General features: G+C 50.1%; 3 protein-coding genes across 4 annotated transcripts; 1 reads left to right on the forward strand and 2 right to left on the reverse strand.

The window, feature by feature from the left end:
* Positions 1 to 235: 235 nt before the first annotated feature.
* On the forward strand, positions 236 to 72,593 carry RIMS4 (regulating synaptic membrane exocytosis 4). Of its 2 annotated transcripts, XR_003513979.1 has the most exons (7): positions 274 to 420; positions 48,422 to 48,560; positions 61,981 to 62,093; positions 62,376 to 62,477; positions 63,080 to 63,219; positions 68,024 to 72,165; positions 72,197 to 72,593. XR_003513979.1 is itself a non-coding variant. In XM_027558469.1 (6 exons), exons 1-6 carry the CDS (start codon positions 324 to 326, stop codon positions 68,240 to 68,242), a joined length of 810 nt encoding a protein of 269 aa, XP_027414270.1. In that variant the 5' UTR covers positions 236 to 323; the 3' UTR covers positions 68,243 to 72,593. The 2 variants fall into 2 exon arrangements, 1 of the variants encoding a protein (XP_027414270.1); XM_027558469.1 differs by having other exon boundaries at positions 236 to 420; positions 68,024 to 72,593.
* Positions 72,594 to 73,481: 888 nt separating this feature from the next.
* On the reverse strand, positions 73,482 to 79,140 carry KCNK15 (potassium two pore domain channel subfamily K member 15). Its single transcript, XM_027558151.1, has 2 exons — positions 78,858 to 79,140; positions 73,482 to 74,396 (listed from the first exon to the last, which is right to left on the reverse strand). The coding sequence occupies exons 1-2, from the start codon at positions 79,138 to 79,140 to the stop codon at positions 73,714 to 73,716; spliced, it is 966 nt and encodes a 321-aa protein (XP_027413952.1). The 3' UTR covers positions 73,482 to 73,713.
* A 19,221-nt stretch (positions 79,141 to 98,361) lies between these two features.
* Positions 98,362 to 113,391, reverse strand: CCN5 (cellular communication network factor 5). The gene is made up of 5 exons (XM_027558471.1): positions 113,055 to 113,391; positions 112,795 to 112,909; positions 108,552 to 108,768; positions 101,823 to 102,077; positions 98,362 to 99,555 (listed from the first exon to the last, which is right to left on the reverse strand). The coding sequence occupies exons 2-5, from the start codon at positions 112,852 to 112,854 to the stop codon at positions 99,335 to 99,337; spliced, it is 753 nt and encodes a 250-aa protein (XP_027414272.1). The 5' UTR covers positions 112,855 to 112,909; positions 113,055 to 113,391; the 3' UTR covers positions 98,362 to 99,334.
* Positions 113,392 to 141,734: the final 28,343 nt, after the last annotated feature.

Consider the following 141,734-nt stretch of genomic DNA (forward strand, 5'->3'; position numbering starts at 1 on the left):
TGCGGCGGCGGCTGGAGCCCGCCCCGCGCGGCCGGCTGGGGGCGCCGCGGGCCAGAGCGAGCTGCGCCGCCACCGCCGCCGCCACCGCTGCCGCCGCCGCCGGGAGCACCGCGCGCCTCGGGCTCCGCGCGCCGCCAGCTCCCGGCCCGCCCGCTCGCCGGCCCCGCCGCGCCCGCCAGCCCCGCCGCGGAGCCCCGGCCCGGCCTCGGGCCGCCGCCACCACGCCGCGCGCAGTACTCCGCGTCAAGAATGGGGCGGCCAAGCTGCCCAAGCCGGCCGCCGCCGCCGCCGCCGCGGCCGAGGCGCCCGGCGCCGGCGCGGGCATGGAGCGCTCACAGAGCCGCCTCAGCCTGTCCGCCTCCTTCGAGGCGCTCGCCATCTACTTCCCGTGTATGAACTCCTTCGACGACGAGGACGCGGGTAAGCGCGCGGCCCGCCCCCGCCCCCCGGGGGGTGTCCCGGGAGCCGGATCCCGAGGCCCCGTCCCCGACCCGGTGCGCCCTCAGAGGTGGCCACTCTTCCCTCCCCACCCCCAATCCCAGCCACGCTCGGGGATGCGCCCCCAGGGTCTAATTTCCCACCCACGGGACCTCAGAGTCTCTAGGGTGTGGGGTCTTCTCGCCTCCCGCCGCCCTCAGGGACCTAGATCCTCTGCCATTCACCCCTTTTCCGCAGGTGGGCCCTTTGGGTCTCCTGGACTTAGCTCTCCCTACTCACCTGCGCCAACTGAATGCTCCCATTCTTGTCCCTGCATCCGACCTGCCGCCCTCCCCGAGCCTCCTATAAGTGCCCCCTCCTCAGACACCGGGGCTCTGGCCGCCTCACCCGCGGGGCTCCGACGCGCCCCCCGCCATTGGAGGTGGCGCGCAACCTTCCTGCTCCATCTTTGTCTTGGCTGCATCCTGAGACTCCCAGTGCCAGACCCCTGCCCTGCGCCCAGGGCCTTGAGCGCCCCCCGTTTGTCTCTCGTCTTTCCCCAGGGGCGGGGGCTTCGGGCTCCAGGGCTGGGGTGGACCTTGAGGGGACCGGCCGGGGGACGGCCTTTCCTCTCGGTTCCTCCCGGCTGGTCCCGGAGGGAGGCGTAGGGCGGCGCCGACTCTACACCTGCGCGCCCTTCGGAGTGTGCCTCTGATCCCGGGTGCTCTTGGGCCTGGAGTGGCCTTTCTGGGTGGGCTGGACCGGGCCACCATTCATCGGCCGGAACCTCAGGCTCCCAGGCCTGCGCGCAACCTCGGCCAGAGCCCAAGGGGCGGGGAAATGTGGAGAAACCGGCTCCTGGCGGCCCTGGGACCAAACAGAGGAAACAGAAGGGCTTCGGATACGCTTTTGCGGTGAGGAAGCGAATCCACCAACAGGTGGGGTAGCTAGAGGGCTTTGGGTGAGAGTTCCCCAAAGAGTGCCAGAGAGGGAGTCGGAATCATGTTCCGGTCTTGGGCTCGCTTATCTCCTTATTAGCCGTGACCTTGGGCGAGTCGTGCCGCCTCTAGCCTCCATATACTGGTCTGTAAAATGGGATGATGGTACCTCAGACACAAGGGTTAAGTTACAAGTGTTTTGTATGCTGATCTGAGAGTATTTTAGTTCAGTGAGGGGATGAAAGGGGAGGGGAGTGTGTGGTGGGGAGGAGCAAAATGGTTTCCTGACATTTTGGGGAACTTGATGACAATACGGATGAGTTCTCCCCCAAATACATACACGCACCATCCAAACATTTTTGTCCACAGTTTTAGGGAGTTCAAGGGCCCTGCTTAAGACTCTCTGCCTACAGGGACGCGTATCTGGTCAGCCAGTTATCTGATAAGCCTTGGATGGAGCGGTGGGTGATGGGTGCTCACCTCTTCCTGTTGGAGCAGGAGGCAAGTGGGGAGAAAGTTCTGCAGCAGAATGTGTTGGCTGAGTGGGTGAATGGGGGCATGTGAGGCTGACCCCTGACACAGCCTTCTTGGTGTTGACCTGAAGAGGGGGTGGAGTGAAGATGGTTACTGCAGAGCCAATTTATAGAATCACCATTTTACAGAAAGAATAACTGAGGCTTCGCTTCCCCCTTGATGCAGCTGAGGGAGGGTGTATTATTACTATCATGGACAAGGCAAGGTGAGGAGGGGTGGAGGGGCTCTCCTAACCCAGTGGCCTCCCCTGGAGCAAAATCAGAGAGAGGGAATCTGGCTCAACTGGGGGTTTGGGGAGGGAGCCCCACCTGCCTCGGTGGGCGGGCTCCCCCATCCCTCCCTTGATGTTCAAGGACACTCCTGAAGTTCAACAGGCCACTTAGGTCTCAAGAGCCAACTGTCCCTGTGGTAGGGACAGTTGGGATTTTCTCCAGAGTCATGCTCCTTGTCATGATTCAGATGCTTTGGTTATTATCATTGGTTGCAGGCGACTTGCTCTGGTTTCACTTAAGTTACAATAGGTAACTTCATGCAATATTAGAGATTTTTAAAGGTCCACCTGCTTTTTTTCCCCTGCTTTTTTTTCCCCCAGCAGATTTCTTCAAATTCTTAACTTTTTTTTCACTTGGGGGACCTAGAAATCGTCTTGTCCAACGTCTCTTTGCCCCCACATGGATGTGTGTGTGTGAATGTGTGTGAGGTTGAAGTCCCTATGTGTGTGTGTATAACCCAAGGTCACCCAGTGAGGCGGGCACAGAGCCGAGACTAAAATCAGGTTTCCGGTTCTCTTTCCAGTAAAGCACTAGTCCCGTCTCTGAAAGATGATTTTTTTTTTTTTTTAAGTCAGATCTCTCTGTGTAGAAAATGGTTTCCAGGTGAAGAGGCCCCAGGGAGCTGCCGACAGCCAAGAGTTTGGTTTGGGCATCTTGTGCTCAACTGCTCATCTTAAGGGATGCTTCGAATTTGGGAGGGGGAGGGAGAAGGTGAAATTTCATTTCCGGAAGGCTAATGAGTGTCTGGTGAGAATCGGAAGTAGGGAACGTTGTCTTGGTTCTTAATTTTTCTTGTTCTTCTCAAAGTCATTAATTTTCTCCTTAAAAAAAAAAAAAAAACCTTTTAGGTTTATTCTTTTAGAGCAGCACCATGCTGAACTAATTTCGAAAAGCAGTTTGAATATGTCTCAGATAGTGGACAGAGACTGCTGCAGTTGGAGGGCTGTCGGAACTGACTTGGCTTTACCTTTCTCTCTTCGGCTCCCTCGCCTAACTGTTTCATGCCCCTCTCTGTTCCCGGTGGCCCAGGGGTGCCCCTGATGGTCCTGTGGCTTATCTAGGGTCCTCCCTTTGTTGCTGCTTCCACCTCCTGTCCACTGCATCTTTTTCATCAACTCGATTGATGCAGAGCCATCTTCAGAGTTTATATGCTACCCTTCAGCTGGTTTCCTGAGAAACTGTGAGGAGGAGACTTTCATTAGCCTTAACTGGGCCAGAGCACTTTCCTGCCTTGAGCTTGGGAGCCTTGGACATTTTGTCAGCAAAGGAAGCTGCCCCTTCCTCCCCTTTCTAGCCACCCTGGGGCTCAGGAGGCTGGTCACCGCGGATCCCTAGAATTCTTCCCAAGAAGCATCTTCCCTTGTGCACTCTGAACCCAATTTTTACACTGCTTTGCCCCTTTTCATAAAGATACTGGGGCTTTAGAGAGGCATGCTTTTGGGAGGCATTTTTCATGTTTGTGTCTTCATGGCTCAACCTGGCTCCTTCTGGCTTTGTAATTGAGGAGGGGTCGGGCAGGGGGCAGTTAGACATGTGACCTCTGCTTTCTTATCTATAACAGGAAGAAAATCAGAGCATGGACCACAGAGGGTAAACATTTTTTAAATGATTCCTTCTGCTAAGTATTCTCCTAGGCACTTTCAATATTGTTTTCTTTCCTCACAGCAAGTCTATAAAATTAACATTTGACAGTCCCCATTTTCAAATGGGAAAACTGAGACACAATTCATGTTAACATCCCCATTTTCAGAGAAGAAAACTGAGACGCAGAGAGAGTATTCACTCGAGGTCGCTGAGCCAGGACATGAGGGAGTAGGGTCTGAACTTGAGCGGTCTGCCTCAAGCATCTATGCGGTTGATTGTTGCGCTGTGTGTGCTATGGAAAGGGCAGAGTACAGCGCCTGACACTAGACAGGCTCTCGGTAGCTGTTAGCTAGTCATCTTTCTTCTTACCAAGAAGTAAGGCTTGTTTCTGAGCAAGATTGTAGAAAGGAATCTGTGGGTTTGAGGCAGGGGGAAGCCTGATTCTCAAAACGTTAGCTTATGAGCTAATTTTATTGCATTGTTATAGCTATTAAGGCACAATTGGGCCCTCCTTCTTGGGAGGGGTTTAAAGATGGGGATTTGGGGGACTTGCATGTGGAACAAGAGGGTGGGGAGCACCCAGCGCCCCATGTCCCCGTTCTCTTTAACAGTTCGTTTTTATTACATCTTCAGTCCCAGACCTGCCAGTCTGCCTTGGGGCACGGCTGGGGAGCTTGTCTGGAGAGTGTCTCCAGTTTCCAGCAAATGCCAAAGGGGATTGCTACATCAGGGTCTAAAATTGAGGATGGTGTCCCTGAGTCTGACCAAGTGGTTTTGGCGTCCAGTTCTCCCCCACCCGCTTGGGAGAGGGGCGGAGAAGCTGGAGCAGCCAGCTCCGATTTGCCCATAGGATGCTTCGATCCATTGCAGGGAGGAAGTTGCCATGGCAACACCGGCCGGCTACCGGTCCCTCTCCTAGCAGTTCGGGCCACATCTCTGAGCTGGAAAGCCCTTCGTGGTACCGCCTTCTTCCGATCAGGCCAAAACTGATGGGTGGGGTGGCCTGATGGCTGGGACGTACCAACTAGTGCCGAAACCCACTCCCCTTATTTTTGGACAGAGGGAAAATGGAGGGGGCTGACTGCGTTACCTCTCCTGGCTGGTGGGGAAGAGATACTCCTGTCTTGCCAGATAGATCTCAGCAGGGGAAACGAGAGCTCCAAATCCCGCCCCCGCCCAGGCACCTGGAATGACCCGCCCTGGACTCCCCCTCCCTTCCCCAGTTTACTCCTCTTGGCAGAGTTTTCTTTCCCAGCCCCAGTGCTAACTTTTGTCCTTGAAATTTGACCTGAGCTTTTTCTGGGAAACAAAATGTCCTGCTGAACCACCCCTTCCACCCTGAGGTGGAGGGAACACAGAACTTAGGCCCTAAAGGGGGGCTGGGGCTGGGTGGATGAGGAGGAATGGTGAGGGGAGGAGCCTGAAAATATCCTTCAGGATCAGGGCCGCTGGAGGGCGCGAGGTGGCACCGTCATCCCTGGGGCATGCCACTTCCTGTCCCCCCTCTGCCACTTTCCCTAAGTTACCACCAAGTGCTGTAATCTCCTTTATGGGCTGGGAATTGGGTAGAACTCTTCTGGATTTGGATAACTGAGGCACAGTAAAGAATGGAACCAGCTCTTCTCATAGTTCAAGCTGTGGGTGGGGTGAGTGTGTGGACCCCAAACTCTGCTATCTTGAATGACCCTGAAAGATGCATCTCAGAAAAATAGCATATACAGGAGTCATCCTTTCCCCCAGTACACAGCTCACTGGCCTCCGGATCTGTTCTGATGCTGTTAGGGCTCTTTCCGAAAATTTTCTCCCCGCTCTGGCGCCCCCTCTTCCTTGTCCCCAAGCTGCCAGACTCATGGCTGCAGCTTCCTTGGCGTTTGCAGGCATCAGAGAGGCCCCCCCTTGCTTGTGTTTGGTGGGAAGGGAAAAGGAGGGACCCATTGCCTCGTCTCCCTTTGAGAACTCTGCGCTGCTTTCCTCCTTACCCACCTCCATCCAGAGGTGAGCCTGTTCTGACTGAAGGCTGAGAGAGGGCAGGGCGGAGAGGTGGAGAGCAGACACAAGCCAGCTGACCCTCTCTCTCTCATCTCAGGGCTTTTCTCCTCCTCTGCCTCCCCTAATATCTCTTCCCGGGGGCCTTAACAACCATCGCTTCAACATTTCTTTTAAGAGTTGTTGGAAAGGCACCAGTTTTGGAGAATGTGCTCAGAGGGTGTAGATGCCCCCCCCCCCCCAATGTCATCTGTGTACCCCCCCTTGACAGTCAAGCCCACTGTCTTCCTGTCAAAGCTCAAATTCCCACCCTCACCCCCAGTCCCCTGGAATGACTGACTGGAATTCCCTCCCGACCCTCCCCATTTACTCGATGGGGCTTGGATTTGACTCTACTTTGGTGTTAGGGCCTCAGGCAAGTCCCGGGCCTCAGTTTCCTGCTCTTGAAAAAGGGGTTAATTATCCTTGTCTGAGCATGTCTCAGCATTGTAAAAATAAAACTGCTTGAAAGGCTTGTTCTCCTGTGCACAGTGTCGTAGTCTTCCTGCATCTTACAGCAGCCGGAAGGGATAGCTACTGTTGTCGATGTACCCATTTTGCAGATGAGGAAAAGCCAGGCAGCGTTGGTGTAGTTTTGTGACTTTCTTGGGTTGCACAGTAGTGATTCAAACCCAGGCGTGTTTGACTCCAGAGACCACCCTCTGCCCCCCGGCCTGAAATGAGATTCCAGGTGGGAAAGGGCAGTGTCAGGCCTGGCGGCTGTGCTTGGGCTGGCCAAGCAGCCACTGACAAAGGCGAGGGTATGAGGGCCTGTTCAGCTTCAGATGCACCCCTCTGGGATCTGCCATCCCACTCCATTCACCCCAGCTCTCTGGAGTGCCTTCCTGCCCATCGGTTCCTGGATGATCCCCGTCACAGGACTGCCTGGCCTCCTTGAAGAATCCAGTTGTCTGCCTCAGCCCTGGGGGCCGATCTATCACCTGCCTCTCCAGACCGATGTAGGCCAATGCTGGATTATATTTAACGCTGTGCTATTTCCACTTGACAGCTCCGGAGCGCCATCCCCCCTCCCCTTTTCTCCTTCCTCCCCCCTCCCCTTCTGATTCACTCGGAAACTGACAAGGCTGATGTCAGCGCCTTATTCTTAGCCCCCGTAATTGTAACTGCATTTAGCAGTGCGCACTTCATTAACAGTTTCTGCAACGGGGGAGTGAGATGACTGCGTGGCTGGGCAGGGATGCGGGTGGGGGTGGGGAGGGGGCAGCTGCTGCAGGGACCCTGGCCAGGTGCCTCTTCTGGATGGACCAGCTGGGTGGCTTCCAGGTCTGGCTTTCCTAGACTAGCGATCTTCGAAGGCCCCTTGGAGAGCGTCTAGTCCATGCTGTTCTTTAGGCAAGGAGGGAAACTGAGGCTCAATGAGGCAGAGCACCTTGCCAAGGTCACCGTTAAGGATCCAGGCCTCTGGCCTTTGAGTCTAGGTTTTCTTCTTTGGTGTTATTATTTCTTCAACTCATATTTAATTAGCTGCTCAGTGCCAAACATCTCTTTAGGTGCTGGGGCTATATCTGGGGAACAAGTCAGACAGTTTCTGCTCTCGTGGAGCTATGTTCTGGAGTGGAAGAGACAGATAATAAACAGGGAAGCAATTAAGCAATAAATTTCAGTCTGTGTTAAGTGAAATGAAAAGACAGGTTGATGGAGTAGGACATGAAATAAGGTAGTCCGGAAAGGCTCACTGAAGAGGTGACAGATGAGGCCTAAATGATGAAGAGCCAGCCATGGGAGTATGAAGGGCGAGAGGGATTTAGGCGTATGGAACAGGTGGTGCAAAGGCCCTGAGGTCAGCATGAATTTGGGTGTTTACGGAATAGAAAGCAGACCAGTGTGATTAAGCTGCATGAGGGGAGGTGAGGTCAGAGAAGCAAGCTGGGGGCACAAGTGAGCCTTGTAGACACTGATAAGGAATATGAATGCGGGTAACTGAGGTTCAGAGTGGGAAGGAGAAAGACCCCCAGCTGGGTAAAGTCAGAGAGAAGCCAAGAGCTACCGCCTCCTGAATCCCAGTCTTTTGAGTTCCTTAGACACAGGTGACTTTAAATGCGTCATGTAGCTTCCTTTGCCATTGTAGCTGGAAGGTAGTGTGGAGTCTGGGCTTCTTCTGCCCAGGCAGGTTCTCTCTGCTTGCCCCTTCTCTCCTCCTCAGCTCTCATCTGACCCAGCTGTATTGCTTCTCGGGGTGATATAGCTGGGAAACTCTGGGGAGCTTCCAGGGTGGGACAGAAAGAACGTGGCTTTGGAATCCAACACACCTGAATTTTTATCTCACCTCTGCCATTTCTGAATTGTGCGACCTTGGGCCAGTGGCTTCAGCTCTCTGGGACTCAGTTTCTTCATCTGTAAAATGGGGGCATAATAATGGTAAGTTCTTGGACTTCCCTGGCTGTCCCATTAGTGATTAAGTCTCTGTGCTTCCACTGCAGGGGGCATGGGTTCGCTCCCTGGTTGAGGAGCTACGATCCCACATGCTGTGTGATGCGGCCAAAAAAAAAAAAAAAAGTAAGTTCTTCAAAAGGTTATTGTAGGGAGTAAATGGACATAATGCACAAAACACACCTACCTCAGAGCTGGGCATGTGGTCCTCAGTTATAAGGACAAGTGAGATTATGGTTTAATCCTGTGCACATAGTAGATGCTCAGTTAGGGGTTACCACTGTCGTTGTGGTTGTTACTGTCGGGTCAGAATCATCAAGTTGACTTGTTGAAACATAGATTGCTGGGCCTCTCTCCAAGTTTCTCCTTCAGTCTGGGTTGGGACCTAAAAATCTCATTTACTAAAAAAAATTTTTTGGCCACACCATGTGGGATTTAGTTCCCTAACTAGGGATCGAACCCACTCCCCTTGTGGTGGAAGCTCAGAGTCTTAACCACGGGACTGCCAAGGAAGTTCCTGAAAAATCTCATTGCTAACAAGTTCCCAGGTGATGCTGATACTGGTCCAGACCCTACTTGGAGAATCACTGGGTTAGAGAAAAAAGCTGGAGAGAAATGAAGGGTTCTTCTGAACCTGGGATGTCTCCTTAGGTGTCTTAGATGCTTGGGACATTGGGTACCAGATTCGGTACCCGGGTGTGGTCTTCAGGCACACCTATTTCCATCACAAGGTCTCAGATCAGATGAGTCTCAGCTGCTGCCCTGCTTTGCACTGGGTTTAATGTGAAGGACCCCATCAATCCTTTTGGAAACCATCTGTATAAATGATAAATGAGTCGACATGAATAACACATCAACCCATAATATCCTTTTGTGACATATTGGCCTCAGACAGCTCTGCAGATTCTGAGGGGCTCAGGCCTAGCATCTTTTACCAAAGGGAATAGGATGCCACCCCTTTCTTGCGTTGAAGAAAGGCAGAAATATGTATTAAAACCAGGAGGTTCATTTGAGGACAGGTCTCCACTGGGAAGAAGTAAATTAAAAGAACCATCAATGTAAAAGGGTAAAAAGTAGGGAAATTCTACCGAGGGACTTTACTGAGTCAGTTTATTTAGATGTTTCTAAGAAAGGGGTCGCTGGTAATTTCTTAGGGAAGGTTGAGGTTTAGCTCAGATTCAAAGCGTGGCGGGGACAGACTTTATGATGTGATAAGAATCTTATCCAGTCCCATAAAATTCAGAATCTAAAGACAAAAAGCATTCACCAATATATTCCAGTTGGGATTTGTCCTCAACTGATGGGAAGTACTCTTCCAAGAGGGGTGGCTTAGGATCGTGAAAGAGCACAGACTTTGGAGGACCCCAAACCCAGGTTTGAGTCTCTGCCACGTCCTAGCTATGTCTCTTGACATGTCACTGTTCTGGACCTCAGCCTCATCCTTTGTCAACTGGAGTGAATAACTCTACCTTGAGAGAATGAGAGAAAATGCCAGTGTGGAGCATAGACGGCATCTGGGCCGCTGCAGGGGAGAGTGTGGAGCATAGACGGCGTCTGGGCCGCTGCAGGGGTGAGTGTGGTGCATAGACGGCGTCTGGGCCGCTGCAGGGGTGCCTTTCCTGCTGCTGTGGACATCCTGGGTGCAGAAGGGCGGGATGGTGGGAGTGCGCTCCCTGCGGTTGGGACGCCTGGCTCTGGTACCGAACACAAACACGGTGTTCACTGTGTGCCCGGTGGAGCCTGAGAAGCTGCGTTAGGAGGCAGGAGAAGAGGTCTCCATTCAGCCACTGGATCGCAGCACCTCCTAAGGCCACTTCCCATTGTCTTTTGGGCCTCTGAATAGCGAGGTGTCTAGTGGGCTTGGTTTAGATACAACCAGAGTCTCCCAACCCCGCATCTCCTCCTTAGTGTTCCTCCCCTTCCTGTGCCTCTAGGGTCATTTTCATCCCTCGAGCATCCCCTCTCCTGCCAGAGTTTCTCTCTAGTTGATTCTTGGCTGATGGGTCACTGAATACCATTATTTTTAAATGAGTCTTCCCTATAGCTCAGACTGTACAGAATCTGCCTGCACTGCAGGAGACCTGGGTTTGATCTCTGGGTCGGGAAGATCCTCTGGAGAAGGAAATGGCAACCCACTCCAGTATTCTTGCCTGGAGAATCCCCTGGACAGAGGAGCCTGGTGGGCCACAGTCCATGGTCTCACAGAGTTGGACACGACTGAGCGACTAACACTACTACTATTTAAAATTCAAAAAATTTTTTTGGCTGTGCCGGGTCTTCGTTGCTGTGGGCAGGCTTTCTGTGGTTGCGGTGAGCAGGGACTCCTCAGTAGTTGCGGAGTGGTGGCTTCTCTTGTTTCGAAGCATGGGCTCCAGGTGCGTGGGCTCAGGAGTTGTGGCTCACGAGCTTAGTTGACCCGTGGCATGTGGGATCTTCCTGGAGCAGGGATTAAACCCATGTCCCCCGCGTTGGTGGGTGGATTCTTAGCCACTGGACCTCAGGGAAGTCCCTGAACACTTTTTAAAAGAATGAGTATTATTTGCATTAAGTAATATATGCAGATGGTACATTTTAGAAGCACAAAAATTACCTAGCTGAAAGGGCCCCGGGCTCCTCCATCTCCTGGGTCTCTTGTCCCTTCCCCTGGACAAACACCGTTTCCAGCCCCCACAACCCTTTATGCTGCCGTTACTGACTATAACTTGTTGCTGCTGCTAAGTCGCCTCAGTCGTGTCCAACTCTGCGCGACCCCATAGACGGCAGCCCCCTGGCTCCCCCATCCCTGAGATTCTCTAGGCAAGAACACTAGAGTGGGTTGCCATTTCCTTCTCCAATGCATGAAAGTGAAAAGTGAAAGTGAAGTCGCTCAGTCGTCTCCGACTCTTAGCGACCCCATGGACTGCAGCCCTCCAGGCTCCTCCGTCCATGGGATTCTCCAGGCAAGAGTACTGGAGTGGAGTGCCATTGCCTTCTCCGAACTGTAACTTCTTATATGGTGAAAAGCCAAACAGCACCAAAGGACGCCCAGGGAACCATCAGTCTCCTTCACACCTCAGCTACCTCATCCCACTCCCATCATCTCGGTCTTTTAGGTTACCAGTTTTTTCTTTCTTTTCCAGTTAGCAAATTCTTATTAAGCTGTTATGGTGGTGCTAGGTTTGATCCCTGGGTTGCGAGGGTCCCCTGAAGAAGGGAATGGCTCCCCACTCCAGGATTCTTGCCAGGAGAATTCCATGGACAGAAGAGCCTGGCGGGCTACAGTCCATGGAATTGCAAAGAGTCAGACATGACTGAGAGATAGGAAACTATGACGGTGCCCAGTCCTGTGAGGATTCAAGAGTTGTCAGATGATACCCAGGAAGTATAGCATAGCGGTGGTTATGGTACACACTCCATAGCTGGGTGTCCTGGGTTTGAAGCCTGGCTTTACCACTTACTGGCTGTGTGATCTTGAGCAAGTTACTTCATTGAGCCTCAGTTTCCTCAGCTGCAAAAAGGGCTAGTAATCACTCCTTCCTGCCTTAATGATGTCAGGAGAATTAAATGAGTACATATTTGTGACATGCTTTGTGGAGAGCCTGCAAGCAGTAAGGGTATGTTAAGAGTATTAGCTGTTACTGTCTCAGAACCTTTAAGCCGGAAGTCTCTTGAAGTCCTCTTGCTGAGGCGCAGACGGGGATTGCATGGTTTGCCCAAAGCCTCGCAGCACATCTCTGGCAAAACCAGGGGCAGGACGGATGTTTCTGGAAGCCCAGCCAGGGCCTCCTTCTCTCCCAGGTGATGCAGGTGGCCACCCTGGGCTCTATGGGCACCGGAGGCTCCCAGTCTGTTTCCTTCATTTCCAGCCCTCGGGGTCCCTGAGAAATGCTGCTTGGTAGTCGCCTTGGGAGCAGGTGGGGGGACGTGTCCCTGACTGGGGCCTGGAATGGAAATTCATAAGTTCCTCAGCAAATGCCCCGAGAAACATCTCTCATCTGCCTGAGCCCAACACCAAGACTGGACCAGGGGTCTCCGGGGCCCACCCAGGCCCAGGCCCACCCACCCTGCAGCCATCTGGCCCCTGGGAGCTGCAGCCACTTCTGCTTAGCTTCTGTTGGTTGTGCTGAGTTTGGGGAGAGGGACCCCCAGGCTGGGGAGCCTGGCCCTGATGGGATCAGGTGGGTGCTGCGAGGGAGGGAGAAATGAACACGTGTGGTGTTCTTAGACTCCTTCAGATTGAAAAGATTATAGAAGATGGGAGAGTGCCCTCCTGCTCCCACTGACTTGGGCTGAGACATAGCTTCCTGTTCAGGTGACACGCAGTGATCTCAGGTGAGACTGGGATGCAGGATGAGCAGGAAAAGAAGCAACTGGGGATGTCCCCGGTGGTCCAGTGGTTAAGACTTCACCTTCCGACACAGAGGGTACGGTTCAGTCCCTGGTTGGGGCACTAAGATCCCACATGACTTGTGGCCAAAAAAATCAAAACATGAAACAGAAACAATATAGTAACACATTTAATAAAGACTTTTAAAATGGTCCACATCAAAAAAGAAATTAAAAAAAAAAAGCAGCTGATAATGATCACTCTGCTCCAGGCCAGCCTCAGCCTGACCCAGGGAAAGCTCTGGAGGACAGATGGCATCAGAAGGTTGATCAGCCTTCTGTCCTCCTGTATCAGACAGTCCTGGGCTGTGGAGAGCCCCACACGTGAAGGGTGGGGGCATAACTTTTGGGGCAAGGCAGCTCAGATCTGCTCAGAGAAGTTCTTCAAGGGAGGGGCAGCTGGGAGCCAGAATGGCGGAAATTCACAGCAGCTGTGGGATAGGTGTCCTTGGTGGAGGGGCTCTGCCTGGGTGAGTCCACCCATCCCCTGTCTGGGAACTTTTGGGGACAGAGTGGGGAGAACAGGTGTGGCCAGCTCTGTGCTGGGCAGTGTCCACCCTTGTTACAGGTCGCCCTCTCTGCAGTCCCGTGAGGTGTGCATGGCCACAGGGTTAGGTGGGGCTGGAAGAATCGAGTGTCTGGATGGATTCCTGGCTTGGCCACAGTCAAGCTAGTGAAGGGTAGGACAGGGCTTCAATCCCAGTGTGTATGAGTGTGTGCGCTCAGTTGGGTCCGATTCTTTGCAGCCCCATGGACTGTAACCTGCCAGGCTCCTCTGTCCATGGGATTCCCCGGGCAAAAATATTGGAGCAGGCTGCCATTTCCTACCCAGGGGATCTTCCCGACCCAGGGATCGAACCCCAGTCTCTGGCATCCCCTGCCTTGGCAGGCGGATTCTTTACCACTGCACCACGCCTGCCTCCAACACTTCTGAACTTTACACCACTCCTGGTGGTCCAGTGGTTGAGAATCTGCCTTCCATTGCAGGGAACGTCGGTTCAATCCCGGGTTGGGGAGCTAAAATCCCATGTGCTGCACGGGACAGCCAGAAAACTAAGAAAATAAAAACAGTCTGTGCTGCAGTTGATTCTGTTCATGACTATAGATGTATATTTTGTGCTTCCCAGTTGGTTTCTTTCCAGGTATCTCTTTGAAAGGTGTCTGTCTTGGTTTTCTATTTTGTACCTTGCAAACATAAAAACCTTTTGGGCCTGACAGAGCATGTTTGCCTGTTTGATCTCAGCTGAGCCTCATGGAAAATCGGCTTGGTTTCCAGAGAGGTGGGCAGGGCCCCTGACAGGCTGCTTGAGGTGAAAGACTAAGGGGTAGCTGATTGTCATGGAATGAGCCAGGAATTTGTCGTAAGAAAACCTAGATTTGAAACCTCATTTTCCCCATTTGCCAGCCGAGTGAACCTGGGGAGGTCTCTTTGAGCCCTGCTTTCCTCTGTAGGTGAAACAAGTCCTTGACTGTAAGCCTTGGGTAGCCTGGAAGGTGTTCTAAGGACATTGCATGTAGCAGTTACCTGGCAAGGCTTTGATTGGGGGTGGGGACAAGGAGTCCAGAACCCGGAGCTGACCTCTGCTGTGTGTGTGCAGAAACAGAGACAGATCAGGGCCCATCTGTGAAATGGGCGCAGTGACGCTTGTCTTGCTGTCCTAGCTTGTGTTTCCCATGAAACAAGCATTTGAGTACAGGTATTAGGTTGGGAACTTCCCAGGTCATCCAGTGGCTGAGACTCCATGCTCCCAGTGCAGGGGCCTGGGTTCGATCTGTGGTTAGGGAACTAGATCCCACATGCTGTAACTAAAAGATCCTGCGTGCCACAGCTGAGACCCGGTGCAGCCAAACATAAATATTTTTAAAAGTATTAGGTTGAACCATAGGAAACTGCCATTTATGGGAGTTAAAACAGCCACATAGCAGTTGTATGTGGTTCACGTGGTTCATGACGGTGATGGGTGGAACTCTAGGAGGGGAGTGAGAAAGGCAGTCAGTATTATCAGCCACATTACCCCTGACAAAGGGCAACCGAGTCAGGTCATACCAGGAGCTCTGGGAGGCCATAGAACACGGCTCAGCAAACTTGTGTAAAAAGACCAGACCCTGAATGTTTTAGTCTTTATGAGTCATAAGGTCACTGTCTCAGCTGCTCAATTACACTGTTGGAATACAGCCAAAGACAGTATATAAACGGATGCGTGGGGCTGTGTTCTAATAAAACTTTATTTACAAAAACAGGCAGAGAGCTGGATTAGCTCATGGGCCCTAGTATGCAGACCCCTGGAGTACAACATGTACCTCTGTTACCCCACCCCAGGAGTGAGGGAACCGGGGTGTTTATATGACCCCCATTGGGCACTGGTTGAGGGGTGGGGATAGGGTGGGCGCCAGGGCTTGTCTGAAACCCTCAGCCAAGAATAACAGGAGCTGGCCCCAGGAGGTCAGGCCAGCGGTCACTGAAGTGGGAAAGGTGGAAGGGGTAGGGGACGATGGCTCTTGGCAGCTGTGAAGCCTGACTGTGTTTGGAGAGTGTATCAGAAAGTGGCAAGATGAACAGGAAAATGAATTTTGGGGAGCGCCAGATGATTTAGCTTTCTAGCCTTTTCAGCCAGTTGTTACTTCCAGGCAAAAATCGGCTCCTCCATTCTTGGCAGCCCTGTTCGCATTTTCTACCTCCCGTGCCTCTGCAATTGGCAAATTGGCAATTTCATCTTTCCGGATGCCCTCCCCCTCCCTTTCAGGGTCTGATGCCACCTCCTCCAGGAAGCACACCTCTCTTGTCTCAGGTGGAGTTGATTGTTCCTCCTGGGTGTTCACCTGGCATTCGGAGCGTGTTTTCTCTCTCTCCAGCAGTTGCAAAGTCTGGCTGATACCAGTTTTCACTGCCACACTCAGAGCCCTTCCAGATCAGGGACTGTGTGATTCTCAGCTGCACTCCACTGGGGGGCACTGATTTGGGAAGGGTGGGGATGAATCCCAAACTTTCTCCGGCCTGCCTACGCCCTCTCTCCATCCTCTCCCCTCCGTGTCTCCCTGTTCTCCAGTAGTTGCTGATGGCCAGGCCCTGTCCTAGGCATTGATGAATCAAGACAAGCCCAGTCTTTGCCTTCATGGAGTTTACAGTCTGGTGAGGGTAGGGGTGGGGTTAGACATTCGAGAACCCAAAGGAACAATGAATAATTTGCTCATTACTGTGGTAAGTGCCATACATATCAAGTGCAGGGTACAGGGGGGATGCTGGAGCTGGAGGAAATGACCGGAGACGGGAGGGAAGGAGGCAGCTAAGCTGAGACTTAAGGGGTGAGTGGAGTTGGCCAGATGAAGGCAGGGGAGGGGAGGGAAATGAGACAATGCCATGGCGCTGAGAGCACGGACTTGGGAGTCAGTTGTGGGAGTTGGAGGGATCGAATCCTGGATTCTGTCGGTCTGTGTGGCTGTCTCCCCACCCCTCCCCCCCAATCTGTCTGTCTCTCCCCTTTCTCTCTAGCATGCACATATACATGCCTGCATGGGGTGGAAATATTAACTGTAATTGCAGAATTACGGACAGTTTTTGTTTTATAGTTTGCACCTTCATGGTATTTTCCACAATGGATGATGTGTCATGGCAATAAATAAAGTCTTCAGCGTCTAGAGACCACACTCCCACTGGTGGTTGTGTGACCTTGACCACAGTGTCTAATCACTCCTGCTTCTGTCTCTTACTCTATAAGATGAAGACAGTGATGATTAACACACGGTGCCCGTCACATCACATCCTGACACTTCACCTCCCTTAACTCATTAGAGCCTCAGCTACTCTGTGAAGCAGGTACTGTCACCGTCCCTGTTTTATAGATGAGGAAACAGGCATGGAGAGGTGAAGCACGTTGCTCAAGATGACACTGCTAGGAAGAGTCAGAAGCGGCGTTGAAACCCAGATGTCTGACTCCAGAGTCTGAGCTTACCCACGTGACTCTCCCACCTGCCTCACGGAGTAGGGATGAGAATCCGTGAGAGGACACCTGTCAAGCCCTTGGCACAGTGCTTGGCACACAGTCAATCCGCTGTAGATATTAGCGCATTATTATTATTAGCAGCTGTGCAAAGGCCCTGGGGTAGGAGGGGCATATGGTTTCAGAGGCACATGTGCTTAGTGAAGTACTGGATCGTGCTAGGTCTTTAAAGTCAAGAATCTTGGCCTTGAATTTCAGGACAATCGAACACCTGTCAGGTTTTTGTAGCAGAGAGTTGACAGACTCAGATCTGGGGTTTAAAAAGACCTCTGTGGCTGCGGATTGGAAGAATGGAGCCAAGAGGCCCAGGGAGGCTCCCTTTAGTGATAATGACTCTCCTCAAGTGGGTCGGACCATCTTAGCGTGGACTCCTCAGACCCTGGCTGTGATGATGTTTGGCTGACTAGGCCGGCCGTGTGGGTCAGAGCACAAGGCAGGAAGTCAGGAGCGTGTCACCAGGCTGGTCTGGTGATGTGGGGGGCTGGGAACTGCCAGTTTGAAGGCAGGAACAAATTACTCTCCTGGAGACGAGGCCAGGCCAGTTCCTGTCGTGTTGCATTATTAAATTTGTAATCTTCATTCTAATACTTCCCAGCAGTGAATAAGAACCAAATTTAAAATGCTGGCTTTACATTTCTGGAATGAAGCCTTTTGTCAGGGACTCTTGAAACCCATAATTTCTCTCCAGAGGTGAATGTCTACATCCTTAAAAAAATTAAAATAAAAAAAATAATAAAAGAAAACCACTCTTTAGTTAAAGGTTGGGTTTTAAGGGTTGTCTGCAGCCCCAGCCCTGGCAAGAGTTGAGAGTGGAGTGTGTATGTTTCCAGCCTCAGAGAAGGCTTGGAGTAGGATGGGGTCTACAGGTGCCCTGGGCCTCCCAGGATATTTAAACCCCCAAATCTGGGCCTTGCTAAGGAAAGAAAAGTGGGAGGAGCCACGTGCCCACCTCACCCCCAAACCTGTGGATTTGTGAAAGGGTTTGGTTAAATGCTGGACCATAGTCTTTAGGAGAATTGCCCTGTGTCAGGCTCCAGTGTGTTTTCTCATGACCGGTTTGGTGGGTGGTCGACCTGACTACTGGGCAGCCATGGGCTGTGTTGTTCCTGCCTTTGATCTTGGCGAGAAGGGCTCTGATCTGGGGTCCCCAGCACTATTGGGCTGATCTCCAGCCCTCCTCACTGGGTGAGGAATCTCTGGAACAATGGGTTCATGCCCACCTGGACCCCTCTTTCTAGGCCATATTCCAGGTATGTGGGACCCTGGAATTCCCCATCGAGATGGCCCTAAGTCAGTATCTGGGGTGCCTGCCAAGACCCCGCCCCTAGGCCCATCCTCCATCGCTGGTGTCCTGATAACGTGGCCCTGAATAGCTGTTTGTGGAGGTGAGAACAGAGCCCAGGTACACAGAGTGGGCCTCCGGGTACACGGGGGCGGGGGTGAAGGGAAGGGAGGGGCAGTAGCGAAGAGCCCATCATATTCCATCCCTCTCTGCATATTCAGCCATGGAACTCGGAGGAGTCTAAATCTGAACCTGGCCTGGCCTTCAAGGTCATTATGAAGGCACACTTGTCAGAGTGGAAGGATAGAACATGTTTTATTTAAGAGCTTGATTTATAACTTTTAGATATTTAGAATAAATGTGACTTACGGTCCTTTCGCCCTGGACCCCACACTGTTGGGTGGTTGATTTGCATCATCCTTTGAACTGAGACTGAGAGCTGCCCAGGAGTGGCCCTTCCCCTCCTGGTACCACATGTGGGCCCTGGTGCGTACCCATGGTTTGTACAGCATGTTTGTATCAGGTAGACAAAGACACCGCTCACCCCCAACTCCAGGTGATTGAATTTAAAATAGTACTACCTCCTGTGACTACCCTGGTGGTCCAGTGGCTAAGACTCCCACAGCAGGGGTCCTGGGTTTGATACCTGGTCAGGGAACTAGATCCTGCATGCCACAGTGAGGACTGATGATCCCAAGTGCCGCAACTGAGACACGGAGCAGCCAAAATAAAAAAAGAAATAGTACCTCCCGTAGGACGGGCTCCCCAGCCTTCAGGATCTAAGGCCTGATAATCTGAGGTGAGCTGATGTAATAATGGAAATAAAGTGCATAATAAACATAATGCACTTGAATCATCCTGAAACCATCCCTTCTTCCCCGGTCTGTGGAACAATTGTATTCCATGAAACCAGTTCCTGGTGCCAAAAAAGCTGGACTGCTGCTGTAGGAGGATGAATTAGAAGAAGGCTTCCCCTTCTGCAGCGCCTGTGGGGTGTGCTGCCTGGCCATTGAAAACAGGCTGCACTCCTGCCCACCTCAGTTGGGCACGTTTGTGCAGTAGCAGCTTGTTCGATAGTCCATAGTGCTCCCTGGACCTGAACCAGAGAGGGGCCCTGAGCAAGACCAGAAGGGAAAGTGCTGACACTCCAAGGTCCCAAGATAGCCGTTAAGTCATTTTACATTTTCAGTAATCGTCCTCATCATGATAGCAAATGTTTGTTTTGTATTTCTTACATGCCAGGTACTCTAAGCACTTTACCTGGATTATCCCATTGAAATCCCCTTCAGGATATGAAGTGGCAGGGTACAGTTGTCATGCCCATTGAATAGGTAAGGAAACTGGGGCTTTGAGAAGAGAGGCTTATCTTTGGCCCAGGGTCGTTCAACAGTAAGGTGAAATGCAGGTCTCCCTGACCTGTGAATCTGTAGGCCTGAACCACTGCTCTGCCCTTTCTTGTTTTAAAAAGCATCATTTATGCCATCAGCATATTTACTGACCCCCTGCTCTGATGTGGTGGGTGTGAAGGGAGATGCCCAGTAAGACGGGGGCCTCCCTCAGCCAAAGGGGAGAGACAGGCAGAGCAGATAACTAGATAACTGGGTGACCCCATTGAGCAGGGGGTGCTCAGTAGAGCCTGGAAGGGTGAGAAGCTGTTTACCAGGCTGGAGTTGGGGGCGGGGAGGGAGGTGCTATAGGCCACTGGGGGTCCTGTGTGGTCAGGGAGGAGCACCCTGAGGTTTATTGATACCTTGTGGGTATGTGCGTTAAGAGAAGTGTGGGTCTACAAAACAGAAGTAGAAGGGCTTCCTGGTGGCTCAGTGGTAAAGAATCCCCCTGCCAATGCAGGAGACAAGGGTTTGATTCCTGGTCTGGGAAGATCCCATGTGCCTCAGAGCAACTAAGCCCATATACCACAACTATTGAGCCTGCGCTCTAGAGCCCGGGAGCTGCGACTACTGAATTCTGCACGCCCTAGAGCCTGTGCTCCAAACAAGAGAAGCCACCGCAATGCGAAGCCCACACACGGCAACCAGAAAGTATCCTCTACTTGCCACAACTAGAGAAAAGGTTGCGCAGCAACAAAGACCCACTGCAGCCAAAAATAAATAAATAAATTTAAAAAACAGAAATAGAATCAAAGGTGTAGAAAACATGGTTACTAGGAGGTCGGGGGAGAGGGATAAATTGGAAGATTGGGATTGACATATACACATTGTTTTATACATAAAGTAAATAAGGACCCACTGGATAGCATGGGCTGCTCCCCTGGAGGAGGGCCTGGCAACCCACTCCAGTATTCTTGCTTGGAGAATCCCCACGGACAGAGGGGCCTGGTGGGCTACAGTCCATGGGGTCGCAAAGAGTTGGACTCGACTGAGTGAGTAAGCGCACAGCATTGTATAGTACAGGGAACTCTGCTCAATACTCTGTGATGACCTATATGGGAAAAGAATCTGAAAATGAGTGGCTATATGGATAGGTGTAACTGACTCACTTTGCTGACACAGTTAGCAAACTGACATACCTGAAACTGACACAGCCTTGTAAATCAACTCCAATAAAAATGTAGAAAAAGAGAGAAGTGTGGGGAAGAGGTAGGGCCAGGAGAGGCGGGTGGGCAGGTCAGGAAAGGCTCTGGAGCCGTGTCCAGGGCCCGGCCCTTCTTGAAGACCAGAGCTGTGTCATCATCCTCTTCGGCCCCTGCCCAGAGAGGTGGTACTTACCATCCACCCACCAGCACCATCCTTTTCAAAGTCAGAAAAACGAGATTGAAAGGGGGAGGGAAGGGTCCTTTTGTGCGTTTCCTGCCAGTTGGGTTTGGGACCCAGGCCTCTGGGTATCTCCTCCCCCAGCTGTAGTCTAGTCCCTTCACGAGCTACAAGAGTCACTCCCTGTCATTTTGGTTTCTTAAAACCGTCTTGTGCTTTCACAAGTTACAAACGCTGCTTGTAGAGTTATTCTAGCTCGCGTTTTCTGAGCACACGCCATGTTCCCGGTGCGGTGCTAGAACTCATGCATGTTCTCGTGGACAGTGCTCAGAGTGAACCTTTGTAGGGGGGTCCTGTTGTTATTCCCATGTTACAGATGATGAAATGAAGGACCTCTCCGAGGGTCACCCGGCTAGCAAATGGCAGAACCAGTTTCCTTGAGCCCAAGCTCCTCAGTCTATGCTCTGTGTACCCAAACTTTGGGAAAATGCAGGGAAAGCACACAGAAAGAAAATTAAAATGACTCCAGTTCTATAATCCAAGAGCAGAATGTTTAACCTTTGGGGTTGTTTCTTTCCAGTTGTGTGTGTGGGTGTGTGTGTGTGAGCGAGCGTGCATACAATGAGTGTGTGCAGGAATGCGTGTTTAAACCAAGGCAGGGGCATGCTTGTGATACTGTTTTTGTAAACCAAAGCCATTATTTAACAATCACCTTAAAAGGACCTTCACAGGCTGGTCTCTACAGGGGCACTGATTTCTAGGATCAGGTCTAAAACTACATCAGGCTTGCCAAGGCAGGACCTGAGACAGCAGCAGGCAGCTCACCCTAATAGCCCTGGTTCATTTTTGTCCCTGCTTTCCGCTCCTGTTCTTGTTAAAATAAAATAAATTTAAAAACTGACAGACCTACCCAGGATTTTATTCCATGCCTGGCCCGGCATTTAAATGCGAGAAGCAGAAGGCTTGCGAGCTATAAATAGACCAGGCTGCTTCTGAACAGTGGCAGGGAGAATTTGCAGGTCCTGTTCCCTCCGAACCTGGTGACCTGGATTACTTCCTTCCTGCAGCGGTTACTTTCCTCGCTGCCTCCTCTGCCCCATCCTTTGTGGAACAGAGCAGGTCCCTCTCTGCAGATGCTTGGTGAACGTCTACACTGGGCCAAGGTCCTGGGCACACGGACTTCAGTGAGCCACCATCAGCCCCATCACAGCCTGGGGTGGTGGGAGTGGATTTGAACACACACGTCTGCAAATGAAAATCTGGTCGGGGGGGAAGCCCAAAGTGGTGGTGCGGGGGGGTCCCTAGTTCTGGGAATCAGGGGAGGCTTCCTGGAGGAGGGGACACTGAAGCTGGAAAAGGGAAAGAGGAGACGGGGAACCTGGAGAGAAGGGGCCTAGAAGAAGGAGTCTGTGGGCCTGTGGGTGTGATGCTTGGCACAGAGCAAGGTTTTGTCATAAGTGATCGCATGCCTCTGGAGGGCATATGATGGGTTTCTTTGGTGGCTCCCATGGCTTCTAGGATCCATGGCTTCTAGGATCCTTCTGGGTAAAGAGGCTGCTCAGCGTTTTGCTGGCCCAGTGATTCCTCACCTGCTCTGCCCATGCGTTTCCATCTGGAACTAGGATCCTGAGCCACTCAATTAAAAACCTCAATGGAACCTGGAAATAAACTGCTTCATGAGCTCCCCAGGTGATTCTGATGTTTGACCACATTTAAGATTCGTGGCGCTGACTCAGGCTCCCATCTGGGGACCAAAGCCTCAGACCCCCTGGTCCAGTCTCCCTCAGATGACGGTGAAGGGAGAACACCCTCTCAGGGCAGTTCCTTGCATTGACTGACAGCCAGCCTGACTACAGGAAGGTCCTCTCCCCTTGTGCCCTGAGTCACCATCACCATTAATCCTAACATGGTGATGACACTGAAAATCAAATTTGTACAGTCCTTTGTTGTCTGCAAAACACTTATTGAATTTGAGATGCAATAGATTTTAAATTCAGACAGACCTACGTTTAAACCCTACCCCCCTCTTTTGTTCTGCTCTGTTGGCTGTGTCTTTAAATGAATGACTTAACCTCTCCATGTCTCAGTGTCCTTATCTTTTTTTTTTTTAAGATTTTTTTTTTGTTGATGTGGACCATTTTTAATGTCTTCTTTGAATTTGTTACAGTATTGCTTCTGTTTTATGTTTTGGTTTTTTGGCCAGGAAGCATGTGGGATCTTGGCTCCCTGACCAGGGATTGAACCTGCACCCCTTGCACTGGAAGGTGAAGTCTTAACCACTGGACCGTGAGGGAAGTCTTCTCCAGTGTTCTTATCACTTAAATAGAGATAATAATGATGCTTGCCCCTCAGGTCAGTGGGAGAATTGACTAACACGCATTCTACAGGCTCAAGACAGTAGTAAGGCACTCACTCTACAATAATTTACTATGATGATTATTACTGCTATTACTGTTATGTAAAATATTTACATGGTAAATTCAGTATTCACGAGGTTTTCATTGAGTGCTGAATATGATGGAGAAGGAAACGGCACCCCACTCCAGTACTCTTGCCTGGAAAATCCCATGGATGGAGGAGCCTGGTAGGCTGCAGTCCATGGGGTCGCGAAGAATCAGACACGACTGAGTGACTTCACTTTGGCTTTTCACTTTCATGCATTGGAGAAGGAAATGGCAACCCACTCCAGTGTTCTTGCCTGGAGAATCCCAGGGACGGGGGAGCCTGGTGGGCTGCTGTCTATGGGGTCGCACAGAGTCGGACACAACTGAAGCGACTTAGCAGCAGCAGTAGCAGCAGTAGGTGATGAGCTACATTGTTAAAAAGTTCTCACTAATTGGCAGTCATCATTATGAGTATCATTAGGGCTTCACTGGTGGCTCAGATGGTAAACAATCTGCCTGCAATGTGGGAGACTTGGGTTCGATCTCTGCAAAGGGAAGATCCCTTGGAGAAGGGCATGGCAAACCACTCCAGTATTCTTGCCTGGAGAATTCCTTGGACATAGGAGCCTGGCGGGCTACAGTCCATGGGGTCGCAAAGAGTTGGACACGACTAAGCGACTAACAGACACGCAGGGTGATTTAGCCTTACAGAGTTCCTGGAGAAGGTGGTAAAGTCACCCACCTTTTACTGATAGGAAGATGAAGCTCAGAGGGGTGGCCCGAGCGGTAAAAAGAACTTGCGCTAGTGCCAATGCAGGAGACGTAAGAGACGCGGGTTCGATGCCTGGGTCAGGAACATACCCTGGAGAAGGAAATGGCAACCCACTCCAGTGTTCTTGCCTGGAAAATCCCGTGGACAGAGGATCCTGGCGAACTGTAGTCCATAGGCGCAGCAGGAGTCAGACAACGGCTGAAATGACTTTGTGCAAGGTGTTTCTAAAGCCCACTTAGCTGCTGAGAGGTGGGATGAGAATTTAATCCACGTCTTCCATCTAATCCTCTTCTTTTCCCCCAGCTTCAGGAGGGTTTTTGGAACAGTCAATTCCTACAAGAAGGAAGGGAAGGAGGGAGGGAGGAGAGGAAAGAGGGTAAGACCATTATGTGCAGGTTAAGGGGCTTCTCCAGCCTTCTCCCCCATGCCAGACAGTTTAGGGCCAACCGTGAGTCCTTTCTCTTCTCTCCCTCCACAGCACTCCACCAGGGAAATCCAATTTTGTTGCCTTTGAGGCATAAACGGGTCCTCAGGGGACTCTGTGCAGCCTGGTGGCTCAGCCATCTCCCCCTGCTGGCTTTGCAGCCTGAGTGCCGTCTGGGTCTTCTGGTCTACCCTGGCAGCCGTGTTGTCACCTTGTCCACTGTTTGCAGCTCTATCCCCTCCACCCTGAGTCACTGCCAGTGCTGACAGCCTGGTGTCCCCAAGCGCAGGCCCTACCAGACTTGCTGGGTCTGAAGCTTGTCCCGTCCTCCTTCCTGTCCCAGGAAAGTGGGCAGGAGCTTCAGCCACCGAGTTCTGTCTCCCAGGGAACTGGCCTTTCAGTTGGATCTCTCTGCAGTGGATGGAGGACCCCATCTCCATTCAAGAAACTACAGACTTCAACAAGGCAAGGAGAAATGTGGCCAGCAGAAAACTGAAAGTGTTAATCACTCAGTCGTGTCCGACTCTTTGTGACCCCTATGGACTGTAGCCCACCAGGGACCTCTGTCCATGGAATTCTCCAGGCAAGAGTACTGAAGTGGGTTGCCATTTCCTTCTCCAGGGGATCTTCCTAACCCAGGGATCGAACCTGGGTCTCTTGCATTGCAGGCAGATTCTTCACTGTCTAAGCTACCAGGGAAGCCCGTGGCTAGCAGAAGGTCCCTATAATTAGACATACAGGTGGATTCCTTGCTGGCAAGGTGGGTCCCCAGCCCATGGTTCCTGTGTCTTTTATTCTGTGTAAGATGTCGACTTAAGCTTCCCTCGTTCAAGCCTTTCTGAGCTTGCTCTCTCCTTTGCACAACTTCAGCTGCCCTGTTCCTGTCTCTCCTTCCAATATCTCATTGATCAGGCAAATCTAATTTCTGATAGCTTCTGACAGTGGGGAAACGCTGGGCCGAGGGTCAAGAGACCAAGTTCTAGACCGGTGCTATCCAATAAGAGATTTCTGCCGTGGAAGGTTCTGTTCCTGCATTGTCCGAAACGGCCCTGGCCAGATGTGGCCGTTCAGCACTGTAACTGTGGTTCGTGCAACTGTGGGATCAAATTCTGAATTTTTTAAAGTTGTAATTAATTTAAGTGGTCACATGTGGCTCGTGACTGCTGTGTTGGGCAGTACAGATCTAGACCCAGCCCTGAATATGTTGAACTCTGAGACCTGAAGCACATTTCTTGCCCTCTCTGGGAAGATAAGGGGTGCAGTTCAGGAACCCAGAAAGAGGCTGTCTGGAATAGAGACTGAGGTCTGGGGTCAGCTACATCTGGAGTAGATTCCAGTTTTGCTCAATTCCAGCTGTGTAATCTTGGTCACGTCATTTAACCTCTCTGGGCTTCAGTGTCCCCATTTGTAAAGTGGGCTTACTAACCATCACCTCACAAGGTTAAATGAACTACAACGACTCTCTAAATGCCTTACTCCTGGTAGACTCTTGACAAATTGAGTATTGACTATTAATTGACTAGTATTGACTAGTTAAAAGTTGACTATTTTTAACTAGTCTTATAGGAACCCAGGTTCCCCTCCTGCCTCTTTGGAAAGCTCGGACAATTCTTGCTTTTGATACAAATGTTTGTAAAGGGTTTCCTTTGGGGCCAGAAGTCATCACCTTGACTTTTTGAAATCATGTACAAGTTGTGTTGTGCATCTGTATTTTTTTTTCTTGTAGAAAACCAGAATTTTTTTTTTAATGGAGGTATACAGCTTTCAAAAGATTTTTAAAGGAGTCCAAAAGGTTTAAGAACTCAGGGAGGGAAGGAAAGTGTAACTCACAGGGTCTGTGCAACAGGGCTGGTATGATCAGAAGATAGCAGACTCTGGCCCCAGATGGCCAGCATTCCAGTTCTAGCCCGGCCACCTCTCAGCTGCATAAATCTTGTTGAACTTCAGCTTGTCCATCTGTAAAATGGGGTAATATAGGATCGGTTTCAATTATAGAATTCAATAAACGAGTCCCTGTTAATTGGGTAGTATAGCACCCAGCACATGCCTAGTGGACGCCAGCTGCTTGTATCATCACCATCGTCATTGTGGTGGTCTTCATCATCACCATTGTTGCCACGCGCTGTATGCCATGCTTGATGCAAAGTATGTCTGTTTCCCCAAGTCTGTCCTGCATCATCTCAGACCACTCCCCTCACTCATTCTGCTCCGGCTGCTTTGGCCTCCTTGTTTGTCGGACACGCAGAATGTAAATCCACCCTGGGGTCTGTATGTTTGTGTCCTCTGTGTTGGAACCACTCACTCCTGAGATAGCCAGATGGCTCATTTCTTTACCCGCTTCATGTGTCATGGTGAGCCCCACCCCCTGACCTCTGTCTAAAGCTGAAACACTCACCCCTCCACTCATCACCTTCTGACACCCGCTCTGTCTTCATGTATTTGTGGGGTTTGGTGTTTGCTTGCCTCTCCTGGATCAGAGCTTCAGGAGGACAGATGGTTTCCCTTATTTTTATTCCCTGCTTTAGCTCCAGTGCCTAGAACAGTACTTGACATATAGAAGGTGCTCAGAGAAATGCTTGGTGAGAGAGTGAATGAGCCAATGGGTCTCATTTAGTCTGAGACAGGCCCCTGTAGGATCCTCAAACTCCAGGCGATGTCACCGATGTAACATTGTTCGGTTGCTAAGTTGTGTCTGATTCTTTTGTGACCACATGGACTGCAGCACACCAGGCTTCCCTGTCCTCCAGTCTCTCCAGGAGTTTGCTCAAATTCATGTCACCCTGCTTATTTAACACATGCAGAGAACATCATGTGAAATGCCAGGCTGGATGAATCACAAACCCATGTAATATGTGCAATCAATAAATCTCTCCTCTGTGCCAGGTTAAGTCTCAGGTTCTAGGCATAGGAAGATGAAGCACATGTCAGCTTTTGAAGAGTTCATAGGCCTGGGGGTGGGGGTGGGGATAGCCACAGCCATGCTCTCTTCCAAGCACTTACTGCAGTTGTAACCACCGGATTGTCCTGCCATCCTGGTCTGTCTTCCACCCTAGACTGGAAGGGCACAGTGGACAAGGACCCCCATCTATCTGGCTTGACACTGTGTCCTCAGCACTGGGACAAGGCCAGCACTGGATGTATGAGTGGACAGGACACACTGGTGGTGGGGTAGGAACTGGCTGAGGATCCGTGGTCTGCGGAGCCGTGGAAGAGTTCACGTGGAAGGCGAGGAACCCTCCTCAGTCCCTTGGCGGCTTGCCTTGACTCTCACTTGGCCAGTGATGGAGGAGCTTGGTGATGATGGGAGGGTGGGGGCTTCCCCTCCCTCAGGAGCCTGGGTGGCCCACTGCAGCCCTTCTATATTTCAGTTCCTGCTTGCGTCTCTGTCCTTGGAGTTAAAAATAACCAAAGATGGGAGCGCAAGGACACACTGTCCTCTGCCATGGAGCCAGAATTCTGCTACCTCCTCTCAAAGGGGGCTGCAGGGGAGCAGGTTTGAGAAGCCAGCAGCTTAAAGAATTATCGCTTCCTGCCCCCTTGAGGACAAGCACAGACCTCACTTTCCCCAATCTGGGGTGACTCTAAATGAGTTATGGATTGCTGCAGCTGGAAGGGCTATCCAGTGTAGGCTAGTTACCTGGCAGGAAGCCCATAGCCCTCCAGGCCTGGGAGCTTGGCAGACATTAACAATCAATTAAGCACCACCCCCCACCTTTCCTGGGACCATGGCAGGCATCACCAATCAATCACAGCACCCTTTCTGCCAAATCTAGACACAGTCTAAGAATTCTTAACAATGAATATTTTAGGTAACAGCTATCAGAGTTGGCAAAAAAAAAGAAAAAACCTATTTATCATCACAGTCTAGTCCAGTGCCCTCGTGGTGGGGAAACAAGCTCAGAGGGGGACAGAAACTTACTGGATTTTACACAGGAGTCCACAGTGGAGCTGGGACCAGACCCAGGAGTGCTAACTCTGCTGGGACTTTTTTCCGTCGGTCCTCTACCATATCCTCTTTTCCGTAAGAACTAAGGTTTGTCCAAAAGAAGGGTTTTTTAACCCATGGACTGCAAACTTCAGAATCTTATGCAGTGTTCTGTGTGTATGTGCTGACAGGTGCTTTTCTAAGGAAAAAGAGGATAGCATTCATCAGCTTCTCGAGAGGAGCCTTGTACAACCTAAGAAAGGCAAAGCAGTCAGAAAAGAGAGAGAGCAGAATGAATTAATGTCTTGCTACTCAAAGTGTGGGCCACGGATCAGCAGCATCCGCCTCACCTAGGAGCTGATAGAAATGGAGATTCTCAGGCCCCACCCAAACCTACTGAATCAGAATCTGCATTTTAACCAGATCTCCAGTTGGTTCAATTGCACTTTAAAGTTTGAGAAGCATAGGTCTGGAATTGGAAAGTGTCGCCTTTGGTTTCTTGAAGGTGTATGGAGTACCTGCTGAGGTCTAGACACCCTTGCCGCTCTACAAGAGGGCCATGAGCCTTGCTGTCATTTAAGGGAGTGGAAAGAAACCTAGGCTCCCTCTCCAAGATGGGTCCCAGCTATTCGGCGACTGTTTAGGCCAGATCAAAGGAGGGATATGCTTCAAAGGAGGGGTTTGTTTAAACAGGCCAGATCAAAGGAGAGACTTGTGGAAAGGTAAAGGATAGAACTTCCATCCAGTGAATAGGAGACCCCAGCATGCACCGAGTGAGTGCGTAGGGAGGTTCTCACCTGGAAAGCCTTAGGAAGGTGCTGGGTTAGCTGCCCTTCTGAGCGGTGGTGCCTGGTTTGTTGTTCAGTTGCTAAGTTGTGTCCAGCTCTTTGCAACTCCATGGACTGCAGTAAGCCCGGCTTCCCTGTCCTTCACTATCTCCAGGAGTTTGCTCAAACTCACTGAGTCGGTGATGCCATCCAACCGTCTCATCCTCTGTTATCCCCTTCTCCTCCTGCCTTCAATCTTCCCCAGTATCATGGTCTTTTCCAGTGAGTTGGGTCTTGGCAACAGGTGGCCAGAGTATTCAGCTTCAGCTTCAGTATCAGTCCTTCCAATGAATATTCAGGGTTGATTTCCTTTAGGATTGACTGGTTTGATCCCCTTACAGTCCAAGGGACTCTCAAGAGCCTTCTCCAGTATCACCATTTGAAAGTGTCAGTTCTTCAGTACTCAGCTTTCTTTATAGTCCAACTCTCACATCCATACATTACACTGGAAAAACCATAGCTTTGACTATATGGACTTCTGTCAGCAAAGTGAAGTCTCTGCTTTTTAATACACTGTCTAGGTTGGTCATAGCTTTTCTTCCAAGTAGCAAGCATCTTTTAATTTCATGGCTGCAGTCACCATCTGCAGTGATTTTGGAGCCCAAGAAAATAAAGTCTGTTACTACTGGAGGGACTGGTTTTTAAGCACTCATGGGATTTGGATGAGTTGAGTGGGAGCAGAGCTGAAGAATTGATGCTTTTGAACTGTGGTGTTAGAGAAGACTCTTGAGAGTCCCTTGGACTGCAGGGAGTTCAAACCAGTCCATCCTAAAGGAAATCAGTCCTGAATATTCATTGGAAAGACTGATGCTGAAACTGAAGCTCCAATACTTTGGCCACCTGATGTGAAGAACTGACTCATTTGAAAAGACCCTGATGCTGGGAAAGATTGAAGGCAGAAGGAGAAGGGGACGACAGAGGATGAGATGGTTGGATAGCATCACTGACTCAATGGTCATGAGTCTGAGCAAGCTCCGGGAGTTGGTGATGGACAGGGAAGCCTGGCGTACTGCAGTCCATGGGGTTGCAAAGAGTTGGATATGACTGAGCGACTGAACTGAACTGAGAGAGGTTGCGATGCTTGAGGCCAGCTTCTCCAGCAGCCTCTGGTACCGAGAGCCACTCATCTGAGGTGGCTTTGCACTGATGAGTACTCGTGCCAGGTGGTTCCAGCTGGTACCAGTGGGTCTCAGGTGATCCTGGCTAGTTTTTCTGGGTCTGATGGGCTCTGAAGGAAGCTGACCTTGCGTAGACCGAGGAAGGTGGTATTGGGAGTGGGGCACAGAAGAAGGTTTGCCGTGGTGGGGCTCTCATTAAGGCATTCAGCCCCTGTCCTCCACGTGATCACTGCATGCTTCTTCCGTGTGCCACAGTGGAGATCCGAGTACATGTGTGTGCTTTGAGGTCCAAACCTCACATACCGGGATTCATCTGGCCTTTGCTACAGGCTTTGTGTTCTGGCCTCTTGCTTAGCTGGAGTCCTCTCTTGCCCCTGGCAGAGGCCAGTGATGACCTGAAAAGCCTACTCAACCCTGACACTGCTGGCCGCCTTATTCTCTGGGGTCAGTATAGACTAGGGGTTAACAGCAGAGCCTGGGAAGCCACACACACACATGCACACAGACACAGAGCTTTACTGAGATCATCACATACCATACAATTCACCTATTTAAAGTATACAATTTGATGGGTTTTGCTACATTTGCAGAGGTGATGCAATCATCACCACAGTCAGTTGTAGAGCATTTTCATCACCCCCGAAAGAAACGTGTACCCATTAGTTGTTATACTCTAGTCCCCCCTCAACCCAGCCCCTAGCAACGACTAGTCTGTGATTTCTATCTCTCTGGATTTGCCTCCTCTTGGACACTTCATATAGGCACATCAATGGAATATGTGTTGTTTTGTGACTTGCTTCTTCCATTTTGCATATTTTCAAGGTTCATCTTTTGTAGCATTAATCAGTAATTCATTCCTTTTTATGGCTGAATAATATTCCAATGGCTGAATATATATTTGGCTTATGTAGTCATCCGTCGATGGACATTTGGGTTGTTTCAGTTTTTGACTATTGTGAATAATGCTGCTGTGAACATCTGTGTTCGGCTCTAGGTGTGGATAGGATGGGTTTGTTTTGCACAGTCCCTCCATCACTTACCTGCTGTGGGACCTTGGGCAAACTGCTTCAGTTCTCAGAGGCTCAGTTTTCTGAGAATTTCTGGGAACTGGGGATGCTGCTGTCTATCTCAGAGTATTATACTGGAGTGGGTAGCCTTTCCCTCCTCCAGGGGATTTTCCTAACCCAGGGATCAAACCCAGGTCTCCTGCATTGCAGGCGAAGCCCAAGAATACTGGAGTGAGTGGACTATCCCTTCTCCAGCAGATCTTCCTGACCCAGGAATCAAACCAGGGTCTCCTGCATTGCAGGTGGAGTCTTTATGAACTGAGCTACCAGGGAAGCCATTATTGGTAACAGTGGCTATCATTTACTGAGTGCCTTTATCTTTTTTGTTTGTTTCTTTGGTCACATTATGCAGCCTGGGGATCATAGTTCCCTGATGAGGGATCGAACCTGGGTCCCTGGCAGTGAGAGTGCTGAGTCCTAACCACTGGATTGCCAGGGAGTTCCCCTGAGTGCCTTCATCTTATCATGACAGTCATTGTACATATGCTATATTCTAGAGTTCAGCCCCACAAGGGGCATGAGAAGATTTATTTCACAGTTAATGTGGACTTGTGCTACAATGGGCTAAACATGGTGCCTCGTTACAGGAGATCATTTGGCAGCTTGATGAGATCTCCTTCCAATATTTGTGCCAAGGGGGAGAACTTCCTTACCTCCCCTGCACTTTTGCCCTTTTCACGTTATTGGGAGGTGTGTTTTTATCTTTATTTTTATATATTAAAAAATAAGCCTAGAGAAATATACATAGAGAAGGGAGTGACAGAGGATGAGATGATTGGATGGCATCACTGGCTCAATGGACATGAGTTTGAGCAAACTCTGGGAGATAGTAAAGGACAGGGAAGCCTGACACACGGCAGTCCACGGGGTCACAAAGAGTTGGATAGGACTTAGTGATAATCGGCAACAGCAGGGAAAAATGCAGTAACTAGAAGAGCTATCTCCTGGTTCCATCATTTCTGTTTTCTCTCCACCATGAGAAGAGCATGCCCTAAGTAGGACATGCTCTTCCTTCTTCATCCTGCATCCCAGAAGAATTAATTCATGAAGTAGGGCCATACCTAACTCACAGAGGACATTTAATATGAGGAAGAACTAAACCATGGTTGTATAAGCCACTGAGACTTGGGGGTCATTTGTTACTGCAGCACACCCTAGTGAGAGCTGACCAATAAATTTAATCCTTACAGCAATGTAAAATGGGTTCTATGACTATTTCTGTTTTTTGAGGGAACCGAGGCTCTGAGAGGTTCAGTAACTTCCTTTAGTTTACTCAGATAGTAGCAGAGGGGTGCTTCAAGTCCCAAGACCGGTTGTTCAGACTCCAGAGCCTGTGCTCTTCAGACGGAAGCATGTGGGCTGTTTGGTGAGTGGTGAGTAATCGGTGTGGAGCACCTGGCGTGTATGTGACGTCAGACCTGTAGTATAGGTTTGGGGCAGATCCTGGAAGCCCTGAAAGCTGTGTGGATTGTGAAGCTTCCTAGTGCCAGATGGAACCAGAGACTCTCCTTTTGCTCACAGCCCAACTCTCCCAAAGCTTGTCCCAAGAGCTGGTGGGAATGGCTTCCTGGGGAAACTTGTGGGAATTGTAAATGATCTTCCTTCCAGTAATTGCTGAGATGCCCCCTGTCCAGGAAATCTTCCCACCCTGGAGTCTTCCCACGCTCGCAATAGACTGGAAGCTTGAGGAGAGGGAATGGCTTTTCCCTGGCCATCCCAGCTAAGTTACACGACCTTCCCCTTCCCCAAATGCATTTCCTCTGCTTTCAGAACTCTTCGTCCTCAGTTTGTATTTTGGTTTCACATTTTTGCCTTCCCTCTACACGTTTTCCGTTTGTCAGTATAGCCTTTGACTATAGTCTCCCAAAAGGTAGCACTTCTGTCAGCAATAAAATCTTACGATTTTATTGGCAGTCAAGTATAACTCAGCAGCTAAGTAATTCTCCTTACAGCCCAGACCCTGCCTCTACTTCCAGTGCTGTATTAATTACTCTTTTCCTCAATTTTTGTAATATGCTCTGTATCTCTGCCCTTGAACTACACTGTGGTGTAATTATAATGCCTTGTGTTAAAAATCGCCCCTTTACTTGGCTGACTCCTGTAGACTGAGAGTTTGGGGCAGGTCTTGTTTTAGTTCACTTGTGTTAGGAGTCTTCAGCACAGGCCCTGGCATGGATAAGGCATTTAGTAAGAGTTTTTTAAATAAATGATCAATATTTCTGTTTCATTTCCCCTCCCTGTCTATTAATTATAAGTCCCTTAAGGGCAAGGACTGTGTCTTAGAATCTGCAAGACCAGGGCCTTCTCTGGTGGTCAGTGGCTTGGACGCCACACTCCAATGCAGGGGCCCAGGTTTGATTCCTGGTCAGTGAACTAGATCCCACGTGCTGCAACTAAGAGTTCTCAGGTTGCAGCTAAGACCTGGCCCAGGCAAATAAATACAAATAAATATTAAAAGAAGAATCTGCAAGACCAAGAAAAGCTTGGTATAGAAAATGAGCTCAATAAATATATACTTCATTGGATAAGTGAGAATGACATTTCTTTCTGGGAACAGAATCGTTTAGAGTCACAAAGCTCATTATCCAGTTGATCCTCTCGAAATCTTCAAATTCTGCCTCTCTAGTGTTCTCAAATCCTTATCATGTGCTCTTTGCCTCCCTTGCTCCTGCCTGTTTCCTCTGTGCATCTTCATGATTTCTCCCTCTTTCCCCTTCACATCCTCTTGGAAAAAAGTCTGTGGGACTCTGCCCCCTCTTGCCCAGTGAAAAGTGGTCTAAAGGGCAGAAATTACACTCTGGTCTGCCCTGAACCAGGATCATGCTTCCATGTAACAGCTTTGCCATCTTGGGCAGATTCACTAACCTCCCTGAGTCAGTTTTCTCTTCTGAAAATGGAGACAATAGTGGTTGTGTGGTTTGGATGAAGTAATGGATACTGAGCACCTATCATAGGCTCTGGTTGAGCTGAGTAAGTAGGAGTTCCTGTCTTTACATGGAAGGGTGGAATTGGAGACATCAACAAGCCTGTGGGAAGGGACTGTGGTTCTGAAACAAACAGGGGATAGGGTTACTTGGTTCTGAGGTCTCCCCTCCCAGTGAGCAGCTACCTCTGCCTCAGGCAAGCCCAGAACCCCCGCCCCAATCAGCACCATGGACAGTTCCCTCTGCATTTGGCTGTCAGGCTAATTACATCACAACTTTTATTTTTTGTACTACCAAAAGAGATAAAAAAAAAAATGTCAGAATTTAACTCTGACATGCTCAGTTGTCTTTCACATCTTAATTTCATAGATGTCAGAAAATGTGTCTTAGAATCAATGAAATAATGACAACTTTATGAGAGGTGGTATCAGTAGGCTTCCCAGGTGGCTCAGTGGTAAAGAATCTGCCTGCTGATGTGGGAGACTCAGGTCCAACCCCTGGGTTGGGACGATCCCCTGGAGAAGGGCATGGCAATGCACTCCAGTATTCTCGCCTGAAAAATCCCATGGACAGAGGAGCCCGGCAGGCTACAGTCCATGGGGTCACAGAAGAGTGGGACAGAACTGAGCATGAGTGCATAGTATCAGAGGGCATTGACCCCTGACCCTTGGAGAGGTTTATTATAATCCCAGCACTTTTTGAAAGCCTACTGTGTCTCAGGCCTTTTCCACTTCTCCTTCTCTTGTCCTGGTGCTCTCTGCCCTCTGTACATTCACTTAACAAATACTACATTTGAGGAATATGCATGTAAGTCAGATAGACAGTCAACAGTTTTCTCAGTATTGCTCCCAAAATATTCTAGCCCTGTACCTCATTTCTTCAGAGTATTGCTTCTTGCCGAAGGATAATCTAACGTGTTAAGCTTTCCAGTCCACATCATGCTTTACCCATTTAAAGAGCATGTCAAATGCATACCCTATGACCCAGTAATTTCATTCCTAGGTATGTGCCAGAAGAAGTGTACACAGATGGTCACCAAAAGACATGCACAAGATTGTATCTGGCAGAGCTATTTGTAATATCTCCAAACTGGAAGCTACCCAAATGCTCATCGACAGTAGAAAGAATAAAAATAATTTGGATATATTCATACAATGTTAGACAATGAAGCCATGAGAATAAATGAACTGCAATGAAGCAGTCAGCGTGGATGAATCTCACAAACGTAATGTTAAGTGGAAGTCGGACACTGAAGAGTATGTACTAGGTGATTCTGTGTAGATGGAGTACAAAACAGGTGAAGCCAGTTTGGGCTGTTAGGAGCCAGGATAATGCTACCCTCAGAGGGGAAGTAACTGCTGCTCGTGAGGTGTTTCTGGAACATCGATAATCCTGTTTCTTGGTCTTGGTGCTGGTTCTATAAATGAGTGCACTTTGTAATGTTCACCAAGCTGTATGCTTAGAGTTGTACACTGTGTAATTGTACACTTTTGTGTACAACTTGATATTATACATCAACAAACAGTTGTTTTTAAAAGCATCTTTCTCCAGAGAGGAAAATGCTGAGAATTTCCTATGTGAGATGATAGGTAAGATATTTGGGGGTAGTTGGTCATGTAGACTATTTGGGGTTACCTGAATTATTCAGTGTGAATGGAATGCAGAGCCCACTGGGGAAAGGGAGGAAAAAAGACTGGAAATGTAGTTTGGGACCAGGTCAGAAAGGCAGTATGTGTTAATGCTATTGGGATTTATTCTGCAAGCAGTGGAGTATCATTGGAGATTTTAAATTGAAGAGATGATATATTCAGGATGGAGTTTTAGAAAGTTCACGCAGGCCACAGAGTGGAGAACTGACAGAAGAGGGCGTTTCTCAGCTGGCAACACCAGTTAGAGTAAGAGTGATCTCCTGACCAAGCGTTTGAGTTATCCAGAGATTTCCAAAAACTGCAGGTTCGTGGTTCCCACCCTAGGCCTACTGAACCGGAGTCTCCAGGAGAGAAGACCAGGGAATCTGTTTTAACTAAGTTCCCAACATACTCACACTGGCCTCTAAGCAGATGCTTGGGAGCCTCTGAGTTAATTGACTCTGGCAGTCATCCAGGCCAGAGTAAGTGGGGATGTGAGCTGTGACCTTCGTGATGCAGAGCAGACTCAAATTTGTATCCCCAAAAAGGAGGCATGGAGACAGTTTCAGTTCAGTTCAGTCCATTCAGTCGTGTGTGACTCTGTGTGACTGCAGCACGCCAGGCTTCCTTGTTCATCATTAACTCCTGGAATTTACTCAAACCCATGTCCATTGAGTCAGTGATGCCATTCAACCATCTCATCCTCTGTCGTCCCTTTCTCCTCCTGCCTTCAATCTTTCCCCGCATCACGGTCTTTTCTAAGGAGTCAGTTCTTTGCATCAGGTGGCCAGAGTACTGGAGCTTCAGCTTCAGCATCAGTCCTTCCAATGAATATTCAGGACTGATTTCCTTTAGGATGGACTGGTTGGATCTCCTTGCAGTCCACAGGACTCTCAAGAGTCTTCTCCAACACCACAGTTCAAAAGCATCAATTCTTTGGTGCTCAGCTTTCTTCACAGTCCAACTCTCACATCCATACATGACTACTGGAAAAACCATAGCCTTGACTAGACGGACCTTTGCTTGCATAGTAATGTCTCTGCTTTTTAATATGCTATCTAGGTTGGTCACGGAGAAGGCAATGGCACCCCACTCCAGTACTCTTGCCTGGAAAATCCCATGGACAGAGGAGCCTGGTAGGCTGCAGTCCATGGGGTCGCTAGGAGTCGGACACGACTGAGCGACTTCACTTTTCACTTTCATGCATTGGAGAAGGAAATGGCAACCCACTCCAGTGTTCTTGCCTGGAGAATCCCAGGGACGGGGGAGTCTGGTGGGCTGCCGTCTCTGGGGTCGCACAGAGTCGGACACAACTGAAGCGACTTAGCAGCAGCAGCAGGTTGGTCATAGCTTTCTTCTAAGGAGCAGGTGTTTTTTAATTTTATGGCTGCAGTCACCATCTGCAGTGATTTTGGAGCTCAAGAAAATAAAGCCTCTCATTGTTTCCATTGTTTCCCTATCTATTTGCTATGAAGTGATGGGGCTGGATGCCATGATCTTCGTTTTCTGAATGTTGTGTTTTAAGCCAACTTTTTCACTCTCCTCTTTGACTTTCATCCAGAGGCTCTTTAGTTCCTCTTTGCTTTCTGCCATAAGGGTGGTGTCATCTGCATATCTGAGGTTGTTGATATTTCTCCCAGCGATTGATTCCAGTTTGTGCTTCTTCCAGCCCAGCATTTCTCATGATGTACTCTGCATATAAGTTAAATAGGCAGGGTGACAATATACAGCCTTGACATAGTCCTTTCCCATTTTGGAGCCAGCCCATTGTTTTTTGTCCAGTTTTAACTGTTGCTTCCTGACCTGCATACAGATTTCTCAGGAGGCAGGTCAGGTGGTCTAGTATTCCCATCTCTTTCAGAATTTTCCACAGTTTGTTGTGATCCACACAGTCCAAGGCTTTGGCGTAATCAATAAAACAGAAGTAGATGTTTTTCTGGAACTCTCTTGCTTTTTCTAGACAGTTTACTTAATTGATTGATACATATTTGTGTGTCATATACTAAACAGTGCTTACTATGTGCCAGACCTTATTCTAAGTACTTAAGAGAAAAAATACTAATTTAATCCTCATGGACATCCTACAAGGCACATAGTATTATATTCTTCATTTTTTTAAGAGGAGAAAACTGAGATACAGGTTAAATAATTTGCCCAAGATTGCACTACTAATACACCCCACTCCAGTACTCTTGCCTAGAAAATCCCATGGACGGAGGAGCCTGGTAGGCTGCAGTCCATGGGGTCGCTAGAGCTGGACACGACTGAGCAACTTCACTTTCACTTTTCACTTTCATGCATTGGAGAAGGAAATGGCAACCCACTCTAGTGTTCTTGCCTGAAGAATCCCAGGGACGGGGAAGCCTGGTGGGCTGCCATCTCTGGGGTCGCACAGAGTTGGACACAACTGAAGCGACTTAGCAGCAGCAGCAGCAGCAGCACTACTAATAACGTGACTGAGGTCAGCTGTACAACTGAAGCCATCAGGCTCCATTGTCCATGCTTTATTTATTTATTTTTTTTTTGCTACACATGTGGCATGTAAGATCTCAGTTCCCAACTAGAGATTGAACCTGGGCCCACAGCAGTGGAAGCACGGTCTTAACCACTGGACGACCCGGGAAGTTCCATCCATTGTCCATGCTTTTTAACCACTATGCTTTGCTGCCCCTTGAAAATGCTTCAAAAATATTCATGAATGGCTGTTTACTGTGATAAGGAGCTGAGAGGCTGGTAATTAGGAGTCTGTGCATGCTAAGTCACTTCAGTCATGTCCGACTCTTTGTGACCCTATGGACCATAGCCCACCAGGTTCCTCTGTCCATGGGATTCTCTAGGCAAGAATACTAGAGTGGATTGCCATGCCCTCCTCCAGGGGATTTTCCCCACCCAGGGATCGAACTCATGTCTCTTACAACTAGTGTCACCTGAGACCTGAATCCTAATGCCAACATGGCCATTGCCCCATGTCCCTCCTGGGCCTCAGTAGCCCTTCTGCACAAGGAAGGCATTGCTGTGGACGACCACTAAGTTCCACCCAAAAGAAATTTTCTCTGCTTTTAAGGGAAGGCAGATGTTGCCAGTTCTGGAGAGAAGAGGGGAAAGGGAAAGGGTTCTTACTGAGGGTTTGTGCTTCCTTGACCTGTCCTTGGAGACACAGCCAGAAGCAGCATCAGGGCTGTGGAGGCCTGAGTTCCTGCCTGTCAGCTCAGTCCTTGGTTTTCAGATGAGTTTTAGGACCTGGACAGGGAGGAGAGGTGAGACTTGAAGTCATTGGGAATAGCTAGGCCAGGAAGAGGCTGACCATGGAAGCTCTAGGGTATTTATCTCAAAGGGACAGGAAAGGCAGGCGCTGTGGGAAGGGAGAGCAGTGAGCCCCAGAGGATTATCCTAGTTTGAAGTAACCTTCTGACCCAGAGCTCTATGTATGGAGGACTTCTATGTAGGGAGGACTACTCACAGACATGGGATTATGCTGTGGACAGTGGCATGGTTAGGGGTTTTAGAGCCTGGGGACCTGCAGTGAGTCATACAACCTTTCTCAGCTTTGGGCTTCTCATCTCGAAAACAAAGCTGTAAAGATCCATCTTGGATAAAATGTCAAAGTGGAGAATGGTTGTGTTCTTTCCCTCCTCCCCCTCCAATTTCCACATCACTGCAGTCTTAAGTGCTTAAGAATATATGATCTTACAGGTAACCTGGATTTAAAACCCAGCTCTGTCTTGTCTGCTGTAACATTGGGCCAGTTGCTGAACTGCTTTGAGCTTGGCTCCTTTTTGTAAAATTAGGATAATGATACTTGACTCTCAGAGTTATGGCTAAATTTTACATGTACACACACATATAAGAACATATATAAGTATATAAACAAATATATTTATAAATTTATAATTTGTATATTGGGCTTTCCAGGTGGTGCTAGTGGTAAAGATCCTGCCTGCCAATGTAGGAGACATAAGAGATCGAGGTTCGATCTCTGGGCCAGGGAGATCTCCTGGAGAAGGAAATGGCAACATACTCCAGTGTTCTTGCCTGGAGACTCCCATGAATAGAGGAGTCTGGCAGTCTGCGGTCCATGGGGTCACAAAGAGTCAGGCATGAATGAAGGGACTTGGCGTACACACACATGCACAATTTGTGTATTATAATTTATATTAATTTAACATATAAGGGCTTCCATGGTGGTTCAGTTGGTAAAGAATCTGCCTGCAATACAGGAGACCTGGGTTCCGTCCCTGGGTTGGGAGGATCCCCTGGAGGAGGGCATGGCAACCCACTCCAGTACTCTTGCCTGGAGAATCCCCAAGGACAGAGGAGCCTGGCGGGCTACAGTCCATGGGGTCGCAAAGAGTTGGACACGACTGAGTGAATAGCACAACACGTGTAAATACCATGCATATATGTGTATCTATCTATCTATATATAAAATAGTGTCTGGTAAAGAGTGAGTGCTAAAAATAATGTCAACTAGTAATTTATTATCATTTATCCTGTTACTTCATGGATACTTGCTTTTGAGAGGAGGTACAATAGCACATTCATACTCAGTACGGACAACTGAATGAGACTCACTTGTTTTCTTTACTGGAGGATTTACACTTTTCTTGAGGATGTTCTAAAAATAAAAGCAATTCAATTAAACACACTGTTAGTAGGATGGGCAATGCTGGGTGCTGTCCATGGTTCTGAAGGGAAATGAAGGCGGAATGAGCTTATACAGCAGACAAGATATCAAGTAGGTTGACCAAGGACTGTATTTCAAGGTGAAGTGGAATAGATACCCAATAAAAGTGAAGACAAAGTGCCCCCTGGGACTCAGAGAGTTTGATCAGAGAAGGGTTTGTGAAAGAGATGGCATTTGAATTCTGTGATAGAGCATAGTGAGTTTAATGGTTCATTAAAAACATGAGTCAGAAAGACATGACTTGAATTCCAGTTCTGCCCTTAGTAGCTGTGTGTGTCCTTGGAATGGTTAGTTAACTTTATTTACCCTTATTTTCTTATCCTGTAAAATGGGATAGTAGTTATCTCACAACTTATTGTGAGAACTAAAATGAGAAGATGCCTATGTAAAACACGAGGCATCTGGCACAGTGGTGATACTAATAGTTTTTTGGTAATACTAATGTTAATAATAGTCATCTTGTTGATTGCTTACTGTGTGCCATAGCCCACCTAGGATGTCAGAGGATTAAATGTCATTATATCATTCCATTACCTCATTATATTTAATCCTCGTAACAGCCCTAAGGGTTTGGTGAGTTCCTGATAAACTATTATTTAAAGCTTAACTCTGGAATATGGTTAGAATTTTGATAGGGAAGGTGAGGACAGCAGGAAAGTAAAAGAGAGAGAATGGGGATGAGGAAGCTATTGAGGATGTACCTGAAGCAAAGAGTTGCTTAGCTGGGCTGGAGTGCAGAGATGGAGGGGAAACCAGGAGCAGATGGGGTGGGGGGAGAATCAGGTAATGGTGAGTCGTGAATACCTGGGTATGAAGGGGGTACCTCATTTGAGGGGCAGTGGGGAGCCATTGTAAAGTTTTAAATAGGATCATGGCATGAGGTTATGATTTATTTATAAATTTATATTTTACCTTCATTTCCATTCTAGAATCCATACATTTAACTGTAAAATCTCGAAAAGATACCACAGCCTACAAAAGAGAAATAAAATATCCCTACTGGGCTGATTGGAGTGTAAGTTGGTACAGATCCTTTGGAAAATCATCTGGCAGCATCTGCTAAAGCTGAAGAGATGCTTGCCCTATGACCCAGCAGTTCCACCCTTAGGTATATTTCTGAGATACACAGGTACAAATATTCAGCAAAGGCCATGTGCTAAAGTAATCACAGCAGGGTTATTTCTAATAGCCCCAGCCTGGGGGGAAAAGAAAATGAAATGCCTATCAACAGTACAATGGGTAAGTAGGTTGTGCTCCGGAATCTTCATACGGTGAAAGACTGTGTAATAGTGATGATGGGCAGTCTACAGCTACGTACAGCAATGTGGGTGGGTCTCATATAGTCAACGTAATGTTGAGCAGAAGCCAACCCTGCCCCCCACAGACCATGCTCTGTGTATAAAGTTTAAAAACAGGCAAAACTGATATCTGATGTTTGAGATCAGGATAGTGGCTGCCTTCTTGGAGTAATATAGCCTGGAAGACTGGGCACTGTGAACCTCAGGGATCCTGGCAATGCTGTTTCTTCATCTGGCTGCTGGATACACGGATGTTTATTTTGTGAAAACCCATCAAGCTGTACACTAAAGGTTTGTTCACATTTCTGTCTGTATCGTATACTTAGATGAAAAAATTACAAAAGGACTTCCCTGGTGGTTCAGTGGTTAAGAATCTGTTTGCCAATGCAGGGGACATGGTTCGATTCCCGGTCTAGGGAGATTCCACGTGCTACGGAACAGCCACGCCTACTAAAGCCTGAGTCCCCTAGAGCCCGTATCCTACGAGAGAAGCTTCTGCAATGAGAAACCCGTGCCCTGCAACCAGAGAGTAGCCATTGCTCTTGGTGATTAGAGAAAATGCAGCAACGAAGACCCAGTGCAGCCAACGATTAATTACTTTTTAAAAAGTTACCAGAAAAACAATCTTCTCACACACCCTCTAGCGATCTCTTCCTACCGTTCTTCCCCATTAACAGTTTGGGTCATATCCTCCCGGGTTTTTCTGTGTCTAATCATAAAGAGAAAGATAAAGCTGCACTATCTATAGCTTTACAAAAATGGTCTTCTGTTTTACATACCATCCTGCAGCGTGCTTTTTTAACTCCACAGTATGCTGAGGCAGTCTTTCTATGTCACTGAAGATGTAGGTCTTGATGATTCTTTCTAACATTTGCAGTGTTTTATTGTGGGGATGTGTCATTTAGTAAAGCCATCCCCACTGACAGACCTTTAATTCCAGCATTCCATTGGTGTAAATGATACTGTGGGGAAGTCTCTTCTTGCATAGCTTGGTGTACTTGTCTGTTTGTGAATTTATGAATTACTAGGAAGGGAATTTCTTGGTCTGAAGTGGTATTTTAAGATTGTTAATCTGTTAATGACTTGCTGAGTGGGTGGGTTGGAAGCAAGGAGACTAGTTAGGAGGCTGTTAAAATAATTTAGACTTGGGATAATTAGGGTGGTTGGCAGTGAAAATGGACAGAAAAGAAGAGAGCTAAGAGATATTAAGGGCAAAGATTTGATACAACCTGGCATCTGATGAGAAAGGGGGAAAGTCAGAGAGGTCCTTGGGGGTTCTGAGTCTTGGTGGCTGGGAAAATTGGGAACAGAAGTCAAAAGGAATTGTTTGGGGGAAGTGGGGTGGGTCAAGTTGCATTCAGGGAGCCAGTTCATCATCCAGGTAGTGATGTCCAAAACGCAGTTGGAAGAATTGCTCTCTTTTGATTTATAATTTTATTTATTTATTTATGGCTGTGCTGGGTCTTTGTTGCTGCAGGGGTTTTTCTCTAGTTTCAGTAAGCAGGGGCTACTCTCTAGTTATGGTGTCTGAGCTTATTCTCTTTTGGGGGGACATGTGGTGCGGTTTATGGGGTCTTAGTTCTGCACCAGGGATCGAACCTGTGCCCCTGCATTGGAAGCCTGGAGTCTTAATCACCGGACCGCCAGAGAAGTGCCACGGTGGCTTCTCTTGTTGCAGAGCATGGGCTCTGGGGCGTGTGGGTTTCATTAGTTATAGCTCCTGAGCTCTAGAGCACAGGCTCAGTAGTTGTGGTTGCATGTGGGGTCTTCCCAGACCAGGGATCAAGCCCAGGTCTCCTGCATTAGCAGTCAGATTCTTTACCACTGAGCCACCACAGAAGCCCCAAAGTATTGCTCTTGACAGAGTTAAGGGCTGCAGATTGAGGCATAGGATTCCTTTGCTTAGGGTGGTCCTCATGGGGGCGGGGAATGAAATCAGCAAAGGAAAGGCTCTCGAGAGAAAGAAAACCTAAGGACTGGGTAGCCAGGGTCTCATGTATAGGGTGCTGGCAATGCTCAGGCACAGGAGGGATCCACTAGAATCTACCATCACGGAGGCCAAGGGGCGGATCTGCAGTGACTGTCATTCGAACGATGAAGTAATCAGCTGCCTGCTCAGCCTCCCTCCTATTACCCTCCCCTGGTGAGTGCTGTCATTACATCTTTTTCTTGCTCCTCAAAACCCTTTACATACTTGAGATTAATCAGTGTGATCCTGTGTTTAATGTCCACTTCGGCCTCTGCACTGTGAGCTCCAGGGAGGCAGGAACCCCTTCATTCTTGTTCCCTCTTCTGTCCTCATCAGGTGTGTGTTTAGCACGTCGCAGTGTCGGTACCCGAAGTTGCTGCTGTGGTTTGCTGGAACTCTGGCTGTCCACACACACCCTCTGCCTGCTGCCTTCCCCCACCCGCAGCTACACACACACAAGCACACACACACACACACTCTGTACAAGTTGGGAGAGGAGGGACTTAAAACCCACAGGGTACAGCAGGCGGGAATGGGTCACCAAAAATAGGTCATCCACACTCCATTTACTTGTACATCACAGTGGCCAGCTTGGGGCAGCCTCACAGTTGAAACCCAAAGTGCAGAGGACTCAAACTCCGGGTCTCCCCAGTGGAGCCTTAAGATAACCATGGACAACAGAACCTCTCATTTGACCCCATTAACCATCCCTTCGGAACTTCCATGCCTTCATCTTTGTGCAGCTGCTCTTTTTATCACTGGTTTTCTTGGAGGGAATGGTGTTTCCATTGTGATGCTGGAACCCACCTGTGCAGCGATGTTTGAACCTTAACTTCCTTAGGATAACAGCTTAGCCAGGTGCCTTAGGTCAAGTTTCCCCAACAGGATCCAGCGATGAAATTTGTGTGTAGGTGTATCCCCGGTGTAGGGAGGGTGTTGTCCTTGGACATGACTATGCTTGTGTCTGTGTGTGTGTGTGTGTGTGCGTGCACACATGCGTGTGTGTGTAGTGAGTGGAGGGATGTTTCTCTGTGCCTGTGAGTCTGTGTGAACATGTGTGTGTTTCTGAATCTTTCTGTGCCCCTGACCCTGCTGTACACAGAGAAACATTGGGAGAGGGACTTCAGATACAAATGAGGGAAAGAAAAAGGGGCGGGATGACAGGAAACACACAGGGAGACACACCTTCCCCAACATGGTCAAGAAACACCAGGGGACACACACATGCACACAGACATACACACACGCACACTGTGTCAGTTCCTCTGTGTGCTTTCTTGAGTGGGTTGGTGTACACTTCTTATGGTGACGCGTCTGTGTGTGACTGGCACATGCCCAGACACCTGCCTTTTTAGCCTCAGAAGTAGAATGGCAGGTGTGCAGAGACCCAGGGGTGCGTGCGTGCTAAGTCGCTTCAGTCATGTCCAACTCTTCACAGCCCTACAGACCGTGGTCACCCAGGCTCCTCGGTGCATGGGGTTCTCCAGGCGAGAAAGCTGGGGTGGATTGCCATGCCCTCCTCCAGGGCAGAGACCCATGGCAACACACAAGTGTGGACACTTAGACATAGGTTGACAAACTGCATCTTTGCAGGTGTATTCCTCCGTGTGTATGTGTGTGTAATTTTCTGAGTACGTGGGCATCTGTGTGCCTGAATTACGCAGATGTGTGTAGGAGAGGAACATGTGGGTACACCCTCTGAGAAGCACACACAGAGCATCTATATTTCTGTGTGTGCACGCATGTGTCTGTCTGCATACAGGTCAGGGAGGAAGAGGGCACCATCGTTGAGTTGGGAGGGGGGAGACGGGGAGAAGTCCAGCAGGAGGTGCCCCAGCCTTGCCCCCTCTCCCGACACACAGACCCAGCTCCCCATCCTTTTACTCGGCAGGATCATGGGGTTTGGGTGGGTCCATTTGTGAGCACTGTTGAAGGCCCTGAGGTCTATCAGCTCATCCCAGACTCTGGGGAGGCAGGGAAGGTCCCGCTAAAGATCCATCTCCACTCCTAGAACCCACACCCCTCCAGGCTGGTGGGGGACGTAAAGCTTGCCTTGATCACCAGGCTGTGGAGCACGGGGGCAGAGAGCCCTTTGGGGTCAAATCCTCACCCCCATGCCTCCACTCCACCTTCTGGCCCTAGGCCACGGACCAGCCCCTTAACCCCATGTCCTTGGTGCTAAAAGTGGAGCAAGCAGGAGCAACTGCTTTCTGGGTGACTGAGGATTAACCCCACTCTCAGTGCAGATACCCCATGTCCTCGGTGCTAAAAGTGGAGCAAGCAGGAGCAACTGCTTTCTGGGTGACTGAGGATTAACCCCACTCTCAGTGCGGATACCCGTTCACCCAGCAGTTATTACTTGAGCACTTCCAAAGGCTAGGGGCTTCCCTGGTAGCTCAGTTGGTAAAGAATCCTCCTGCAGTGTTGGAGACCCTGGTTTGACTCCTGGGTTGGGAAGATCCACTGGAGAAGAGATAGGCTACCCATTCCAGTTTTCTTGGGCTTCCCTGGCGGCTCAGCTGGTAAAGAATCTGTCTGCAGTGCACAGTGTGGGAGACCTGGGTTCACTCCCTGGGTTGGGAAGATTCCCCTGGAGAAGGGAAAGGCTACCTACTCCAGTATTCTGGCCTGGAGAATTCTGTGGACTGTATAGTCCATGGAGTCACGAAGAGTAGGACACGACTGAGCGACTTTAACTTTCCAATGGCTAGACTCTGTTCTTGGCCCTGGGGCTTCAACATTCGACACAATGAAATTCGCTGTCCTCATGGGGTTTACCTTCTGTGTGGAGTCAGTAAACCGACGGTGTAGAACACATCATGGGTAGTGAGCGTCAGGAAGAAAACCACAACAGAGCACTGGGCAGAGAGAGGCCGGGCCAGGAGAGGATCAAGGAGAGCTTGGATCGGATGATGTTTGATCACAGTGGAAGTGAAGGTGCTGCCAGATCGGGGAGAGGGTGGTTAGAGGCAGGGAATAGAAGGGAAGAGGATCGGACTTCCCTGGCTGGCCAGTGGTCATATTTCCCCTGCAGGGGGCAGGGGTTCAATCCCTGCTTGGAAAACTAGGATCCTGCATGCCATGTGGTGCATCCAAAAAATGGAAAAGCAGGGCAGAGGACCATGTTGTTCTCCCATTTCACAGCTGAGGAAGTGGAGGCCCAGGGAGGTTAGTAATTTGCCCAAAGTCTTACAGTCTGTGAGGAGGAGATCCAGGACTTAAACCTGGGGCAGTGTGGTTTCAGAGCCAATGGCCTAGGTGGGTGATCCTCGATCAAGGGTGATCTTTGTCCCCACTCCAGGGGATGTTTGGCAGTGCCTGGAGACATTTTTGACTGACACAGCTGACCTGGAAGGAGGACTAGCATCTAGTGGGTAGAGGCCAGGGAGACTGGTTAGACCTCCCACAGCACACGCGACCGCGCCTGACGGCTAAGCAGTAACGCGTCCCCTCGCCAGTTGTGCTGACGTAGAGAAACCCTGGTTTAAATCCATGAAAAGCACTTGACAGAGAATACGATACATCGTAGGTGCTCAATAAATAGTAGCTGAAGAGGAGGAGGGAAATGGTTTGGAGAAGACTGCAGGGCAGAAATGAATTCAAGAAACAGTACATGTTGGTTGAACCTAGAGGATATTATACTTAGTGAAGTAAGTCAGACAGAGAAAGACAGATACTATATGATAACCCCTGTATGTGGAATCTAGAAATAAGACAAATGAATCTATATACAAAGCAGAAACAGATTCATAAACATAGAAAAGAAGCTTGTGGTTACTAAAGGGGAGAGAGGGAGAGACTGGGCGTATGGGATTAACAGATTCAAGCTGCTGCTGCTGCTAAGTCGCTTCAGTCATGTCCAACTCTGTGCGACCCCATGGACTGCAGCCTACCAGGCTTCTCTGTCCATGGGATTCTTGAGGCAAGAACACTGGAGTGTGTTGCCATTTCCTTCTCCAATGCATGAAAGTGAAAGTAAAGTCGCTCAGTCGTGTTCAACTCTTAGCGACCCCATGGACTACAGGCTCCTCCATCCATGGGATTTTCCAGGCAAGAGTACTGGAGTGGGGTGCCATTGCCTTCTCCTCAAGCTACTGTACATAAAATAGATAAGCAACAAAGATTTACTGTATAATACAGGGAACTAATTATAGGGCTTCCCTGGTAGTTCAGCTGGTAAAGAATCTGTCTACAATGCAGGAGACCTGGGTTCAATTCCTGGATCGGGAAGATCCCCTGGAGAAGGGATAGGCTACCCACTCCAGTATTCTTGGGCTTCCCTGGGTGGCTCAGACAGTAAAGAATCTGCCTGCATTGCGGGAGACCTGGGTTCGCTCTCTGGGTTGGGAAGATCCCCTGGAAAAGGGAACAGCTACCCGCTCCAGTAGAATTGCCTGGAGAATTGCACGGACAGAGGAGCCTGGCAGGATGCAGTTCATGTGGTCGCAAAGAATCAGACATGATTGAGCGACTTTCACTTCACTTCACTTCTTCACAGGGGATTATATTCAATATCTTGTAATAACCTATAATGGAATTTAATTTGAAAAAAAAAAAACCGAATCACGTTGCTGTACACCTGAAACTAACACAATGTTGTAAATAACTATACTTCAATTAAAAAAAAAGTATATGTAAATGAATCTGCCAGTTAAGAGAACTCATGTGATGCTGTTTGACGGGTGAGTATAAAGGCCAGGCTGCCCCTGGGAGGGTGTGTGCAGGTGAGGCTGGTGGTTGGAGGAGGTTGATGAACCAGGCAGGGTGTGAAAACCAATGCTGGGCAGCCACCAGCCTCTGAAAGACTAACCAGAGGCCTGGTCTCTCCGTTCCTTCCCATCCCGTGTCTCTCTCCCCATCTCTCTCGACCACTCTGCCCGGAAGGGGACAGCCGGAGGTTGAAGGGGGCCATCCAGAGGAGCACGGAGACCGGCCTGGCAGTGGAGATGCCCAGCCGGACCCTGCGCCAGGCCAGCCACGAGTCCATTGAGGACAGCATGAACAGCTACGGCTCCGAGGGCAAGTGAGTGTGGGGCCCGCAGTCGTCTCGGGTGTGGGGTGGGCGGGAGGGACGGAGCAGTGCCCTCTAGGAGCCCTGGGTCATCCTCGGCCTTGGAAGGGAGGTGATGAAAGCCAAGGATTCTCTGAGGAGGTGTGAGTGAGGCATGAATCTGGTATCCAACTGTCTGGGTCTCAATCCCAGCTCCACTGCTCACTGATGGTGTGATCCTGGGCAAGTCACCTCTCTGTGCCTCGGTTTCCTCATCTGTAAAATGGAGACAGTAGTACCAACCTCGTAGGGGGTGGGAGGATTAAATGGGTTAATATTTATAAAACGCCTGGCACAATGGCTGCCACAGCAGAGGTTAATGAAGAAAGGGGATCAAGAGGGGTTTTGTTGGGGTGGTGGTTATTTCCTCTTTAACTCTCTTAGTTTCCTTAAATCCCAATTGGTTTTTAAAAATATGTACTACTGCCTGATAAGGAGTTTCACACACATCAAGTCATAGCACATTAGGTCCAGCTGGCTCCTCGCCTATGTTTCTCTCCCTGGGCTGTACATCAGAATTTCTGGGAACTTGTTACAAATACCGATCTCGGGACCCTGAATCCAAGCTGCTGAATCGGAATCCATGAGGGTGGAGCCTGGAAGTTCCATTTTTAAAAGACTTCCTGGGACAAGATCGATCTAGACTGGGGCTCTCATGGTCGGGCTTCCCTGGTGGCTCAGGCTGTAAAGAATCTGCCTGCAATGCGGGAGACCCGGGTTGAATCCCTGGGTGGGGAAGATCCCCTGGAGAAGGCAATGGCTACCCACTCTAATATTCTTGCCTGGAAAATTCCATGGACAGAGTGCCTGGTGGGCCACAGTCCATAGGGTTGCAAGAATCAGAGACGACTGAAGCGACTGACACTGCACTTTCACTTTGAGAATTTTGGGAAAGTTTGGAGCCTGCTTTCCCCTGATAAATACGCAGATAAAATGTGCACCCTAACACACTCACACCATACACACTCATTCTCACATGCGTGGTCACACAGACACATTTCATGTAACTACAGGGGGCTCCCAGATTCCCCTAAACCCCCCTGGCAAATAAACTGTGATCCACAGTGACTTCTTCGTTGTACAGATGACCAGGGCACTCAGAGAAGTTGAGGGGCTTGGCCTGGATCACACAGCATGTTCATAGGTCTGGAACCCAGGCATCCAGACTCTTAGCGGGGCTTGTATCACGGCACCCCATTGCTTCATTATCTCAGCCATCCTCAGCCAGGGAGGACAGGGGTATCATGACCTTTGTCAAGCACACGAGAAGACTGGGGCTTGGAAAAGTTAAACTCCCTGCTGTCCAGTATGGTAGACCCCAGGCGCATGTGGCTGTTTAAATGTAAGTGAATGAAGATGAAATATTCTGTTCCTCTGTCGCTCTCACCGTATTTCAAGTGCTCAGTGGCAGCCTGTGTTCAGCGCCCACTGTATCAGACTGTGCAGGCGTCAGAGATTTCCATCGGCGCAGAAACTTCCACTGGATGGCCCTGGCTGAGTGGCTCATCCAAGGGCAGACACCTTCCAGTTTCTGGCTCTGCCTTGCAGCTGGGGGCTCTGCCGCCTGAAAGCCTTCCCGCCCCCAGCCCCTCCTAAACTGGGCATCTCCGGTCTCTCTGAATGGCCTTGCCTTGGCAGATGCTGCTGGTCCGCCCACCTCCTAGGGAGACTTTCCGGAGGGCGAGAAGAGGAGGAGGACATGCGGAAGGGAGAGGGAGAAGAGGAGGACGAAAGGAACAAATGTTTGCTTTAACCTGAGAAACTCGGCAAGACAGCGAAACTTGGAGGGAGATAGTCTAGGCGTCAGGGTAGCTAGCAGTGGGTCCCTGCTGAGTTTCAGGGGATCGGGAGATTTGGGTCCTGGTCCCGGCCTGGCCACTGACCCCGAGTGGCCTTGGGCATGTCCCTTGTCCTCTTTAAGCTTTAGGGAGGCTGATATACATCTTGTCTGTTGGCCTCACGGGCAGGTCAGAGGACCAGGTCAAGGAGGTGGTATTGTGGTGCAGTGAACAGCAGCAGGGGGTCAGACCTACATTCCCATTCTCCAGAAGAGGACTGAAGGCTCAGAGAGGCCACAGGACTTGTCCACGGGGAGCAGCATAGGAGGGCGTCGTGAGGAAGAAAGGTGATGCCTGCACATGGCAGGTGCTTGGGACGCGGCTCTTGTCGTTTGCTGTCGTGTGCTTTAAGGGACCAGAAACTCAGATTATACTACAAACATGTCCAAAGTCCGGACTCTGGAGTCAGGCAGTACCAATTGGGCCTCATTGCTGCTGCTTCAGAGCTGTGTGACTGTGGGGGAAGTTACTTTACCTCTCTGAGCCCAGTTTCTTCATCTATAGAAAGAGGTCCAGAATAGTACAGACCATTAATAGAGTTGTTGTGGGGAGGCATTGAACTAACATATGTCAAAGCACTTAGAACAGTAACTGGCACATTGTAGGCATTTTTATTATTATAGCTATTACCGATGTTTGTCAATTCAGCCACTGTTATTTGGGCATTTTGCTCCTTGTTATAATTGTGTCTAGAATGTGCTTAGCACAAGCTAAGCATGGAATAAACGTTGGCGGTGATGATTATGATTTTTTTAAAATTATTTATTTGGCTGTGCCAGGTCATAGTTGAGGCATGTGGGTTTCAGTTCCCTGACCAGGGATGGAACCTGGGCCCCCTGCATTGGGAGCACAGAGTCTTAGCCACTGGACCACCAGGGGAGTCTCCTGTGGTGATTATTATGATGGTTAAAAGATTTGTGGTGGGTGTCTTGAGACAGTTGAGGAAGGATCAGGTAGGTTTGCGGACCCTTTGTCCAGCAGAGGGGAGATTCTTGCTCTTCTGAGAGGGACTGGGTCTTGGTGGAGCCCAGCCAGGTGCTGCTACCCACCCCCAACACGCACCTGGCTGAGGAAGGGAGGTCAAAGGGACGGGGGGACAGGTGGGGACACTGAGCTGTAGTCGGCTTCCTCTTTGTTTTGGAGGTATTTTGGGCACTAGCAGGACCCAGATGCCAGGCTGTGAAACAGGAGGGGGTGTGACCATCCTCCCCCTGGGCTTCTGCCAGCCCAGCTGAGGCTCACAGAGAGCCAGTGCCTTTGTGCCGCTCCCACCAGGCTGCAGCCCCTGGCGCTGCCGGGCATGTGTATTCCTGCAAGTGGGCCCAGGGATGCTACCATGTGGATTTTCATTCAGCACCTACAGTATGCTGGACAGTCAGACCGAGCACCTCGGAGACCCTGCCTTCCACTGACCACAACTAGTAGTGTGGCGAGAGCTGCAAAGGACAGGCACAGAGAACTTTGGAGATGCTGTGTCCTCACTAGGACTCAGGGCTGGGGAAGGGGTGCACATTGGGTTGGGCCATTCTGCCAGTGATGATCCCTGGGCTCCGGGTTACACATTACCAGTTACAGTGGGTTGAGCCCTTGCTGCTCAAAGTGTGATTCTCGGCCCAGCAGCAGCACCATCCCCTGGGGCCTTGTTAGAAGTATAGCATCTCTGGGTACTTCCCTGGCGGTCCAGCGCTTAAGACTCCACAGGTCCACTGCAGAGGGGAGGGGTCCATTCCTGCTGCAGGAACTAAGATCCTAAGATCCCGCTTACTGCGTGGCACATCCAAAAAAAAAACGAAGAAGAAGAAAGGAAAAGAAATGCATCATCTCAGGCTCCTAACCAGATCCCCAGGTGTTTCACGGGTTAAGGTTGAGAAGTTCTGGCTTAAGGGTAATAATGTTCTAGAGCGAGCACTTTGTAAGAGCATTTGCTATGGGCAGACACTGTGCTAACTGTTTTTACATTTATTGACTCATTTAATTCTCCCAGTAACCTGGTAACTCTGGAACCATTAGTATCCTCATGTTACAGATGAGGAAATGAAAGCCAAGAGAGGCTAATTAAATCGCCCAAGGTCACAGAGCCAGAGTGGCTTCCCTGGTGGCTCAGACGGGAAAGAATCTGCCTGCAATGCAGGAGACCCAGGTTTGATCCCTGGGTTAGAAAGATCCTCTGGAGGAAGGCACGGCAACCCACTCCAGTATTCTTGCCTGGAGAATTCCATGGATGGAGGAGCCTGGTGGGCTACAGTCTGTGGGGTTGCAAAGACTCAGACATGACTTAGCAACTAACAGTTTCATACAGCCAGCGAGTGACATCAATTTCAGGGATTCAAATCTAGCATTTGGAGTCTGCCCTTAACCATTCTACTAGACTCCCTCCTTCACTTAATGGCTGTGTCTATCAGGATTTCCAGAGGTGGATGCTTCCAGCATGGTTTGGTGGCTCAGTGGTCTCTCCATCTTTTCCCCTCTGCAGACTTCAGCATGGTAGACCAATCCTGGTTTATCCTTGGGGACTGGGGAACTGTTTTCCTTTCCACTGCCCCTTTCTGCCTGATGGAAAAGTTGGTTCTGCATGTTAAGGATGGAAGGGAACAGCTATGAGTTGGGCAACCAGCCAAGCTCCCACCTCCCACCTCTCTGAGCATCTCCCCAGATAAAGGGCAAGGATTCAATACTCCTGAGAAAGGGCCAGGAGAACAGTACCTCCCCAGACCCCTCATCCATCCTGAGGTACTCCCTGGTGACCATCTGCTTCAGTTTGGATTTCCCAGAACCAGACGAAAGACATGGATTTGAGTGTAAGCATTTCACTTGGAAGGTGATTTTGGAAAACATGGTGGAGGAACCCATAAGAGAGACAGGGCAAGGGGAGGCCTCCAGTTACATGTGTGTTGAGAAGCCAGCTGCCACTGTGTATATCCAGAGCTTAACCCTGATGGGGTCTCAGAACCAGCCTGACACACGTGCCTGAGAGTCACTCCCTGGGAGGCCAGGGGGCTGGGGTATTTATGCTCCCACTCTTACTGGTTACTGCTTGATGGCTGCTCATGGTTAAGTCTCCTGCCCTTCCTCTGGAAATGAGGGCTCCGGAGACCAGAAAAATTCCTTGTGGGCCAGAGAAATGTAGCTAGAGGGATGCAGGTGCCAACAGTTAGAAGTCTGTGAGCACTGACACGGTGGGGGTCGGAGGACGTGGGGGATGGCAGCAGAATCCAGTACCTTTTCTGAATGCACAGCACCACTGTCTCCCAGCTGCCCAAGCCAGAAGGCTCTCCCAGACGCCTCTTGCTCTCTCTCTGTATCCAACCCTTAACTGGGCGCTACCATTTCACTCCGAATTGTCTTTGACTCCATCCATCCCCCCTTTCCCCCAGCCGTGAGGCCACTCATCACTCTTGACTGGATACCTGCAAGTCTCCTTTGTGGCCTGACTGTGTGGTCTGTCACTCAGCACTTATTTCCTCTGGATTTTGCCAGCTTCCCCCCTTTCCCCCCCAAGCTGTGTGCCCCAGCTCCATCACTGAACCTCTTGCCCTGCCCTCCGTGTCACCACCTGGTCTTTGCATACATTGCTCCCTCCCCTGGCACTCTTTTTCCTATTCCTCCTCCCTCTTCGCCCCCTGACTCATTCCTCCTCCAGATCTCAGCTAAGAACATGAGCTTTATCTCGTGTGCCAACTCCAGCTAATTGATCGTGGCTCCCTGGAGTGCTGTGTTGAGAAGGATTCTGAAGTCCAGTCCAGGCTTGGCAGGAGTGTTGGGGTTGATTGGCAGTGTCCGTCCTGGGTGTGGGCAGGGGAAACCCGCCACTCCTCTACCTCCATCTGCAGTTTCCACAGCCGGGTCTCTTCCCCCACCACAGCGCCCAGCAGTCCTATCATACTTGTTACACGTGTGTGTCCTGCTACACACTTTAGTCTGGTGCCTGTTCAGTCCGGGGCCTGGCCTGCAGGGGGTGCGCTGCAAATCTGGGTGAGTGATGGGTTGGGACTGTGTACAGAAGCGCAGACACGCATGCGCGCGCACACGTGCATGCCTCTCCTTCCCGCCCCTCCGCAGCCTCCTGCATCGCACATCCACCCTGTAAACCCGCAGCTCTCCACGCTGGCTGCCGGAGCCCCTCCTCCTTCCCTCTGCCCCTCGTGGTCCTGTGGCATCTGGGTCATCGGCACACAGCTCCCTGGGTGACCGGGTCACGGTGCCCACAGCTCTGGAGAGCAGAGAGTGAGCTGACAGCAGGGCCGCTGCAACCGGCCTCAGGGAGGCTTTCTGTCAAGGCTGTTTGCCTCGTCACCGAAGGCCCAGGAGTTGGTGGGTGGTCAATGGCACCCCACTCCAGTACTCTTGCCTGGAAAATCCCATGGACGGAGGAGCCTGGAGGGCTGCAGTCCATGGGGTTGCTGAGGGTCGGACACGACTGAGCGACTTCACTTTCACTTTTTACTTTCTTGCATTGGAGAAGGAAATGGCAACCCACTCCAGTGTTCTTGCCTGGAGAATCCCAGGGACGGGGGAGCCTGGTGGGCTGCCGTCTCTGGGGTCGCACAGAGTCGGACACGACTGAAGCGACTTAGCAGCAGCAGCAGAACCTCCTTCCCCTTTGCCCCTTCTGTTGTTTCGCAGACTTCATGCCTGAAGGACAAACCGGCACCGGATGTGGCCAGCGGCTAGGAGATGGGGATTTGTTTGCTTCTGTTTTATAAGCACTGGTATTGGTTGAGTACTTGACTACACCGGAATCGGTTCTAAGGCGTTTATCTCATGTAGTCCTTATAGTCGCACCAAAGATGTGCTACCATTGTTCACTCCTGCTTCGCTGAAAAGCAAACCCAGAGTCTGAGCAGCGAAGGCTGTGTCTGTACGACCAGTGAGTGGCGGAAGTCAGGGTTAATATCCAGGCCTGCTTGACCCCAGGGCGTGGACTGCAGATTCCTGTGCTTTGCCCCCCGGGAAGCCCTAGGTCCCCCTGGGACATGGAGACAGTGTAGCAGGTTGAGATGAACCCTGGAACCAGACTCCTGGGTGCAGATCCCAGATTAGTCACTTACCAGCCGTGTGACCTTGGTCAGGTTACTTAACATTTCTGTGCCTTGATTTCCCCTTCTGGAAAGTGGGTATTCATATAGTAAGTACCTAGCTTGCACAGAGTTGTTAAATGAGGGTTAAATGAGTTAATATTGATAACTTAGTACTATCAGCGCTTGGCTCATGGCAAGCTTTTGATCAATAAAAAATAAATCCTTGGCTTCACGCCCAGGAGCTATACTCTCGTGGCCCAGGGCAGGTGGGAGGGGGAGGCAGGTTTGGGAATGTCCTGAAAGCTTGAGAAGCTGGAGTCAGGGTTGGCTGATGCTGTATATCCTGGCACACAGTCAGTTCTGCTACAATGCTTGTTTTGAAAACGCAAATCTGTTCCAGCACGATTCAAGTATTCTGGAATAATTGGAGCACAATATAAATTTCGCCTTTGCTCAGGTGTGATTTCATCCATGGGAAACACAAGGGAAACTCAGGAAACTACACCCGTAGAGGGCTGCACAAAACACACCCCTTGCATCTGTCCACTCCCTCAACCCCCCACCCCCAACACCTGATGTTGCAAGTTCCCACCCATCCGTTTGGAGAGCCCTCCATCACCACTTTGCAGTAACTCACTGCAGATCTGCTGACAGTCATTTCCACAAGCAAATGTCAGACTGTCTTCAAGGTAGAGCACCATATTTATTGTAGTACCTATGCATTTATTTCATTTTTAAAAGACTTCTTTTTTTATATTGGATGGTTAGCATCACCAACTCAATGGACATGAATTTGAGTAAATTCTGGGAGATAGTGGAGGACAGAGGAGCCTGGTGTGCTGCAGTCTATGAAGTTGCAAAGAGTCAGACATGACTTAGTGACTGAACAACAACATAGCCAATTAACACTGTTGTGATAGTTTCAGCAAAGGGACTTAGCCATAAATACACACATGTATCCCTTGTCCCCCAGTCTATGCATTTCTTAATTCTACAGGGGTAAGAGAATCTACCCCTTATTAAACATTAAACCCCATTCTACAGGGGTAAGACTGTGCTACCATTTTTATTATGTCTTTTATTGTTGATAAACTTTTGGGGTGTTGTGCCCCTAACCGTATTTTCCCCATACTCTCTCAGATTTTGACTTCAGGACTTTGCCCTGCTCTGTAGTGTTTAGGAATGTACATTTCGAGTTACAGCAGAACTGGCTGTATTGCACCCTCTGCGAGGCTGTGGGGGCGGGGGGGACGGATGGATGATGGACAGGTAGGGGCAGGCAGTGAATGGATGAACAGAGAGCCCATGAGAGCCCATGAACCTTTCAGGACCACATAATCCATGCTCACCACGAGGGCTGGGCCACCTTTTAATTTCCGATGAGTTGAGACAGGCGATCCATCTGGAAAACAGAGTAGACGTCAAACCCCCAAATAATCCAATTATTTCTTTACCGTGGAGAAAACAGAAAATCCAGGGGCCAAACCGAGCTCAAAGGTTAATAATAAAAGACAAATGGGTTTCAGCCCCACAAACCAAACTAACAGGATTTGAGAGGCAGGAAATCTCATTTCACCATTAACACAAAATAAAAGGCCAGCAGAACGCGAGTTTTAATCCTGTTTCAGGTCTCTGCCTCTGCCCATCTGGCATGCGTCCCTTGGAAGAATCAGCTGCTCTAGCCTCTCCCCCCCACCCCCCACACTACCCCCAGATGACCTGGGCTTCCTCTCAGGCACCCAGGTACTGCACTTCCTACTAGGTTTGAAATCAGAAGTACCATGAAAACACCACAGATGGGGAGAAGAGACTCTCCCAGGCCAGGCAGCAGAGACCTGCTGGCCACAGCGTCCCAGTCCTTTATTCATCCAGCCAATGCTATGTACGTTGTACATAGCAGTATCCTATTGACTGTCTCCAACAACTTAGCTGGGTGATTTTATACATGCAGCTCAGAGAGGTTACCAAACTTACCCCAGGTTGCACAGCATTGGAATCCAAGATCTATATGATACCACAGTTCAGTCTCAACCAGTAGGCTTTCCCAGTTCCGGGTCAGGCCAAGAGATGTGGGTTCAATCCCTGGGTCAGGAAGATCCCCTGGAGCAGGGCATGGCAACTCACTCCAGTATTCCTGCTTGGGGAATCCCACAGACAGAGGAGCCTGGCAGGCTACGGTCCATGGGGTCACAAAGAGTCGGACATGACTGAAGGGACTTAGCACACACAAGGGTTTGGCAGTAAAAGCCCGGGCACAGCAACAAAGACCCAGAAGAGCCAAAAATTTAAAAAATAATAATAAGAAAACATGTATTGAGTTCCTACTGTGGAAGGCCTGGTCTCAGTAGTAGCAAGTATGTGGCACTTTATAGTAATTCAGCATGCTCTTTCCCATTGGGAATGGAGCCTCTGAGCAGAGATATTCAAATCATTTAAAACTGGTATGGTGCAGGCAGCCAGCAAAGGAAGGAATGGCTGTACACAGTCTCCATGGTCGGTATGGGCTCATTTGCAGATAAGAAGATTCAAGGGCAGAGACACCAGCAGTTGGCCAGAGGTCACAAAGCACGCACTTGACCAGCAAGGAGTTAGAGCAGCCCTGACTTTGTATCTTCTGCCTTCTGTCCTTCTCCCGAGAAAACCCCGAGTTGGAGCGGGGTCTCTAATGCAGTTGGTCCTCTGGCCAGCAGGGACCTACCACCACTTGATTCTTCCTCCCTCCAGCCCTGTGGAGAATGGGATAACCCGTTCAGGGTTTCTGGGGCGTCAGCCTGGTTCCTTGGCAGCCAGCGAGGCACCCTGGGATGGGAAATCAGGCAGCCGCTCAGATATTATAAACAATTACCGCTAATTACCAGGCCTGCCAGTTCCCTATTGTCTGCTCACAATCCCACCAGACACTGAGGAGCAGACACTGAAGATGTTGGAGGAAACTTTCAATTTCAGGCTGTAGAAGGCCTTGCTCTGCCTGGGAGGATGGGCCCCTGCAGTGCCTTAAAACCCACGAGGCACCACTGTTTCTTGGGCTTCAGGAGCCCAGACCCTCCTAACAGAATGGATTCCAGACCTTCAGGAGGCTGAGCTGAAAAAGAAACGGATGTGGCAGAAAGGCCAGGTCACCCGCTGTGAGAATCTTGGGGCTCTGTGAGAGGACAGGCCATTCACAGGGCTCAGTTCCTGTGACTGTTGGTCTTCAGGATTCTCTCTCTCAGTTTCCCAGAGAGAGTCTTTGTCTCACTGGGTTTGGATCAGCTATCTGACCCTGGATCCGTCAGCTCTGATCAGGGGACCAGGTACTGCCTTAGTTTAAGTCAAACCAGTTTCTTCAGTCAATGACTTACGACTTAATGACAGTGACTTAGTATGAACATGTATTTTTTGCTCATGTAAACTTCAGCACAGGTGTTCTGGTCATTGCATCTAGCCAAGTTCCTTTGCTCTTTTTAAAAACAATCCCATGCGTGTTTATGATTCCTCTGCTTTCAGATATTTAGAGAGTTTCCATTTTCACTATTGTAAATCATCCATGGCTAAATATAGTCCTTTTCTCATCATCTAAAGGCCTACAACAATTGGTTTCCCTCTTTTTTTCCTGAATCTGCCCTTTCTGGTGTTATATGACATTGCATGAACCTGTAACACTGACCTTCTCCAAGGTCGTGAACTAGACTCTCTTGCCTCTGCCTTGTCTCCATCACCCTCTTGGGAGAGAAGTACTCTCTCCTGCTCCTTGCTGGGCTCCTTCACTCTTGTGGCGTCACCATCCTGAGGACCTCAGGACTCCCTGCTGATGACTCTGCTCAGTGTAGAGAAGATAGTATGTGGGACGTGACCTCCTTTCCTCTCACCTTGTTACTGGGCCCTCTGTATCCTTCGGCCCCCCAGGTCAAATTCTTCTCTCCTGGTCCATTCTGGGCCACTGCAGCCTGCAGCGATTCCTCTCTTCTGATGGTCTCTGAGCTCTCACAACCCAAGGTGGGCGGGTAGGGGACTGGCTGTGTCTCATAAGAAGACAATTGTCCTCTTTAGTTGTTTCTGGGGGCAACACGTGTGTTTGCCCAGCAGAATGTAAGTTCTTTGTGCATGGGGTCTTCTCTTGTTTGTTCCTGCAGCTTGCTTGGAATTTTATACATGAAGGTGCAAATATTCTTGGGCAGTGCCCTGGTATAGCAGTGGGCACTGCCAGTTTTCTAGCCCTCAGGCAGCTGTCTTTCTCACTGTGGGCCTCAGTCTTCCAATCTGTGAAATAGGGAGGCTGCTGGGTCAGAGGACACTTCCCTGTAACTATTTGCAGAGCTGGAGAGTGAATCCTTTGCCAACTGTGAGGATTTGTGAATTAGCAATGAGGTGTAAAGGCAGACAGTATGTCTAGGGTGTGAAGAGCTGGGTACAGCCAGAGAAGACCGTAAGTGAGTCATTGTATCCGAAGAACTGGAGCCAAGGTAGACAAGCAGAGGTTCAGAAGCAGAAGGGAACATCCTTTAGGTGGAACCAGATACCCCTTGGGTTCTCCTCTGGCTCCTTCAAGGCTGACAGCCCAGAAGGTTCCCTTGGAAGGAAGCTGGGGACAGGGAAGGGGGCTGCTCTTAGGGCAGGAAACAAAGCATGCAGTGCCCTCAGTCAAGTCCCTAGGTAGTCGCCCCTCCCTGCTAAAAGACCCTTTGGCTGGCTGCTGTGAAACCTGGCACAGTATGTGCCTGTTCAGAGTTAACTGTTGTTCTTGGAACATGCCCAAGTGGAAGGTCACCTGGGGTTGGCCCTAAAGGTGCTGTATCCATGTGCTGACTCTGCCCTGTGAATTCTAGCTTCAGATTGGGCCGAATCGGCCTCCTTACATGAATAATGCAGATAAAGGTTAAAAAAACAACAAAAAATGAAAAAAACCTCAACCTCCTTTGCCTGTGGCGAGGATCCTAAGAGAAAATGGGTTACAAGTGCTTTACTTCTGAAGATAATAGGCACATCAAGCTTGGTGTTTAGTGCCTGATTTCATTAAGTTTTTCCAGTAGTCATGTTTGGATATGAGAGTTGGACCATAAAGAAGGCTAAGTGCTGAAGAATTGATGCTTTCAATTCTGTGCTTTCAAGCTGTGGTGCTAGAGAAGACTCTTGAGAGTCCCTTCGACAGCAGGAAGATCAAACCAGTCAAAATCCTAAAGGAACTCAACCCTGAATATTCACTAGAAGGACTGATGCTGAAGCTGAAACTCCAGTACTTTGCCCACCTGATGCAGAGAGCTGACTCACTGGAAAAGACCCTGATGCTGGGAAAGATTGAAGGCGGGAGGAGGGGATGACACGATGAGATGGGTGGATGGTGTCACGGACTCAATGGACATGAGTTTGAGCGAGATGCAGGAGATGGTGAAGGACAGGGAAGCCTGGCGTGCTGCAGTCCATGGGGTCGCAGAGTCGGACACGACTGAGCGACTGAATGACAACAATGACTCGTTAAGTACTTAACAGGTCTAGGAGATGGGAGTGTTACTGTTCCCATTTCAGAGATGGGAAAGAAAAAACTAAAACTGGCTTTAGCAAAATAATATAATAATAGTTGTTGTTGACGTACATAACCAGAAAGAAAAAGAAGTATCTCTTGCTTCAGGTAGAGTTTGATGCAGGAGCTTAATCAGTGCCACCTGTGTGATGGCCTCCTTCATGGGCTGCCGATGGCAGCAGGAGAGTGGCCAGAGGCTCCAGGCTTCTGTCTCAGGTTCAGATCTCGTGAGAAAAGAGAGTCTCTCACTTCCTACAGTTCAAAGAAAGCTTCCTCGGCAAATTCTTGTGGGCTTGGGTGAGATGCCCAACTCTCAACCAATCACTGGCCAAGGAAGGAATGGCCTGATTGGCCAGGCTGAGCCCATGTGAGCTTCTGAAGCTGGGTCTGCTCTGCACCACAGGAATCAATGTCTTGAGGAGGGGCCTCCCCAAAGGAGATTTAAAGTCTGGTTCCCAAAGGAAGGGGAGCGGATATTTGGCAGCTCCACGGCAAGGACAAGCGTGGACCTCCGAGGCTGAGCAACTGGCTCTGTATGTTTCTAACTGTCTAGTGCAAACAAGTCCTCTGGGGTTCCTGTTAAAAGGCAGTTTCTGATTCACCAGCTGGGGAGTGGAGTGGACCACCATTTCCTTTTTAATTAGCTCCCAGGCGGTGCTGCCAGTCCCTGGACCACACTCTGAGTGTCACAGCCCTAACCCATAGAGCCAGGCATGGACAAGCATCACCTCCTGAGAGTCCTACCCGGAGAGGCAAGTGACATCATACCCATTTCATGGAAGAAGAACCTGAGACTTGGCAAGGAGAGGTCAGACAGGACACAGAAACTAAGCCCTAGACTTTTGGAGTCAGAGCGGAGATTTTAGGGAGAAAGTAGAAAGAAAGAAGCAGAGAGAGTACACCAGCCTGCCTCAGACTGGGAGATGGATGTGGACAGAATCGCCGTGGAATTAGGGAGGTTCTAGAGCTGACTGCCTGAGTCATCCGAGTCCTCAGTTGGCCCCTGGGAACGTCTGCTTTTGTCTCATTCTTTCTTGCAGCCTTAACTACGGGGGAGTTTGCCTGGCATCGGATGCCCAGTTCAGTGACTTCCTGGGCAGCATGGGACCAGCACAGTTTGTGGGCCGCCAGACCCTGGCCACCACGCCGATGGGTGAGTGTCCCAAGACCTGTTCCTAAGGGTGTGGGGGTCCCCAGCAGAAGCCCCTTGTCTTGCCTCTGCCTGGGTTACATCCACTGAGCACTCAGCCTGGAGCTGAGGTCACACCTGCCAGGCACTCTGCAGAGCCCAGGGACTCGGCTTGGGGGTTGGTTCTGGTTTGTTTATGGCTGGGAGTAGGGGAAGGGAATTGCATCCTCAACAGAGATGGGCAGCCGAGTCCTTGATGGAGCTTCCAAGCCACTTCCTGGTCTCAGCTCTTGGGGCCTATTGCAGGGGACGTGGAGATCGGCTTGCAGGAGCGGAACGGTCAGCTGGAAGTGGACATCATCCAGGCTCGGGGTCTGACGGCCAAGCCAGGCTCCAAGACACTGCCAGGTGTGGGGGCTGCCCTCCCATCTGTAAGATAGGGGTGGAGGTCTGGGAGGATGTCCTGAGTGGTAGCTGGGTCTAGAAGAGAGATGATGGTGTCCAACTGGGGGTCTCCCTCCCCCCAAAGCTAGTGACTCCTGTGTCACTGGCGGTTTAGAATTTATTCTGGAGACCCAGTTGAAATTGTCCATTGACCTTGTCCACCTCCTTGACTGCACTGAGTTCCTGGGGGTTCAGAGAGCATCTTTGGTGTTTTTTTTTTTGTGGTTCTACCATTTGTGATTCTATCCTAGCACCTGGTAGGGTGCATGAAATGCCTTGAGTGTTCAGCAAACATCGGAGTGAGTGTGTAAGCCCAGGAAGGGTGGGCAGGCCAGGGACTGAGAGAGGGAAAGGGTGAGCAAGGAAAGGGTGAGCAAAAGGGCAGGCAGGACCATTTGAGAGGGTAGAGTAGACCCCAGCCAACCCTGACTGCACCCCACCACTGTTGCCTCATCCCCGGACTTCCTGGGGGCACCCCGATCCCCAGCAGCGGGTCCCTCTGCTGCACCCTCTGCCCACCATTGGAGGCCCAAGCTACAGCTCACCCTGCTGACCTCTGTCCTCAGCGGCCTACATCAAGGCCTACCTGCTGGAGAACGGCATCTGCATTGCCAAGAAGAAGACCAAAGTCGCTCGCAAGTCGCTGGACCCGCTATATAACCAGGTGCTGCTGTTTCCTGAGAGTCCCCAGGGCAAAGTCCTGCAGGTGAGGGGCCAGGGGGCCGGGCAGAGTCTCACCTGGAGAAAGCAGAGCACTCTGGTAGATCTGAGCGCCACCTTTTGTGGTGTGACTTGGAACAAGTTCCTTTCTGAGCCTCAGCTTCCTTATCTGTAAAATGGGGATATTAATAGTAGCCACTGATAGAGTTACTGTGACAGTGGAATGTGTGCTTTGTGTAAGAAAGGGATTGCAAGTTCGGCCTGTAGTAAGGGCTCTACAAGTGGCCACCATTGTTATTATCATGATTACCGTCATCACCAACCTCAGGAGACTAGGGGCTTGGCATGGAGCGCAGTGCTAATAGACTGAAAGGCTTTTGAGGATCTAGAGGTCTTTGGCCCCCTGACTTTTAGGAAGATCCTAGTGGTCATCTAGGGCTTCCTTGGTGGTTCAGCAGAAAAAGAATCCACCTGCCAATGTAGGAGACATGGGTTTGAAGAAGGAAATGTCAAGACACTCCAGTACTCTTGCCTGGGAAATCTCATGGAAAGAGGAACTTGACAGGTTACAGTCCATGGAGTCAGAAACGACTTAGCAACTAAACAAAATACAACAAAAGATGTTTGCTGAAACTAGCGTTAGCTGCCCGTCATGGGGTCGGCAGGGCCCGGCTGGATGCCTCAGGAGCCGCATGCCTCCTGTCTTCGAGCTGCCATTTATTTTTGTTTGCCTTTGTTTTTAAAAATACTTATTTTTTTTGGCCACTCCAGGTCCTAGTGCAGCACGTGGACTCTTAGTTGCAGCATGTGGGATCTAGTTCCCTAGTTTACCAGGAAATCACACTCGGACGCCCTGCATTGAGAGCGTGGAGTCTTAGCCACTTGACTGCCAGGGAGGTCCCTCAGAGCCGCTCTTTGGGCATCTCTAGTTTATACCTCAGTTTCTTGCTCCTAACCTGAACAGGCAAAGCACACAAGGGTAGGCCCAAGGTGTTCCACATCTCCAAGACAGCGGGCTTTTGCCAAACTGGAAAGCCTGGGTCCTGTCTATGGCACAGTCTTTCCATTTGTAGGTTGTGACCCATCAGCAATTTATGAACTCAGTTTAGTGGGTTTTGTTTTTTTTTTAATGGAATGGAATAGGAAATAGGAAAGAAATGGAAAATAGGACTAGGAAAGAAAACATTTCTCATTCTTAGTAAGGCAGGTCTTATTTGGTGGAGCCACTTGCTTCAGTTGTGAATCTCACGTGTTCACTGGGTGATTTAAATGTCTGTCTTGCTGTATATATTAGTCAGAACAAAGTTGGGAAAAATCTTTCTGGTCTAGAGGCATTCAAAGACAATTTAAAACAACCAGAAGGCCATCTAGGGGCCACGCCTGGCCCACTGGACTGAGGTCTGTGTTTTCTGGCCTGAGCATCTTTGAAGAAACTCCAGAGCACATCCGTGTCTGGGATGCAGAGAGATAAAGAAATAGAAATCTGGCATGGGGGTCCTTGCTGCTGAGCCTTCTGACTAATGTCAGGGCAAGACAGACCCACCACGATTGAGTGATACCAGCTGTGTTCATCTGCTAAAGCTGCCATAAATACCATAGACCTGGGGTCTTAGACAACAGAAATTTATTTCTTACAGTTCTGGAGGATAGAAGTCCAAGATCAAAGTGTCACAAGTTATGTTTCTGCTGAGGCCTCTCTCCTTGGCTTGCGGACGGCCACCTTCTTGCTGTGAACTCATACGGTTCTTTTCCTACACGCAGGCATTCCTGGTGTCTGACTGTGTGTCCTAATCTTCTGCTCTTATGACAACACCAGTTAAAACTGCAACCCACACTAATGGCCCATTTTAATGTAATCACCTTAAAGGACCAGTCTCCAAATACAGTCACGTTCTGGGGTTAGGGCTTCAGTATGCAATTGAGGGGCACACAGTTAAGCCCATAATGCCAGTGATAACAAATCCATTCACACACTCAGACATGGGCTGCTGCTTTTTTTTTTATTGAGAATATAGTTGCTGTACAATGTTGTATTAGTTTATGCTGTACAAGGAAGTGAATCAGCCATATGTATACATATATCCCCTCCCTCTTGAACCTCCCTTCCACTCCCCACCCCTCTAGGTGACCACCGAGCACCAAGCTGGGCTCTCTGTGCTATACAGCAGGTTCCCACCAGCTCTCTGTTTTACACATGGTATCTGTTCAGAGTTACCTAGGTAACATAGTTACCTAGGGGGCATTGACCATTTATTAGTTGAGTGACCTCGGGCAAATGATTTAACCTCCCTGAGCCCCAGTTTAAACAGCTGTGCAATCGGAATCCGTTTTTATAGCGTTATTGGGAAGATTGAATCTAGGGCTGATTTGGCCTTAGACAGTTCCTGACGAGCAGTCACCAATAGCCGTGGCCCACGTTGTTTGTGTACCTCTCTGCGTGCTTGAGGAACGGCTTACAGCTTACAGTGAGCTTCCACATTTATTATCTCCTGTGAGCCTCGCCTGCCAGGTAAGCTGAGTGTGGAAGATTCCATTGACAAACAAGAACCCTGAGTCTCGGTGAGGCTAAGTGACTTTGCCCAAAACGACCTAGACAAGACTGGAACTCGCCCCTACACATGTCTGACCCCAAAGTGTGTGCATCAAGACAATAGGTCTTGTGAGCGATAAGCCAGCCCACATTTAGAGAGGGGCAGAGTTACAACCTGAGGAGAGCAAATGAGGGTCCTGCAGCCACAGAGACCACCTGTCTGGCTGCTCTAAGAAAGAGAGGTTGACCGAGAAATGGGGAAGGTACTGCACAAAAGAGTCTGTTGGAAAAAAGGAAAGAGGCTAGTATGTGTGTTCTACATGTGGCAGCCACTTTAAAAGTTGAAGTATAATTGATTTACAGTATTGTGTTAATTTCAAATGTGCAGCAAAGTGATTCAGTTAGTTTTTCAGATTTTATTCTACTGTAGGTTATTATAAGATACTGAGTATATTCCCCTGTATGTGTGTGTGCACTAAGTTGCTCAGTTGTGTCCGGCTCTTTGCTACACCCATGGACTGTAGCCCGCCAGGCTCCTCTGTCCATGTGGATTCTCCAGGCAAGAATACTGGAGTGGGTAGCCATGGCCTCCTCCAGGGGATCTTCCCAAACCAGGGATCCAACCCAGGTCTTCTTCATTGCAGGTGGATTCTTTACCATCTGAACCATCAGGGGAGCCCATAGTCCCCTATGCTATACAGTAAATCCTTGTTGCTTTTCTATTTTATATATAGTACTTTGTTAATCCCATACTCCTAATTTGTCCCTCCCATCTTCCCTTCCCTTCCCCTTTTGTAGCCATAACTGTTTTCTGTCTGTTTCAGTTTTGTGTGTACATTCATTTGTATTATTTTTCTAGATTCCACATTTAAGTGATATCATATAGTATTTGTCTTTCTCTGACTTCTTCACTCAGTGTAATATACTCTAGGTCTATTCACCTTGCTGCAAATGGCAATATTTCATTGTTTTTAAAGCTGAGTGTGTGTGTGTATGTGTGTATACATACCATATCTTCTTAAGCCGGTTGTCTGTTGATGGGCACTTGGGTGGTTTCCATGTCTTGACTTTGTAAATAGCGCTGCCATGAACATTGGGGTGCATGTATCTCTTCCAATGAGAATTTTCATCATTTTCCAGATATATACCCAGGAGTGGGATTGCTGGATCATATGGTAGCTCTATTTTGATTTTTTTAAGGACCCTCCATAGTGGGCTATGCCAATTTACAGTCTCATGAACAGGGTAGGAGGTTTCCCTTTTTCCCCTGTCCTCTCCAGCATTTATTGTGTGTAGACGTTTTGATGATGGCCGTATTGTCTGGTGTAAGGTGATACCTCATTGTGGTTTTTGATTTGCATTTTTCTAACAGTGATGTTGAGCATCTCTTCATGTGCCTATTGGCCATTTGTGTGTCTTCTTTGGAAAAAAATCTGTTTAGGTCATCTGCCCCTTTTTTGATTTTTTTCCCCCAGTATTGAGTTGTATGAGTTGTTTTATCCATTTTGGATATTAACCCTTTGTCAGTCTTATTTTCTCCTATTTCTGTCATTTGTCTTCGTTTTTTGATGGTATCCTTTGCTGTGCAAAAGTTTTTTGTACATTTGATTAGGTCCCATTTGTTTATTTTTGCTTTTATTTCTTTTGCCTTGGGCAAGCGATCTATGAAAGTATTGCTACTGTTTATGTCAGAATGTTTTGACTAAGTTCTTTTCTGGGAGTTTGATGATGTCATGTTTTAGGTGTTTAAATCATTTTGAGTTTACTTTTGTATATGCTGTGAAAATGTTCTAATTGCATTGATTTACATGTGGCTGTTCTAACCACTTTTATTTTTTTAATTTATTTAAAGTTTTTAAAAAATTTATTTATTATTTTTATTTGTCTGTGCCAGGTCTTAGTTGGGGCATATGGGATCCAGTTCCCCAACCAGGGATCCAACTCAGGCCCCCTGCATTGGGAGAGCAGAGTCTTAGCCACTGGACCACCAGGGAAGTCCCCAACTACTAGCCCCATTTAAAACCTTTATTTCTGAGGATCTGGAAGCAGAGGGCAGGTGGATGAGGGGGTAGGTAGGACACTCACAATGTAGGGTCAGCCCTCAAGGCTGGGGCTCAAAGATGGGGCAGGTGGAAAGAAAGAGCAAGATTGGAGGCAAGAAGCCCATCATCCAAGAGCATCTGGTGGGACTTGAGCCATTTTAAGGAGGTGGACTTCCAGGACCCGGAGATGAATGAGGCACACGGTGACCCCAGGTTCTGTTTCTGGGCCTGTGAGTGGCGTTGGCAGGATCTGAACCACTGTGTCTCTTGCTCTGCAGGTGATCGTGTGGGGGAACTACGGGCGGATGGAGCGGAAGCAGTTCATGGGCGTGGCCCGCGTGCTGCTGGAGGAGCTGGACTTGACCACCCTGGCCGTGGGCTGGTACAAGCTCTTCCCCACCTCCTCCATGGTGGACCCAGCCACGGGCCCCCTGCTCCGGCAGGCGTCCCAGCTGTCCCTCGAGAGCACCGTGGGGCCCTGTGGCGAGCGATCTTAGTGCGGGGAGGGGGAGGGGCTCCCCGAGATGGTCCGGAGACCCTACCTGGGACCCCAGGCCCCAGGGCATATTGAACAGAGGAGGCCGGGGTTCTCCCCACCCAGTGGGGAAGCTGAATGGGGAGACTTGAACCCCCCAGGGCCCCTCCTCACCCCTTTTTTGCCTCCTATTCCCCGAGACCTTCCCTCTCCCGATGGGATTGGCTGCACTTTTGACTTGGCCGGTTCTTGACCTGGTGGATGTGTCTGCAGTCCGGAGAAAGGAAAGATCGAGGCGGCAGAGCACACCATCCTCCTGCCCCCGACTCTGTCCGACCGCACCCCCTTTTTGCCTCCTTGGAAGCTCGCTGCCCGGAGTCATGTCCAGAACCCAGCGGCCATCTCCATGGTGCCAATTACCAGCAAGTGTCTTTCCTGCGGCACCGGGTTCAGGCAGCTACTCCTGCCCCCCGAGCCTACGGGGCAGCTTTGCAAGGATCCGGCGCCAACTCCGGGGGCCCCGCGCCCCCGACTTGAAGAGGAGCTCAGGCCTCCCTCCGCCTGCCCATGGAAGGAGCTCTGCCGCCGCCTGTTCGAGTCCATCTGTCCGTCCCCTGCCTGTTCCTCTTTTGGTGGCTCTAGAACATGGGGTCCAGCAGGGACCAGGGGAGAGGAAAGGGGTGCCGGGGCCTGGCAGGGGCCCCCAGGGCACCTGGCTTTGTGGGATTGTAAGAAGCTAGTTTGCACACGGTGGGCGGACTGGAAAGAACTCTGTTGGCTGTGTTTCGACCGAGGAGCTGGGGGACCCTAATTTTCGAGAACCCCAGCCCCAGAGAGCTCACCAGTCTCTGAATTTGGGGGATGCCGGTTTAGAGAGGGAGTGTGAAGAAAGCTGGGATTGGGACTCGTGGTGCCAAGGTGAGGGGTTCCCAGGTAGGAGAATCCCTCCTTGTCGGATGAGGTCAAAGGTCATCTTGTCTGGCCCTCTGCCTCCAGGCTAAGGGCCTGGGGAGGCACGCGAGCTCCCCAGTTTTAGTCTTTTTAAACAAACCATCCTGTACTAAGGGCAGAACCAACTGCTCCGGCCTCAGTGACCTTGGCTCAAGGAGAGAAAGAGAATGAGGCGAGACAGGAGTGTGAGAAGGGGGAGATTCCTTCCTGAGCAGGCCTGGGGGCTGCCTTCCCGGCGCCCCCGGCCTGGTCCTCCCTGGAGCCTTTGGAAGCCCTTTTGCATGCGGGGAGGACACAGGCTGGCCCCTTTCTGTAGAAGCACATTTCTGCCACCTCCCCTGGGAGGCACCCAGCCACCCACTACCCACACACACACCCGCCGCCCCCCCGTCATTACCCAGTCCTGCTGTGTAGGACGTAGTCTTGGTTAGCCGAGTAGGCTTAGAGTGCCTGGCCCTGGGCCAGGTCTTAGCTTCACATAGAGTCCTTACAGAGGGGATGGAGAAAATTCCAGGAGGCAGCCTTCTCCCTGCCGGCCTGGCCTGGGTCCAAGCCTGGACCTGGTTCAGGGGAGGCTGGCCCCTCCTCCTGCTCCTCCCTTTCCTCCCCCTCTTCATGTAGGGTTGTAGCCAGAGCCGCCCATGACACTCAGATGTTCTGATTTATTACCCTTGGGACTGATTTTATTTAGGAAGCACTCCTGAGGATGTGGGCCTTGGAGGGGGCTGGGGCTCCATCAGAGGAGGTGGTTTTCCACTGAGGATTGCCCGGCTGTGTTCTGTCCCACCTTATCCCCACTCTCCCCACACCCCACCATTTAGGCTGTGGACCAGGTGAGCCCTTCCACCTGGAACTCTCCCCTCCCCTGGCCTGTTCCCAGCCCTGGGCATCCTTTGAAGTTCTGGTTGAGTTATAGCGCTCCCCTGCATAGGGATGGGGAGATGGAAGCGTCCCCCCCTTGGTCCAGGAGGCCTTCTGACCTTCCTGGAATCATGGCGGCTGGAATCCCAAGGCTGGGGTGGAGGCAGCGGGGCTCAGAACTGGCCCCTCCCCTGTGCTTTTTTTTTTTTTAAACCAGTGTGATTTCTCTGCCGTTTGTTTATTACTCACCATTCGGAATATTTTGAGCCAGGAGAGCGCCTTCTCTCTCCAGCTGTCACTGCTCTGGTAGTTCAGGGGTAGCATTTCAAAGCCAGGTTGGGGCCTGGCTGTCCCAACCTGAGGACAGGGTGGGCACAGCCTTGCTCCCCAACCTGAGCCCGCCCTGTTGGGGGTGGGTCTGCACAGCCTTTATAAAGAGAGAAGGCGCTCCAAAGCAATAACATCCTGAGGGTGGTCACCGAGGGCCCCCCTCAATGACTTTCTGTTTGTTCTGTGGTTTTTCAGCTCACCTCCCGGAGGGGTGGGGTGGCACGGGGGCTGGAGCCCTCTTTCTTTGTATCATCGTTGTGAGCACATGGCCGCCTTCCAAGGGGCTCCGACCATTGGGCATGAGACCCCCCATCTGTCCTCACCCAGGGATGGGGGCTTGGGGAGGGAGTGGCTGTTCTCATCATTAGCTTTGGGGAACCTTCCAGCCTGCTCCTATCTGGTCCTTTGCCAGCTCAAACTTCCCCATTTGAAGAGGAGCTGAGAGGGTGGCACTGGGGGAATTAGGGGTGTGAGGGGCCTGGGGGTCTCTAAGGGACGATTCTTTTTTCAATCTCTGGGCCAAAGGTCACATGCCAGGGTACGGTGGGAGGGAGTCATCTCCACCTTCCTTCTCCAGAATCTGCCTGTCACACTAAAGGAAAAGGAGCTTTGGGACCATCGGTGAAATGATTTCCATCTTAACAGAGAGATCACAGGCCCCTGGGGTCACCTGTGAGTTCACGACACTGGCAATCTGGGCCTCCTCAACCCCCCGGAGGCTGAGCTGGAGCCAGGGCAGGACCAAGTGGGGCCACCATCTCCCCCCCGCAATATTTCCTCTGCCCTTCTCTCCATGGCCTCCTCCCAGGGGCCTTGAAAAAGATGGGCAGCGCTGATTATAGTCCCATCTGAGAGGGCAGGAAACCAAAGCTCAGAATCAGTAAGTGGCTTGCCCAAGACAAGACCCCTCAGCAATGAGGCCAGAACAGAAGCAGCTCTGTCCTTCTTCCTCCATGGAACAGCAGACCATTGCTCCAGGGCACATTTGCCATAATGAGGATCTGTGACCTTTAGGCCCTGGACCACCCCGCGCTGCTTGCTTGCATCTTGATGGGCCAGTAACTTTTCTGGGCCTTGGGTTTAGGGGGAAGGGTTGCCATAGAGACCTTGCTCTCCTGGGTGGGGGATGGGGGGGGGGTCTGCCCTGACTGACGTGAGGCTGTGCAGGCTGTGGTCCTGGTCTTGATGCTAAGTGGGGACTCCCCCCAAGGGACCACAGCCCCTCTGAGACCACTCTGAGGGAGGCCAGACAGCACTTCCTGGGGCTGTGTGGGAGTGAGGGGGGCGATGGTACACCTCACATTAAGGCATTCCCCCCCAAACCTTTAGAGAGAATAACATGGGAACTTCTCGGAGTGCTTTTCACACCTGTTTGTTTGCAAAGTGCTTTTATCTCTCGTGTACCCTCACAAGAGCTCCCGGGCAGTCGGTGGAGGCCTGGGTGAGTTATCAGCCCCATTTTACAGAAGAAGCTGAGGCCCGGGGAGGGGAAGGTACTCGCTAAGGTGCCACTGGGAGTTGGTGGCTGAGCTCAGGGGAGAACTCAGTTTTCCAGCGGTTCAGAGCTCTTTTCTTCAATGTGGGGCAAAGCAGAGTTGAGGTCATGTACTTGACAAGCTGATCCACCGTCCAGCTCCTTACATCTGGAGCTCATGGGCACATCTCAGCGTTGAGAGGCACCGCTGAGCCCCGCTGCCCTTGGAGCACAGCTGTTGCGTTAGGCAAGGCCACCTGCATTTATTTATTGAGCAGCAGCCCTGTGCCAGACCCAGGGGACGGGGTGCCCCGACTCCATCGCCCACTGTCCTGTAATGACTCCTTTGGGCTCCAGGAGGCCCCATGTCTTATAGCAGCACCTCAGAGTGGACGGAAAGCTTTCATGTCCATGAGCTCATCTGACTCACAAACCCCACCCGGGAGCCGCTGACATGCCCGTTTGACTCATAGCTTCTGTGAGGGCAAAGTGGAGACTTGAACCCAGGGCCTTGGACATCATCTCTGAGCCCTTTCACCGTACCACTGCCTCCTGAGCGGGTGGCAGGAAGGCAGACCCCTGGTCCTCAGGCCCACTCTCCACTCACCTTTCCCCGTCTTCCCTCTCCAGGAGCAGGAGCCCCTCAGGCTTTGGGGGAGGGAGGGTTTCTGGGGCCCCTGGGTTGGAGCAGGTCACGTTGCATTGTGTTCATGACCATGTAGCTCATGTTGAAAATTAAAGTTTTTGGCTTTTCTAACCCAGCTTGCTCTGTTTTGTGTTGACGCAGTTCTCTCTGGGATGCTGAGGGCTGTTAATTTTAATGACCTGAGTGCTGTGCCATTTCAGCTTTGTTAGTGTCCATTTATACAGGTCTGGGGCCCATCCCAGCACCACTTCCAGAGATGCACAGGAGGGAACAGGGTACTGGGTGAACTCATTTTACAGATGTGGAAACTAAGGCCCAGGGAGGGGATGAGAATTCCCTCAAGTCCCATTGTGGCTGATTGGCAATAACCAGACCTCACAGTTCCCAGAAGAGACTGTGGCCCAGGGACTGCCCTGGTGGTCCAGTGGTTGACTCCACACTTAGAAAGTAAAGATTTGATCCCCACGACTGAAGTGACTTAGCAGCAGTAGCAGCAGCAGGGAACTAAGATCCCACATACTGCACACAGCGGCCAGGGTTGGGGGTGGGGGGAAGACTGGTCCAGGTAGTCCCAGTGACACGGTGGGTGTCAGCAAGACCCCCTCCCCCATCCAAAAATGGGGCTGGCCAAGGACAAAGAACATGACATTTGGGGCTGGGGCCAGTTCCACTCTACATGCCGAGTAAGAGAAATGAGTAGTCTTTAAATGGTGCACATTTTGCCCAGTGGTCCACGCTGGATGGTAAATGTTTTCAGTCCATCTGATCCCCGTGCTTCTCATAGTGGGAGCGGCTGGCCTCACTGGTTAGGATTCCAGTGTGGGAAGTCGTGCATCTCCCCCACAACGCGGAAAACCCACGTTCCCGTGGGTTTCACACAACAGAAAAACGGGCATCGTGGAGAATGTGTGTGGCCACGCCTTCCTAGAACAATTTGGACCACAGGGGACTTGCACCTACGGGGCAACTTAAGAGTCGTGCTTTTGCTTATGATGCGACTTTTAATGTATTTTTGGAGAGGAGAGCGGGGCTCGCGCCCCAGAAGGGAGTGAGAAACTGCTCGTGGCAGAGGACGGCATTGAGGCCGCGGCCCCTCAGCCCTTCTCCAAGCTCTGGGGAGGGGGCGACGATAGGTGAATCCAGACCCTCAGGTTCTAGGATCGACCCCCCGGATGAGTTTCTGGGGCCCAGCCAAGGACCACTTCCAGAGATGCACAGGAGGGAAGGGCTATCAGATGGACTTCCGCCGGGCCGGGGGCCTATCGGCTCTGCCGCCGCCCGCAGCCCCGGGGCTGGCGGGGGGCGAGAAGCCGGGATTGTCGCGGGAGCACAGCTCCAGCCGGTGGAGGCGGCAGGAGACGGAGATGAGGCCGGCGCGGCGCGCGGGGCCTCGGTTCTCGGGCGCCCCCCGGCGGAGCGGGCGGGCAGCGCGCTCAGGCGCGTCCGCGCCGGCCGCCAGGAAGCGCAGGACCACGAGGTTGAGGAAGGCGCCGATGACCGTGAGCCCCAGGAGGATGTACAGGAAGCTGAAGGCCACGTAGGGCGGCTTTCTCTGCAGCGCCTCGTCGTTCTGCAGCGCCACAAAGTCGCCGAAGCCGATGGTGGTGAGCGTGATGAAGCAGTAGTAGTAGGCGTGGAAGAAGGTCCAGCCCTCGAAGTGCGCGAAGGCGGCGGCCCCGAGGGCCAGGGTGCCCGCGCACACCAGCAGCCCGGCCACCGCCATGTTCTCGGGGGACACGCGCGGCCGCCGCAGGCCCAGGCAGCGCTTGGCCGCCAGCAGGAGGCGCCGCACCAGCGCGTTCAGCCGCTCGCCGAGGCTCTGGAAGGTGACCAGGGTCAGGGGGATGCCCAGGAGCGCGTAGAACATGCAGAAGACCTTGCCCGAGTCCGTGCCCGGCGCGGCGTGGCCGTACCCTGGAGGAGGAAGGAAGGGGGAGGCTGACGAGCGTCCGTCTCCTCACACACAGGCCTTCTTCCTGCCGGGTCTCTGTCCCCATCCTCTAGAGCCCGCAGAGCATGTTGAAATGCTGGTTCGAACTAGGTCATTCCCCCGGCTTTAAAACCTTCTGTGGCTACCCATAATCGGCCCAAGTTGTAAACAACCTAAAATACCCTTCTCCTGGGGAATGGATAAACAACCTGTGGTACATCCATACAACGGACTGATTCTTTTCCGCCACAGGAAGGAAGGAACTGCTGTTTCCTCAGCAACAGAAGATGGATCTCAAATGTTTTATGCTGAGTGAAAGGAGCCAAGCTCAAAAAGCTATATATTGCTGGGTTCCATTTAAATGACATTCTGTAGGGTAACTGGCACAACTTCTGTGGCAAAACTAGGATCAGCGAACAGACCTGTGGTTGCCAGTCCTTGGAGGTGAGAGAAGCGAGTGAACTAACTACAAACAGGCACGATGGAATTTTGGGGACGGCTAGCAATGTTCTGCCTTGAAATCATGGCTGCAGTTACACGACAGGTTTTCTTTTGGCAAAACCTGCACAGGTGTACACTGAAAAAGAATGAATTTGAATCTGTAAATTGTGCCCTTGATAGAAAAAAAAAATCTGTTGTGGCTCCCCAGTATCCTCAGGGTACAGTCCGCGCTCTCAGGCAATGCCGTGACCTGAACCCCCTCTCCCTGCAGCCTCCCATGCCGTTTCAGCCAGCCTGTCCTTTTCTCATGCTTCCCCTCCCCCCAGTGGACTTTCCCCCTGCCCACACCCAGGTAGCCGTTCCCAGTTCCTGTGCCAAGCCAGACTCTCATGAAACACCTATTTCAGTCTGGTGGAGTCCCTCACTGATCCCCTAAATGTGTAGGGAACGCAAACATGAGTGGGCTGCCTTGAGTCCGGCACAAGGAACATTGAATGATTGTCCGGAACAGTCATTGTGGGATTGGTGGATGTGTATCTCTTCCAGGACCCAAGGTCCTGGAAAGTGAAAGCTTTCATGGTATTCTCAAAGGGCCCCATAACCCAGGAAAAGTCAGGTGTCCCTTCCCCAGTAGAATATGCCTCTTCCAGCAAATTGTCCCCATTTGCCAAACGATAAATACACCTTTGGCCTGTGCTGTTCCGCAGTGAGGAAAGCAGTCCTCTAAAATACACACACGTGCAAAGTGATGTGTGCATGGGAGTTGTCGTTGCCACAGTGTTGGTGACAGCAAAAATAAGAAGCAGCTTAAATGTTCATCAGAAAGAGCCTGGTGAAAAACAGCCATGGTGCCATCCAATGATGGTTGTGGTTCCAACTGAGGGCCATTTAGCCCCTGAGGGGACAGTTGGCAATGTCTGGAGACAGGTTTGGTTGTCACACCTGAGAGGTGGTGGGTGCTGCTGGCATCTGGTGGGTGCAGGCCAGGGTCCTGTTTAACATTCTCTGATGCATAGGACAGTCCCCACAATCGGAATTTGTTGTTGTTTAGTCGCTCAGTCGTGTCCAACTGTTGGGGTCCATGGACTGTAGCCCACCAGGCTCCTCTGTCCATGGAATTCTCCAGGCAAGAATACTGGGGTGGGTTGCCACTTCCTTCTCCAGGGGATCTTCCTGATCCAGGGATCAAACCTGCGACTCCTGCCTTGGCAGGTGAATTCTTTACCACTGAGTTACCAAGGAAGCCCACCAGAATAGCCAGTCCAAAATGTCAACAGTGCCAGGGTGGAGGAGCCCTGCTAATCAGCCATGAAAAAGAGGACACAGTTCTTCAGGGACTTTACATCAGTAAAGAAATCACCAGAATATACGAAGTGAAAACAGCAAGAGACAAAAAGGCATGTATAACACAATGCCTCTATCATGTATAAAAGTACAAGTAGCTCAGTCGTGGCTGACTCTGCAACCCATGGACTCTATACAGTCCATGGAATTCCCCAGGCAGAATACTGGAGTGGGTGGCCTTTCCCTTCTCTAGGGGATCTTCCCAGGCCAGGGATCGAACCCAGGTCTCCCGCATTGCAGGCAGATTCTTTACCAGCTGAACCACCAGGGAAGCCCAAGAGTACTGGAGTGGGCAGCCTATCCCTTCTCCAGCGGCTCTTCCTGACCCAGGAATCGAACTGGGGTCTCCTGCATTGTAGATGGATTCCTTACCAACTGAGCTACCTGTGTGTGTTGTAAAGGAATATATAGGCAGAGAAGATACTTGGAAGGATACTCAAAAAACATAACTGCATTTGATCCAGAGAAGGGAATTTATAGGTTGACGGATGTGGAGAAAGGGAGACTTCCTTTCATCCTATACCTTCTGTACCGTGTGAAGTGTGTGCATATATAACATTTGAAATATCAACACTAGATACATATATATATATATTTAAAGATCTATGACTCCACTTCATGTTTCTACTTCATGGCTCTATTAGTCTGCCTCTATCTATCTGCGGGGCAGGGACCCTGCTGCCACTAAACGGTGAGGTCCTTGAGGCCAGAGACCAAACTAGTCATTTCTCACGTCCCTGATCACCAGTGCCCTGCACAGACTAGGAGCTCAATGAAAGTTTAAATAATCAGTAATAATAATACTCAAACCAGATTGAAGGAGGTACAGAGTGTGAGACGGAGGAGCGTCTTTAAGAATAAAAGGCCAGGCAGTGCTGTTTCCAGCCATTTGTCTGGTTTTGACAGACAGGAAAATGAATAATGATAATAACTAGGCATGCTAGGTACTCTACATGGATTATTTTATTTAATCGTCTCAATGACTGTATGAGATTATTATCCCCATCTTACAGATAAGGACACTAGGCTCAGAGGGAGAAAGCTGCCCAAAGGTCACAGGGTTGAGCTGTTAACCACTATCCTCCATAGCTTCTCAGTGGCTCTTTGCTGTTCTGCAGAGCTCAGCCCCTGGGTTCTGTCGCCTGGCTCTGCAAGGCTAGCTTTTGCAGCCTGGCTCACACAACCATACTGGCGCCCCCAGGTGGCAGGAAGCGGTAAAACTGCTATTTCCTCAGTCGCTCTCCACACCCTGGTCCCTACTCCCTCCCCATCCCAGGTGCAGGTCAGAGGCAAGCAGTCAGAAGTGGAGGCCACATCCAGCTGGGAGGCCTCCAAAATGTGGGGGAGGGCAGAGGAGGTGGACAGGGTCCCACACCCTGGGTGCAGAGACAGGGAGGGTCTTAGGCTGAGCCAAGAGAGAGAAGCAGGGGTACCCAGGCTGACAGGAGGGGTCAAAAGGGCTGAATAGGAGCTGGGCCCACAGTTGGCAAATAATGAATTGTCATTATTGCTAATTAACAGTCCCTACTTAGCCTCAGGACTTGTGCTATGCATTTAACCTGCTTGACCTCACTTAAACCTGGCAATCACTCAGTAAGATAGCAACAGTTGCACTTTGTAGTTGAGGAAACCGGGGCTCAGAGAGGTACAATCAATTGCCAGAGAAGGCAGGAGGCAACAGAGATGAAAACCGGGACTCTGGCCTCTGTAATTTCGGAATGTAGGCTTTCAACTCCACCACTAAACCCACAAACTCACACTGACTTGCAAGAGCATTATGGAGGAGCTTTCTCCGCAGCACTGGTTTCCAGGGTGGTGGTCCAGGCCCAAAGAGACACTGGGACCTCCACAGCCAGCCTGGGGTGGTGGATGGAGCCCCGAGAGCCTGCTCCACTCCTTTCCTGCTTCCCCAGGCTTGGGCTCCGCAGGTACCAACCAGTCGGTAGCCATGGCAACGGTTGGAGGTCCAGATGCTGCAGAGAAAGTGCTCTGAATCCCCGAGGGTGAGGTCCAAAGCTGGTGGTAATCAGTCATTCCTTTAACAAATATTTATTGAGTGTCTACTACAAGCTAGGCACTGGCCATATTGCAGGGACTAAGACAGATTAGGCGCCCGTTCTCTTTTTTGTTATAACACAAAAATCAATTTCCTCCACCCCCCCCCCCGCCCCCGCCGCTTTTTGTTAGTGCTTTCTACTTGTCAGGCCCTGTGCTAAAACTTTATACATATATTATCTCCTTAATGAAAACTGTCTCACTACAGCCTTGAGGTAGGGCCTGTTAGCACCCCTCTTTTACAGAGGAGAAAACCTGAGGCTCAGAGAGGTTAAGCAACTGGTCTGAGGTCACACAGCTAACGTGATGCCCCCCAGGCAAGGAAGCAACTCCAGCCACTTGGGCTTCCGACTCCACTTTATCAATCTCCCAGCCCCTGCCACTGCCTCTTGGCAAAGGGGACCTACTGTCTCCTCCCAGCCGGGCCTGCGTGGAAACCACAGAGCCCATCCGACAGAGGGAGGCAAGTGAGGCTCGGCGAGCTGAAATGACTGCTCCAAAGTCACCCCGCCTGGCAGAGGCAGAGGTGGGACTGAAACCCCGGGACGCCGCGGGTGCCTGGGGATGGAGCAAGCGCCGAGGGGGAGGTGCCGGGGGCCGCTCACCGATGGTGGTGATGACGGTGATGGCGAAGTAGAAGGAGCCGGCGAACTTCCACTGGCGGCCGGCGCGGTGCGGCTCGGCTTGCAGCGCCAGACGCTCCAGCTCGCGGTAGTCCTCGGCCGAGAAGCCGTACTTCCTCCGCAACTCGCTCCGCTTCTGGGCCAGCAGCCGCTTGCGGCCGCTCTCCGCCTCGGACTCGAGCGCGTCGAAGACGGCGGCGCCCACCAGGAGGTAGGAGAGGATGCACAGGACGAGCGCGGCGGTGCGCGCGCTCTGCTTCCTCATCGCCGAGCCCCAGGCCCCGCGCCGCGCTCGCCGCCGCCCCGTCCATGCGCCCCGACGGTCGCCCCGCGCCTCGCTCGCCGCAGGAGTCGGGGCTGCGGACGGCTGGGGTGTGGCACCCCGGGGCGGCGCCTCGGCGGGGCGGGGCAAGGGGCCGACGAGGGCCCGGAGGGCTCCTGCAGCTGCCACCTGCCTGCGCCTCCCCTGCCTTTGTTTCCCCGGCGGCACCCCGGGGCTGTAGCGTCTGCAGGTCGTGACAGCGAGACCGAAGCGCCCAAAGTCCAGCTGTGCAGGCGCCCGGTCTCCACCGCCCTCCTCGTCTTGTGACCTTGGGCAAGTCATTCATTCCTTCGTTCGGTTGGTCATCCAGCAAATACTTATCAAGCACCTGCTGGTACACACGATCTATTACATTCCTGGTGTAAATAGAGCGGATATCCTAGGATAGAGGGTTGTATGAAAAACAAACAAAAAGATAATTTAAGAAAAGTGTGAGGGTCTTCTCTGGCGGCCCAGCGGTTAAGACTCCGCGCCTCCACTGCCAGGGGCGCGGGTTGGATCGCTGGTCGGGGAACTAAGATTCCTACAGGCCAATGGCACGGCCAAAACAAAAAAAAAGCGTGAGAAGGAAAACATCCTATCTTGCAAGGCAGGTGGAGGGTGGGAGCTGAAGGGGCAATTACAGCTAAGACGGTGGGAGAAAGCGTCCCCGGGGAGCAACTGGCGGCATGTGCAGGTCCTTTAAGCAGAGAAGCCAGTGTGTCTGGAGTCACAGTAATTGGGGTGGTGGGGGGTCAGGGTGGGGGTGGGGATGAAAAGGAAGACAGAGAGTCCAGTTCACAGGGGATTTTACAGGCCCTCTGAAAAGTTCCCTGGTGGCTCAAATGGTAAAGAGTCTGCCTGCAGTGTGGGAGACCTGGGTTCGATCCCTGTGTCAGGAAGATCCCCTGGAGAAGGAAATGGCAACCCACTCCGATACTCTTGCCTGGAGAATCCCATGGATGGAGAAGCCTGGGGAGCTAGAGTCCATGGGGTCACAAAGAGTCGGACATGACTGAGTGACTTGACTTGACTTCTTCAGTTCAGTTCAGTTCAGCTCAGTCGCTCAGTCGTGTCCGACTCTTTGCGACCCCATGAATCACAGCATGCCAGGCCTCCCTGTCCATCACCAACTCCCGGAGTTCACTGAGACTCACGTCCATCGAGTCAGTGATGCCATGCAGCCATCTCATCCTCTGTCGTCCCCTTCTCCTGCTGCCCCCAATCCCTCCCAGCATCAGAGTCTTTTCCAATGAGTCAACTCTTCGCATAAGGTGGCCAAAATACTGGAGTTTCAGCTTTAGTATCATTCCCTCCAAAGAAATCCCAGGGCTGATCTCCTTCGAATGGACTGGTGGGATCTCCTTGCAGTCCAAGGGACTCTCAAGAGCCTTCTCCAACACCACAGTTCAAAAGCATCAATTCTTCGGCACTCAGCTTTCTTCACAGTCCAACTCTCACATCCATACATGACCACTGGAAAAACCATAGCCTTGACTAGACGGACCTTTGTTGGCAAAGTAATGTCTCTGCTTTCGAATATGCTATCAAGGTTGGTCATAACTTTCCTTCCAAGGAGTAAGCGTCTTTTAACTTCATGGCTGCAGTCACCACCTGCAGTGATTTTGGAGCCCAAAAAAATAAAGTCTGACACTGTTTCCACTGTTTCCCCATCTATTTCCCATGAAGTGATGGGACCAGATGCCATGATCTTCGTTTTCTGAATGTTGAGCTTTAAGCCAACTTTTTCACTCTCCACTTTCACTTTCATCAAGAGGCTTTGTAGTTCCTCTTCACTTTCTGCCATAAGGGTGGTGTCATCTGCATATCTGAGGTTATTGATATTTCTCCCAGCAATCTTGATTCCAGCTTGTGTTTCTTCCAGTCCAGCGTTTCTCATGATGTACTCTGCATAGAAGTTAAATAAGCAGGGTGACAATATACAGCCATGATGTACTCCTTTTCCTATTTGGAACCAGTCTGTTGTTCCATGTCCAGTTCTAACTGTTGCTTCCTGACCTGCATACAGATTTCTCAAGAGGCAGGTCAGGTGGTCTGGTATTCCCATCTCTTTCAGAATTTTCCACAGTTTCTTGTGATCCACACAGTCAAAGGCTTTGGCATAGTCAATAAAGCAGAAATAGATGTTTTTCTGGAACTCTCTTGCTTTTTCCATGATCCAGCGGATGTTGGCAATTTGATCTCTGGTTCCTCTGCCTTTTCTAAAACCAGCTTGAACATCAGGAAGTTCACGGTTCACGTATTGCTAAAGCCTGGCTTGGAGAACTTTGAGCATTACTTTACTAGCATGTGAGATGAGTGCAATTGTGCGGTAGTTTAAGCATTCTTTGGCATTGTCTTTCTTTGGGATTGGAATGAAAACTGACCTTTTCCAGTCCTGTGGCCACTGCTAAGTTTTCCAAATTTGCTGGCATATTGAGTGCAGCGCTTTCACAGCATCATCTTTCAGGATTTGAAATCGCTCCACTGGAATTCCATCACCTCCACTAGCTTTGTTCATAGTGATGCTTTCTAAGGCCCACTTGACTTCACATTCCAGGATGTCTGGCTCTAGATGAGTGATCACACCATCGTGATTATCTGGGTCGTAAAGATCTTTTTTGTACAGTTCTTCTGTGTATTCTTGCCACCTCTTCTTAATATCTTCTGCTTCTGTTAGGTCCATATCATTTCTGTCCTTTATCGAGCCCATCTTTGCATGAAATGTTCCCTTGGTGTCTCTCATTTTCTTGAAGAGATCTCTAGTCTTTCCCATTCTGTTGTTTTCCTCTATTTCTTTGCATTGATCGCTGAGGACTTCTTCAGTACAATAGAAAACCCTGGAAAGGCTTTAGGCAGGAAAACAAACACCAATGATCTAATTGACTTTTTTTTTTTTTTTTTAAGAGTGTTCTGGTGGCCCAGAGTGAAGGCCAGTTAGGAGACTCTTGTCCTCCAAATGTGTGCTGGGGGTGCGATGGAGATGGAGACGATTGGGTGGGTCTGAAATGCTGCGGAGGTGGCTCCAGGCACACTCGGCCAGCCGCAGGCTCACATGACGATGGAGTGAGGGCAGAGGTGACCTGCGTCCCATCCAGGCCTGGTCCATAAACCTGCGCCACATGCCAGGCCCCCACCGTTCTCCCCCAACCGCACACAATTCGGACGCCAACCAGCCCATCCTAAAGGAAATAAACTCAATATTCATTGGAAGGACTGGGGCTGAGGCTGAAGCTCCAATACTTTGGACCCCTGATGCGAAGAGCCAACTCATTGGAAAAGACCCTGGTGATGGGAAAGATGAAGGCCGGAGGAGAAAGGGGCAACAGAGAATGAGGCGGTTGGATGGCATCACCAACCAATGGACATGAGTTTGAGCAAATTCCAGGAGATGGTGAAGGACAGGGAAGCCTGGTGTGCTGCAGTCCATGGGGTCACAAAGACTAAACAAGTCTTTAGGCGAGGACAGAGCCACGGGGTGGGAGGAGCTGGGGAGACACACTGCAAAGGGTCCCCCAAAGAACACCTATTTTGAACTTTGATGGCATTAAGCCCCTGACGTCTGGAGTCCATCTGTTACTATACCTAGTGTTACCCAGATGCACAGAGCAAAGGACATGCTGGTGGGTTAGATGTGGAGGATGAAGAGGAGGACTTAAGGATGATCCCAGGGTCGCTGGCCTGAACAGCTGGGCACTTGGGGCGCCTTCCATTGGCAGCACTCCCTGAGGCATCTACCCCTCCCCACCAGCACCAACATGACGCTCATGTCAGAGTCCTAGGTGGGCCGGCATGTGTGGGCAGGGTGCTGGACAGCCTCTCCTGCAGCTGTCTGCACCCCCACCCTCCCAGCTCTCTGCTGCAGCTTAAAAAAAAAAAATCATTTATTTCTTTGGCTTCGATGGGTCTTAGTTGTAGCACAAAGGATCTCTGGTCTTCTCATGGGATCTTGGATCTCCCTTGTGGCATGTGGGATCTTTAGTTGCGCCATGCAAACTCTTAGTTGTGGCACGTGGGATCTAGTTCCCCGACCAGGATGGAACCCTGAGCCCCTGCACTGGGGAGCCCAGAGTCTTAACCCCTAGACCGCCAGGGAAGTCCCTCTGCTGCGTCTTTGACATGCATCATTTGTCCTCTGTGATCGCTCCAGCCCCTCTCCCTGCTGCCCCTTTGCATTTTCTTTTTTTTTTTTTTTGGCTCCGTCTACATTCAACTTTCAGTTCCTTCTGCAACCCCTTGCTTTGCTTGGAACAGCCTTCTCCTCAGCGCACTCAACAGCCAACATTTATTGAATGCCTGCTAGGAGTATGGCATTGGTACAAGCGCTTTACAGTATTAAGGCATTTAATCCTCACAACTTCTTTATGTAGTAGAGGCAGCTGGCCGACACTCTGTTTGTCCTGTACCCCTCCCTTAATGGGACATCTTCCCTGACTCCTCAGGTGTCCCTCCTCTGGGCTCTCTGAGGCTTCCCGGCTCCTGCCATCTTGCATTCCTCCCGCTGAATTCCCTCTGTGTGTCCCCCTGAGGACAGGGATCCCATCTTGGTCACCCGTCTGCCCCCAGTACCCAGATGTGGCACAGCGCTCACATCCAGGGACTGTGGACAAACAAGCAGCCAGAAGCTCAGAGCGGGGACTCTGCACCCCAGTGCCTGCAGTCATTCCCTACTTTTGCTTACCAGTTGTGTGAACTTGGGATGCTTCAGTCTCCCTGCTTTCTAGGGGGGTTAGAAAAGTTCCAGTCTCAGAAGATGCTGTGGTCAGCAGAATAATGCTCCCCCCCAAAGATGCCTAGCCATGCTGTCTCTTCAGTCGTATCCGACTCTGCAATGCTATGGACTGTATCCCGCCAGGCTCCTCTGCCCATGGGATTCTCCAGGCATGAACACTAGAGTGGGTTGCCATGCCTTCCTCCAGGGGATCTTCCCGATCCAGGGATTGAACCCGCATCTCTTATGTCTCCTGCGTTGGCACTCGGGTTCTTTACCACTAGCGCCACCTGGGGACCCCCCCAAAGATGTCCACATCCTATCCCTGTGAATATGTTAGGTTATGTGGCAAAGGGGAATTGAGGTTGCAGGTGGAATTAAGGTTGTGAATCAGCTGACCTTGAGATGGGCGATCATCCTGATGCTCTGGGGGGGTCCCAGTGTGATCAAGGGTCCTCAGAGTTGGAAGAGGGAGGTGGAAGAGGGGGAACCAAGGTGAGAAGGACTCGGCCTGATGTGGCCGGCTTTGAAGATGGGAAAAGAGAGCCACATGCCAAGGATAGCAGGCTGCTTCTAGAATCTAGAAAAGGCGAGGAAACAAATTCCTTTCTAGAGTCTCCAGAGAGGAACGCAGTTTTGCTAGTATCTTGATTTTAGCCCAGTGTGACCTGTGTAGCCCACCACCCCACAGAACTGGAAAGTAATACAGTTGTGTTTTTCAAGCCACTTTGTTGTTATTTAATAGCTCAGTCATGTCTGACTCTTTTGCCACCCCGTGGACTGCAGCCCACCAGGCTCCTCTGTCGGTGAGATTTCCTAGGCAAGAATACTGGAGTGGGTTTCAATTCCCTCCTCCAGGGAACCTTCCCGACCCAGGGATCCAACCCGTCTCCTGCATTGGCAGGCGGATCCTTTACCACTGAGCCACTTGGGAAGCCCACTTGAGGCCCTAAGCATGTGATCATTTGTTATGGCAGCAACAGCGCACTAGTATAGTGGTTGCAAGGATTAAACAAGCTGCTAGACGTGCCGCCCGAGAGCAGCGCCTGGCCTGTGGACCTACGCAGCAATGCTGCCTGTGTTGCAAGTATCACAACAGAGCAAAGGCCCAGGTCTGCACAAGGCTAGACTCAGCTCCTGCCCTGGCTCAGTTCTCGGGCAGAACTGGGGTCCAGTGCTTAGGAGAGGGGCCTTGGACCCCCCTCTCTTCTCCTGAGAAGCTGGAGGCGGGCAGCTCAGTGGCCCAGAAGCGAGGGAGCTGGTGCCGCTGTCTCAGCCTTATTTTTGCTGATGGCATCAGCAAGTTTGATTTTCTGACTCCTGCTCAGACTTCAGAGGATCAGAAACCTGGCTACAGTCTCAGACTGGGGTGGGTGGGGCACCAAGGACCTACAGCCTGAGAAGGGCCTGAGAAGAGCTTGTGGGGACAGCATGGGGGTAGAGGAATGGTTGCTCTTAGGAGAAGGGTGGGGTCCATCCTAGGGACAGTTAATGAGTCCCACTCCTGGACACAGCTGGGATCAACAAGGTCTGGATTTAGATACTTTTTACCTGAGTATCTTTGGATAGAAGACTTTCCCTTCTCTGTTCCTTGGTTTTCCCATCTGAAAAATGGGAGTAATGCCCACCTCCTAGGACCATGTCGAGCATTATAAAAGACACTCGTGTGTCCCTGTCCAGGTGCTCAGTAGCCACTTTTCATCCATTTTTACGACTGTCTGCCTGCAGATGTCAAGAATTCTTTTTCCAGAAGCGGGGGTGAAGCTAAGACTGTGGAACGCTGTCCGTACTAGGCACATTCACAGATGTTGCTAAGGGGGTCCTCACTTCCCAGGGCAGGAAGACGGGGGTGGGGTTTGGGAGAGGAGAAGAGACCCCACTTGCCAAGTCCTCAGAGCCGGGCAGCGGCTGAGTCAGGACTTGAACTCGGGGCTGTCTGGCCCCCAAGGTCACAGTCCTTCCGATACATGGTGCCGCCTCATCAGGAAAGAGGCTGGGGGCTTTATCACCCTCCAGTGGCCTCTCTGGACCTCACTTTCCCCATCTCAAAGCAGAATCTGGGTGGGGGGTTGCTGGGAGGCTGCCCGCCCCCACCCTTGTGACCATCTTATGAGATGCAGCTGAGAGGTGCTTTGTCAAATGGGCCCTCGGTGGGGGGGTATTATTGGGGCCACAGCGAGCTGCCTGGCCCTGCGAGGCAGGTGACTCTGCCCTGTACTTGGCATTTTCGGCTCAGCAGCTCTATTTTAAGCCAGAAGAGGTTAGAGTGTTATGTGTGTTTCTCAGCTTGGAGGGCCGTCAGCTGAGCAGTCACCAAAAACAGCAACACCCCATGGCACCCCCTGTGGCTCTTCCTCCCTCTGCCTCCCCGCTGCTTTTTCTTTTGGGAAGCTGAGTGGACCTAGTGATTTTCCTCCATCCCTCCAGGCTAGAGTTGCACCCGGGACCCATCAACGAGGCCTTGGATCTTCTTCCAGAGCTGCAAGGTTGCCCACCTTGAGGACAATGAGAGAGGTGGTTCCAGTCCCCAGATGAGTCCTTGATGCCTTTCAAAGCACTTCTCATCCCTGATGAGTCAAGATCTTTCTGGAAGCTGTATGAGCCAGGCAGGCCTTGTCATTCCCACATCAGAGAGAGAAATGGGCATAGACAGAGAGGAAAGTCTGCTGTCTAAGGCAGTGCATGGTAGTACAGGGGTTAATAAAGAACATGCGCTTCCGGGCAAGTCAGATGTCAGTTTCGTCTTGGGCAAGTGACCACATCTTCCTGAGCCTCGGTTTCCTCATCTGTGACATGGGGATAAAAGAATCTGCCTCAGGACTTCCCTGGTAGTCCAGTGACTAAGACTCCACACTTCCAATGCAGGGGGGCACAGGTTTGATTCCTGCTTAGAGAACTAAATCCTGCATGCTGCCTCTGCGATCCAGCACAGTCAAATAAATAAGTAATAAATATAAACATTAAAAAAAAAAAGCATCTGCCTACCAGTGTTCCTGGTAGGGGCAGGAACGCATGAAGGGGCACTCAGCACAGATAAGGTGCCCAGCAAATGTTAGCACCCACTCCACCCAATTAATTTCTTCTTTCTCTTTTCTACACTGGTTATTTCCTAGACCTACTGAGATCCTAAGGGATTGATTTTTATAGTTAGGATATAGTTCAGTAATTTTCTAGATGTTCAGAAGCCCTGAGCATTTTCCCTGATAAGATCTCTGGTCTCTCTCCTAAAAGAATGGATTATTTTGGCCTCAGGGGAGGATAAATATCAGCTCCTTCGAGATGTCAGCCGTGACTTTTCTGTAACCTGAGCGCCTCTTAGGGATCTGGGCTGCAAGAGATTAAAAGCTGCAGCAGGCTAGCCAGTGTGGTCCATTCCATGTGAGCGCAGCACTCCTGCCCCAGGATGCTCACAGCTAGGATGCCACTCCGGGCATCCTTGCTCCTTTCTGCTCTCTCTCCCTTAGAATGGTGTTTGGGGCTGAACGTCTGTATTTCCCCCCAGATTCATACATTGAAATCCTAACGGGCTTCCCTGGTGGCTCAGTGGTAAGGAATCCACCTGCTGATGCAGGAGACATGGGTTCAATTGCTGGTCCGGGAAGATCCCACATGCTGCAGAGCAACTAAGCCCGCGTGCCACAGCCACTGAGCCTGTGCTCTAGAGCCTGGGAACTGCAATGAGCAAGGCTCACGCATCCTAGAGCCCACGCTCAGCAACCAGAGAAGCCACTGCAATGCGAAGCCCTAGCACCGCAACTAGAGAGTAGCCCCTGCACGCTGGGCAACTAGAGGAGAGCCCGCCCAGCAACGAAGACCCAGCACAGCCAATATATGTAAATAAATAAATTTAAAAGAAATTAAAATAAAAAAGAAACCCTAACCCCCCAATGTAATGGTATTAGGAGGTGAGGCTTTGGGGAGGTAATTAGGTTATGAGGGTGAAGCCCTTATGGACAGGATTAGTGCCCTCTGAGGAAGAGATATGAGAGAGATTGCTTCTTTTCTCTGCTCTCTGCCAGGTGAGGATGCCATGAGAAGGTATCTACCCTTGAGAAGTCAAAGAACAACCTCCCAATAACTCCAACCAAATGCCCCCAAACACATGTTAGGAATCCTCTGAGCAGCCCTGGCACATCCCAACAGCTAGAGACAGGGTCGTGCTCAGATGGCTGTCATAATACTGTCACCAGCCTGGGAACAATGGTGTCTCCCACACAGGTGTGGCCATGAGCTGATTAAACAGACATTAATAAAGAGAGCTTCTTTGCCTCACTGACTCTGTCAAAGACTGTAGTGTAAGACTTTGAGGATGAACTTATGGCTGGGGGGAAAGTTGGAGGGAAGGGAGAGTTAGGGAATTTGGGATGGACAGGTATGCACAGCTATATTTAAAACAGATAACCTGTAAGAACCTATTGTATAGCACATGGAACTCTTCTCAACGTTATGTGGAAGCCTGGATGGGAGGGGAGTTTGCGAGAGAATGGATATATGGCTGAGTCCCTCCACTGTTGACCTGAAACTATCACAATATTGTTTACTAATCAGCTATGTGCTGTGCTTAGTTGCTCAGTCGTGCCCAGCTCTTTGTGACCCCATGGAATGTAGCCCACCAGGCTCCTCTGTCCATGGGGATTCTCCAGGCAAGATTACTGGAGTGGGTTGCCATGCCCTCTTCCAGGGGATCTTCTTAACCCAGGGGTCGAACCCAGGTCTCCCACATTGCAGGCGGATGCTTCACTGTCTGAACCCAATACAAAGTAAAAAGTTTAAAAAAAAAAAAAAAAGACTGTAGTGTAGAGTTGTCTCTGGAAGACACCTGCCCAGACAGAGACTACATTTCCCAGCCTCCCAATCCAATGAAGTGGGGTTACTTCTAGGGGGGACCTTTAGGAAGCAGCTGAGCTTCTCTGTTACTGCCTGCACTTTAGAAGCTGCTACTGCTGCTGCTGCTAAGTCGCTTCAGTCGCGTCTGACTCTGTGCGACCCCAGAGACGGCAGCCCACCAGGCTTCCCCGTCCCTGGGATTCTCCAGGCAAGAACCCTGGAGTGGGGTGCCATCGCCTTCTCCAGCACTTTAGAAGCAGCAGGCTCCAAAGCCCAGGAGCTGCTGGGGCTGTAACAAGTGAGTCACCTGGCTCACCACGTGAGGGCAAGCTGCCCTGCAACCAGGAAACCTGCCTTGGAATATCAGGTGAGTATGAAGTAAACTTCTGTTGTCTTAAGCCACCGAATTTGGGGGTTCGCTTGTAACAACAGCTACAACAAAGTGAACTCTAATGAATGAACTTACCTTATGGGGCCAGTGTGAGGATCCAATCGGAGGATACCCATGTAAGAAACTCTTTTTTAAAAATTTGTATTTGTTTGTTCACGTGTTTCTCTTCGACTGTGCTGGGGCTTTGTTGCTGCGTGTGGGCTTTCTCCGGGGGTGGAGGCGGGGTGGGCTGCTCTCTAGGTGTGGTGATGGGCTTCTCACCGCGGTGGATTCTCCTGTTGCAGAGCTCCAGGGCTCAGTAGTGGCACACGAGGTTTGTTGCCCAGCAGCATGTGAAATCTTCCTGGACCAGGGATCAAACCTCTGTCCCTCACATTGGCAGGTGGATTCTTAACCCCTGGACCACCAGAGGGAGTCCTCACAGGCTGGCAAATGGGACTTTCCCTGCTGTCCTGTATTTCCAGTTAAAGCCCCAATGCTGGGACACAGGGTTCTGAACACCCCCATATTCCGGAAACCACCAGACACAGCCTGTGGGACTTTTGGAGGGATGTTGTACCAGCTTTTCTCCCTCTCCGTCCCCACCCCTCAGCCTCCGTGTGCAGAAGACCAGAATTTGAGAACAGGGAGAAAGGGTCAACCTTTTCTGCTCCCTTGGGCGAAGAAAGAACCCCCATCCCATCCTGAGAGGTCCCACTGGTAGAGATTTGGGGTTCCTGCCAGCAGTGGTGAGAGGCAGCTGACTCTGACGGCTCACGAGGCAGGGTTGCAGGTCCGCACTCAGTGCCTGTTTGAGCAGGAGGAGAGCGATTAGGAAGACAGCAGAACAACAGTCATCCCGTACACCCACCACTTGGCCGAGCAAGAATGAGTGAGCTCCCCGTGAGCTGAGTGGGTGCTGGGCCAGCTGACCAGGCTCCGGCCCCTGAGCGATGATTCTTGTGCTTCCCAAAACCTGGCAGAAAGAGGCTGGGACACGCACTCCTGGGGACAGGGTCTGAGAGAAGTCAGGGGGTTCAGATCTCCTCCAAGTCAGGAGACACTACAGGGACCCCTGAATAAGCTGGTCATGTGGTCTAGGAACACGAGGCTTTAAACACTTGCCACTGCAAGGGAATCCATCTCCCGGAGGGGACTCGAAGGGAGAGGGGACCAGCTACGTTTTTTCCTTCTTGCCTCCACTGATCTTTCCAGGCGTTGTAAACAGGAGAAGCTAGAACTCAGAAGGCGAGAATGGAAAAGGGTTTTAGAGACCCTCATACTCTCTCTGCATAGAATTGTAATCAGAGATTCAGGGTGAGTTTCTGAAGCCAGACAGCCTGGGTTTCAATTCTGTGTCTCTGCCTCACTAGCTGTGTGACCCTGGGCAAGTTACTTCACCTCTCTGGGCCTTAGTAGCTGTAAGATGCCATAAATAATTGTATGTACTTCACAACCTCATAGCATTGTCAGTTCAGTTCAGTTCAGTTCAGTCGCTCAGTCGTGTCCGACTCTTTGTGACCCCATGAATCGCAGCACGCCAGGCCTCCCTGTCCATCACCAACTCCCGGAGTTCACTCAGACTCATGTCCACCGAGTCAGTGATGCCATCCAGCCATCTCATCCTCTGTCGTCCCCTTCTCCTCCTGCCCCCAATCCCTCCCAGCATCAGAGTCTTTTCCAATGAGTCAACTCTTCGCATGAGGTGGCCAAAGTACTGGAGTTTCAGCTTCAGCATCATTCCCTCCAAAGAAATCCCAGGGTTGATCTCCTTCAGAATGGACTGGCTGGATCTCCTTGCAGTCCAAGGGACTCTCAAGAGTCTTCTCCAACACCACAGTTCAAAAGCATCAATTCTTCCGTGCTCAGCCTTCTTCACAGTCCAACTCTCACACCCATATATGACCACAGTCCAACTCTCACATCTCACACGACCACAGGAAAAACCATAGCCTTGACTAGACGGACCTTTGTTGGCAAAGTGATGTCTGCATTGTCAGGTGCGTGTAATTAGGCTATTTAATAGTTTGTTCAATAACTGCATTCTTGAGGTGAAGGGTAAGGCTCGACTGAGAGGAAGTGTTAAATGGTTTATCATTAGATGTTCAATCTGGACTGAAAGGCATGGGGCAAGGAGAGATTCGAGTGGATGAGGTCAAAAGCAAACAGAGATCCATTTCTGTGTGTCCCTCACCAAGTTCAGGTTGCTCGTTAAGCCAGTTACACGTGTGAAGTGTTTAGGTCAGTTTGGGACACACTGAAACCCTCAAAACATGGTAACTATTAATACTATTCAAACTTGCGCCAGGTCAGAAATCGAATCCTTTCAAAGATTTATTAGTTTTGAGGGATAGTAAGAATGGCTATTTTTGTGGTGGCTTAAAGCACTTATTCTCATACTTCTGGGGCTTCATAAAACCACCCAGTTGCATAAAATGTTTGTGAATCCAGATCACATTGCCAACTCCACTTGCAAAGTAAAAACAATGGGGGAAATTCACAAGTACTATATTTATACTCCCCATTTTATAAAGGAATGAATTCCATTACCTTTCAAATGAGGAAGGTCGTAAGTTCAGAGTAAAACGCAGTCTTACAGATGGAATCCATTTCACTTGATGAGATTTCACTGTGTGGTTCTTATTTTTAGTACCAGTTGAATGGCTAGAGCTTGAAGACCTCACATATAAATTCCCATAGAGTGTGCACACATCCAGAGGTGTTCTCCCCTTTCATTCTCAAGACTACCCTGTAAGACTGGGACCTTGGTCTACATTTTCTTTTGAGTATATGGAGGTTCGGGGCTTCGCTTGTGGCTCAGCTGGTAAAGAATCCGCCTGCAATGCTAGAGACCTGGGTTCAATCTCTGGGTTGGGAAGATCCCCTGGAGAAGGGAAAGGCTACCTACTGCAGTATTCTGGCCTGGAGAATTCCGTGGACAGTCCATGGGGTTGCAAAGAGTCAGACATGACTGAGCGACTTTCACTTTCATATGGAGGTTCACAGGTTAGCTGGCTCATTCAGGGTCACCCAGCTAGAACAAAGCCTGGCTTCAGACTCCATCTTCCTGGTAAAATATGGTCTTTTCTTCCGGTTTGAATACATGTTGGAAGGGCCTCTGCTCTACGTGGTCATTCAGGCACGAAGGCTCCTTCTCTTTTGTAACTCTGTCCTGTCCTAATGCAGAGATTCTTTTCCCAGAGACAATACCCAAGGGATCTGAGGCAAAACTCAGGGATTCCTGAACTTGAAAGGGAAAATAATTGCATCTTTTTGCTGACCTCTAACACCTAGCACTTCCTCTGATTACTAATGGAGAAAACAAAGTAGTATAATGAGGACCTATTTGTCACCAACAAAATCACTAGAAATCAACATGCCACAAAGTCCTTATTGCAGATATTGCAAAATACTGTTTATATTATTGCCACTTTGCAAGTATGGTAATTATGCAACTATCTCACCCACATTTCTGTTTTGGTTACCATATTTCAATAACTTGTGTCCTTTGTAATCCCATGTATTCGATTTTATGTGTTTAATACAATGAGTCTGAGAAGGAAGCTCATAGACTTTACCAGTAGCCCGAGGAGTCCTAGGTTCATAAAGAAAAGTTAAGAGCAATGTTCTAGAGCCTTGAGGTCCTCCATAGGGTCCTCTGCATGTGAGCAGCAGAGGTGGGCAGAAAGCGAGTGTGGAGGGTGGAGAGGGGCATTATGGTCTGGGTCTGGAGTCATCACCCAGGGCCAGTCCTCGGTCACCACGACTGGGAGATGTGGTCTCTCTCTGGGTGCCCAGAAGGGGGACAACTAGCCAGCTGCTGCACCATTATCATGTCGTTTGCAATGGTTCAAATTCAAGGAGAGACTGGGACCCCCTTGTCCCAGGGATTTCTGGTGGGGAGGGCACGTGAAGTAGGTGCTGGATCTTGCTTATTTCATCCACAGGGGCAACAAGTCTAGTGTTGCACGGAGGCGGCATGGAGGGCAGTTAGAGTTGCTCTTCTCAGCTCTTCTGCTCCAACAGGCTGTCTGCTTTTGTGCCCCAGGAACTCACAACAGAAGGCGGAGGAAATCAGGATAAAAATGTACATTCTTGAAAATATAATTGTGGCTCCCATGTGTGCAGAGTACTAGAGTTTGCTAAGCACGTTAGTAAGCATTGGGCTTCCCTGGTGGCTCAGCTGGTAAAGAATCTGCCCGCAATGCGGGAGACCTGGGTTCTGTCCCTGGCTTGGGAAGATCCCCTAGGGGAGGGAAAGGCTCCCCACTCCAGTATTCTAGCCTGGAGAACTCCAAGCCTGGGCTCACCTTGGCCTTTCTGCAGCCCTCCAGGAAGGCAGGGCCAAGAGAATCATCTCTACTGTGAAAAGTCAGAAAACGAGCTCACAGAGGAGAATTAGATGCTCAAGGTCACAAACTAGAGGCACAATCAGAGCTAGAACCCAGGCCTCCCGTCACCATTCAGCGGGCGCGTATTAAATACCTACTGCCCTGCCTCACCCGGAGGCCGTGGGTAAGTCCTTTCCCTCCCTCCTGGCCCTGAGGATCCTCCCTGCCGGTGGCCTCTCGCCGGCTCGTTCACCAAAAAGCCACAAGGGGGCAGCAGCACATCACCGTTTTCTTCTATTCTTGTATGAAGCCGCGCTATGAATCTTACACAGATTTTAAGGAGGCGGAGGGCTTGTTAAAATACGGATTTCCGGGCCTCCCTTCCAGTTTCTGTGGGTCTGGCATGAGGCACAAGATATTTGCAATGCTAGTCATGTATGGATGTGAGAGTTGGACTATAAAGAAAGCTAAGTGCTGAAGAAATGATGCTTTTGAACTGTGGTGTTGGATAAGACTCTTGAGAGTCCCTTGGACTGCAAGGAGATCCAACCAGTCCATCCTAAAGGAGATCAGTCCTGAGTGTTCATTGGAAGGACTGATGTTGAAGCTGAAACTCTAGTACTTTGGCCACCCGATGTGAAGAAGTGACTCATTGGAAAAGACCCTGATGCTGGGAAAGACTGAAGGTGGGAGGAGAAGGGGACGACAGAGAATGAGATGGTTGGATGGCATCACTGACTCAATAGAGATGAGTTTGAGCAAATTCTGGAAGTTGGTGATGGACAGGGAGGCCTGGTGTGTTGCAGTCATTGGGGTCACAAAGAGTCAGACACAACTAAGTGACTGAACTGAACTGAACTGAACCAGTTCCCAGGCTACGATGATGCTTCCAGTCTGGGGACCCCACTTTGAGAACTAGCAAGGTTGAGGATTGGGAGCGAGGGTCCAACGTGACCTCTGACCCTCACAGACAGGGCCACTGGGAAATCATTGTGAAAAGGGAAGCCACTCCCCCTGGTCAGTTGCATATTGACTTTTCCAAGCCCCGTTAAATCCCTTTATAAAAAGCAAGATATATTTCACTCCTTCAATGATGACTGGGCTTGGTCCATCCGGAGCACAGTTCTAGGTCCTGGGAATCCATCAGTGAATGAAGCAGACAAGTTAATTGCCACCGCTTGTGGAGTTTGGCAAAAAACAGTAAATGTTCTAAATAAGTAAGTTACCTAGTATGTTAAAAGGGGCTACTTGCATCTGGGGTATTGAAAGATATATATTTCTCAGTGAAATGATGACTTGTGAGTCAAACTTGAAAGAGACCAAGGGGATTCACCATGTGGGTGTCTGGGGGAAGATGATGTCAGGCAGAGAGAGAACAGCCTGTGCAAAGGTCCTGGGGTGTGAGCAGGTCTGGCATGTTTGAGGAAAAAGAGGGAAGCCAATAAGGTCAGAGCAGTGTGAGCGGGGAGAGAATAATTGAGGATGAGGACACAGAGGTCACAGGAGCAAGGCGGGAGGGGATTGTAGATCTTGCAGAGGCTTTTCTTTATTAAAATTGTTATTTTTTAATTTATTTTCGAGTCGCTGGGTCTTCATTGCTGCCCCACAGGGTTTCTCCAGTTGTGGCACGCAAGGGCTACCTCCGCAGGGCTTGAGCTCTTGAGTGCGGGCTCAGCAGTTTGTGGCACATGAGCTTAGTTGCCCCAAGGCAGGTGAAATTTTTGCAGACCAGGGATTGAACTTGTGTCCCCTGCATAGGCAGGCGGATTCGTAACCAGGGAAGCCTGTGCAAAGGCTTTTCTCAGAGTGAAAAAGAGTGGCATGATCTGACTTGTTCTAACAGAATCCCTCTGGCACCCTCTGTATGCAGCAAGAGTGAAGCCAGGAGAACAGACGGCTCCCCGTTATCTGGGCAGAGATGATGGTCGCCCAGTCAGTGGGGAGCAGTGGAGCTGGAGAGCGTGGTAAAAGGTTACACACACACACCTGCGTGCTGTTTCATAACTAAACCAACTGGTCAGTCTCATTATCCGCCTCTCCTCTGTCCAGGTGGCCCGCACTCTCAACCTGAACTCTTTCCTCTACATCCAGATCTGCCTCATCTTTGATCTCCAACTGCCTCTAGCCACACTGCCCTGGGATGACTGCTGCTTCCTCAAACTCAGAACATCTAGGACACCCCCTCCTACCGGCCACCAACGCAGGCTCCCCTCTGCTCTTCTCAGTTCCCGGTGACGGACCCCCCTTCTCCCCATCCTCCAGCAGAAAGCCCAGGAATGTGTTTAGCATCTTACTTCCCCTGTCCTCACATCCATCCTTCCAACAAGATCTCACAGGCATGGTCAGGCCCTGCCGGAGTCTCTCATCTGCTTCTGTTCCTTCTTTCTCACCCCTATGGGCCTTACCTCTGAACCCTGCAATGTCTGCATTTGGGGTAGCCTGGTGGCCAGGACAAGGGCTCTGGAGCAGGACTCTCTGGGTTTGAGTCCTGGCTTTACCAACTTTGAACTATGTAAATGTGGGCTGTTTCTTGAATTTCTCTGTACCTCAGTTTCTCCATTTATAAAATGGGTATGATTACACTTACTTCAGAACATTATTGTGAGAGTTAAGTGAGTTGTTACATAGAAGACACTTGGAACAGAGCCTGGCATGTGCTTCACACACAATAAATGTTCGCACACAATAAATGTTAGCTCTCATTTTTATTCTTTTAGCAATAAGTCTTTATTGAGTGTCTATTACATGCAGAGACCTCCATCATGCTCAGAGATAATCTGACCCAGAAGAAAGAGCATAGGCCTTGAGTCAGCAATTCTGTTCCTAGATGCGTACCCAACAGAAATGTTGACCAATATCCACCAGAAAACATGTACTAGAAGCTTCACAATGCCTTATTCATAGAAGCCTCAAACTAGAAACTGCCCAAATGCCCATCGAGGGTAGGATGGATAAATAGCATGCGCTCTATTCGCATGATGGACTGTTCTACAGTGACAAGAAAGAAGGCACTACTGCTACTTGAATATCGTGGATGAATTCACAATATGATGGGGCGTGGCTGGGCTGGGTCCCTCCCAAGTCTGGCTTCAGTGCGGGTGGCCTGAGTTTCCCCTGGTGACCTCTGTTCCCAGCACCATCCCTGTTCACAAACAAGAAGGTCCCCAGTCTTTGCCTTCACATCAGTCCCTGACTTGCAAAGCATCACTGAGGCAGGATGATGACAATAGCTTATTTTCAGGCGAACATAAAGGAATCACCCAACATTCACAGCATGTGATGGGCACTCACTCCACACAGTCATGCTGGAGGGTGGGCATTACTATTTATGCCCATTTTACAGATGAGAAAAGCCAAAGCACTAAGAGGTCAAATCAAGGTAATGATAGCTAAAATTTTCATTTAAATTACATAATACTCTCAACAGCCCTCTGTGTTGAGTAGTCCTATTATCCCTATTTTAGAGACTAGGAAACTGAGGCACAAAGAAGTTAAGTACCCTGCCTGAGATCACAGCAGACAACCAGCCAGGAACAGGTGGGCAGGTTGGCTGGGCCCACTCTTCATGGCTCTGCTTACAGCTTCTCAGGGGTGAGGTCATGGGCCTTGCAGCCAACCTGGTCCAGAGTCCAGCAGCACAACCCCAGCACAACTCATTAATCACTCTGAGTCTCAGTTTACCCATCTCTAAAATGGGAACATCAGTAGCACTTTCCTTTAGGGATGTCCCAAGTGTGACATGTAATTATGTGGGTAGCACTCTTGGCGGAGAGAGCCCCATATGCAGGAATAGTTCAGTGAAGGTCCATGGTTCTCATCCTGGCTCTCAGCATGTTATCAGACTTGTTCCGGGTAATGTGTGCAGAATTTACTCATATAGAACCAGACACACCAAAGCTCTCAGCCTCTGAGAGACCACAGGCCCAGCCTGAAAAGTCAGATAAACTTGGCTTGGACTAAAATCCCACCTAATTGTAAACCAGCTTTTGGACAGATCATGCTTCCAAGCTGCTTCCTCATCTGTGAATCAGAGTTAGTTCTATCTTGTGAAGATTAAATGGTTCCAAAAGCTGCCTGTGATTTCTCAAACTGGGGTTCCCAAAGGAGGTGGTACCCGACTGAAGTGCTGGAGGCCAACATACTGAGGAGCAGGTCACTGACCACCTGTGTGCTGGGGATCGCCTGTCGCCCAGCTCAGCTTTGAACCTCAGGGCACTGCATTCCTGGGCTCCCTGGTCTGCCCAGGAGGTTTGACCAATGGGAGGCACTTCTGGGAATTGGGGGCTGGGAGAGAGCAGAAGCTGGGTTCTCTCTCCCCATCTCCATCTGCCTTTTGTTAGGATCAAGGCTGCATCTCCATGGTGGCTTCCGCTCCCAGCAGACAGCCCTGCTGTGAGTCCATCTTCCGCCTTCTGGTCCTGGCTTCTGGGCTTTGCCTTCTCTCTGCCTCTCCACCCTTAGGGCTGGTATTGAGGGAATGAAGCCCTTCATTAAAGAATACCTACTGTATGACTCTACATGAAGTTCAAGAACATAACAACACTTCATCTATGATAGAAATCAGAACAGCAGTTGCCCTTGAGGGTAGAGGGGATCACCTGGCCAGGGGAAATTTTCTTCTTTTTTAAAAATCTTTGGCTGTGCCACACGGCATGTGGGATCTTGGTTCCCCTGCCAGGGATCGAACCTGTGCTCCCTGTACTGGTAGCTCAGGGTCTTAACCATTGGACCACTGGGGAAGTCCTCAGAGGAAACGTTCTGTGATGATGCAAATGTTTTACACCTTTTCTGAGGTGTGGTCATATAGGTGCATATATTCGTAAAGACTCGTGAAACCATGCGCTTAAGACCTGTGCATTTAACTGGGTGTGAATCATCCCTCAATCAGATTAGTTTAATAAGAAGAAATTCTGGTAAAATACCAAGAATATATTCTAATGTCCTGGTGAGGTTCCGATGAAAACACAGTTTTTATTTTTAAACAAATACAGGTAGACTGCAGAAGAGGACATGACATTTGTATGTGGCATTTTTGTTTGTTTGCTTTTACACTTGGGCAGGCTCTGGGAGATGGCGAGGGACAGGGGAGCCTGGCTTGCTGCGGTCCATGGGGTCGCAAAGAGTCAGTCGGACACAACTGAGCAATTGGACAACAACAAAACAATAAAACCTGCGACTCCAAACAGGATTTCACACGAGGGTTGGTTTATTTCAGGCCGTGTTCCCCGGTTTCTGGGAGGCATTCTTCATCCTCCCCTGCTTTTCTCTAGTCCAGAATGTTTCCCAGCACTGACTTGTATAATGTGTAGCTTGGCCTGGTGCATTGCGGAGTCGTGAAAACGGTTAGTTCTTACTAATACGAGTTGGGTTTGATGGGTCCCTTTAAGGGACATTTAAGGGTCCCAGTTTGACTGTCTTCAAGACAGGGTGATTTACATAGAATTCAGTCCCTGAATTCTGCCCAGGGTGGGGAGGGAGGGTTTTCTCAGCACAAGTCTGACACACAGACGCGTGTTCAGGGATGTTCCTACCTCACTCCAGGAAAGGAAGCAGGAGGCTGAGAATCTCTGTGCCCCTCTTCGCTGCACCCCTAGAAAAATAGCCCATCCAGCCCAGCACCTGCTTCAGTCTAATGATTAAGGGGGGATGGTTGCCCATCTCCTGGAAAAAGCTCTGTGCGTGTCTTTGATAGAGGCTGTGAATGGCTCAGAAGAAACGTGGCCATTCTCCTAGGCTGTGAGTGAGAGCGAAGGGAACTAGGGCATGCTTCCCGCGGCATCTCAGGGTCCAGAGGGACCAGCTGGCTTGGGAATACGCTTGTCCTTCAGGGCCTGGATGGCAGACCCAAGCCGGACTGTGGCCTGCAGCCCAGACTGCCTGCAGAGCGGCTGACACAGCGTCTCCATCCTCAGCCTTGCTCTAAAAGGCTCTGCTTCTTGGGCTGTGGCCCCTGGCGGGTGGGCAGGGCCCCAGTACGCACAGGCGTTGCTGGGTCTCCAGGCGGCAGAAGCGGTTCTGATTGGACACTCGGGTGGCCACGCCCAGGCCGCAGGTGGTCGAGCAGGGACCCCAGGCAGTGCTCCATTCCGGGCAGGGGACGCCAGGGGCTGGGGGAGCGACAAGGCCAGAAAACTGGGATCCTGGGGGAGAGAGAGGGGGTCAGTTCGGCAAGGTTTGGCAGCCAACTCTACCCACTGGCTTGCGGTGCAATCTGGGTCACGTTGCTTAACTTCTGTGGATCTCGGTTTCTTCCCATGTAAATTTCCTAATAGTTGATCGTTAGGCATGAATAAAATAGTGGATGTGAAGTGCTTAACAGTGCCTGGTTCTTGTCAGCACTTCTGAAATATTGGTTATCAGGCAGCTATGATGGGATTGACCATGACGGTCCTCCAATAAAGGGCGAGTGTCTCACTTCTGTATCCTCCACAAGTCCTGTGATAAGTAGCATCGTAGGGAGGAGGTTGGGGCCTGTGTGTGGTGCTGCCCATGACCTGGCGGCAGAGATGCTGGTGACGGAGAGGCCAGGTCTGGAACAGAGTGGCGGGTTCATCGTGGTCTAGCTTTTCCTCCTCCTCCAGTCTTGCTCTGCTCTGTTAATATTTTGTGTCCTTCCTCTGTTCTTTTGTAACCCGTGGTTCTTAACTGCGGACCGTTTTGCCCCCTGGAAGATACTTGTCAATGTTTGGAGACATGTTTTACTGGTCACAAGTGAGGGGTGGAGGCTACAGAAGTCTAGCACAGATGCTGCTAAACATCCTACACTGCACAGGACATCCTTTCACAACAAAGACAAATGTCACTAGTGGCCTGGTTGATACACCTTGTGTTATCCACACGTGTGTAGGATGTCTATGTGTTCATATGGCTGTAGACACACACATATGCACACACACAGTGGAGTTCAAATTACATATACATTGCCCTGGCCTGCTTTTTACATGTAAGGCAAACCTATCGGCATTCACCAGTGTACTGGGTTGGCCAAAAAGATCCTTCGGGTTTGTCTGCATCAACTTAAGGGAAACCTGAAGGTATTTTTGGCCAACCCAATATTTAAACAGATGTATCATATTCCATTGTTGGGATGATAACAGCTAAGGCCTTGGAGTGCTGTGTGCCAGGCTCTGTCCTAACTGCTTCGCTTGTATTTACTCATCCAGGCTTCACAACAGTTCTGTGAGGTGGATGTGCTTATTCTCATAGTTGGAGGAGCTGAGACAGAGCAGTTAAACAATTTTCTCAGAGTCACACAGTTGGGCTTAGAACTCAGGCAGCCTCCATGCTTAAGCTGCCTCATTCTACTGCCTCTCCGGCGGCACCATCTCCTATGCAACCAATGCTGTCTTTTCGGTTGCCTTAAAAAATCATATTCATATAATAATAATAATAGTTTCCCTAGTGACAATATGCGGAGAAGGCAATGGCACCCCACTCCAGTACTCTTGCCTGGAAACTCCCATGGACAGAGGAGCCTGGTGGACTGCAGTCCATGGGGTCGAGAAGAGTCGGATACGACAGAGCGACTTCACTTTCCCTTTTCACTTTCATGCATTGGAGAAGGAAATGGCAACCCACTCCAATGTTCTTGCCTGGAGAATCCCAGGGACGGGGGAGCCTGGTGGGCTGCCGTCTGTGGGGTCGCACAGAGTCGGACACGACTGAAGCGACTTAGCAGCAGTGACAATATGTATAATTATGGCTGATTTGCATTGTTGTGTAGCAGAAACCAGCACATCATTGTAAAGCAATTTGCCCCTAATTAAAAATAAATTTGAAAAATTAAAAAACAAAAATCCTAGTGACCTACCATACATAACATAATCTCTCAAACTCAAGAGTTTACAGGCTGAGGTCACTGTCTTTCCTGCCGACCCCTAGGCCCACATTCTGGAGGCAACCACCTTGCCCCATTCAGTTTAGAATTCCTCTTTTAATAAACCCCAATAATGACATATTAATAATATTATATAATATTTAAACTGTGTTATATTAATATGTATCCATGTCAGTATAATGACAATCTATATTATAATAATATACCTCTATATTATACCTCTGCTGTGAAATGTGAGAACTTGGTTCAAGTGTCCTAACCCTCTTTTCCTCTCTCTACTCTGCCACCAATTTTTATTTTTAATTGTTTGTTATTTAAAATCATATACTTGCACCTCTGCATCTTGTTTGGTCAGTTCCATTTTCCTAAGAGTCCCCTTAGCCACCTGCCCCTCCTAGCTTTTGTCAGTATAACCTTGGCTTTGATGTATCCAGTTGTCCTGGTACCTAAGAGGCTCCGCCCCGCCCCTCCACAACCCCTCCCCCTCCCCCATTCCTACCCCACCCCCATCCCCCGCCCATCGCCCTCCCTCCACCACTCCAAACAGCCCTGGACCAGCCCGGCACTCACCTTGGGCTGGGAGGGGCTGGACTCCCAGCCCCACTCCCTGGTCGCACACCCATTCAGGGCAGCACTTGCCCGGGACCTCCACCCTCCTGGGGTGCGGACAGTCCCAGCTGGGGAGCCGCACGTCCTCGCTGCAAAGGGGCACACAAGTAAAGCCGCCGTCCTCGCAGCGGCAGCGGAGCCTGCAGTGAGGCTGAAAGGTCTCCCCGTCCCGGTAGAGGCGGCCGTTCACCTCGCAGCTGCCGTCATCTTCTCCCCCTGCGGAGGAGAAATCGGACCTCCATCGGCGACCCCCCAACTTTTCCCTGGACAGGGCTGCGCCCGCCGCCTCCTCCGCCGGGTCCTCTCTGCGGAGCTGGTCTGGAGGCGCTGGGGACGCAGAGCCCTTGGGGAAACTGAGCGCTGCAGGGGGCTCCGCCCCTCCTCCACCCCAGCCCACCCCCAATCAGAGCGGTCCTGTCCTGTCACCCGCAGGAAGACAGCGTGCCAGGCTGCTTCCTGGAACAGGCTTGCAGGAAGACTGGCCTGGTTCCAGCTTGTTTGCTAGCTGTGGACCTTGGCCAAGCGATTCTACTTCCGCTTTTAGTTTCCTCACCTGCAAAGTGGGTTATGAAGTGAAGTGAAAGGCGCACAGTCGTGTCTGACTCTTTGCGGTGACCCCATGGACTGTATAGTCCATAGAATTCTCCAGGCCAGAATACTGGAGTGGGTAGCCGTTCCCTTCTCCAGGGGATCTTCCCAAACCAGGGATTGAACCCAGGTCTCTCGCATCAGAGACGAATTCTTTACCAGCTGAGCCACAAGGGAAGCCCAAAGTGGGTTATAATGGTACTTATTTAAGTGTGATATAGACTATAAATGAATGGTGTTTGTAATGAATACAACATGAAGGAGACCTTCAGTAGATCCTAGCTGCTCTGTTGTTGTTATTAGTATAAATTATTATATATTATTAATAATATAAATATTAATGTATTGCTGACAAGTGCTCAGTCGTGTCCGACTCTTTGCAACTCTATGGACTGTAGCCTGCCAGGCTCCTCTGTCCATGGGATTTTTCCAGACAAGAATACTGGAGTGGGTTGCCAATTCCTTCTCCAGGGGATCGTCCCAACCCAGGGATGGAACCGGGGTCTCTTGTGTCTGCTGCATTGGCAGGCAGATTCTATACCACTAGCATCACCTGGGAAGCCCATATATAATAGAATTAATAATATGTATTATTTAATATAAACATAAAATATTATGACTATTATATACGCATGGAGATTTCATGCCACAAACTTTCCTTGTCCATCTGCTGTGTTACAGTTACCACCATCAGGTCAGGGCTTAACTTGCTAGCTGTGTGACTTGGGGTAAGTGACTAAACTTCTCTAAATCACTTTAACAATAGCAACGATGAGAACAGTGATTAGAACCTTCAGGGACACATCTAACACAGGGTTAGGAATTCAAGAAACACTCTTTGGAGGAAGCCCTCAAATATTATGGGCATCACAGCCTCTTCCTCCACTGGCCATGAACTCCTTGAGGGCTGGGGCTGAGAGTGTTCATCCTGGCATCTCCTGTGCCAGCTCAGAGCATGGATGGGACACACAGAACCACAGGAAATGCCCCTGGAATGAATGCCTGGCACAAGACTCAGCACATGAGAGACACTGATAAAATAGTCCTGATTCCTTATTCCTTTCAGATACACTGCGCCCTTCCTGGGTACCACCCACTGTGCTCCCAGACAGGACTGAGAGCCAGTCCTTACCCAGGGGGACTCAAGGGTCAGTGCAGGGCACAGATGTGGACGCTGCATCTCCAAGACAGAATAAATTGAGAGCCCTGCAGAGGTGTCTGTGAGCCACTCAGGAAGTGCAGAGAAAGGAGGGTTTCCTGGATATGTGGGTGGCACTTCAGCTGGATCTGGGAGACAAGACTCATGGGAAGCTGCTTTTCCCAGGTCTGCTGAGAAAAACCTCAAATAGGTCCACATACATGCGGGAATTTTAGAGGCACAGAGACCTGGTTCAAATCCCAGGGGATAATAACTTTAGCAAGGTTTCCTGGCATCTCTCCTGGGTCCTCCAGTTCAAAGCTGATTGGGGTGGGGGTGGGGGGGTTATGATCCCTGGGCAGCAGTCTCCACCCTGGGATCTGTGTGCGTCATGTGCATGGTCCCAGACACCATGAGGCACCTCCAAATGTACTTGCTGTGAGACCCCCACACCTATGAAAGTGAAAGTAAGGTCGCTCAGTCGTGTCCGACTCTTTGCGACCCCGTGGACCCACACCTATACACACGTATAAAACCCTTCTCCTTCTGGGCTCTCTCCAATGGTCTCCTTGTCCAGCAGCTTCCCCCAAATAACTTCAGGGCATAATCTTGTCATCTGGTAATTTCTGCATCCCTTTCTCTCTGAGAGTCCCTGGCAGGAGAAGGAACACCAAGGATTTGTGTTTGTTTGTTTGTACCCGCAGCCACTTGCATATTAGTAAAGAACCTGCCTGCCAGTGCAGGAGACATAAGAGATGCGATTTTGATGCGAGTTTGATCCCTGGATTGGGAAGATCCCCTGGAGAAGGAAATGGCAACCCACTCCAGTATTCTTACCTGGAGAATCCCATAGAGAGAGGAGCCTGGGGGTTTACAGTCCATGGAGTTGAAAGAATCTGACACGACTGAAGCAATTTAGCATGCACACACTTGTACATTGTAGGACCTTAGGCAGGTGACTTAACCTCTCTGAGCCCCAGTTCGTTCACCCTCAAAATAGTGATAACACCTCATTATTAAGGATAAAGTGAAATCATGTATATAAAGGACTTGTTCATAGTACATGCTCCATAAATGGTGCCTGTTACTGCACCATTAGGGCTTCCCTGGTGGCTCAGAGGTTAAAGCGTCTGCCTGGAATGCAGGAGACCTGGGTTCGATCCCTGGGTCAGGAAGATCCCCTGGAGAAGGAAATGGCAACCCACTCCAGTACTCTTGCCTGGAGAATCCCATGGAGGGAGGAGCTTGGTAGGCTACAGTCCATGGGGTCGTAAAGAGTCGGACACGACTGAGTGACTTCACTTTTACTTTCACTGCACCATTACCCCACCAAATGGTACCTTCACACAAGCCCCACCAGAACTGTCATTATTGTTTATGCACTCAACAATTATTTACTGAGTGCCTACTATGTGCCAGACATTGCTCTAGGCAACTTGTGACATAGCAGTGACTAAAACCAGCCAAAATCCTGCCTTCACTGGAGCTTTCGCTCTAGTGGAAACAAACACAAGAAACAAAGTTGAGTTTGTGATGTTAGATGTCGATTAGTGCTCAAAAAATAAAGGAGGGCAGGTTTGAGGAGTAGAGCAGGGTTGTAATTTTTCAATATGGTGATCAGGGAAGGCCTTACTGAGAAAGTGATGTTTGGGTAAAGATGTGAAGGAGGAGAGAGAACTTGCCATGCAGAAATCTGGGGAAAAGAATGCCGGTAGCAGGAACAGCCTGTGCAAAGGCCCTGAGGTGGGAGCGTGCCTGGGGTATCTGGGAGGCCAGTGAGGATGGAGCAGAGGGCAGGAGGGAGTTAGACGGGTCAGAGAGAAACAGGAGCAGGGTCCTTGTTGCCTGCTGAGAGGGCTTTGGCTCTTACTCTGAGAAGATGGGAGGCTATGGGAGGCTTTTAGGCAGAGGAGGGACTTGACCTGTGATCTGATTTACGTATTTAAAGGAGCCCTCAGTCTGCTGTGTTGAGAACAGACTAGGGACCAAGGACGGAAGCAGGGAGACAGTTAAGGGGTCTCTGCAAAATCCAGATGAGTTACGGTGGGGATCAGGCCCGGTGGAAATATTGTGAAGGATTTACTGGTGGGGAGTGAGTGGGATGTGGAAAAAGATGAGAGAGAAGTCAAGGATGACTCCAGAATTTGAGGCTGAGCCACGGAAAAAAGATGGAGTTGCCCTTGGCTGAGCCGGGGAAGCTCTGCTTTTAAAGTGAGGGAGAAGGGCTTCCCTGGTGCTCCAGTGGTTAAGACTTAGCCTTCCAAAGCAGGGTTGTGGGTTCGATCCCTGGTTGGGGAGCTAAGATTCCACTTGCCTCAATGTCAAAAAACCAAAGCATAAAACAGAAACAATACAGTAACAAACTCAATAAAGACTTAAAATGGTCCACATCAAAAAAAAAAAAAATCTTAAAAGAAAGCAAGCCACACTGAACATGCACACAGCTCAGAGGCAGTCCCCGAGAGAGGGGCTGTCCAGCTAGTGGGTGAGAGGAGAGATTTGGGCCAACATGTTCCCTCCAGAGCCAAGACCCAGGTTCAGTCTCTGTGCCGTCTTAGTTCTGCCTCGGCTGAGGCTTCCCCAGCTCCCAGCCTCCACTCAGTTCCAATCATTACACACTCACGAGCACCTGTAATTCATTACACATTCATGAGACACATTTGGTGTCACCCAACCAGAGCTGGAAGTTGCAGGAAGGAGCAAGGACCAAATTTTTGGCCTCCAGGTATTCAAAGTCTGAATCAAGGTGGAATAAGAAAAGCCCCATAATAAATTTAGTGACAGTAACTAGTCATATACTGAGCGGCAGACAGTAGAGTGAAAGAAACAAAGATTGTGGAGTCAGCTCCCTGTGTTCAAATCCCAGCTCAGCCACTTTTGAGCTGTGTGACCTTGGGCAAATTACTTAACCTCTCTGGGCCTCTTTTTTCCATTTACAAAATGGGGATGACATTAGGAGCTACTTCATATGGTTGTTGAGAGGTTAAATGAGGTGATATTTTGAAACTCTAGGTAAGTGCTAGGCATGTGTTCAATAAACAAATTTTGCCAAGTGCTTGACATGTGTGATGGCTTCTCTAGATAACAGCCTGATAAGCTAAGTGTTGCTTTTCTGAGTTTTTTCTTTAGGTACATTTTTTTCTCCCTTCATAGGTGATATTTATTTGATTTTTTAAATGGAAGTATATTTGATTTACAATGCTGTGCCAATCTCTGCTGTATAGCAAAGTGACTCAGTCATACACATAAAGACATTTTTTACATTCTTTTACACTGTGGTGTACCTATAGGGAATCCAATATAGTTCCCTGTGCTATACAGTTGCTGTACAGTAGGACCTTTTTTGTTGGTCATCTTTTTTAAAATTTTAATTGGAGGATAATTACTTTACAATATTGGGATGGTTTTTGCCACACATCACCATGAGCCAGCCATAGGCATACATGTGTCCCCTCCAGCCTGAACCCCCATCCTGTCCATTTTATTTATAATAGTTCACAGCTGCTAATCCCAAACTCTCAGTCCTTCCCTCCCCGACCCCTCTCCTTTGGGCAACCACATTTGTAGGTACATTTTTATTACCAATCATCTCTAAGTTTATAAGAGACATCACCCCTTTCTCATTATTATACTCCCCTTATCATAAAAAAGTATTTAACAGGGATTTACCATTGATAATTTTATGTCTATAAGTCCTTTTTAAAAAAAAAAATTCGTTTGGCCGTGTTGGGTCTTAGTTGCAACACATGGGGTCTTCCATCTTCGTTGTGGCATGTGGGATCATTTTAGTTGTGGCATTTGGGATCTAATTCCCTGACCAGGGATCGAACCCAGGCCTCCTGCGTTGGGAGTGTGGAGGCTGAGCCGCTGAACCACCAGGGAAGTCCCTGTAAGTTGTGTTTTTCTTTTTAACAAGTTTTTTTTTTCCTATAGATGGATTCATTGTCAGTGATTCATGAGCCTTTCTTCCTTTCTCTCTCCCATTCTTTTTTTAAAGTGCTACATGTACAAAGATGGGAACGGTAAAGTGCTCTGTAAGGCTTATTTAAAAAGAAAAATAGAGCACAGAACAGTCCCCACCCCTTTCTATTTCTCTAAAGCAGTGGTTCTCCACTGGGGGCGATTTTTCTCCCTAGGCAACATGTGAAGGGAGATGGTCACGACTTGCTGTTTGGGGTGCTACTGGCATCCAGCAGGTAGAGACGAGGGATGCTGCCTTCATTCCTATCATGCACAGAACCGCATCCCACAGCAGAGAATTACTCAGTCCCAAATGACCCGGGAGCAAAGTTGAGAAACCCTGACCTAAAGCCCACGCGGAGGGCACAAGGGTAGAGTGGTGGGAGGTGTAACATGCTCAAGGTTGCTAGGAAATAGCAAACTCAGGGTTCACAGGTTCAAGGGCTCCCAACCCCAGAAAAAGACAGAACGGAATGCTGCTTCAGAGCCTGTTTGACCCAGCCCCCAGCTGTGTAACGTTAAACATGTCTGTTAGTATTACGGAACCTCAGTTTCCTCATCTATAAAATGGTCTGAAAGTACTTACCGCAGAGATTATTGTGAGGATCGTGTGACTTAGGAGGTAAGTGCTTAGTGCAGGGCCTGATACACCTTACGCCTGAAATAGAGAGCTGCCCTTTCATTTTCCCAAGAGTGTCGTGAGGGTTCTGAGAAAGGGTGGTGACCTCTGGTTTGAAGAATCTGGGAGGGCTGATCAGGGGAGGAGGTGTTTGCGCTCGGCTTTGAAAGATGGCTAGATCTGGATGGATAAGAAGGGAGGTAGGCTGTTTGGGTGATGGGTGTGATCTGAGCAAAGACAAAAGAAAAGAAGTGAGGAGCGGGCTTAGGGAACCTTGTGTCACCAGGTTTGGCTGGGAATGAAGACGACTTCTCCTGGACTCAGGACCTGAAGTCCTTGACCCCCTCCCCATCACCCCCTCCACCAGACCCGCAAACCTGCTTACAGAGGCACACGGCCCCCCGGCCTCCAGGGCCCGCCCCGGGCTGGCAGACCAGGCCCTGGCTGGGGTCACAGACGTGGAGATGGTCGCAGGGCTCCCCCAGCCGCCGCGCACATACCCGGCAGCAGTTGCAGCCGTCCAGCACCAGGGGCACCCCCGGTGGGCATCGGGGTGGTGGCCAGGGACAGGCACATGGTGTGGGGCACAGCTGGGCACACACCTGCAGAGACAGAGACCTCCCTCAGCCAAGGTCATTCAAGGTGGGCAGTGAGACCCTCACGACTGACTCCTTCTCTGCCAGGCTGTGCAGTGTAGCATCACACCTTGGCCCCGGAGTGACATAGACCTGGCCTTGAACCCCAGCACCCCCACGTCACTCTGTATGAGATAGCATGGCATTGTGGTCATGAGCAAGGGCTCTGGATTAGAATTCCTGTCTTAACTCTGTCGCTTATTAGCGGAGCAGCCTTGGGCAAGTTACTTAAGTTCTCTGAGCCTCAACTGCCTCATCTGTGAAGAGGGGGCAATAATATATAACTCAGAGGATTGTTTTGAGGAGTACATGAAATGAGGCATATAAAACTTTTAGTTCACAGCCTGCCATGCAGGAGATGCTCCATGCATTTAGCTATGATGACTGGTATGTGAATTATAATAGCGGGCTTAGCCTCTGCCTTCTGGGAACTTACAGAGGCAAAACCAACAGAACAGAGGATTAAAATGACAGGGTACTATACGTTTTCTAGCAGGAGGACTGTGGATATTTATCCTGAGGACTGAATAAATCAAACAGTATCATGGATGTTTTTGATCTTTGGAACAATCTAGAATATGTTTCCAGATGAGCCTCAAATAAGCCAGGAAAACTTGGCCTCCTGTGGGACTTATCAATTCAGAGCTTCCAGAGGCCCAGCCCTGGAATCTGTTTTTAACGAGCCATCCAGGGGTGTTTGACGCACAGCTAGGTTACTGGTACCTCACCTCCACTCTAACCCTTCTCCCCGCCATATAAAGATGGGGAGACTGAGTTCCAGAGAGAGGAAGAGACACAGTCCCCGTGGGTTAGCTACTTGGCTGGGAGTGTGCTTCCCCACTGAAGACCCACAGACCCAGAGTGGGTGTAGACTTCCTGTAACAGGGAAAAGCCCCAGCCAGGGTCCCACCCCCAGGGGCAGGCTCAAGGTATCAACCCAAGTGTCCTGACTGCCCCTCCTCACTTAGGACCGAGAAACAACCAAACCAGAAACCAGATACTCTAGGTTCCCCATATGTCCATTGGAAGGTAGGGACCGAGGGCCATGCATAATTCAAGGTGTTACTAGTGACCCACCCCACCTGAGGGCCCTTGGAAGTCTGGAGGGTTTTGTGTAGAGGATTGAAGAATTGGATGCAGTTTTGGAAGGTGAAATTAATAACCTCCTAAGTCCTGTGTGTGGCCCCAAAGCAGGCAATGACCTCTCTGCCCTAATCCCTACCTTTCCCACCCTTAGGACTCCTAGTCCTGCAAACCTCTCTATGGCCTGCAGTTCCCACCGTGGCCACTAGGGGCCGTTCCAAACTGGCAGACCTGTGTGTGTGTGGGAGGGTGGGTCACAGACCAGGAAGCAATGACAGGGCCCATCTACGATGGCACTGGTAACATTAGATGTGAGTGTGCAACTGTGTGCCTGGAGCCTTGCCAGAGGACGAGTTCCCATCTCCGCAGGCATTTCAAGCAGGAGACTGGGTGACACCAGATTCTAGAGAGGATGGTCTAGCCTCACCCTTCAAAGTGAGGTCTGGACCGGCAGCAGCAGCACCGGGAAGCTTGTTAGTCATGCAGCATCCAGGGCCCTTCCTTATGACTCTGAATCTGCATTTTCATAAATCCAGATGTGATCCACACGGCACTGACCTGAGAAACAATCAGCTGGACTTTGGGTTTCCCTTCTAAACCCTCAGAGGCTGAGCTCCCTGAGTTGGTGGGAAATAAGCAGGGTGAGGGGTAGGCTTTTGACCAGAACTGGCTCTTGGGTCCTTTCCTCCTGAAAGCAGAGGTGCCAGGACATAAGCTGTGTGCTTTGCACCTGGGTTCTCACTTTGGGCTGTCTACAGGGCAAGCTTGACAGGGCTGGATCTACAGGAGGGACCTGATGACACCGATGCCCGTGACTGTCATTCACCACGGGCACACCATGCGCTGAGCTCTGTAATGTGCTAGTTTAACCCTCCAGTGGGAGCTACAGCATTATGCCCATTTTATTTATTTATTTTGGCTGTACCATGTGGCGTATGGGATCTTAGTTCCCCGACCAGGGATTGAACCCGTGCTCCCTGCAGAGGAAACACGCAGTTTTAATCACTGTACTGCCAGGGAAGTCCAGCATTATACCCATTTTAAAGACAGGGAAACTGAAGCTTAAAGCAGTATAGCGACATCACCAATAACAGGTAGATCAGGAACAGAATCAAGGTTCATATGCATCCAAGACCAGGCTCTTAACCACACCCACCTCTTGTCACCTATGGCTCTGATGCCAGCTTAGCCTCTGCGTCAACTAACTGTTTGTTCAAGAGGGATGGGGACAAGTCAGGGAGGGTGTTTCAGCACAGCCAAGGAGGGAGAGGTCCTGTCTAGTCTCTATCTCTACACCCTTTCCAACCAGCCCATTCCCATGTTCAAGCTGCCTCGTCACACTTGGTTGTCCCAGACCTTCCTTTGCTGTGGTCCCCAGCTGCGCAAGAGCCCTGGACAGGGAATCTTCCAAGCAAGAGTTGAGATCCAAGTTCTACCACTGACACGCTGTGTGGCCTTGGACACTTCACTGCTGCACTGAGAGGGAGCAGTTTCCTCCTAAGTAAAATGAGGTGGAGACCATCTATCTTGGAATCAGGGTTTTAATGAGGTCATGGCCAACTTCTGGTCAATGTGGCCTGGCTTGTTTCCAGGTCTCTACTACCTGTCTCTGTCCACAGGCCTGAGCTCAGGAGCTCACAACCTGCCTGCGAGACTTGAAATTCTCTCTCTGAGGATTTCATGTGTGTGATGACTAAGTCCCTGCGTTCTGAGTGGGATGTTGCCTGGCTCCCTGGGGCCTGGGAAGAATGGAGGGCTGGGGGAGAGAACAGTGAGTCTAGGACTGCTTCATTTTGGCCTTTCGTTTGATCCCAGGCCCAGAACCCCAAGTCCCCAGCTCCCCCTACCCATGCTACCCTTCCTGGCATCATGTCCTGACCATCCCGGTTTGGAAGAACAAAAAGCAAGGTTAGGATGCCAGCAGGGTTCTCAGCCTTCCCCCAACCACTGCCTGGATCCAGGAGAGAGGCGTTCCTGCCTGCAATTCTCAAAAGAGCATGAAAATATAGTGAGATCATAGCTTGCAGCAGGGCCAATCCCCATGACACCGGGAACTTGGCATTTGCTAAGGTGATGGCAGGCTCAGCAACTGTGGCCTCGGTCCAGGTTGGAGGTGGAGAGATACAGACTGCAGTCCCCTCTCCTCACACCCAGGCCAGTCCTGGCCTCTGTCTCCTCTATTGCTTTGATGCTGTGTGGTTTCAAGCAAGTTGCTTACCCTCTCTGAGCCTTGCTTGACTGAAAACAGGAAATAATCATTCCTGATGAGGTTGTTGGGCATGTTAGGCAAGGTGGATGTTCCACAAGCCCTTTGAAAATATCCCACAGGAGAAGGTCTTTATTCTCTAGAGCTGTCTCCCTACCCCCTCCAGCTAGGGTCAGCAGGCCACTCACTGCCTGAGGGCCCGACAGCATTAATGCCTGTGTATGAAACTTCCAATGGGCTAGGCACCCAACATCCATTCAAATCCTAGCTCCTAGTTAGACAAAGCAGGCCCCCTCTTGAGGCTCCCCGTTTATAATGAGGGGACCCACTTCTGTTTGCAGAGGGACTTCAGGGATTGGTAATCATGAAAGTCCTCTCTTAAACATTTGTCATATTCCAGGTCCTGTGCTCGGCCCTGGAGATGAACTATGATAAATGACCTTCCCAAAGGCCTCATGAACATTATACCCATTTAACTGAGGAAGGAGCTAAGACTCAGAGAGGGGAAGGGATTTGCCTGAGGTCACACAGCAGACTTGGCCAGAGGGAAGCAGCTCTCTGGGCATCAGGGAGAGAAGCTCAGCTGAGCCCCAACAGAGGAGGCCCACAGGAATTCTTCCAGGGGGTCCTTGGCTGTGATTTCACATCTCCCCCACCACACCAAGGAAGCCAGCAGTACATTTCGGGGCCCAGGGCCCCCTTACCTTGGAGAGGAGACAGAGGAGGGAGAAGGCGAGGAGGTGGGTCTGAAATGTGCCTCTCATGTCACTGTGTCCCCCACGGAGCCAGCTTTGAGCCTCGGAGGCAGGACCTGTAAGTCTTTATGTTCCGGCGGCTGTGAGGTCACTCCCAGGCACGCACACACACACACACACACACACATACACGCATGCACACACACACGCTGGCCTTTGTAGCCCTGCTTCTCTCCCATCCTCATCTTCCCACTGATGAGCCCATTTACCTGGAGGTGAGACCTCCGAGGCCACCAAGAGGGTGCTTGCCAGTATGTGTGTGTGCGCGCGTGTGTGTGTGTGTGTGTGTGCGTGCGTGTGAAAGTCAGAGCCAGTGCCAATGCCGAGAGCCTGTGACAGGCTGGCAGGGGCCTCTGTAGCTCCTCCCAGCCCCAAAGGGCCTACCCAAGCTGCTGCTGGAGCCGCTGGAGCCCTGCCCCAGACCCCCTGGCCAACCCTGGCAGTAGAGGGGGTGCTGTAGATCCAGAAAGTGCTCCACAGACACCCCCTTTGCAGAGCTGACCCAAGTCCTCCTAAGCCCCGTGGTCCGGACTCCAGGCGGCTTCAGCGGGCCTGCGGTTTCTGGCAGGAAGATTGGCAGCCGTCCAGAAGCGGGTGTGACCCACAGCAAAACTTCCCTGGGCGGCCCGTTTGCTTTTGGCAACCAGGAGCCTCCCCATGGCCTTCTTGCTGAGCTGTGGATGGTGACCTGCGGTGGCTGAGCCCACGCGGGCTGGACCTAGTGTGTGCTCTTGCTGGGCCCTGCTACATGAGGGGGTCCTCAACAGTGATCTGCAGGAACCAAATCCTTTTTGTTGAATTCAGTCAGCTCTGAGGCCCCTCTGTGGTGTCTCCAGTTCCTGAAGAGGAGGTAAGCTGAGAGGGGAAAAGGACAGTAAGTGGCGGCAGGTGGAATTTCAGGGAATATAGAGGAAGGGTCCTGTTCAGACAGAGGGTGAGGGTGAGCTCTCTGAAGTGGGAGCCAGGGATGAAGCGAGTGAGAGAGGACGATGCTGCAGGCAGAGGGAACAGCACACAGATGCCTAGAGGTGGGGGACCGCGTGACAGCAGGGCCTATTCTGGGAGCCAAGAATGCCTGCTGTGTCTGGAGCCGACAGTGAGGTGGGAAGCGGTGTCACACATGAGGGGGTAAGACACATGAAATTCACACCACCAGAGACTCTGTGCTTCCAATGCAGGGGGCCAGGTTCGATCCCTGATCAGGGAACTAGAACCCACAGGCTGCAACCAAGAGTTCACAGGCTACGACTAAAGATCCTGATGCTCTGTGATCTTTAGAGGGGTGGGATGGGAGTCGGGGCGAGAGGGAGGCCCAAGAAGGAGGGGATATATGTATACATATAGCTGATTCCCTGGTGGCTCAGATGGTAAAGAGCCTGCCTGCAATGTGGGAGACCCAGGTTTGATCCCTGGGTTGGGAAGATCTCCCGGAGAAGGGAATGGCAACCGACTCCAGTATTCTTGCCTGGAAAATTCCCTGAATGAAAGAGCCTGGAGGGCTACAGTCCATGGGGTCACAAAGAGTCGGACACGACTGAGCGACTAACACACACACGCATAACTGATTCACTGTGTTGTGCAGCAGAAACTATCACAGCATTGTGAAGCAATTACACTCCAATTTAAAAAGGAATACTGGAAGTCAAAGAAAAGCAGTGCAGACCCCACATGCCACAACGAAGACTGAAGATCCTGCAAAGACACAGCTAAGCCTCGGTGCATCCAAATATATAAGTAGATATTTTAAAAAACCTCACCACCAGTATCACTAGGAGCGGGAAGATATAAAGACATGAGCTTTGACTGTAGAATTTGGCAAAGGTAATACGAGGGGGGGGGGTGTCAAATGTGGCTGGAGAAGGCTTTGGCCCCCATCATCTCCCCCAGTATCCCAAATCTCAAAGTGATGGAGCTGGACAGCAGAAGAGTCGGGAAAGGGCAGTTGGCAAGGAAGAAAAGTGACTTGATGCTGGGAGCAGTTCCAGGACGAGGAGTTGATGTGAACAGAGGTTGAAGATGAAAATGTGGGATTTGATCATTTAGGGCTGGAGGAAGTGGCTGAGGGTGAGGGTTGTGGGTTGCCAGACTTGGAGAGAATGAGAAACAGTGTTATTTATTCAGGCTCATGTTTGAGTTAGAAGCAGGCCTAGGGTATTTTACACCCAGAGTGGATCAGTTTTGGAATACCCACCACCTTCATATAACAAAGTGTTATCTGTCATCATTGTGAGAAGAAACAAATATAGTTCATTTATGAATTAGAATTTTGTACTTACCATGCAAAAATGTTACCCTTCGCAGTCTACACTGTTTGACTTTTCTAAATTTTAAACACAAATTAAAATTTCAAGAAGTCATCTGGGATGACAGACTTGAATTACCTGTATCTTCATCTTCTCCATCACTCTACAGCCATTGTTTTCTTTGAATCTACTTGTGAGATGCAGAAATATGTAATACCGCAGGGCTGGAGGCAGGAACTGTACTTGGAGCAAGTACAAAAGATTCCAAGCTGTTAGGAACTCTCTTGGTGAACCTGTGTTCCTGAGACCCTGTGTGCTGCTGGCAACTGCGTCCCTAGAAATTCTCCATGTCGAAGAGGTTTGTTAAAGGATAAATCAAAACATGCTGCTTTGAAGCTTAACTACATGTTATTAAAATACAACTGGTGTTAGTCACTCAGTCATCTCTGATTCTTGACATGGACTGTAGTCCACCAGGACTCTCTGTCCATGAAATTCTCTAGGTAAGAATACTGGCGTGGGTAGCCATTCCCTTCTCCAAGGGATCTTCCCATCCCAGGGATCAAACCCTGGTCTCCCGGGTCACAAGAGTTGGATACGACTTAGCAACTAAACTACCATCCCAGGTGGCGCTTGTGGTAAAGAAGCTGCCTGCCAATGCAGGAGACACAGGTTCAGTCCCTGGGCTGGGAAGCTCCTCTGGAGAAGGAAATGGCAACTCACTCCAGTATTCTCGCCTGGAAAATTCCATGGAGAGAGGAGCCTGACAGACTAGAGTCCATGGGGTCGCAAAGAATCAGACGTGAGTAAGTAGCTGCACATTTATTTATTTATTTTCTATGTTTTGGCCAGGCCAGGATCTTAGCACCTCAATCAGGGATCGAAACCCATGCCTGCCACAGTGGAAGTTCAGTGTCTTCACCACTAGACATCTAGGGAAGTTCCAGGTCCCTGGTTTTAATAATAATGAAAGTGATTACATATTGAGCACCCAGTGGGAACTGCCCCTGTGCTGAGTACTTGTTATAAAAAGTGGTGTTTCTAATCCTTGTCATCCATACCTTAATAAAAAAAAAAAGAAAAAATGAAATCCAGAGAGGTTAAGCAGCTTGCCAAAGGTCACACAGCTAGAAAACTGAGCCAGATTTTCAGCAGAGGTTCATATGACTCCAAAACCTATGCTGTGGTTATTTATTTTTGCTACTGCTTAGAAAGCTCTCTGTGGCGTATATATTTTTTTAAATTGAGGGGTAACATATAAACAGAAATGCTTACAGTGCACTCGTGTTAAGTGCACATCTCGACAACTCTTCACATATGTACACACCCATGTAACCACCACCAAGATACATTTCCAGAAAGATTCTGCTGCCTCTTCCAAGACTGTATGCTCTGCCTCCCAAGGTACTCACTGTTCTGACCTCTGTCACCATGGATTAATTTTTGCTGGGAGAAACAGTTTTGTTTTGGCTTTTTATTTTTTCACTTTTTATTTTGTGTTGGCGGATGGTGGACTAACAATGCTGGGATAGTGTCAGGTGAACACTGAAGGGACTAGGCCATACATACACATGTATCCATTTGGGAGGAACAGCTTTGAACCACTTCTTCCTCTGAGGCAAGAAGGAAGATAGAAAAAGCTAGGAGGCATGAGGAGGAGGTAGAGAAAGGCACTTTGTTCACAGCAGTATCCTATCCGAGGAGGAGTCCCGCCCCCATCAGTGAGAGGGTGAGGCTGGGTGCGCTTTCCAAGGGAAGTGAAGGAGGCTCGGAGTGTGCCGCACCGGGAGGTGACAAGACACCAGTGGAGTGCTGCCTCCTGCCGCAGGGCCCCTCTGAGTCAGAGCGTGTGTTTGTGCTTGGAACTTGTTCTCTCTAAATAACCAAAGTTGGGCGAGTGTGGACAGCGGGCGGTCCTGGGGCCTGGCCAGTTCAGGAAGCACGTGGGTTGGCATCACGGCGTTGGGTGATGAGAGTGTGAGTGATGAACGCACATCACAAAATGCTGAAAATCCATGGCAGGAGCTGTCCCTGTGCTGACTGGTTACTGGGGTTCAGGCCCCCAAAGTGCCAAGTTTGGCACTAAAGGGATGTGGCAGTCTGGGGAACCCATGAGACTTTTGGCTAGTGCTATAGGTTCCCCTAAATAAGACCCTAAATGGAGCACAGATGCTCTTTGGCACTACTGGAAACAAATTTCAGGCTTGTAAGCCAAAAAGTCCCCACTTCAAATCCTGGCTCCCCCAGTGACTTTTGGCACTGGGACCAGGATGCAGAAAGAGAGGAGCCAAGGGAGAAAAATGTAAGGAACTCTCACTATCAGGTGCTGGCCTGGTACGTGTAGGACTGGGAGAGTGAGGGACTCCTTACAAGTGAGGCATCCAGGCATACTTCCCTGGCGGTCCAGTGGTTAAGGCCCTTTGCTTCCACTGCAGGGCAGGGTGGGTGGCTGGGTAGGGGGGCGGTGTGGAGGGGGAAGAAACCTGCACAAAATGAGTTTATGGTAGGAACTCAAGAAATAGGGGTTGACTGGCTAAATGACAACTCCCTATCCCAATGTTTGAATTGGGGTACATTAGGCCATGCTGAGGTCACAAATAAACTCCAAGATCTCAACAGCTTAATCCAACAAAGATTTAGCTTTGGTGGCAAATGGTCCAGTGAAGTTGGGCAGATCTTCTCCATCTTGGAGCTGCATCCTCTCAAACCACCCTTCCCTACCCATTCAGTTGCTTCTTTGAAATGAAGAATTTCAGATCCTCCCCTCCTCTCCCCCCACAGCAGGATCTACATTTAGTAAGACTCCCAGGTGATTCGTATGCACATTGCAGTTTGTGAATCACTATTCTAGACCAGTGGGCTCCAAGGTCACCTTGGAGAAGAGAGATGGAGAAGGCACACTGGCTCTTCACTGCCTCAAACCAGAAGTGATGACGCTCATCCCTTCTGCTCATATTTCATTGGCCAGAACAAGTCACGTGACCCCAACTTGCCTGCAAGGGAAGCTGGGAAATGTGATCTTTCTCTGTAGGTCCCTAAAGAGGAATCAGAGTGAGAAACATGACATATTCTTTGCCACAGTGTCTGAGGATCTGGGACACATACCTCTGTGGCCTTTGATTTCACCCATTTTTGTTTGTTTTGAGATGGCCTTCTTGTTCTTTCAGACCGGAACCAGGCCTAACACTTGAGAGTCTAGGAAATGCCTCTGAAAAGTGAAACTGGGGAAACACCTCTTTAGCTCAGGGTGCAGCATATGGGAGCCAGGAACAAGTGTCTGCAGTTGCAAGGATGAAGCCAGTTTCAGCCATTCACAGCTTGTCAGCTTCCTCCCTGCCTTCCTCTTTTGTATTCATTGCACATCTACATGCCAAGCCCCGTGCAAGAAGCTGGAGAGATTGGTGTGTGTGTGGGGGGTGGGGGTGGGGAGGTGGGGGTGGGTCTGTGTGAATAAATGCTCAATGCTGGGGACATCACTGTTGCTACAGTAGGGTCGTGGGGACAGACAAACCCAAACGGACCCTGACCCCAGCAGGGCTGGGAGAGTCAGGGCCAGTGCTCCTATGGCTGGATGTACTCGGGTGAGAGGGAACCCCATACCATGGGAAGATCAAGAATCAGATGAAAATCCCAGCTCTGACACTTGCTACGTGGCTGTGTGTAAGTGCCCTCACCTCTCTGGGACTCTCTTTCCCTTTTGTGGAAATTGGGATCTGAGCCTGATGGAGACCCATTCGAATATCCTTTCTCCCCACCTTCCCTCATAATCAAACCCTGATTTTATTTGGGCTGGCAGTGCACTCAACTTTGCAGCGAGGCATGGCCATGTGACCAGTCCCAGCAATAAGATTCATGAAGAAGTGTTATGTGCAAATTCTGGGAAGGCTTCTGAAAGGGAAGAGCATCCCTTCTGTCCCAATACCACCCTTCCTTCCTTCCTCCTGCTTCCGGTCAGTCATCAGACATGATGGTGAAGCTTGACAGCCATCTTGGACTGAGAGGGTGTCTTAAAGATGGCCCTCAGGTGCAGAGGAAGGAAGAGGAGAAATAAAAACGGAGCCTGGATCTCTGATGACATCAGAGCTGCCGTGTGTACCCCAGACTCCACCTATAGTGGCTATTCACGTGATTTTAAAAATAGTATACATGTTACATACAAGAATACTATGAGAGTGTTCATATAATGATAATATAATGTTACTATATATATTATTCTGTCTGCATATAATATGTGCATGCTTATGCCCCTTTGTTTAAGCCACAATTGTTTTGAGTATTGCTGGTGTAAAAGTATTATTGATTTTTATTATTGATCGTGTATCTGGCAAACTTGCTCATCTCTCTTATTTGTTCTGATACTGTCAGATTATTTCATTTTTCAAGGTAAGGGACCACACCATCAACAAAGAACAGTTTTATCTCTCCCCTTTCAACCTTTACACCCCTTGTTTTGTCTCCTTTTAGCCGTAGCCGGACTCCGGCACTACGTGCTACGCATTTGTTGTTGTTGTTTGGTCGCTAAGTTGTGTCCGACTCTTTGCGACCCCGTGGACTATAGCCCCTCAGGCTCCTCTGTCTGTGGGGTTGCCCAGGCAAGAATACTGGAGTGGGCTGCCATTTCCTTCTCCAGACGAGTTAAGCATTAGCAGTGATAATGGGCATTCTTGGCTTGTTCCTGATCCTGACACACACATAAAGTTTCTCCACTAGGAATCATATTTTCTGGAGGTTTTTTGATACTGAACTTCTCTGGTGGCTCAGGTGGTTAAGTGTCTGCCTGAAATGTGGGAGACCTGGGTTCAGTCCCTGGGTCAGGAAGATCCCCTGGAGAAGGAAATGGCAACCCACTCCAGTACTCTTGCCTGGAAAATCCCAGGGACGGAGGAGCCTGGTAGGCTACAGTCCATGGGGTCTCAAAGAGTTGGACACGACGGAGCGACTTCACTTTCTTTCTATCTACCAAATCAAGAAACTTCTCTTATGTTCCTCGTTTGCTGAGATTTTTTTTAAATACCTAAGGTTTTTTAAATAAATACCTAAGTTTCTTAACAAAAGTTTTTTCTGTGTCAATTGACAATCATTGGATTTTCAAAAGATTTTTCGTATATTTATTTGTTTGTTTGGCTGTACTGGGTCTTAGTTGAGGCACATGGGAACTTTGATCTTCGTTACCGCATTAGGATCTCTTTTAGCTGCGGCACGTGGGATCAGACCCGGGCCTCCTGCATTGGGAGCTCACAGTCTTAGCCGTTGGACCACCAGGGAAGTCCTCGGCCTTTTTTTTCCTTTAATGCCTCCATGAATCATAGTGGTGGATTTTCTGATGTTACTGCATCTCTGGGATAAATCCTTCCTAATGGTAAGGATTTTAACACACTGCTGAATTCACTCCACTAATACTGTAGTTAGGATCTTTTCCATCCTGTGTTCATAAATGAAATGAGCTTATCGTTTTCTTTTGTTGTATTGTCTTCTCTGGTTTGGGCAACCAAGATGACACTTGTCTCATCAATAAGCTAGGCATTCATTGTTCCTTTAAAATTCAGCGGAACTCACCTGTAAGGATGTCTGGGTCTGATTTGGGAGAGCAGGAGGGCTCTGGCTACCATTTCAATTTCTTTAATACTAATTAACCTATTAACATTCTCTATTTCTTCTTGGGCCCATCTTTTGGCATCTTATAACTTTCTAGAAATGTATCCATTTTCCCTAAGCTTTCAAATTCCTAACAATATAACTGTTCACAGTAGTTTTAAAGTTATGCTTAGTCCCTGTTAAATCAGCATTATTCTCCTTTTTCACACTTTGGTTTATCTATTGCACCTTAACTCTTTGGTCATGATCAATCTTATCAGGACCCTGTCTCAAATGAATTCCATCCCAGAAGCGGCTTTGGGTCCTGTTGTTTTTTCATAGTCTTCTTTTGTTCTCTAGTTCATTGATTTGTTCCCAGAAGGTGTTCTGAATGGGCAGGGCATTGTGCAGCTGAATCTTATTTTGGCCCTTGCAGTGCTGAGGTGTTCTACGTCGTCAGTGAGGCCGCCTCCATCGGGAAGGTCCAGAGAGGGGGCCCCGCCAATGGCTATGACTTGCCCAAGTCTGGGTTCCTGCCTCAGAGGGCGAGGCTCCATCTGCTCCACGTTGGCAGCCCCCACACTACCCCCGCCTCTGGTCATGTTGGGAGGGGCTGGTGGTGCGTTGCTGCTGCTGCCTGCTCATCCAGCCTGCAGATAGCCAGCCCCCAGGTGCCCCTCTATGGCCTCTTCCGTGCATTCCTCAGTCTGGGCAGGAGCTCAAAGGTCTGTTCCTGGCCCTGAGATCCCAGGTGCCACCATGAACTTCCTTCCCTGCCCCCATCTCCCCAGGACAGTTATGGGGCTTTAACACTTGGCTTCAGTCTGAACTGGTGTGCTTCTGTGTGCAGGGAGGGACCAAGGTGGTCCTGCAAGGAGGGAGTGAGAGGTGGTGCTCTCAGATCACATGTGTGACTGCCTCTGTACACAGATGCTCATGCCATTGTGAACTGGGGGTCCTGGCAAGGAGGTGGTCCTCATTTGCTGGGTGAGGGGGTGGGGACAGTGGGCTGAGCCGAGGGTGCAGCTGGTGAGGCGAAGACAAACTGGCTGGGGAGCTGGGAGAGGTCACGATGGGACCTGGGATTCAGGAATTGGCCTGAGAGTTTATCCACAGGCCTGGAATGCCAGAGAAGAGACACTGAACGTGGCATGTGTTGGATGGTAGATATGTATTTGTTGCATGAATGAATACATGAACGAATGAATGGAGGGACCCAAGCTTTAATTTCACTCTCATGCTGTACATTCTTGGGAAAAGTTCTTGGCCTTGCTTGGCCTCAGTTTCCTCATCTGTAAAATGGGAGTGGGGTGGATTCCATATCCTATAGTGCCTCTTTCTCTAGGAATTTCTGTTTCTATGCCTGGAAGCGTTTCTGGAGTGGCAGCTCTGACCCAGAGGGAAGTATGCAAGATGGGCCCTCAAGAAGGCAGAATTCTGAAAGGTCAGGAGCAGAGGTGGTTCCTAGAGATTCTCTGATGTCTGAATAATTATCAGAGTTCAGAGCACCCCACCGAGTTAGAATTAGCTGGTCAGGAGGGACCAGGCACCAGAGCAGAAGTGGCTTTGCATTTGGCCAGACGTCCCTTAGAGAAGGCAGATAACAGGTTAGCTTACTGCCTCCCCATCCAGGAGCCCCCTCATCATTCAGGATATCCATTCATCCAGCCATTCACCCATTTATCTGTTCTTTCAACCATCCATCCATCTACCCGTTTGTCTGTCCATCCATTCACCCATCCATCTGTATATTCATATATTCATTCATTCATTTAACAGACGCTGAATGCAGGGGCCATGCCCTCATATTAGACACATAATAAAAAAGCAAGCTCTCTGTCCACACTGAATTCACAGAGTAGAGGAGAAGATGGAGACAAGCAAAGAGATGATGGCAGAACAGTAAGTGGGGAGTACTAGTCACTGAGGGAAATGAGAAGAGGACCCAGCCTTGGAGGAGGGAGAGGAGGCTTTGGAAATCTTACTAGAGGAGGTGACATCCAAGCTGAATTTTGAATCAAGAGTAGGAGTCCAGGCAAAATGTCAGCACAGGGGGACAGAGAATAGAGGCCGAAGTCATCACAAGACCCGGGTGTCTGGGGCGCTGTGCATGGCTGAGTCTGGATGAAGCCTGGCGGGAGGTGGAGAGGTGAGGCTGGAGGAGCCTGGCCTGTGTTGGTCTGGGAGGAACTTGTGACCGGGGCTGGGAACAGGGACCGAGACTTTGGGGTCTCCAGGGACCATCTGGAGCTGTAGAAAAGCTCTGGGTAAGGCGTCGGAGGCTGGGTTCCTTCCTCCTTCTCCTGAGTGACCCTAGGCAAGTCCCCTCACCTCTCTGGGCCTCGGTCCCCCTGCTGTGACGTGACAGGGTTGCCCTTTGTGCCCTCCTGGGACCCTTCCAGCCCTGAGGATGTCCTTGAGCCACATGTGGTCAGCAAAACCAACAGCCATGTGAACATTTGGCCTGGCCTGGGGAGCAAGTTAATTGTTCCCAGTCCCTGTGAGTGTCGAGGGGGGAGCGCCTTGGTTAGGGGCCCTGGTTAGGGGCCGCCCCCGTGGGGCTCCCAGTCATGGGATTGCAGGATGTGCTGAGTGGGGAGTGAGTCATCAGCCAGTCATCTGCTTGGGCCCCAGGGTCCCCAGGTGCGGGAAGGGGGGGCCCTATCCCCTACTTCTGCCTGCCCAGAGCCCCCTTCTCAAGCCAGCAGTCCCTTGCTCAGCAGAAAGCAAGTCCACAGAAAATTGTTTTTTTTTTAAGTTTTTAAATTGGAGTATAATTGCTTTCCAATGTTGTGTTGGCTTCTCCTGTACAACAACATGAGTCGGCCATATATATATATAAATATTCCCTCCCTCTTGAAGCCCCCTCCCACCACCACCCCCATCCCACCCCCTAGGTCATCACAGAGCACCGAGCTGAGCTTCTGTGTTGCACAGCAGCTTCCCACTAAGGAAAATTATTTGAGATAAATCAAAGGGTGGGAGCCCTAGGCTGGGGCTCCGGACCTTCTCCCACCCCCAGCAGCCCCTGAGGCCCTACCAAGGAGCCCCCTTGGGTTCAAGGGCCCAGTCGTCCCCAGGAGAGGAGATTGGGACCCGGACGGGGAAGGAGCTGCCCCTTGGGTCACCCAACACGCGGCCTTGCTCCTCTCCCCACTGGGCTCTGACCCTGCCCTTCCCCAGCCCTGGAGGATGGGGAACAAAGCAAGCACCTCTTCCATCTTCCCCTCCTCTCTGGGGTCTCCCTCAGCCCCAACATCATAGCTTCTCAGCGACACCACAGGGAACGGGGGTTAAAGCTGAGCTCTGCCCCAAACAAGACCCCGGCAGGTCCTGCCTTCATCTCTGGGCTGTGTCTCCCCAGCTCTGCAGTGGGAAGACCGGGGAAAGACTGGAAATCACTCGCATTCATGGAAGGCTTCTGGGTATGAGGCATGAGCTTAATTCTCACAGCAACCATCTAAGGCAGTGGTCCCCAACCTTTTTGGCACCAGGGAGGAGTTTTGTGGAAAACAGTTTTTCCACGGACCTGGGCGGGGAGTAAGGCATGACATTTACCGTGCACTTTATTTCTATCTTTACTACGTGAGCTCCACCCTCAAATCATCAGGCACTACATCCCAGAGGGTGGGGACCCCTGCTCTAAGTGATGCATCGTTACTATCTTTGCCTCCCAGATGAGAGGCACCAAGCAGTTAAGTAATTTGCCTACACTCACATAGCAGGAAGGAGGCAGAGCTGGGATTTGAACCCAGGCAGCTGGCCCCTGAGCCCTCGTACTTATCCACTGTGCTATACTGCCTCTCGAAAGATGGCTTGGATGCACCTTCCAGTCCCTCCTGTCTGGGATTCAGACAGTAAGCTAGAAGTGGTTCAACAGGAAGGGAGAGAATCAGTCACACTCTCCTTCTGTTGATTGCTGTGTGACCTTGGACGAGTCACTTCACCTCTCTGGGCCTCCGTTTCTGAGCAGGGTTGCTGTGAGAATTAAAGGGCTGGGGTAGAGTTTCTTCCTTCAGGAATGGCACACTCGTGGTGATTGACGGTTCTTCAGTCTCCACCCACAGCCCCTCACGGCAGCCACTGTCTTGGTGAGTGAGGAGAGGCGGTGGCTATGGTTAAGACGCTTTCCCTTCTGTCGCCAAGCTGCCTGGCTCTGTCTTCAGGAGTTGTTTCCCTAACCTCCCAACCCCTCAGAAAGGACCCACAGGATCGGTTCCAGCCACACCCTCCCTCTTGACTCAGAGCCTAAGACCTGTCCGCTTAGAGACCAATTCCTCCTCCAACCCCCAGGGGGGCCAATAAGCTGCCCAGGCTGCAGTGAGGGGCATCTAACCAGCTTCCAGGAGCCCAAGTGGGGCAAGTGAGACCGACAGGCCCCGATACCCCATTCCATCGACCCCACCAGCCCCAGAGCAAAACACTTCATTACTGGAAGCTCAGCCAGGCAGAGGGGGTGGAAGTGGCTGTGTTGGAGGAAACCGAGGAGGGCCCGCCAAACCTCAGCCCTCGAAGCCAGCGGCCCAAGGTCTGACCACGCGGGGCTGGCTCGCGGGGATGTTTACGGAAACGCTGGCCCCGAGGCCGGCCCAGCTGCTGGCCTGGGATCCCCTGAGGCACCCTGAGGCCTCACAGTGCCAACTTGGCAGGGCACATCAAAGGCTGCAGCGGGGGCCCTGTTTTCCTCCAGAGCCCACCTGGGGAATGGAGAGTGAGGAGCCTAGGGTTTAGCGAGTGGTAGAGACAGGTGAGGTCTTCAGATCAGGCCCTTTCTGGACCCTGCTGGGAAGTGGCATCAACTCGGGAGAGGCATGGAGCGAGTGGCCCCTGGGGCCAGGCGGCCTGCGTTCAAATCCTGGTTGTGCCCTTCTCTGGCTATATAACTTAAGTTAGTTTGCTTAACTTTTCTGAACCTCAGTTTGCCTATCTGCAAAATGGGGGTGGTGATAATAGTGCATCCTTGCCAGGCATAGTGACAGGATTTCATACTTGTAAAGTGCTCAGAACCGTGGCTTGCACACACTCAGTGCTGTGTTTGTTACAGAAATCTTTTCAGTTTAAATACTTGTTGAGCCTCCAGGCCTTGGTTGAGGAGCTAAGATTATGGAGATACATCTGATTTAGATCCTGCTCAGGGTGCTTCAAGGTCAAGGTGAGGGGTGAAGGTCGGAAGGTTAAGAGATTGGAAAGGGGGTGATTTCCCTAATCACAGTCACAATGGCAACAAATTGGTGAAATCTGCCCCTCCAGTCTCTAAGAGCTGGGGCCACACAAGTCCATTCACAGCTCCATCCCAGCACCCAGCACAGAGATCGGTGCCAGGTGGGTGCTTAAACCTGGTGTAGAATGAGTGGGTGGATACCTGGTGCCTTTTGAGTCCTGACCGTGGTACCTGGCACTGACTCCAGAGCATCACGGGCATGGCCCCCTTCCTGTTCCTCCGTGCCCCAGTGGAGAAAGTCAGATCATTCTTTCTGTGTTCAGAGAAGCAAACTGAGGCCCTGCTGGTAAGCAGTGGGACTGGGACTGAACTCATGTCTAAGTTCAAAACCTGCCTTTTAAAATGCTAAGCTACCTCTTGTCTTCCCCAGATGCCAGCGTGGCATCAAATTGCACAGCCCTTGGATACCCCTGGTGGCTCAGTGGTTAAGAATCCACCTGCCAATGCAGGGGCTGTGGGTTTGATCCTGGATCCAGGAAGATTCCACATGCCCTGGGACATCTAGGCCTGTGTGCCACAACTGCGTGCGCTAAGCATGCTCTAGGGCCTGTGTTCCACAAGAGAGGACCCAGTGCAGCCATAAATAACTACATTAATCGATTACTTACTTTAAAAATGGCACAGCCCCCTCAGGTCTGAGAGTTCACAGCTGCACCATTTTACATTCCCCAGTCCTGCCGGAGGAGAAGATCCAGGAGGATCTTGCTGGAAGGAGGACACTTGAGGCAGAGGGACCAGCTTGCAGAAAGGCTAAGGGGTGGGATCAGCCCTCTACTCTAGTCTCTGCAGATAGCCTTGAAAGCCAGGACAATATTTAGAGGCTTCTATGACCAGGGAGTTTCTGGAGAGTCCTGAGCGAAGCTTGCACGTGACCAGGATAAGATGAATTCCCATGGAAGGAGGTCGAAGGCAGGGAGAAAATGAATGTGTACAAATAAAGCTCAGCATCATTCCTGAGCCATCTCCCCCAGATCGAAACTTACCTGCCCCCGTGTTCTACTGCATCCAGGGCCATGTGTGCCTGCCTTGTGGACCCAGGACCTGGGCGTAGAACACACAGGCTTTGGACTTTTGGAGCCCAGAAACATGCCTTCCTCCCCTCCCCACCCCAGCCTGGCCCCTGCAATGACTGCAGGTTAACCCTTTGGGGTTAATTTCATTTTGGCCACAGTGGCTGCCAGCAGAGGGAGAAGGCGAAGAAGATAAAGGTGATGGGGGTCAAGGGCCCACAAGACCCTCAGCAGCAAACCTCAGGCCCCAGCCTACCTGTGATTCAGACAAATAAGAGTTTGGATCTTGGACCTACCATATTCTTGGGCTGTGACCCTGACCTGGTGCCTTGAGGTCTTCCTCATTTATAGCGTGTGTGTGTGTGTGTGTGTGTGTGTGTGTGTGTGTGTGTGTGTGTTCGCGCGCGCGCATGCGCTCAGTTACTCAGTTGTGCCTGACTCTTTGTGACCCCATGGACTATAGCCCTCTGGGCTCCTCTGTCCATCGTTTTTCCCAAGCAAGAATACTGGAGTGGGTAGCCATTTCCCAGTCTGGGGAATCTTCCCAACTCAGGGATTGAACCCATATCTTTTTCCTCTCTTACATTGGCAGGCAGATTCTTTACCACTGTGCCACCTGAGAAGCCCCATTCACAGCGTAGAGACAATAATACAAGAGAAAGCTGTAGTGAGGATTGACCGAGATCTCAGTGTGGTCCAGAGCGAAAGCTCAATAAATATGAGATCAATGTCATTATTATCACAACCTGGAGACAGAGGCTGCTCTCTGACCTGGGAAGAACTCAGAAATTGCCTATAGTGGCTTGATAATTCCTGGAAGGCTTCTGGGCCATGCACCTGTCCCCACCTACCAGGGACCTGACTTAGCTCAGGGGTCCATCTCTCCCAAAGGGCTTTGGGGTCCCTTCCTGGAGCCAGCTGTGGGTTGTGGGATTAGACCATCTTGGTGCATAATTTAAGAAGGTGTTCATCCTCAGGCTCCTGCAAGTGCAGGGTATGAACCTGAGAGCCAGCGCCTCCTTAAAGGTCGTGCCTTGGGCACTTGGCTTGCTTCACCCTAGCCCTGGATCTGTTTAAGCTTAGAATAGTAATTATCCCCATTTGACAGATGTGAAAACTGAGGCTTCCCCAGACTGAGCACCTGTCCAATGTCACCCCACTAGGAAGGAAGAGGCAGATGCCATGTTCTTTGATTTTGAAGCCTGGAGCTCTGTTTACCCTGAGGAGCTGCCTCCCAGCCTAGCATGGAAGGTCTCAGTTCATCTCCCCAGAAGGCCCAGCAATCTGGAGAGCAGCCTAGCACGGCCTCCTTGGCTGGTCTGGGTCATTGGGAACGCTGGCCTGCAGGGCGGAAGCCTGGCGATTCCTCTCCACATTCCTGGGGGTTAAGTCTGAGGACCCAGGCTCCCGGCATCAGCCATCACGTTCCCCAGAAGGAATCTCTACTCATAACAAACCCCAAAGGTCACTCGTCTGGGAAGGAGCCTTCTGTCTCCTCCCCAGGGAGGAGGGAAAGAGGGCCCTGACCTTTCTGGAAACCACCTGGGTTCCCAGATGGGGATGTCCTGTTTCTGGCCTGTGAACCCCTCTGGGTCTCCTCTGTGGGTGGTGTCTGGATGGGACAGGTAGACAGAGGATGAATGAACATCTCGGTCGAAGGAGTCCCCAGAGAGATATGAATGTGTGGACTCTGGATTCAGGCTGCCTGAGCTCAAATTTCCTTTCACTACCTCCTAGCGGTGTGCCCTTGGACAAGTTACTTTACCTCTCTGTGCCTCAGTTTCCTCTTCTGTAAAATGGGGATAATAATAACACCTACTGCATAGAGTTGCCGTGAGGATTAAATGAGATTCATTCAACAACTGTTTGTTGGAGCTCTGTCAGCTTCCAGGCAGTGAGTAACATGGCAACAAGTAAAAGAGACAAAGCTCTCTTCCTTCAAGTTTTTAAAGAGGAAATAGCATGACGAGTATTATTTTCTTTAGAAAACGCTGGCACCAAAAAAAATTTTTTTAAGTGAAGCGAGGATGATTAAATGTTAACAGTTGTTAAATTTACGTGATGGGCAAATGGCAAAGGGGTGTTCATCATCTGTTTTCCATGGTTTTTTGAATGCTTGAAATTTTTCTATAACTAGCAAAGAAAGGGGGGAAAAATAAAAAGCAGTGAGATAGAAAGGTAGAAAGAGAATTCCTGCTGTTTTGAAACTTACAATCAAGTGGGGGAAATAGACAATAAATAGATAAGTAAAGAATGCTGTATCCATTAGTACTTTGGAGAAAAAGAAAGAAGAGGGACTGGGCATCCATGGGGTCAGGGTGGGGGGAGTTCTGTTTTACACCACGTGGTCAGGGAAGGTCTCCCTGGGAAGGTGAAATCTAAGAGTAGAGCTCAGTTCTCCTGGTCTCCAGGCTGGGGTGCTTCCAGTGTCCACATCCACCTTCTACTCACTCAGTGAAAGAGTGATGGTGAAAGCCCCGAATTCAAGACCCTTGGGATGGTGAACTTTCCAAATTATGTATCTCAACTCAAAATTTTGATAAGCAGAATTTTGAGTTAATTTTATGACCATCCCCTGCTTCCTGGGCTTCCCAGGTGGTGCTAGTGGTCAAGAACCCGCCTGCCAATGCAGGAGACGTGGGTTCAATCCCTTGGTCAGGAAGATGCCCTGGAGAACGGCGTGGCAACCCACTCCAGTATTCCTGCCTGGAGAATCCAATGAACAGAGGAGCCTGGTGGGCTATAGTCCATTGTGTCAAAAAGAGTCAGACACAACTGAAGTGACTTAGCACACACGTACCCTACTTCCTATGCAGGCAGAAAATTAATCTTGATCACTTTGACTTATTTCCCCCCAGTCCATCATCCATGCCTACATCTCTGTGATTGCATCTCACTGTGAGGTTGTTTCAGGCTCTTTTGGCTTCAACGCACCACATGACTGGTTCATCACTCCAGCCCTTCCCTACTGTCTACTTTTGGACTCTCCAAAGCTCTCTGGGGTCACGCTGACCCACAAAATTCAAAACATGTTCACTCATGGCTTTTTTTTTTTTCTGGCTCTTTTCCTGATTTTTTATTTGGAAAAAAGGCAAGAGGGGAGAGCAGGGCTGTGTATCAGTCAGGGTCAGCCAGGTTAGGGTGCAGTAACAACTACCCCCAGTCTTGTTCCTCAGCCACTCATGCTGTGTGTCCTATATATTTCCCATCAGTGTCTCCTTGCTCCAGGATCCAGGTTGATGGAACAGCCACCACCCCAAATATTGTATAGCAGAGGGACAGAAAGGTATCAAATCCCATCTTTCTCTGATTCATTTCACTGTGTCCCAGGTCCCTTCAGGAATGGTGTTTTTGGGGAGGAAGGGGTGCTCTTGAAACCTAAAGACTTGTTCTCTGTTCTCTGATTTAACTAAAGGAAATCAGTCCTGAACATTCATTGGAAGGACTGATGCTGAAGCTGAAACTCCAATACTTTGGCCACCTGATGCGAAGAACTGACTCATTGGCAAAGACCCTGATGCTGGAAGATTGAAGGCAGGAAGAGAAGGGGATGACAGAGGATGAGATGGCTGGATGGCATCACCGACTCAATGGACATGAGTTTGAGTAAACTCCGGGAGTTGATGATGGACAGGGAGGCCTGGCATGCTGCAGTCCATGGGGTCGCAAAGAGTTGGACACAACTGAGTGATTGAACTGAACTGATTTAACTGACTTGTCCCTTGCCCGAGTAAGTAGATGCTCCACAGTCTACCTGCCCACACAGGGACTAGAAAACACAAAAAGGAAAAACGCATGCAGTCTTTGATTCCTAACTTTTGAGTATTGTGCAATCTTAGACTGCAGTCTGAGCAAATGGGACCTGAGAATCTTACAATCTCAGACTTTCAAAAGGGAAAGGTCTTTGAATCCAGTATCACTTTCTCTTTTTTTTGCCATACCATGTGGCAGGCATGTGGGATCTCAGGTCCCCAACCAGGGGCCGAACCCATGCCCCCCGCATTAGAACCTTGAAATCTTAACCACTGGGTGGCCAGGTAGTCCCCGCAGTATCACTTTTCATGCCGGAGGTGCTCTATCACCTTCTTCACAGGCAGCTGCCAGCCTGTACCCTCCCGGGGCTGGGAAACTCACCACATCCCGAGGCAACCTCCTCCATTATGGATCGGCTCAAATAAGCGATTATCCTTCAATAAAAAATCAAATTAATTAAAAAAAAAACGTTCAAACGTTCTGCCTTCTAGAGCAAGCCAGGCTTTCTCTTGAGAACTTCCAGCCCCAGTTCCTGTTATTTTCCTGGGAAAGTAAGGGTGTAGCTGTCACAGCACAAGCTTGCACACAGGCTGAGCTAGCAGCCAGCTAGAAGTCATGAGTGATTGCATGAAACCCTGAACAGCCCTAAGAGCCAAATCTATTATCCCTTGATGCCTGAAACACCATCATAGTAGCCTGTAGGTCTCTATTCAGTTCAGTTCAGTCGTGTCCAACTCATTGAGACCCCATGGACTGCAGCACACCAGGCTTCCCTGTCCATCACCAACTCTCAGAGCTTACTCAAACTCACGTCCATCGAGTTGGTGATGCCACCCAACCATCACATCCTCTGTCGTCCCCTTCTCTGGAGAAGGGAATGGCAAACCACTTCAGTATTCTTGCCTTGAGAATCCCATGAACAGTATGAAAAGGCAAAAAGATAGGGTCTCTATTAGGGAGGCTTATACATAGTAGAAAGAATAAAGGCTGGAATCAGACCTAGGCTCAAATGTGGACACTACCTGTAAGCAAGTCTGGTCACCTCTCTGAGCCATGGTTTGCCATCTGTCCCGCAGGGGTAACATCAATAATAATACCTCCCATGCAGGACTGCTTTGTGAATCGAATGGGAGAATATATTTAACACCTGGCACAATGTCTGGTACATAGTAGATACTCAACCAGAGCTGGTTCAAAGTGCATCCTGGGTCTTCACTTCCTTGAGCCTCATATTTTCCACCTGTCAGGTGGGGTTAATATCATTAAATTGGGTTCCTTAGAATCCTGTGCTCAGGGACTTTTAGCACACGGAATCTAAGGTGTGAAGGCCCTTGGGGCCTGGTGGGCTGGGGCAAGGTTGTTCAGGCTGCTTCTCCTTCCTCTCCATGCAGAGGGGAATATAATGGTCATAAGAGGCCAAACTTTAGCATCTCAATTCCACAGCTACCTAGGCTGGTCCCCTGGACAGGTGAGTCCACCTCTCTGAACAGAAGGGTTTGCATCTGGAAAGAGGGAGAATAAAATGAACTCCATCCACATGGGTGAAGAGGAAAGGAAATCATCAAGATAAAGTGTTAAGGCTTCCCTGGTGGCTTGGTGGTGAGGAATCTGCCCGCTAATGCGGGAGACACAGGTTCGATCCCTGATCCCGGAAGATCCCATATGCCTCGGAGCAACTAAGCCCGTGGGCCACAGAGGCCCGGGAGCCACAACTACTGAAGCCCCCCGTGCCCTAGAGCCCGTGCTCTGCAACAAAAGATGCCACGTCAGTGAGAAGCCTGCACACCGCAATGAGACAGTAGCCCCCGCTCTCTGAAACTAGAGAAAAGCCCGTGCAGCAGTGAAGACCCAGCACAGCACAAAAATAAATAATATAAAAGATAAAGCGTTAATCCAAAGACCTTGAACTCAGTCACGGCTTCTTAAGTGTCGGCTGCCCTCATCATCGCTGTGGGGAGGGGTCCACCTCCGGATTCCGTCAGCACCCTCTCCCCATCCTGCATCCCCAGGGTGAGGCTTGCCAGGGGCCACAGCACTCCCAGAACAGCTTCTCTTCGCTGGAGCAGATGGAAGCTGGCCCTGACAGGTGGGTCCTAGCCCTAACTCCTCCTCTTGCTGGGATGTCACCGATCTCAGTTTCTGCCAAGCTTCAGTTTCTCCTGGACCACGAGCACAATCCACTTCCTGCCTCCATCACACAGAACTCAACGGAGGAAGTGGATCGCTGTGCTTCAATAGACAGACTCCACAGGAGCCCAACCCTGGGTTGGAATCCCAGCTCTGACTACCTCTCATTTTGTGACCTTGAAAATGGCCCCAGTCTAAGGTTTCGAGGCATTTTTAAAAAATGTATTTACTTATTTGTCGGGTCTTAGTGGCCACATGTGGAATATTTGTTGTGTCATGTGGCATCTTTTGTTGAGCGCACGGACTCTAGTTGCAGCATGCAGGCTTAATTACTCTGCAGCTTGTGGGATCCTAGCTTCCTGACCAGGGATTGAACCCAGGTGTCTGCGTTGCAAGGCAGATTCTTAACCACTGGACCACCAGGGAAGCCCTTTGGGAGGCATCTGAATGGGATAACACTGGCTCCTACCTGAGGAGAGATTAAACAGACCAGGGATATAAAATATTCATAGAGCTGAACTTGGAAGAGCTCATTTAAAAGTACCAATTACTATTGTTACCACTTAGTCTCAAGATTTGGGCAAGTACAGAGAGGGCTCTGAATTGAAAAGTTCTTAGGTCAGTCTCCATGAGATACAAAAGAGGAAAGCTCCACCCTCCCCTAGAGGCCCTCTGAGCTCCCCAGTTACCCCTGCCTCAATGGCTCTTCTAGCGCTCACATCTCTTCCTAGAATTGGAGCCAGGTGGGAGGCCGCGTGGTGCCGGGTTGGGAGTCTAGTCCAGCTTCCACTGCTCTCTGGCTGTGTGACCCCAGGCAAATGCATCACCCTCTCGGAGCCTCCTTAACAGTCGTGTGAGGCAACGGGACCGTGGGCTCTACCCTAAGGACCCATCTGCTTATGACATTTACTGATTCCTTCCTCACATCGGCCAGTGGCCAAGGAGGGAGGGTGTGGCTCCCTTGCGGGTCCAGGTCAGGGTCGTGGCTCTGTGTGGAATCTGGGCTCTGTTGCCCAGAACTGCCTCTCCTGATGCCTGGAATTCCACCATTCGTGACTCATGCCTTTGGGAAATCATTGCCCTCACCCCACTGAGTAATAACAATAACAGTCCCTCGTGGCTTTGCTGATAGTCCTGGGTCTCACTTGGTCTCAGCGTGCTGCTATGAACTAGGCAGTGAAAGCGAGGACCAGATGTAGAAAGCGAGGTACCTGATGCTACACAGCGAAGTCTAGCATCCTGTCTCCTGGCTTTTTCATCAGTGCTGTTTCCCTCTCAACTTTCTTTTTTAAAAAACTTTGTTTTTAATTGGAGGATAATTGCTTTACAATATTGTGTTGGTTTCTGCCACACATCACCACGAATCAGCCATAGGTATACATATGTCCCCTCCCTCTTGAACCTCCCTCCCACATCCCTCCCCATCCCACGCCTCCGGGTTATCACAGAGCACCGGGTTTGAGCTCCCTGTGTCATTTGCTTAGACTCCCATCAGCTTTCTATTTTACGTATGGTGATGTGTATGTTTCAATGCTACTCTCTCCATTCATCCCGCCCTTTCTTTCTCCCACTGTGTCCACAAACCTGGTCTCTATGTCTGCATCTCCACTGCTGCCCTGCAAATAGGTTCACCGATACCAGATTTCATATATAGGCATTAATATATGATAGAATTCTGCCCCTCCCTGGGACTTCCCTGAGGGTCCAGTGGTTAAAACCCTGTGCTTCCAATGCAGGGGGAGTAGGTTCGATCCCTGGTTGGGAACCTAAGATCCCACATGCCATGTGGCATGGCCAAAATAAATAAATTAATAATAATAATTTTTAAAAAGAGAGAAATGCTGCCCGATCTTTGTGCATCCATGTTCACGGCAGCGCCATTCACGTCGGCCGAAAGGTATGAGCAAACCCAAGTGTCCACGGATGGATAAATGGATCAGCAAAATGCGGTCTACATGTGCAACAGAATATTCAGTTCAGTTCAATTCAGTCACTCAGTCGTGTCCGACTCCTTGTGACCCCATGAATCACAGCATACCAGGCCTCCCTGTCCATCACCAACTCCCGGAGTTCACTCAGACTCATGTCCATCGAGTCAGTGATGCCATCCAGCCATCTCATCCTCTGTTGTCCCCTTCTCCTCCTGCCCCCAATCCCTCCCAGCATCAGGGTCTTTTCCAATGAGTCAGCTTTTCACATGAGGTGGCCAAAGTATTGGACTTTCAGCTTCAGCATCAGTCCTTCCAGTGAACACCCAGGACTGATCTCCCTTAGGATGGACTGGTTGGATCTCCTTGCAGTCCAAGAGACTCTCAAGAGTCTTCTCCAACACCACAGTTCAAAAGCATCAGTTCTTCAGCGCTCAGCTTTCTTCACAGTCCAACTCGCACATCCATACATGACCACTGGAAAAACCATAGCCTTGACTAGACGGACCTTTGTTGGCAAAGTAATGTCTCTGCTTGTCAATATGCTATCTAGGATGGTCATAACTTTCCTTCCAAGGAGTAAGCGTCTTTTAATTTCATGGCTGCAGTCACCATCTGCAGTGATTTTGGAGCCCAAAAAAATAAAGTCTGACACTGTTTCAGTATTTCCCCATCTATTTGCCATGAAGTGATGGGACCGGATGCCATGATCTTTGTTTTCTGAATGTTGAGCTTTAAGCCAACCTTTTCACTCTCCTCTTTCACTTTCATCAAGAGGCTTTGTAGTTCCTCTTCACTTTCTGCCATAAGGGTGGTGTCATCTGCATATCTGAGGTTATTGATATTTCTCCTGGCAAACTTGATTCCAGCTTGTGCTTCTTCCAGCCCAGTGTTTCTCATGAATATTACTCAGCCTTTAAAAAGAAGGTCATTCTAAATGGCCGTCATCAAAAAGTCTACAAACAATAAATGCTGGAGAAGGTGCGGAGAAAAAGAAACCCTCTTGCACTGTTGGTGGGAATGTAAATTGATACAGCTACCATGGAAGGCGTAATGGAGATTCCTTAAAAAGCTAGGAATAAAATCAATAAAATCACCATATGACCCAGCAATCCCACTCCTAAGCACATACCCTGAGGAAACCAAAATTGAAAAAGACACACGTAACCCAGTGTTCACTGCAGCACTATTTACAATAGCTAGAACATGAAATCAACCTAGATGTCCATTGACAAATGTTTGGATAAAGAAAGTTTTGGTACATACACACAGTGAAATATTACTCAGCCATAAAAAGGAAAGCATTTGAGTCAGTTGTAATGAGGTGGATGAGCCTAGAGCCTATTATACAGAGTGAAGTAAGAAAGAGAAAGATAAATATTGTATACTAACACATGCCAAAGCCTTTGAGTGTGTGGATCACAATAAACTGTGGAAAATTCTTCAAGAGATGGGAATACCAGACCACCCCACCTGCCTCTTGAGAAACCTATATGCAGGTCAGGAAGCAACAGTTAGAACTGGACATGGAACAACAGACTGGTTCCAAATAGGAAAAGGAGTACGTCAAGGTTGTATATTGTCACCCTGCTTATTTAACTTACATGCAGAGTACATCGTGAGAAATGCTGGACTGGAAGAAACACAAGCTGGAATCAAGATTGCCCGGAGAAATATCAATAACCTCAGATATGCAGATGACACCACCCTTATGGCAGAAAGTGAAGAGGAACTACAAAGCCTCTTGATGAAAGTGAAAGTGGAGAGTGAAAAAGTTGGCTTAAAGCTCAACATTCAGAAAACGAAGATCATGGCATCCGGTCCCATCACTTCATGGCAAGTAGATGGGGAAACAGTGGAAACAGTGCCAGCCTTTATTTTTTTGGGCTCCAAAAACACAGCAGATGGTGACTGCAGCCATGAAATTAAAAGACGCTTACTCCTTGGAAGGAAAGTTATGACCAACCTAGATAGCATATTGACAAGCAGAGACATTACTTTGCCAACAAAGGTCCGTCTAGTCAAGGCTATGGTTTTTCCAGTGGTCACGTATGGATGTGAGAGTTGGACTGTGAAGAAAGCTGAGCGCTGAAGAACTGATGCTTTTGAACTGTGGTGTTGGAGAAGGCTCTTGAGAGTCTCTTGGACTGCAAGGAGATCCAACCAGTCCATCCTAAAGGAGATCAGTCCTGGTTGTTCATTGGAAGGACTGATGCTGAAGCTGAAACTCCAATACTTTGGCCACCTCATGCGAAGAGTTGACTACTTGGAAAAGACTCTGATGCTGGGAAGGATTGGGCGCAGGAGGAGAAGGGGACAGTAGAGGATGAGATGGCTGGATGGCATCACTGACTCGATGGACATGAGTTTGCATGAACTCCAGGAGTTGGTGGTGGACAGGGAAGCCTGGCGTGCTGCAGTTCATGGGATTGCAAAGAGTTGGACACAACTGAGCAACTGAACTGAACTGAACTGAACACATACAGATGGAATCTAGAAAGATGGTACCAAAGAATTTATTTGCAGGGCAGCAGTGGAGAAACAGACATAGAAAACAGACTTACGGACACAGGGAGAGGGAAGAGAGAGTGAGATGTAGGGAAAGAGAAACATGGAAACTTACATTACCATATGTAAAATATATAGCCAGTGGGAATTTGCAGTGTGTCTCAGGGAATTCAAAAAGGGGCTCTGTATCAACCTAGAGGGGTGGGATGGGGAGGGAGACGGGAGGGAGGTTCAAGAGGGAGGGGATATATGTATACCTATGGCTGATTCATGTTGAGGTTTGACAGAAAACAACAAAATTCTCTATATCAATTATCCTTCAATTAAAAAAAAAAGACAAGAAAAGAAGGTCATTATGATACAGGCTACAACATGGATAAGCTTGTAGGACATTATGCTGAGTGAAATAAGACAGTCACAGAAGGACCAAAAGTGTATGATTTCACTTATATGAAGTACCTAGAGCAATCAGATTCATAGAGACAGAAGGTGAAAAGGTGGCTGTTGGGGGCTGGAGGAAGGGGGATAGGGAGTTAGTGTTGAATGGTTAGAGTTTCTGTCTCACAAGATGAAGTTCTGGAGCTGGATGGTGGAGATGGATTACACACTGTGGATGTACTTAATGCCACTGAACTTGTACACTTAAAAACGGTCAAGATGGTACATTTCCTTAAATGCTTTTTGCAAAATTTTTAAAATTAAAAGAAAATTGCTGCTTCTAAGAAGATGCTGAGTACCTTTTTTTTAGTACTAATATCTTGAAGGACATGTAACTTAATTATCAGGATTTGTATCAGTCAGATAGTCTGGGTCATGTTGCTGTAACAAACAACCCCCAAATCTGACTCCTGAGTCAAGCACTTAACCACTGTCCCATACTGCCTTCCACACTCAACGCCCCGCCCAGAACCTTCTTCCTTGCTGTCCTAAACCTCCCCTCCTCTGTCTGCACCCCAACTGTAGGAAAAACCAATAGAGTCAGTCAGATTCACCCTTGACTGGTTGTGTGCCTGTGGACAAGCCAGCTAACTTCTCTGAGCCTCAGTTTCCTCATTTGGGAAATGGGGCAATAACAGCACGTACCTCGAGCGGAGAGTTCAAGGAGCATGGAGACCGTTTAGCTGGCCTCAGGCACGCTGCCAGCCTGTGCAGATAGGTAAGCCTCAGGCAGGGTTTGGTCCTCGGTTTGAACAATCCCAGGGGAAACACCTTCTTCCTGCCAGCCTTGCGTCAGGGCAGGGGAATGAGTGGGACAGGGGCCAGAGGCTATAGAGACAGTTGTCTCGAGTCTGAAATACTTTTCTCCCCAATAATCTGTTTTCAATCTCATTCCCTTTTTTTCCTCTCCTTTTTCAAACTCACTCTGCCAAGAAACAAGCCAGGAAGTGTGCATCAGCTCCCAGCCCAGCCAACATCTCACCCTTTGGGAATTTCTGCTTTAAATACGGGGGTGCAGGACCCTTCAATCAACCACGTGTGTCCCTTTACAACAGCTGGTTCTCCCTCCTGCCATGTGGTACCCTAGGCCCTGGGTCTATTCCGAGCCTGTTCATCATCTGTTGAGGCTTGGGCACAGGGCCCTCACCTGCAGTAGCTCCTCTTCTCTCTGCCTCTCTGCCCCTGTTCACAGGACCCTTCCCTCTTACCCCAGGTCTGGACACATCTTGAATTCTTGTCTCCTCTTGTTATTGACCATATTTGAGGGCAAGGACAGTATCATTCTCTTCTCTGCCGACTCAAAGGCTTTCACAAATCAGAATGCATTCACAACCACCGTATCAATGGGAGGACAGGATGATAATGAGTATGACCATTTTACAGATGAGAAAATGGAGGTTCCGAGAACAGGGGTGAGCAGTCACACTGCTGGGGAGTTGAGACCCCTCTCCCCCAGGTCTCTGCTCTCACCAAGCCTCCCGCAGGGCTAAGCACACTGTAGGAACCTGTCTGAACATGCATTATCAGGGAGTGGGCAAGTGTGGCAGAGGCTGGCAGAGGCTCTTCTCTGAACCCATTCCCTCCTCTTCCTGGACACAGGGCTGGTCGACATCTCCCAGCTTCCCTTGCAAGGGGACCAAGCCCTTTGTGGGTAGGGGTTTTCCATGCCTCTCTGCAATGTGACTTGGTCCTGGCTCCCCTGTTCAAGAGGTGGACTCTATTCCCCTCAAATAAGGGTTGGCCTTAGCGCTCTCTAATCGATAGAATGTGGCGGAAGCAACCTCGTGCTAGTTCTGGGAACAGCTTCTAGAAGCCCTGCAGCTCCTTTCTGTCTCTTCCTCTGCCAGCCCCCGGAGGATGGAAAGGCGAGCAGAGGGAAGCCGTGTTGTCTCAGCCAGCTTTTAGATGACAAACAGCTGGACTGTGGCTTTAAGTCACAAACATGGTCTTCACTCAAATTTTAAATGTCAAGACAGTCATGGAAACTGTAGCTTGATTTGGGGTTAGACCTCTGCCCTGGCTTCCTCCCAGCAGTGGGGAAGGTGGATGAAGGTGGGGTGGGGCTCCTTCTCCCTCTTCCCTCCCCGCCCCTGCAGACAGTGACTGGAGATGGCAGTGCTGACCTGCGCCCCTTGGAGACGGTCATCTCTGCGGGGTGGCCCTTCTCCTTCCGAGGGGTCCCACAATCCTTGCTCAGCCCTGGGGACCCAGCATTCAATGCCAGCTTCTTGCCCCTCTGGGAGGCCTTACAGGACAGGACCCAAGATGATCACCTGCCAGCTACCCCTCCTCCATACACACCCACCCCCCCGCCCACGCAGGGAGTGTTGATCTGGAAACTTCTGCCCCCACCCCCCACCGAGGTCCACTCACTGGCAATGACTCTGCTTCTCTGTCAAGTCTTTCAGTGAAGGCATTTTGTTTCAGTGGGATGCATGTGTTTCTAATTTGGGGAGGTATTGTCAGATTCCCTTCCAGAGGTGTTAAACTGGGTTTTAATCCCACCAGCAGTGTGTGAGTGTTTCTCCACGCCCTCAGCTGTATAACTGCCAGTTTGATAAAGTGCCTGCCCCTTGTGGGTTTAACACACGTTTTTCTTATTAAGAGTGAAGCTAAGCATCTTGTACGTTAAAACCATTGCATTTCCTTTTCTGTGAACCACCGGCTCACCTCCTTTGAAGGCTGTATTTTCCATTTCTCTACACATTTCTCCGTGCTCCCCAGACCCCGACCAGAACCTGGGACTAAGGTTTAAGGACTAACTCAGTCCTCAGGGTTGAGGATTTCTGAATTGTTGGGCAGCAGCAGCAGCAGCCGTTCCCAGGTGTGAGAATTCAATTGGCCAGCCTCTGGGAAGGAAGCTATTTACTAGGTGGTGACTCTTTGCAACCCCATGGACTGTAGCCCACCAGGCTCCTCTGTCCATGGGATTCTCCAAGCAAGAATACTGGAGTGGGTTGCCATTCCCTTCTCCAGGGGATCTTCCTGACCCAGGGACAGAACTAATGCCTTCTGCATTACAGACAGATTCTTTACTGTCTGAGCCACCAGAAAGACCAGGGTTTAATTTTTGAGGGCATACTGCCCTCTGCTGGCAAAGCTGAGTTTCTCCACTTCAGCTTGGAGCAGAAGAGGAGGCTGGGCAGCTCTGTGATGGGGGTGGGGTGGAAGGGGGATCTGGGGGAGCCTCTGGACTCTGGGTTTGATTGTACTCAGCTGTTTACCACTGTGTGGCTTTGGGTAAGTAGCTTCACCTCTCTGGGCTAACTCTTTATCTGCAAAATGGGAATAATAACTCTTCGTCTCACTCACAGGTTTGCTGGAGGAATAATCAGGTAATGGGATATGCAGAAGATCGGAGAAGGCATTGGCACCCCACTCCAGTACTCTTGCCTGGAAAATCCCATGGACGGAGGAGCCTGGTAGGCTGCAATCCATGGGGTCGAGAAGAGTCAGACACAACTGAGCGACTTCACTTTCACTTTTCACTTTCATGCATTGGAGAAGGAAATGGCAACCCACTCCAGTGTTCTTGCCTGGAGAATCCCAGGGACTGTGGAGCCTGGTGGGTTGCCATCTATGGGGTCGCACAGAGTCGGACACAACTGAAGCGACTTAGCAGCAGCAGCAGAGGAGATGGCTCTAAACAAGTCTAAATAAATAATAGCTGGGGGTTTTCTTGGGAGGGGGTGTTGGTTTGTTTTGTTGGTAGCTGGAATTGTTGACATTTAGAAAGACCAGGGAGGGGGAGAAAAAGGCTGGCCTGGAGCTGAGTCAAGGAGACCTTAGTTGGGGCTGGATGTTCACGGGTTCACCACTGCCTCAGCAGCTTCCAGACCTCAGTTTCCTCTTCTGAGGAATGGCCACTGCACTTCACAGCAAGAGGGGGACATGCAGTAACGCCTGGGGCCCTGGGACCCCATGCCTGACCTGGGCAGGGCCCCAGCTGCCCCCACATTGGACCAGGCACACAGAATGCTGAGCAAATCTAGGCTGAACACCCACCAAGGCACTTGGACTCTCCTAACCTGGACTCTCGGAGAAGGCAGTGGTACCCCACTCCACTACTCTTGCGTGGAAAATCCCA

The sequence above is a fragment of the Bos indicus x Bos taurus genome, chromosome 13, assembly GCF_003369695.1.
Source record: "Bos indicus x Bos taurus breed Angus x Brahman F1 hybrid chromosome 13, Bos_hybrid_MaternalHap_v2.0, whole genome shotgun sequence".
NCBI lineage: Eukaryota > Metazoa > Chordata > Mammalia > Artiodactyla > Bovidae > Bos > Bos indicus x Bos taurus.

Excerpts from the sequence above, each read along its gene's own strand:
- KCNK15 (XM_027558151.1), bottom strand. The coding sequence starts at position 79,140 with ATGAGGAAGCAGAGCGCGCGCACCGCCGCGCTCGTCCTGTGCATCCTC. Across the intron at positions 74,397-78,857 it reads CACCGTCATCACCACCATCG|GGTACGGCCACGCCGCGCCG; the intron begins GTGAGCGGCCCC and ends TTCCTCCTCCAG.
- CCN5 (XM_027558471.1), bottom strand. The coding sequence starts at position 112,854 with ATGAGAGGCACATTTCAGACCCACCTCCTCGCCTTCTCCCTCCTCTGT. Across the intron at positions 102,078-108,551 it reads CCGGGGGGCCGTGTGCCTCT|GGGGAGAAGATGACGGCAGC; the intron begins GTAAGCAGGTTT and ends TCTCCTCCGCAG. Across the intron at positions 99,556-101,822 it reads CCAGCCCCTCCCAGCCCAAG|GATCCCAGTTTTCTGGCCTT; the intron begins GTGAGTGCCGGG and ends TCTCTCCCCCAG.
- RIMS4 (XM_027558469.1), top strand. The coding sequence starts at position 324 with ATGGAGCGCTCACAGAGCCGCCTCAGCCTGTCCGCCTCCTTCGAGGCG. Across the intron at positions 421-48,421 it reads CTTCGACGACGAGGACGCGG|GGGACAGCCGGAGGTTGAAG; the intron begins GTAAGCGCGCGG and ends TCTGCCCGGAAG. Across the intron at positions 62,478-63,079 it reads AGGCTCCAAGACACTGCCAG|CGGCCTACATCAAGGCCTAC; the intron begins GTGTGGGGGCTG and ends CTCTGTCCTCAG.